This window comes from Neurospora hispaniola (genome assembly GCF_033458365.1).
Source record: "Neurospora hispaniola strain FGSC 10403 chromosome Unknown B0T23scaffold_5, whole genome shotgun sequence".
NCBI classification, from domain to species: Eukaryota; Fungi; Ascomycota; class Sordariomycetes; order Sordariales; family Sordariaceae; genus Neurospora; species Neurospora hispaniola.
In genome coordinates this window covers 452,109-556,243 of record NW_026944410.1, presented here as the reverse complement: position 1 = coordinate 556,243, position 104,135 = coordinate 452,109, and the positions used below count along the sequence as shown (strand labels likewise).

Genomic DNA, 104,135 nt, shown 5'->3' with positions numbered 1-104,135 from the left:
TTTTTCTGTAGCGGCGATGGACCCCACTGTCAATCCGTCTCCCCTTCGACATTAGCCCATTTTAACTGGGGCCTTCCAGGATGTGTCCATAACTGCCAACTGAATGAAGGGTTTCTGCGTTCTGCAGAGGCACAGAGGGTGGACTGGACTGTAATGACTCTGTATTGAGGGTCTGGCAATGGACCATACGGCTGGGTCCCGCCCACAGGCAAAGTACATACATTCCTGGCAGGCAGCACGTCTTTCCTGGGCAGGGCCACGCAGGCGACAAAGGACGGACATCCTTTCCCTCGAATTTGCGTTGAGTAATGAAAACGACGACTTAGCAGAGTGACAGAAAATTCAAGCAGCCCTCCCGGCACCGCTTGCCGGTTTGCCCTAGGTACTTTTCCATTTTGCAAATCAGCTCTAGTATTTAATCAGTGTGTCCTGTTTTTTTTCCATTCGCAACTGCCCTCGCTTCTTGTTCTGGTCGATTCTTCTGCCGTTCTTGTCAACCATAGTGTAACAACAACCAACAAGACATCATTCGCTTATCACAGTCCTGCCAACCGCGTACGGTAACCGAACCACGAAGAAGAAACGAAGGACAGAACAGGAACAGGAACAGGAACAGGACCTCATCCGACGGACCAACGCAATCCGACCGATCGACCGCCCAAAGGAACGCAAGACCAGCGGAGGGGAACTCCAAAATTACGCATAACCCGTGCGCATTTGAGGTCATATTGCGCTTACCCCATTACTTCCTCTTCGTCCCCATCGGTACTAAGGCGGTCGGCGCACGTTTTGTACTGCCGGTCCTAATTTCTGGTAGCGCCCGAAATCCACAAATTTCCCCAGGTTTCAGAGGTACCAAGACACGGTACCTACCTGCGAACGAAAAGCCACACTTTAAGCGACTTCTACTATTCGTACCCTACTGTGCTCTCGGTCGCTCCCGACAGCCTCTCTCCACGCTATTCCTACCTCTACCTAGCTTGCCTTTGAGGTTGCCTCACCTGACAGCAGTTGGGCTGTTGGTCTGGGCACTTTGGCCATCTTTCTTAGGTAGACAGCCAGCGGCAAGAAGCGGCGGCGGCGGCGACGGCTCTGGGATCTCCGACCCGAGCACCTATCGACATCCTCCTGCTGCTGCATGAGGGGATTGGCACCATCTGTGAGCCAGATCACGACTGCTGCGGAGCCAACGCCAACTCTTCAACTGCAGTGTCCAAGGGAACAACGAACCTGTCCCGTCCTCTGCTTCCACTTGCATCCCCGCATCACTTGCATCGCCGGGACCCCCTTCAACCTCGTTCTTCTTACCTAACGGCACCATCCCTTGACTAATAGAAAAACACCAAGCGGCTAGTCAGACTAGTCCACGCCCGCCAAAGAAACAAAAAAGTCCGGTCCTTCGGCACGCCTGTCCACGCCTGTTTTTCGTGAGCTCGTGGTCCCACGCGCTTGGACACCTGTCTCACCTGTCGACTCAGGGTTACCCCAACTTGGCGAGGGGCGATCCCAGAACGGCTCTTTATAACCTCGCCGGGATCCAAGAGCTTCCAGACACCGACATCCCACCACAAGCGAAAATCCAACTGATCCACCAACAAATCGTCCTTCCCTGTTCGTGGCTCTACACTTGTAGCTCCAACCTTTTTGATCTTTGACTCTCCGACTTTTCGTCTCTTGTTGCTCGAGAGCTTCCATCCAACCTTAACGTCCTCCGCTTGTACCCCCGAACATTCATCCCGGCCCGCCAACGTCTGTGACATCGTCCCTTCTCTCCCCACGGAGCAGAAAAATCACCGAACAAAGGACGCCAAACAAGGTCACCGCTTGCTGTCAACGATCGATTGTTCCGCCATCGCACACCTGACCTCATAGCAATTTTGCCATTGGGCTCGGCCAAGCCCCCTCCGACCTTTCGTCCTCCTTCCTCAATCAACATGGTCATTCTGCATCATCTCAACACCTTCGCGGCCATGGAGAATATCCAAGCGCCAAGCCCTCCTATCACTCCTCCTGCCCATCAGGAGTGCCTCTCCCCAGCTCTGCCTTCTCCTAACGAGTGCGACAACAACAACAACAACAAGACCATGGGTGAAGCTCAAAACCGCCAGCCTTCTCCCGACAGAGCGTCGCGCTCTTCCTTCTCCTCCATCCGCGAGAACGAAAACACCCTCACCCAGACCTTCACCCACTCCAAGATCTCCCACCTCGACGTCGACGAAGAGGTTGTGGACGATCGCACCCCCGAGGTCACTCCGGGCCCCTCGACCCTAAACAAGGTCGACACCTTCAGCATGATCCAGACACAGTTCCGCCCCCCAGTGACCCAACCCAACAGCAGGCTTCGTGGCTACGTTGCCCCCGCCGACAGCTTCCAAGGCTGGAAGGGAATCCAGGTCAGAGGCAAGCTTGCTAGCAGGAGCTTTGGAGACCTGACCATTTTGAATAACGTTTGGGGCAGTCCGCCAAAGGATCCCAGAAGTGTCAAAATCAGGCCGGGCGAGGCTCCCATCGAGAGGCTTCCTGCCGAAATTTTGAGTACGTACCCATATCCGGCCCCATAATGCCCCTCCCCCGCTTCGCATCTGGGAACAACCCGTTCGCTAACCACCATGTGATGTGACAGCCGCCATCATCGGCCTCCTCTTCCTCGATGTTCCCCCGAACGGCGTAACCCGGCGCAACATCGATCTGATGTCGCTGTTGCTGACGTCCAAGACACTCCACCTTGCTACCTTGAGTACGCTGTACAGCCAGATCACCATCCCCCACTCGAGAATTTTCCACAAGTTCCTGACCCATATTGCCGAGCACCAAACGCTGGGCACAATCGTCCGACGACTCGACTTCTGCCACTTCAACCCCTCACAGCTCTTCTCCACGGCTGCCGAACGATCTCAGGCTCGCAATTTGACTTCCGAGACCTTGCTCCGATGCCTCGAGTTGACCCCGAATCTTCAGGAGTTCTTGGTGCAGGAGCATATCGACCAGGATTTGAGCGTGGATGTGTTGAGGAAGCTGTTTTTGGGTCTTGAGCGCATGGAGGCTTTGGACTTTTGTGGATGTACTTCGACCTTTTTTAAGGATTCCTTCACGTCGATAGTGACTGCGGATTGGCCCGCGCAGCTGTCGATTCGCCGGCTTTCGCTGCACAAGTGCTTGACATTGCCTTCAACTGTCTTTGAGGCTATTCTTCCCCGACTAACCCGGTTGACGCACCTTGATGTCGCCGGCACTCGCATCACTGATGCGGCCCTCATGTCGATCCCCTACACGGCCAGGATCACTCACCTGAATATCGCCAAGTGCAAATTGCTCTCGGCGCGCGGCGTGATTGATTTCCTGGCTAACCACCCTGCTGCCCAGGGTCTCGTATACCTGAGCTTGGCTACTGATGCTAGAAGCCACCAGCTCTTTGATGTCCAAGACATATCTGAGCTGATTCCCATCCTTCCGACGACCCTCAAGTCCCTCAGTTTGAAGGGAAGCAAGATGGATCCTTCGCACATTGACTTGCTTCGGCCCTTGACCAAGCATCTCGAGGAACTGGCTATTGGTCGATCCCTTCTTCTGGAGGATGTTAACCGTATTTTCGTGCCAGACGAGACGGACGATATTGAGAAGCAGCTCGAATGGGTTCCTCACACGCTCAAATTCCTCGATCTTTCGGATTTGTGGGGTAACGAGCTGGACCTGGTCTATCTGTTCAACAGCCGCTGTGCGATCATGAAGCCCTTCTCAGCCCCTCTCGAAGTGGTTGAGTTGGCGGAAGATGTTTTCCGTCGTGTGGTGAAGTCGTCTGCCACCTTGCAGCGCATGGGCTGGCGCACCTCGGAGGTGGGAAGCCGCGGATGGATGGTGCGACAGAAGTCTCAGGACCCCTCTGTGCCACACGACGACGGCAGCCGTGGCTGGAAGATGGGCGCCGAAGCTTGGGGAATGAGAAAGATCCCCGTCGCAAGAGCTGAGGTCGGCGGAATGTACGGGAGCTTCATGTTTGGGCGCAAGCTCTAAGCAGCTCCTTTCGGATCCGCGATCGATCTGTTCCTCGTCACAACTTTTTCCCGACTCTCTACTCACTTTTTTATTCTTATGTATTCCCTATGTTTGCATGGCATCGCATGGTATGACCGGCATGACAAGCGAGCGAATTCGGCGCTTATATCCTTTTGTTTTTTGCGTCAACCCACGGAGTTTGGAGTCTTTTTTTTGATTCTTCGTTTTATTTTAGTTTTTCGCATGTCGAGAGCGAGGTCGTTGAGAGTTCCAATATCCATTTCCCCAACAAAGGATTCATCGGTATTTGAGGGTTTCCGGCTTTTTCGCGTCATTGTCATTGCATGGAGTTTTTGGGAGGCATCGGCTTTCTGTTTCCTTCATCAAAAGAAGGGTTATCCAAGATTTTGCTTTGCATCAATGGACATCAATTTACCAAAAGCAGGAGTTTCCAAGGATAAGGAATTGACTCTTTGGTCATGAAAAGATGAACAGGAGGCGAGAGACAGACAGATTTTGTGATGACTGCCTTTCGAAGTTGCATGTATGTGTGTATGGATAGCTTCTGGCGGGGGAACCCAGGGGATTCGAGGGGAGGGAGAAGATTTGTGCTACATTTATACACATATCTACTCGGCTACCTTAACTAAGCAAAGTCTATACATATAACAACCTGACAGCATCATCATCATTCAGCATGTGCCAAATGATATCCGAGAAGCAGATAAGATATCGGACTTGTTTTCAAACCGCTCTGAATAAGTGAGTGAGTAATTGATATGTGTGATGGATGGTGGTCACTGGGTGTCACCCACTCCCTTTTGGCCCGACCCCGCGTGGGGGTGTTGGTAATCAGGGTCCCTCTTCTCGTTGGGCTGAGTTGTTGAAGCAGACAGACATATTTGTTGAACAAAAGCATCAAATTAGAGATTCTCTCCAATGGTCCCTTGATGCATTGTACATATGCAAAGGCTGGAACATGGTTACTGCAAGTTATGTCACTGAAACTGTTGATGTAAGATAGGCATTATAGATGCAAAGGACGGTCGGTACCTGCGTGCTTGCCTCTGTATTGGTAGGTGATGGGGTCGATTCGTGTTTAGGTGTTGGGGCTGCTGGCTGACATTCCACTTGCGCTGTGATGAGGGGGTTGGTTCAGTTGTATTGGGGAAGTGAAAGTGAACTGAAGAGAGTTGCCCTGAGGAGTGATCGAGTTGCCTCCGTTGTCCCATAGTAGTGTAGTTCAGGTGAATCACGTGCCTGATTATGATGACATCTAGAGAGAGCAGATAGTATAAATCTTGACTATATCTACACCTCAGGAATCATTATGGCATTTGTTAAAACAAAGCTTTCGTACACCGAAAGAATGAGACTTTAGACAAAGCATTGTGTTCGGACGTCACTGCGATGAGAGGAAGTGAGCAAGAGTTGCGTATCCAGGGTTAGGGTATAGTCAGCGTATTAAGAGGTCGCCAGCTGACATTCTCCCCTCTTGATGGTACCAGCTGCTGGCAATATGCGTCAGCAAAGTGCGACCGGCTGGCGGCGGCAGGGAAGAGGCGACATGAGTGGCCACTGCCTCTGGCGGGCGCGGCGACGCATGGTCCACCTCTGACCTTACCTTGGCGAACCACAGCAGCAACGCCTTGGAGACTCCGACGTCGTAGCAATCGAACCTGGAACGGAATCCAAACCACCACCAAAACCCACGACAACGACCCGGAGTTGCATACAGCATTCCGCTTCAATCGGGTCATCCACGATGGCGCCGAAACAGGACACGCCGTTCCGCTCGGCGGACATGAGCATGGTCCAGCTCTACATCTCCAACGAAATCGGCCGCGAAGTCTGCAATGCCCTGGGCGAGCTGGGCCTTGTCCACTTCAGAGACGTAATGCCACCCGAGTCCCTTCCCTGCCTGTACAGCATCACGAGAACCCACCACCACCACCATCAACGTCAACAAACAATAACATCAACATCAGTCAGTCACTAACAATATGTGCCACTACAGCTCAACTCGGAACTCAGTGCTTTCCAAAGAGCATTTACCCAAGACATTCGACGCCTCGACAATGTCGAACGCCAACTGCGTATGTCCCCTCCTCTCGAAGCCACCACTTGGCATCATGGCTAACTTGCGTGCCAAGGCTACTTCCACTCCCAGATGGAAAAGGCTGGGATTCCTCTCCGCAAATTCGACCCCGACGTAGACACCCTCACCCCGCCCACCACCTCCGAGATCGACGAACTCGCCGAACGTGCCCAGACCCTGGAGCAGCGCGTCTCTTCTCTTAACGAGAGCTACGAAACATTGAAGAAGCGCGAGGTCGAGCTGACGGAATGGAGATGGGTCCTGCGCGAGGCTGGCGGCTTCTTTGACCGCGCCCACGGCAATGTCGAGGAGATTAGGGCGTCCACCGACAACGATGACGCCCCTCTGCTGCAGGATGTCGAGCAGCACAACACCGCCGCCGATGTCGAGCGTTCCTTCTCTGGCATGAACATTGGTTTCGTCGCCGGTGTCATCGGTAGAGACCGCGTCGATGCCTTTGAGCGCATCCTCTGGCGTACCCTCCGCGGTAACCTTTACATGAACCAGGCCGAGATTCCCGAGCCTTTGATCGACCCCACCATCAACGAGCCTGTTCTCAAGAACGTCTTTGTCATTTTTGCCCACGGCAAGGAAATTCTCGCCAAAATCCGCCGCATTTCTGAATCCATGGGCGCCGAGGTGTACAGTGTCGATGAGCACAGCGATCTGCGCCGCGATCAGGTCCACGAGGTCAACGCTAGACTTGAAGATGTCCAGAACGTCCTCCGCAACACCCAGCAGACGCTCGAGGCTGAGCTTGCACAGATCTCCCAGTCACTTTCGGCTTGGATGATTACCATCAGCAAGGAGAAGGCTGTGTACAACACTCTTAACCTCTTCTCGTACGACCGGGCTCGTCGGACTTTGATTGCCGAGGGTTGGTGTCCTACCAACGACCTGCCGCTCATCAGGTCGACTCTGCAAGATGTCAACAACAGGGCTGGTCTTTCGGTCCCGTCCATTATCAACGAGATCCGGACCAACAAGACCCCTCCTACATATCTCAAGACCAACAAGTTTACCGAGGCTTTCCAGACCATCGTCAACGCCTACGGTACTGCTACCTACCAGGAAGTCAACCCTGCCATCCCGGTCATTGTCACTTTCCCCTTCCTCTTCGCTGTCATGTTTGGTGACTTTGGTCACGCCCTCATCATGCTCTGCGCCGCCCTTGCCATGATCTACTGGGAGAAGCCGTTGAAGAAGGTCACGTTTGAGCTCTTCGCCATGGTTTTCTACGGTCGTTACATCGTTTTGGTCATGGCTGTCTTCTCTGTCTACACCGGTCTCATCTACAATGATGTATTCTCCAAGTCCATGACCCTTTTTGACAGTCAGTGGAAGTGGGTTGTGCCGGAAAACTTTAAGGAAGGGATGGCCGTTAAGGCCGTGCTCCGCGAACCCAACGGGTACCGCTATCCCTTTGGTCTCGATTGGCGTTGGCACGGGACCGAGAACGAGTTACTCTTCATCAACAGTTACAAGATGAAGATGGCTATCATTCTGGGTTGGGCGCACATGACGTACTCGCTGTGCTTCTCATACATTAACGCCCGCCACTTCAAGAGGCCGATCGATATCTGGGGTAACTTTGTCCCGGGTATGATCTTCTTCCAGTCTATCTTTGGTTATCTCGTCCTCTGCATTATCTACAAGTGGTCCGTCGACTGGTTCGGCACCGGTAGGCAGCCGCCTGGACTCTTGAACATGTTGATCTACATGTTCTTGCAGCCTGGTACCCTTGACGGTGGGGTCGAACTCTACCCTGGCCAGGCTACAGTTCAGGTTATTCTCCTGTTGCTGGCTGTCATCCAGGTTCCTATCCTACTCTTCCTCAAGCCGTTCTATCTTCGCTGGGAGAACAACCGGGCGCGCGCCAAGGGCTATCGCGGTATTGGCGAGCGGTCTCGTGTTAGTGCTCTGGACGAAGATGATGAGGAGGACCCTAGCAACGGTGACGACTATGAGGGTGCGGCCATGCTTACGCACGATGACCATGGTGATGGTGAACATGAGGAGTTTGAGTTTGGCGAAGTGATGATTCACCAGGTTATTCATACTATTGGTAAGTTTTTCCCGTTTGTCCGGGATCTGTCAAAGATGACGTGCTAACAACAGGACAGAGTTCTGCCTCAACTCGGTCTCGCACACGGCTTCCTACCTCCGTCTTTGGGCTCTTTCGCTGGCGCATCAGCAGCTTTCGGCTGTGCTCTGGTCCATGACCATGGCGAAGGCGCTGGAATCCAAGGGTCTTGGCGGTGCCATCTTCCTTGTGGTTGCGTTTGCCATGTTCTTTGTCCTCAGTGTTATCATTTTGATTATCATGGAGGGTGTCTCTGCTATGGTATGTTTGCTTGTTGCTATCCTGGATGTATGGGAAGTCATTTGCTAACTAAGGTCAAAACAATAGCTTCACTCGTTGCGTCTCGCGTGGGTCGAGTCCTTCTCCAAGTTTGCCGAGTTTGGCGGATGGCCGTTTACGCCGTTCTCGTTCAAGCAACAGCTTGAAGAGTCGGAGGAGCTTAAGGAGTACATAGGTTGATGATTGTTTTGCTTGGTCTTTTTGGTTGTTGGTCCGCTCCTTTTTTTTTTTGGTCATAGTTTCATTAGAGTGGTGAGTAGAGAGAGGATTGGGTGTGTGGTGTCGGTAGCTGTAGATGCATAGAGCAATGATATGGCATTCGTATTCCTATTCTGCGACCGTTGAAGCACTTCCAGAGCTCTCGTAGTCATTCTTAAAGTGCTGTATCTTATCAGTCTGGTATCTCGAGGTCCAGAGCCGTAGAGTAATGGTCTTAAAAGGCTAGTCTCCCAGAGTTACATAGGGTCGGATGACACACCCGCCAAAAGAGGGGGAGCCGTCTTGGCACCTGCATCGCTCTTACCCCCTTCAGGTTACACCAATCAGCTTTACCGTTTATCCGGCCGACATGCTTCAACCACTTCCCTTCCCTTTAGCTGTCTCTTCAATTGTGAACACATCGTGTTCAATTCACATCGTGTTCAAGTTCATACTCACTTACTTACTCACCCGCGTCACTCTTTTTCCCTCTGCCTTCGTTTTTCAGCTTCCCTTCACCCAGGCCTAAGGCGGGGATAACTACCTAGCTACCCATCTTATCCCCCTCCTGTCCTCTATCTTCCCCGCTTTCCTTTCCTTCTTTCCATTCTTCCTTCCTTCTTTCCAAACACCCATCCATTTTTCCCGTCCTGTCGTCTATCTTCCCCGCCTTCTCTCCCGTCCTTCCTGTCTCCTTGAGATACCCGACCCATAACATACCTCTGCTTCAACAATCGACAGCAGCAGAAAGCAAAAACAATGAAACCAACAACCCACCTCCGGGTGTTTAACCCCCCACTCAATCTCATCCTTCGTCATGGGTCATCTGCCTCGAAACAGCCGCTGGGAAGGGTCCTTCCTTTGGATGTGCAGTTGCTGCGGCAGCGGCAGGGACAGCGGCAGGGACAGCCACAACCAGAGGGACAGAGACAGTTACAGCGAAAGGTGGTGGAGGGCTGGGTGCGGGTGCGGGGAGTGGATGTGTTAGAGAAGAAGGAACTTGGACAGGGGCAGGGGCAGGAGAAGGAAATGGAGATGGAAAAGGGACGGGAGAAGGGGCAGAGGTTGGAGATGGAGATGCAGGTGGAAAAGGAAGATGGACAAGAGCACAGGTTAGGACAGGGGTTGCAGCAGCAGAGGTTGAAGAAGGGACAGGAGTTGGGGCAGAAGCTGGAACTGGGGCAGGAGATGGAGATGGAGATGGAGATAGAGATGGAGAAGAGGTTGGAGATGGCGAAGAGGTTAGAGATGGGACAGGAGATGGGGCAGAGGTTGGGGCAGGAGCAAAGGTTGGAACAGAAGCTGGAGCAAGTCAAAGTGAAAGTGGAAGTGGATATGAAAGTGAAAGAAGCAGGGCAGCGACAGCAACAGCAACAACAACAACTACAACAACAACAACAACAACAGCGACAGCGACAGCAACAACAACAGCAAATTACAAGGGATGATATTGTCGGGGTGCATAGTACCAAGCAAAAGGAACGCCAACAGCAAAGGGGGTACCGACAACAGCAGCAGCAGCGGGGGTATCATCAACTGGCGGTGGGGAGGGAGGAGCATCAGCATCAACAATACCAGCAGCAACAGCAACAGCAAGTAAAACAGATTCAGGGACAACAGAACCAACGTCGACAACGCCAGCAAGCGATATTAGCACGGACACATCCGCTACTAATGGATCAAGATCCCTCCGCAGTCTCGGAGATGTCAGCGGCACAGGAGGAAGTAAAGAACGGTGATAGTGGGTTGAATGGCCAGGGACAGGGACAGGAACAGGGACAGGGACAGGGACAGGGACAGATACAAAGACAAGAAGACGGGAAAACAGGACTGGATGAAACCAAGGTGATGGACTTTGGTCTCGAGGTCAGTAATAGTGGTGGTGTTGGTGGTAGTGTTAAAGGTGCTGAGGGTACCGGGGGTGTAAGAATTCGGAGGCTCGAGAGCCGCGGGGGAAGTAAGAACCGCGGGAGCATTCTTGCTCATGTTAGGCGTAATCGTGCTGCTGGTGCTGGTGGAAGTGGAACAGTGAAGAATCAGCAGAGTGGGCAGACTCAGCAAGGCCAGCAGGATCAGCAGGGTGAACAGTCTCAACAGGCTCAGCAGGTTCAGCAGGTTCAGCAGGTTCAGCAGGTTCAGCAGGTTCAGCAGGTTCAGCAGGTTCGGCAGACTCAGCAGGTTCGGCAGACTCAGCAGGCTCGACAGGCTCGACAGGCTCAACAGGGTCAACAGGTTCAACAGGCTTCGGAAAGAAAAGGGCTAGAAGGTGGTGATGGCAAAGTAAAGTCCCAGAAAGCTGAACCAATGGGAAAAGTCGAAAAGAAGGGTCCGTCGTATTTCACATTCAGTCTTAGAAGTGGTCGCAAGTTTGGTCCGGGTGCGTTGGAACACCAAGAGGATTTGGGTGGCTGGAAGGTGGGAAATGATATGATCATCAGTGGCGGAAGCGTGGTGTTGAGGTCTTTAGGGTTGTCGTCGCCGGGTGTAGCAGAGACGACAGCAGAGATCGGAACACGTGAGGCGCGAAAAGCAGAACCGAAGACGAAGACGACATCCGCATCATCACAAGCAAAAACATCAACATCAACCAAACAACCACCACAGCAACCACCACCCCCGCTCACCACCCACCGCCTCACCCTCATCCCCCACGCTAGCTCCGACATCTTCTCACCCACACCCCCTCCTGGCTCCCTCCTCATCCACGCCTGCAACGCCCAAGGCGACTGGGGCACCGGCATAGCCAGGATTTTCCGCACTCACTACCCCGGAGCCTACAAAGCCTACCAGGCGCACTGCTCTTCCATCCCTACCACCTCCACCTCCTCACAAACCAATCTTCTTCAAGACCAAGAAGAAGCCGAGTCCGTCGACCCCATCCAAGCCCGTAAAAACGCTTTGACCAAGCACCAGCGCAGCTTAGTCGGCACGGCCCTACTCATCCCGCCGCGTCCCTCCGTTCCGGGCGACAAGAAGCACTTTATCGGGTGTCTTTTTACCAGTCTCGGGTATGGCCCTTATAGAGATCCGGCGGTGGCGATGATGAAAGCGACGGGGAAGGCGATGGAAGATCTGATGAGGCAGGTTGCGGAGTGGAATGTGAATACTGCTACAGCGAAGAAGAAGAATATGAATATGGTAATAGGTCCGGAAATGAGGATGCCTAGAATTGATGCGGGCAAGTCTGCGGTGGAGTGGGAGATGACCAAGGAGGTTTTGGAGAAGGTGGAGGTTAGGGTGCCTGAGGGGATGTTGCCTGGGAAAGGGGAGATAAGAGTTTTTGATGGGGTTGGTGCCATTGAGGGGGAGAAAGGGAAGGGGAAGGGAAAGGGGAAGGGGAAGGGGAAAGGACAGAGAAATGGGAATGGAAAGTAACGGAAAAATAGGCCCTGGGCACTTTGTAAGAATCGACAAAAATGAGGTCAATGAAGGGCTGGTATAAGAGTAATGTTGATACCACCACTGTAAAAAGAAGCTATTGTGTCTAGAGTAATAGAACTCCCTAAGCTTATAGCCCGTTCAAGGCAATAATCCCCATGTTTGACCAACCTAACCATACCCATATCCCTTAACGCCTCGCTATGCCTATTATCAAAACGAAATAATGCCATGCTGTCGTTCCGTTCTCTTCCCAAATCACAGACCAACTTGGCCAAAACCCGGAACCGCCAAAACGAGATAATCTCAACGGCGTTTCCACCCAAGGAGATCCTACCTCCTCTTCGTCGCCGTGCCAATATCCGCCTCGGCCTCCAAACTATCATCCAACTCATCCAACTCTTCATCCTCCAACACACTCTGCTGTCTCTTCCTCTTTGTCCCGCCAGAACCCGAACCTGAACCTGATCCCGAGACAGTACTTCCCGGTCCCCTTTCTCCTCCTCCCCCTCCTCCCTTTTCTTTTTCTCCTTTTTCTCCTCCTCCTTTTTCTTTCTCCCCTTTTTCCTTCTCCTTGTCTTTGTCAGTACCCTTCTTCTCCTTCTCCTTCTCCTCCTTATCCGCATCCTTCATCAACTGATCCTCAATATTAAAGTTTTTACGCGCCGCCTCGATTTCCTTCTTCTTCTCAAACACCTCCTGGATCTTGCCCATGAACCGCGGGTTCCTCCGCATGGCAAACTCGAAATCTTCAAACTTGACTTTTTGTCGGCCGGCGTGGTGGGCGGCGCGCGTGGCTTCGAAGCCGACGCCTTGAATGAAATCGGTGATGAGCTCGTCGAGCACGCGCACGGTTTCCGGGAGGGGGTTTTTCAGGTCGCCGTGGCCGTAGAGGAGTTGGGCTACTGTTGTGGGGAAGGGGGTTAGTGTGGGGGATTAAAAGAGAGGGGGGGGAATGGGGAGAGGGAAAAAGAAGACGTACGTTCGTTGTGGTTAAAGTTCATTTTGCCGACATTCTTGCCGGCGCGGGCGCGGGGTTCCATGGTGGGCTGCGGGTGGGTGGGCTTGAGGCCCGGCTGTGAGGGTGGTGGTGGTGAGGTTGTGAGAGAAGGTGAGGTGGATGGAGGTGATGGAGGATTGGGGTCGCGGTTCGCGGTAGAGATGCGTTATGACGAGGAAGGTTTGGATGAAAAGCGAGTAAAAGGCTGAGTTGATCGGCGGGCTCAAAGGCTCAGTTGAGCAGACCTAGAAGCTCAACGTCGAAGGCTGGTGCGATTTAAAGCTTCGAGTTGCGCGGGGTCGAGAGCTTGATCAGCCTTGTCGCGTTAAGTGGTGGGGGAGCGAATGGGAGGATGCGACGCGCGGCGGTTAAGAGATAAGATATGGTACACGGGAAGAAGATTGTTTAGTTGGCTGAGAAGAGCATTCAGCCCGGTCGATACCTAGGTCCCGGATTTGGCGTCTTGTCGGAGGACAGAAAAACGATGACGATGGATCGATCAACAGGAATGAGGCTCCGAAATGCCAAACTAAGAAAGGCCCCCAAGGCCCCCCAACGGCGCCAGGAACCCCTGCCTTGTGTAACCGTGGCTCCACAGAACGGGTATGGGGTCCAATGACCAATCAGCTTCCAGTCACATCCATCCAAGACGGGAGCGAAGAGCTGAAGCTGTGCGCGCCCCGGGGCGTAAGACTGCTGAGCGGCACCCCTAACGACGCTGAAAGTTCAGTGTGGCATTTCGCAGCCTCGCGGGCCTCCACAAGCAGTCACCAACTGACTACACCTACGTAACCACCAACACGGCAAGTTCACGACACCTCCACCCGCGATATCCAAGGACGACGAGCGACGAGACCTTTGACGCATCGCTAAAGAACGAGAAGTTGCTGTTCCCCGACAACCTCACGATAGCCTGCCCCGTAATCCAAAGCGCCCACCATGGTATGTCACCCGCAACGTCATGGCGCATCACTTCCCATCGTATCCCATCCCATCATCGCTAACCATCTCTCTCGTCGTAGACCGCGCTCTTCAACTTTCAGTCCCTCCTTCTAGTCATTATCCTCCTCGTCTGTACCTCGACATACATACATCAGATGTTCCCCGCGATTCTCGACCGGAACAAGGATGGGTGAGTTGCCTTTCCCCTTTTTAGCGATGGACCCGGGTCCTCTGCCTCGACACAGCACGAGATTTGGGAAACAGGACGGGCCTCTAGGAGAGACAAACGATACAAAGGGACCGGTGAACGAAACGACATGCTGACTGACATGAATTGAACAGCTTGATGGGCATCTTCTGGAAATGCGCAAGGATAGGCGAGCGGCTGAGTCCGTATGTTAGCATATGTTGTATCTTCATGGCGGTATGTTTCCTCGTTTGTTCCACATAATCCCCTGTCTGTTCTGTTCCGCTTCGAGCAACATGCTGATAAGATGTGTTGATCAGTTCTCTATGCTTGTTGGCAACTAAATCATTTATTTCCGTTGTTACCTCGACACGAATACACGTTTTTATAATGCTTAGCGCTCGACAGCCACGTGGTACTGCGCCTTTTAATCATAAACTTGGAGTTGCAGGAGGGAATATTCAAACTGGGTTTCCACTGAAAGAAAAAGAGGGAGAGAAGGGTTTCGGGGAAAGCGACAGCCCCGACGACATGAGGATGGACATATTTCTGGACCGGGGACCACAAGGCCGACGGACCTAAAGGGGACACTCAAAAGTGAAACAGGCGGATGGCAATCAGGAGATGGAGGACAACAATGGAGATGACGATCTGGCGGGCTTGGGGACACCGACACTTTGCGACTATCGACGCCCAGAACTCAGCACACCTGGCCAATCCCTCTCGGTAAAGCGAGATCGACAGGGTCTTTGTGGGACTTGGAAGCAGTGGACGCCCTACCGACAATGCTGGACTCCATGATTTCACCGAAATGGGACCCGAGCGAGCTGAGCTGTGGATTGCCGGTTTACTACTGTTCTAGACGACTGGGCAAGGCTCGACAGTATGAGAAGGGATATGGGATTATCGTGGCTGAGATATCACTAGTGGATCACATGGTATCAAACTGGTTTCGCCTGGCCAACAATGCAGATGCTTCCACGCTCTTGTAGCGGTCACCGCTTGTGCGTCTGGCTTGCTGGGTTGAGCACGGTCACGAGGTAGTTAACACCTGGCCTTCGGTCAGTTCAAGAAGGTTCTATTATGGTTCTCAACAGGCTATGGCTAGACTATCAAGGTTGCGGATTCTTCATCAGACTTGGGTGGGATGTTCTGGACGATCACCGCGCCATATCCCTTTCTTTGAGAGACCAAAGAGCAGAGAGAATGATACATTCAAGACCCCCAATGTCCAAGGTTGTCAACTGAACAGGGTGTCCGCAAAAAATGGTGCTGTGGTCATAACTGCTGCAACTGTTTGCCCTAGATTTTCTTTCTTCTCCTCTATCTTTGACGACTTGTAGTCATGGCTGCTAATGTCACTTCACCCCGGTGAACAATGGTAGACCGCAATAAGGCTGTTCACATGTTCTCTTTGCTCGCGGATGTCCTTTCCTCCTTAGCTCTGTTCTATTGAAACTGCACGGTTGGTGATCCCAGAGTATGTTGTGCACTTCCTTGGTCACCAATGGAAGGAAGCAGCTGATAGCCGCCTTACTCGACTTTTATCACTTCGCACTCACACAAAGCAAGTCACCCGTCATGTCTCTTTCTCTCTATCCCTCTCTTTTTCTTTTGTCTCCTCACCGTTCGTGGTCTCTCACTCGCCAACTTTTTTTGTTAGTTGTGTGGAGGATGCTTGAGTCATTCCGGCATCTATGGCCGGAGGAGCTCTCTCATATAAGTTTAGGAACAGCCCGAAACAAGCACATACGACCATACCCACTGGAAAACTCGGGATCCCGTCCGCTCTCCCATAGATAAGCCAGTGAGGGCCAGACTAGTAGTTGGGTCGGTGACGACCAGCGAATCCCTGGTGTTGTATGTTCTTGGTTTTTTTTTCTCCTGTTCTTTTTGTTATAGTTGACGATCAAGAGCGTAATTTTCCACCTTGTCTATGTCCCTACCGAAGAAAGAAAGAGTCATCAGTCCGCTAGATTCCATTCAGTCCATATGTTGTCCCAGACACTCAATCGCAGGGATTGGTTGGATCTGGATACAACATCCTTGAAGCAAAGATAAGTATGCTCGCCAGTTGAACGTCGATGTACTCTCGTTGTTACACGAATGGCGAGTTCTTTTCATTCTTTGTCTACTACTACCATGTGTTGAGTGATCTTTCGTTCATTCTCATCTCCATCTTTCTCGATTCCATAGTGTAAATCACATCACACTAATCAACTTTGAATATACTTGAAGCAGCATTCACTCAGGTGTGATATCCACGACAGACAAAACCATGAACCCAATGGATATATCATCACCGTCGCTGAGGATACCTACCTTACCCGTCAGCTTTACACTGCGTGCTGGTGTGTTGACTCGTTGTTCATTCGCATCTCAAACTCTTGAGGACCGGATCCTAAGCAACACACCCTCTACGATTCTACGGCTCTATCAGATGGGAGCGAATATCCAATCGCCTCCTTCATGCAAATGGAAGGCGGATTTGATGGACATGCATAGGTAGATAAAGCTCCTAAGGATACAATAGGTGTTTGTACTTTTTCTGCCGGTCGCACTCACTCTTACTATGGATATGTGTAGACACTGAGATAATATAATAACTAATAATCATAACAGGGAAAGAAAAACCGAGTGTCCACAGATATCGTTATTGTTACACTTACCATCTTGAGATCTCTCTCTCTCTCTCTCTCTCGCTGTAATCCGACCAACACCGTGGAGACGATTGCTGGCTCAAACCCGTACACATAAACGTGATCATGGACGTCGTCGGTGACTACATACACCAGAGAACCGCGAAACCGCAGAAGCAAGTCACTTGGAACTACAGACATACAGCAGGTGGTGGTATAACCCACCGAACCGAACCGACTTTTGGTACACTTTTCTTCACAAGCCACACAAGGCGAGGAGGTATTTCTGAGGCGGCGGCGACGCCGGCTCTGCATCGCGGCATAGAAGTGGGTGAGTGGCGTAGTCCTCGGTCCTGCAACGACGCCGGACGGACTCCAAAAGGATGGAAGATGGGAGGGAATACTTATCTACCTACCTAGCTTCACATCATATAAAGGTACGATGGTAGCCAGATATCAGCTCAAACCGATGCTCTTTGAGAAAGCAACGAAAAACAACACAAGAAGAAGAAGAAGAAGAAGAAGACCTTTTGAACACCATACTTACCCTCCTTTATAAATTGCGTAGTGCTGACAACTCGGAAAAGTCACTTGTAGCTCACTTACTTACTTACTAACGTACTTACCTTACGTACTGGACCAGAGATTCCGTGGCAGTCTTAATTGGCCATTATGTCATACCCAACGAAGCTCATGAAGGAGTGCTAAGAGGTCTGTAGTCTCGGACTAGCCCCACCACCGCTACCAACTGTCACTGACAGTCTGACACAGTTGTTGACGATCACGTACACTACAAGGTAATTTTATGAAACATGCACCAATAGTGTATGCAGTATACTTGTAAAGCTTTTGAAAGAGCTTGTTACACAAGAAATTTTCGTTTGTAAAAAGAGATCCTCAGTATGGTAGTAGCTTGGTAGATGTAGCTAGCGTACGTAAGCGTGGGTGTACTGTACTGTACGTGGTTGATTCCATTTGCACTTGCTACTACTACTGACCTGACAAAGAGTGCATGGTTGTCTTCTAGAATAGAAGAGAGATGCCCTGAGGCTTTATATCGTTGATGGACACTAGACTAGAAGGTGAAAGGAGACTTTCGAGGCGCGATAGCTGATGATAATGTTGAGACGCAACTCGAGGATGTTGCATCTGAAGGGGGATTGTGCAGCAAGATTGATGAGTTGGTCCAACGTCCAATGTTTCAAGGTTCGACCTAGTGATCCTGCGGCGCGGCAGCGGCAAAGGGCGAAAAAAGACGGCAGCGAGCGGCGGCGGCGGCAGCAGCGGCGGGATCGGATTGAATCGGATCCGAGTCGGAGGGTTGTAAGAAGGGTTGGTTGTCGGCTGAGTGTTTGAATCCGAAGCCGCCCCCCTCCCTCTTCTTGAGGCACCCGCATCTTGCAAACGCCGCATCCAGGTGCAGCACGGCAACGTTTTGAGAGAGAGCACCGCACTGATACTGATTGATGGTGCGCGGCGGGCTATTCTGAAACTCTTTTTTCTCTCTTTTCATACGGAACATCATTCACTTTTCATTGAGATAGCCAATCCAGCCATCCGTGGCGATTTGATTGATTGCCTGTTTGTCGCCTGACTCGGCAACATGCCTCACACTTGTAAGAGACAGAGAAGCCAGAGCGAGGGAGGCCGGACCCGGACGGAACCAGCAAACTCGTTCAAAGCGGGGTTGGGAAAAGTATGAGCGTGTGGATGAAAATTGAGAAAAATGAAAAAAAGAGGGTGCGTACGCAAGAAGGCGTAACGGCTCCCAGCATGGCTTGTGTGATATCGTGATGCTGTTGTGTCTAATTTGCTTCCTTCCCAAAGCAGTGCCGGGCAGCAAATGTGTGTATGTCGTCACCCTTGCGGCGTCCGGTCATTCATTCATCTGGATGGACTGCGTGTTATTGCTTGACTGCTTTCCTACTCACTGCCACTTACTTGGCCGGTTCTGTTGTCCTGTTCCTCTTGTCATCATCATCTCTGCCACGGCACAACACAGAGCGAGAGGATCCACGTCCCTCCATTAGTATTGTCTCAGTGAGTGTGGTTTCGGCTTCCATCAAGATGAGCTGAATGGGTTTGTTGTTGTTTTTCTGTAACAAACTACATGACTCGCGGGTCGTGTAGCAGGATTTTTTGTGAAATTCGCTGCTGCGGGCGCTCAGGTGGCCGTGTTTAGGCTCGGCTGTGACAACTCACCTGGCAGTAGTATGTTTGACGAAACAAGCACCGTCCACCGAGCGGCGGCGGCAGCAGCGGCAAGCACTAGGGATGTAAGAGAAAAAGAGATAAGACCGAGTAGGTTTCATTGTGGATTGTTTATGCGTTTCGACGCGACGCTGCTTCCCTGTGGAAAGGCACATTAGAGAGAAGAAAAAAAAAAACAAAGAAAAAAAAAAAAACAAGGCTGGGTGTGTGGTGGCACCGATCACGGCGTCCAAACAGTCTGCTTGTTGTTGCGTAAACTTGCCAATGGAGATTTTCCTTGATGCGCTGATATGCATCTTTTAGTATAAGGCAAATCGATGCGAATGCGATGCCAACGGAGGGGGATGGGGGTCATCTCGAGATACCGGTCCTTCGATCGATGCACCTCCCATTGTCCATCACCAATCGTTGTTGTTGAGGGTTCTGGGTCCCGGTCACTTGGCGGCGCCATCATCATCGTGAATGTTATCGTCGAGGCACTACACGAGAGGCGTGTATCGCATTGCAGCAACCCGCGAATTGTAACCGAGGAGAGCGTGATCGGTGTTCAGCATGAGCTGGCCTTGGCGAGTGACGACCTTCCATGGCTTCAATGACAAGCAGTCCGTCACAAAGTCACATACAGAGGTGGTGAAATGGTCGCCGAAATGGAAATGCCAAAAAAAAAAAAAAGTAAAAAGTGGAGGTGCTTCGCTTCAGTGGTTAGGTTGCTGCTATAACCCGCGCTCGGTAATCGGCCACCAATATTCGACAGCGTTGTTGTACCCCCCCAGCTGACCCAACTTTTAAGAATGGTGGCCAGCGATCCCCATCTTAGGTATCTGTTATGCAACCAAGTCCCGTGACCGGAAAGGTCCTGTATCCGGATGTGCGGTGCTGCTCCAAAAATACGTACCGTTCCTGTTTCTTTCTTAGCGACAACAACAACAACTCATTTCAGCGTCCAGCCACTTGTGCATGTACAGAGTCTTGGCGTTAGAGTTGGTCAAAACGGGTTTCTTTCTCTCGCCGGCTCCTCATGGGGACTTCCCCTCCGTCGACCGCGCGAAAAACCTTCAAGAAGGCCCGAGTCGCTTGGCACATCGATTTGAAGATCGTGCGGACCAACCTTGGAAATCTCAACCCAACAAGACAACAAAAAAAGTTGAAAAAAGGTTCGGAAATTCTTTCACCCAAACGTTCAAGTGACCGGTTTGGGTTTAGTCGAGTATGTCGGCCACATGGACGTTGCTGGGATTAACGACCCGCTTGGATGGACAGCCCTGTCTTTTCTCTCATTTGGTACCGAATTGGATCCAGCGCCATCCACAGGGCCCAGCCAGGTACCCATCCAGGAACATCCATGTTTGGGCGTCGTGAATCCGAAATTGGCTTCCAGAACGGCATACGCAACTTTTTTCTTTCTCTCCAAAGTATCGAAACGCCGTGTTCGGATATTGGTATGGGATATTGAGTGGCAGTGTGGGAGCCGGAGTGGGTGACTAGGTACACTACACTACAGAAAGTGGGAAAGTGGTGGCATCATACTTTCTTTTCTTCTTCTCTTTGCACCCCATGGGCCCCATGGAATGAACGGATCGCCCCAGTGTCGCTTACGGTGCCGTTGATGATGGAGGTGAAGGTTCTCTTTGATGAGGACACGAGGTCAGTTACCATGATGGCTCACAGTCGTTTCCAATCTTTGGCCGGGACATTATAGGTGTACAGTAGATGCAACCCAAAGCATGTCGACGATCAAATAATAGGATGATGATCTCGCACCTGCAATTTGCCATTGTCCGGTTTGTTTGAGAGCTCTCCTCCCATATTGACAATGCAAAATGGGGAGTTCCTGATTTATCCATCACCCACATAAATCTTTTGGTCACGAGAAGCGAGCATTGCAACACCACACATCACGCATACGAAACCTGCCCAGCTGTAGCCCATGTCCGAACCGCCCACATCCCGAATGCCCTTGTCGAAAATCAAGAAAGAAAAAAAAAGGAACAATAGAATAATAACGGGTTGAGGGCCTCCTGGATACGGAACACGGGGCCGCCGCTCGCCGAGGCCCCGGTCTCTAACATGTCTAAAAAAACAAGATGCTGGAACATGGATGACAAGCGAACCAAATCTGCACCATCAATTCTTTACTGTGTGGCCCCTGGGGAATGATGATGAATGAAGCCGCCCGGGCCGGGGACCTCAACGAGAGAGGATTACCGGTGGTCCGGTGGTGGTGTGGTGCCCGGGACGGGCGGCGGATCCTCCGTCAAGCCCCTTCCAAGACCACCAGTCCCTGTTCCTGGCACATCTGTTGGTTCACGATGCCTGACGAGACCAATGGATGTCACAAATAGTGGCGTGCGAGGCGTGCGAGTTTCGATGTTCGGGCTTCATCAAAAAAATTTGTGATGCTGCATGCTGATTAATTTCATCTTGCATGTGTTCTACACTACATATCCCTCAGCTATGGAGAAAGTGTAGTGTATGCGGAAACACTAGTGAGTGTTAGTCGGGTACGTACCCTATCTGTAATCCGCAAAATACGAACACACACACCTCTTTGCTGGGGTCACTGCTCGGAACTGAAGCAATGTGACGGGAACCGGTTATGTGATCTGATAAAGTGCTTTCGAGAGTGTGATCGGGTACTCACTCCATACAGAAACACTTTTACACAGCACACTCAGTGGGTGGTGATCATGTTACTGCTTCGCGCGGTCGTCATGTCATATCATGTCATCCCATGTCAGCTCAGCTCAGCTCAGTAGACGAGCCAAGGGGATGGTATGCCCATTTGCAAAACACGGCCTTGCAATTCGCTGTAGTGTTCATACATCCACAACAATCACATTCGGATACGGCCCGATCGAGTGACTCGAGGAACGGCAAAGGAGTGGAGATCTTCCCCGGGACTTGACGGGGCCATCACACGTGGTGAGTGGTGTAGTGTAAAGGATGAAATAAACCTACAACCAATCTTTCAATCTCCAAACCCCCACCTGTTTTTGTTTTACACCTGTGTTGTGCTGTGTTGTGCTTTATGCTGTGCTGTTCTTCCAACGAACAAGTACCAATAAAACCCTCTGATATCCGTCATGACGGCGTTTCATACTTCGGTGAAAAAGGTCCTTCCTCAAGATACGAGCGAATAAGTAAGATTGCCAAGACCTTTGGCGATCCACTTCCATGCAGCTGAGTGAGTGGGTATCTGTGGGGCTCGCTTCTTTGGTGTGGCCCAGCTTGTTCAGGTGTGCTGACTGAGCTGAAAGGAAGGCGAGCACGGAGGGCCCGGGAGGAGTTACTTCCTCCCGTCAATCATTGATGGCATCGGTCGTACCTGAATGGGAAAATGCAAACCTGGAAGAAGAGAAGATCTCTACACTAGTGTAGGTCCCAACTGAACACTTACCTCTACTTGGTTCTTGACAAGAAAAAAAAAGAAACGAATCGATGTGATCTGAGCAGCAGCTTGGGTCCAAGATCTCTTCTCGTCCACACATTGCCATCCTCCCACTTGGTAACCCTCTGTGCAAATCTTGCGAAGCTGCATCTTTTCTTTCTTTTCCTTCCCCTCGGTGTCCTGACTGGAGCATGCTGCTGATAAATCTGCGCCGCTTCCACTCCCGCGAAATCCTCACAGGAATCACCGTTCTCCAGATATCAACATGGAGTTGCGGATCTTTTATGGACCCCCCTTTTTCTCCACGATGATTGATGGCCGTTAGACATCACGGAACTCGCTCCGTCCATTGAAAGAATACAAAGGTACATGAACTGCACTAGTGCAGTCCCACGCAAACTCCGTGCCTGTGCAGCAATGATCCTCTTCTCTGTATGGTATAGCGTGTAGCATCCAGTCCACTATCGTGAACCGTCGTTGATCAGGAGCCCACCAATGACCATCAACAAGTTCAAGAACCACGCAGGCCTAGCAACGATAAGTTCCACTTGCTGCATCTCTTGATTGCACCACCCATTCACCCACAACCATCAACGCATGCACTTCCCGCCTCCGAATTTTCTCTTTTCGACTTTGATTCCCGGGGTTTGTTTTCTCGGCGCAAAAAGCCATTCGTTCGCTCGTTCCTCTATCCGAGTCATTGGAAGATGGGATCATGTCAATCGCTCACCGCAGACGAACCGCTCAAGGTGAGAGGTCCGGAGAAGCGGAAGTGTAGGAGGCGACGACGACGATGACGATGGCGCAATGCAGATAGATGCTCGCCCGCAAATGCAGGAGTGAAAAAGTCCATCCCAAAACACGCCAAGACCTCGATCAGATGGCACCCAAGCACACCTAACTCACCGTCGGTTTTTTCTTCCTGGTCGTCGACGACCGTTTGATTCTCGTCAATGATCTTGCAGATGGAATCGATTTCCGGTTTAATTGGGGGGGATGTTTTACAGCAACAACAACAACCTTTATACCTTTACCCCTGCGTTCGCTAGCATTGAGACTTAGGCTCGACTATCGACGTCTATCGAGAAATCCACATGCCTTGAATTGGGGAAAAAGGGTCAAAGAAAGGTCGGTATGTAGAAGTCGTTGATCTTCGGACGGCAAAAAAGAAAAAGGGAAGAAATTTGAACAATGAAAGGGTTATATGAAAGAATGAAACAAGCGATACACTACACTCACTAGAGGTACTTGCACACACCACAGGCCTTTTTGCCCAGCGTCCATCTGTCCATTTCAGCTGCCAGGGCCCTTCAACACAAGTTCCAGCGGTGACAGACCCCCCTACCAAACAGCCCGGCACAATTCCGCACCTCATGTTCGCTTCCATTTGCATGCAACACTTGGTGATGTTCGCCTCATATCGTTACCTTGTCATTTCCTTTCATGGTGGTGTCGTCAGGGTCCCTTATTTGACCGGGCAACAATACTACCTACACAAAACACTATGCCTTTCCACGGCTTCTGTGTGGAGAAACTGCACTTTTACGTGTGATCTTCATCCATTCAAGATCGGCTACAATAGTGTACATAGAATAGTGTAGTCCTGAACGCTTTGTGTCGTCGGTCCGTCGGTCAATCCATACACTAGAGTACATACGGCACGGGGCTTCCGCGCCGTGAAGCATAAAATGATTACTTACCATCCGGTTCCGCTGTATAGAATACGTACCTATGTATTTACCACAGCGTTACGGGACGGGAACCCAAGAAAACCGGGTGGGGTCGGGTGGAATCCGGATGAAAGTCGGGCGGCTTTTTGGAAGTTAAACGGGTTTAACAGCCAGCTGGAGAGGAGCATGCATAATCCTCAAACGTACGCTTATTCTTTTCATGTGAAATCTTTTAAAAAGCATAATTGGCACAAGGTAGTACACATTACCAAGGGAGTTAGTTTTCCAACGCTTGGAAAACATCGAACGTCCCTTTGACAGTCGACACCCATGTTCCACCGTAAGATAAACCATAGGTTCTCAGACTTGGGTAGGTCGTCACGGAAATCACCGATACATACCTAGGTAGGTAGCGTATCGCAAAACCACAGAGAGCAACCCGGGCCGTTGTTACACACAGATCTTCAAAAGGATCGACCAAACATGGAGGTAACAACTTGAAACAAATGACCGCTTTCGGCGGCGGATTTACCCTTTTGCCTTCTACTTAAGATTTTGTTTATATGTACTTCCCTCCCTCTCACTACGTAGGTAACTACCGTATTATGCCAGAAAGCAAAGCAAGGCGAACTAGGGCATGCTGGGCATGCTGGGCACGCAAGTAGGACTACCATACGTAGGTAGCCAGCTATCAGCCAAATACAACGCACGACAGCCTCGGATCCAAACAGCCGCATACCTCTAGGTAGTAGTAAACTCGGAACGACACTACCTACAGTACTACTTCACCAAACTTGACGACGCAGTATGTAGGAGGAAAGTGGTGGTTAAGAGCAGAAGTCGGAGTTAAGTTCCCTCCTTCATCTGTGCTCTCGAGATGGCAGGACCTACCTACAAATAATGGGTTGGGATTCAAGTTATCAGCGTGCATCCACCATTCACCCCCAGATAAGATGAGATGGAGATGGAGATGGCCCCCAAATCCTTCAATTCAATTCAGGCAACGAACTCGCCAGCGCCAACAGGGAAGGAAGGGGTACCTCGATGCACTCATGAAGCGATTCTTACAGTAGTAGATCCCCCCGTTTTCTTGGCGGTTCTGCTGCTGCAGCGGTAGTCTACACTACCATTTGTCGTCGTCGTTCGAGGCTGCCGCTCCGGCTGGCACCTTGTGGTGGTGCAGTGGTTACAATAGGCTGTTGTTGTTGTTGTTGTTGCTGTTGCTGTTTCGTTCACCGCTAGACTGCGTAATGCTGGCTACTGCGTTACATGCCTACCTCTACCTACCACAGCACAGAGTGGGTGAGTGAGAGAGCTGCAATGCTTGTACATGCTAACTAGGTACAACTAACTAGGCTAATTAGGTATGTAACTGACGCCTTGTAACCTTCGCAGGGGGGGGGGGGCAAGGGCAAAGACAAAACAAGGGTCTGTTAACCCTGTCATTGGAAGGTTCGTTACATACCTACCTACCTACCGTAACCTGTTGACAGACAACTACCTATGTCGTGAGGAGGGAGGTTCGTTCGTTCGTGAGGCGACAGCCAGCCAGCTTGAGGCTCACATCACATGCTACACTACGTACATACGAGATAGTGTAGGAGAAGGGTAAGGATCCCCATCCGATAGACTACTACATCAATGACGATAGGCGATGAGCGGTTCGACGACACGCGGATGGATGGATGGATGTATGGATGGCGAAATTTGTACAAGCGTTGTGAGCTGAGCGGGCGGGCCGGTAGACTGGGCTGACTGACTGGCCACGGGATGTCCCGAAGAACCGAACGAAAAAAAAAAAAAAAAAAAAAAAAAAAAAAAAAAAAAACTTCTTCTTCTTCTTGTTCTTACGAATCAAGGCACCCACCCACAATCGATTTTCGCCTCACGTTTTTATGGGTTACGTAGTGTACGTCGTGTAGTGTACTTTTTTCTCAGCTTGCCCGCCTGCCCGCCCGCTCATCCCGCATCCTATGTACACTACCAGGCCTGGCCTGGCCCGACCTGACCCAAGAAGGCAACTTCTCCGAGATTTCTTTCTTCGAAAGAAGTGTCATGGAAGCATTCTTTTCGATGCGGAAAGACTCCATCCAGTTTTTTTTGGACCTTAACTCAATTTTTCAAGGAACCCGAAATCGGGGGTCTGACCGTACCGTCTGATGCCCCCCCTTTCCCCCCTTCTCCAAGATCCCAAAGATCCCCACCGGCCCGGGTCGTCTTCCCGGCCGACGAGCGGCGGTAGCAACAGTGACTGTAGTGTCAGGTACGGAGCGTACTCGCGGTATTGCACGTACATACGTACATAGTACACTACCTACAGTGTAGTGTAGTTATGTATAGTGCGTAAATTACCAGAATTGTAAAGTACAATACGCCGGCACTGCCATCAAGGACTAAGGTATGTAAGACATTATGGAGGTACATTCCGGGACTGGTGGCATTACACTACACAGTTAGAATGGGTCAGGCAGTAGGTAAGGTGCCAGATCAAGCAAGTCGTCGACACTTGCTTGCTCGGACGCTGCTTGAGGCGTTACAAAACATTTATCCAGAATTTTGGGACGAAGGTGCGTGCCTGAGCCCCAGAACCCCCAAAGGTTGAGGCGTCAAGGTGTTCGAGTTCCCGGGTTTGGTAAAGCGTGCCGTGTGCCTGTGACAAAAACGGGTACGGGAGGGGAGGAAAAGTTGGGGACTTTCGAAGGGGAAACTAGGTACACTAACGAAGGAGCCTCTTGGAAAGGCCTTCAGGGCAGGATTGGGATTGGAGGGGGGTGTTTGAATTGTGCCTTCATGACTCTCGCTCGGTCGCGCGCTCGAGTCCTGTCTCGCACAATCAATATTACCGGTCTATTCCCTGTAAGGTTTTACAATCAGGGCTAGGCATGGGCGGGTGTCTCCAGGTTCTTGTTCGGAGTTCATTGTTCATCATCATCACATCGCTGTTTCGGTATGCACGGCACCAAAGCGTAACACCTCCCGTCGTTCGTCTTCCCCCCCCCCCATCCGTTCCCCGTTCTTCACTACACTACACTAGGTAGGCTCGCCATCGCCAGCCGGGCGGCCGCCAAACCCAGGCTGGTTATCGTCGATGATGATGATGATGATGATGATGATTGATGATGTGGCTCGCCGCCGACAGAGACAAAAATCTGCGACAAGGACAACGCAGAGCAGCAGAATCTGAAGCAATCGGGTCAAAAAGAAAAGGTCGGGATGCGGCGGCAACGACCTGATCTGACGACCAGCCCGCTTGGCTGCTGCGGTGCCTGGGGATCCAATTCCAATGGGATGCCAATGTCGTTGTGTGGTGGAGATGGCGCTATTCCGACGACGCTTGCACACCGCAAAACAGCAAGCAATGCAGTGGTGTTGGATCGCGTCGATGTGGGTGTGTTGGGTTCGGTTGTTTTTGCTGCATAATGGTGCTGGCAGGTGGCTAGTGTCGTAGGGAGCTGGAGTATGGGGCGGGGGGACCACTTCCACAGGGGGGGGTGGGGGTTCCATTATATGTACATTGGCTCCGTCGTTATCGACGATGCAGTCATGTTAAGAAAAAGGGATTCAAGGAACAACAATTGGCATTGAATGGGGCCGCGGTTGCCCTTGATATCGATTTTGTTTCATCTCATTGTCAGGTTGTTTTTGTTGTTGTCGTCGTTGTCGTTGTGTTGTTGTGGTCCAAGTGTCAAGTCTAGAAGTTGGTGCATCCGCCGCCGCTGCAGGTGATGTGCTCAGTCGTTTTACATGACCCGTCGTCTCTCAGTCTCGTCTTTGAAGGCGACAGACATCAAACAGGAACAAACTTGAGACTGGACCGTGACAGAAAATGTGCTTTGTTTCTTTTGGCTTGGCTGAAGTGAAATCCTGCCACTGCCTGACACTGCCTGACATTTGCCAGCCGCTTCCACTTCGCAGCTTACACCAGGCACTCAGGCACAATGTTCAGGTGCATCCATCACAGGAGACAGCCCCGGATTAAAGTCAAGGCAAAAGCATGGAAGCTAAGGCAAGGTAAGGCGGTGCGCGCTGACGGGTGGGCCAGGCACCGATCCGCCCTTCCTTATAACTCCCGTTAACAAATTCCACACGAGTCCGGTCGCCTCGCCTGAAATGGTGGACTCCTCCAACAAGGGAACCTAACTCGCCTCGGCCGAGATCGAAAGCGGTCCACTCTCGCATTCAGCACCTATGGACTGGACGAGGAGAGCACGCACGCTAGGATAGGTACAAGGAGTTGATGTTTCTAGTGTAGTGTAGGGGCCCGGGAAAGAAGAGAAGGGGGAACGACCTACCTAGTGTAGTGTTGAGGGAGGGAGGGGGGTGTCGTTAACAAAGGTCCAAGCCCACTTCTTTCAGTGACAGCTGTGTAATGTTTCTTTCTTTCACTCACTGCAAGCGCAAGCCCCAGCTTTAACACCTCAGCAGCCACCACACACACACAAACCTCTTACAGGTACTAAGGTAGGTAACATGGCTGTTCAAACATGTCAGTGCTCAGTCCATTCATTCCATTTGCCAAAGGAGGGCGGTAGGTGCATGCAAAGTCGCAATGGCTGCAGTGTCAATCTGCGTCTGCGCCAGTGCACCCGACCGCCGCAGAGGATGAGATGAGACGGCTGTAGGTGGTGTACGCTAGAGTAGGTTAGAGTGGGTGCATTGGTGGGAGTGGATCGATGCCCTTTGCACCTCTGGAGACAAAACCTGATGCGCTGGATGGATGCGATGCGATGCGATGCGAGCGTGCTGGTGGTGCCCGTGTGCCCGTGGCCCGTGGGTCAGTCAATCAATCAATCAATCAATGTGTGTATTGGGAGTGGTTATGGTCATGTCACTGGACCTTCACGACAGATGACTTGTTGAAAAAGGGCGCAAGTAATTGGATATGGGACGGGAGAAAATCCAACACTGCACGGTCATGGTCACGGATGGGAAAGAGGACGGAGGCGGATGCAGTGGCCCTTTGTATCTTTCATTCACAACATTCAGTTTGGCGAACCCCCCCCTTCACGTTCTGACCTCTTCATTCATTTCATTCACCATCAACTGGACCCCTGGCGGCCCCACACCCACCCTCCTCCACTCCGTTGCCGCATCGGTCGCTACGTCGCCGTTTGGGACCCGGCATTGTGTTCCATGTCAGGTCCATCCAGGTGGACGGTACCTTTTCACTCCTCGTTCTGTGCTAGTGCGCACCAGTGTGTGTGCGTGGTGTGTAAGTTACAGTACAGGCTCCTTCCTGTTTCCGCCTCCGGCATCGTGTGAAGGCAAGAAAGGAGACCTGCCCGACACCCAAGCCGGACCACTGGGCTCTCTTCCTCCCTTGGTACCTACACTAGTGTACAGGTAGGGTAAGCTCTCGTAATATTACTCGACATGGTGTACATTGGCATCCATCCATCCTTGTACACACACGCCCCCCCTTCTTTAGATGCTCCCGCCCTTTCTTTCCACTTTTACTCTTTACTGCGCTTTCCATTTCCTCGACTTCCATTCCTACACACACCCGCTTCCAGGTTCCTCACTGTGTTCTGCTCTTTAATTTTCCGTTTGCTTGTTCTCCATTCCGTCTCGACTTTTACACACAAATTCAAAGGCAAACCAAACCCCCAAACTCCTCCTTCTCCTCCATCATCCCTCGTCCCAACCTTTGCGAGAAGTAAGGGGATAGATAGTACGAGACAGGAAACCAACAACCTCCCATCACGCCGTCACCAACACTCAACTCACCCTAATACTACTACTAATTAACCCACCCGGCGCCACAAACACACGGCCCTTCAACGACTACACTACAACCTACCATCGAAATACCAAAGCACTGGTCTGTCTGTAATCTGTGGCAAGACACCGCCTCTTCTCGCCCAACCAAGTCCCAACCTTGAAGGCCCCCAGGTCACCGGCTTTTCATATAAGCTGCCCTCCTCAGCCAACACCACCACCGACAGTACCTCTATTAATCCGTCTTGGTTGCGCTCTCGTGTCCCAACCCATCCCTGCTTGCTACTGCAATCACCCATACACACACCGTATACACGACACACACAACACACACACACGACTTCTCTCTCTTGGATACTCAAGTCGTCTTCGAGGACGCCGATTGCTGCCGAGTACCCAAACCACCAGCACCACAGCAGCAGCAGCAGCAGCAGCAGCAGCCACAAGACTTTCTGCCGGTAAGCGGCTTGTTCTCTTCGCTTTGCTACATGGCCGTCACATTACACAAGCACACATTACCTCCCCCTCCCAGGCCCAGCGTCTTCTCATTCCTTCGTCCTTGGTCCAGTCGCTCCCTGCAGTGTACGCCAAAGACGGGCTTCCCTATCACAAGATACAAGGGCCGCCACGGCTGCAGTCCATGCCCCTTTCCGCCTTTCCGCAGGCACTCAGTCCTTTTCCCCCCCATCCATCCCTTCGTTGCCTTGTTTGCACTCCTCTCGCATGCAGCAGCCTTCTGGTGATACACCTTGCTAACATGCATGCCACGAACAAAGGTCTTGGTCGCATTCATAACTGGTCCATTCGCCCTACCCATTTCCCCGGGTTTCTCTGGACTCCTCCTCCTCACCGATTTTTCCCTATAATTTCACCCGTCGTCGCTCACGTAGCTTGGCTCCAGCAATACCCTCAAGAGATCAAGGATAGTCAAACTTCAAAATGGGTGAACAAGGCGCAGGCGGTGGCTTCGAGAGCCACTTGTCTACTCACAGGCGACAGGACTCCACGGCCGAGGAGCCCCTACCGACAGAGACCGTCCCCGAGACGCGCAACCCACCCCAACAGGCCGAACAGGAAGATCAGATCATGCAAGAGTTCTCCAGAGTATCGAGGGAGCTGGCCACAGATGGAGGAGAGAGCACGGCTTCAACACCGGCGGCAGAGACGGCACCCCGGCTATCCAGGAATTCGTCGACGCGATCCAACAGGCAAAGCACAAGCGAGTACTTCACCGCCCATGCCAGGGATCGCAGGCCCTCACCGCTCTCTCGCAGCTCCAGTGTACCAATCGCCCCCAAGCCCCTAGAACCCCCAGTCACCCGCGCAACCTTGAGTGAACTCGACGTCAGCAAGATAATACACAACCCCAAGCTGCGCCATGATATCAACTTCGACCCTGAGCTACACTTCCGACCCAACCTGGACGGCGAAAAGGGAAAGAGAAAGCAGGAAAAGGCCAATCAGTTCTGGAACATGTTGATGGAGCAGCTAATACAGTTTGTTATGGATCGGGAGGGCTTCTACGCGAGATATGGGACAGACGACAACTGGTGCCTGCCAGCACTCCTCAAGGCCGCTCGGGATATCATTGAGACGCTGGTGCCGCAACGGGATCGCGACTTGCTGAATGATGGGTTGAACGTGGAGCTTTTGATGCAGCAGTTTCACCGCGGTGTTGCGGATCTGGAAAAGTTGGCGGCCTGGCTATCCGGCGTTCTGAAGCTACACTGCGCACCGATGCGCGATGAGTGGGTGGACGAGATGTACAATGAGCTCAGCAACGGGAATCGGAACAATGACATGGGCGAGCTGGTCAAGGGAATGAGGAATCTGCTTAGTGTGCTGGAGGCCATGAAGTTGGATGTTGCCAACCACCAGATCAGATGCCTTCGCCCCGTCTTGATCGAGGACACAGTTCACTTTGAGCAGCGCTTCTTCGTCAAGAAGATTCAGGCGAGGAAGCTTAGCATTGCTGCTGCCAAGCAGTGGTACCGCAACGCTGAGATCGCCGCCTCCATCGCCTACGCCAACACCCCCAGCCCTCATGCTCAAGCCTTTGGTGAGACCGGCACTTTCTTCGAGGCCCTCACACATCTCGTACTGCCTTCCACTTCTACCGGAAACATTCCCAACACCTTCCTCTTCGACGAGGAGCGCATCCTCAAGCTCAGGTCAGATATGTATGACAGCATCTGCCTCGAGATTTGCATGCGCAAGTATGAGGACTACGACAGCCTCTCGAGACAGTTTTCCTCCGGGGTTCCTGCTTACGTATCTGACGACAACGGCCGTACACTAAGCACCCGCTCGTCCGCGGAATTCAACTTTTCCCGTCCTTCTAGTCTAACCTTTAGCGACCGCAACTCCCTATCATCAACTCCTTCCTCTCCTCGCAGCTCCGTCATCTTCCCACCCACTACCGGCTCTTGCATCCCTGCTCAGGACTCTGCCGAATCCCGCCGAAAGGCACAGGAGCTCTACTCGTCTCTTCTCGCCCTCCTCCACACCGCTCCACCTGCCAGCCGTCCTGACTACAGGTGGAAGAACCTTGCCGGCGCCATGGCCCTTCAGATTCTGCGCTTTGTCAACCACCCTCAGGCGTCCCTGGCCGAGCTCGAGTCCAACCTTGTCCGCGTACTAGGCGACCCCACATGCGAAGTGTTCCGGGAGGTTGAAGCCGAGTTCCAGCAAAAGCTGCTAGGCGAAGTGGCGGTCAAGGTCAAGGAGTTTAGGAATCTCTCTGGCGTTGGCCTCTTCTCGCGCGCAACTGGTGGAAGGATCCAGACCCCTGGCACTAGGGCCTGGAATGCCGGTGGAGCTGGCGATCACCTTCGCACCCCTGGAGCCAGCAAGGTGATGGGCATCCAGAGCCTTGGCGGTAGTGAGCCATCAACGACCGCTACGTCTTCAAGCCCATCGAGCAACAGGGACCCCCGCGAGGAGGCCGGTGTCGAGGACATGGCGATGCGGGTCGCCCATTTTGGCGTTCTCCACTGGAGGGTCTGGGCACAGTTGGCGTATATCGGCGATGTCGAAAGTGAGTTGGAGAACGCGGACTTGATGGCTCAGATGCAGGCCCAGGGGTCAGCGTATGCCGAGCAGTTTGCTGCGGCCGCTGCGGCTGCCAATGTTGGAAGGTCATAGGTTGATGTGGCCAAAGTGAAAGAGGACACCGAGAGAGAAGAAAAAGAGAGAAGCATTCATTGCCTTCTTGGAGAGATGCCTTGGCGGCAGTGGCAGTTGCAGGACTGACTGCTGCTAGCTTTCAAAGCTTTTCGTTTTGTTGTTAATGCTCTTTTAATCTTTTGCATCGTTTTGCATTGTTAGGGTTGGGGAAAGGAAGAAGATGATGGTTGCTATACCGTCTGTGACACTCGTCACCCCCCCTTCCACCACTTCCCCTTTCACCACTACACTACTATTAGTCCTCACGGTTTTTCTTTTATCTACTACTACTACGGTTGGGGTTGGGTTTGGTCTGGTCTGGTCTGGTCTGGTCGGCTCGGTTTGGCTTTTGTTGTTCAGTTGCTTGCACTGGTTTGGCTTGCTTGCCTGCTAGCTGGGTGCCTGGGTGTTGTGCGCGTTTGGGTGTTACAGTCGAGAAAGAAAGGGTTTTGCGCAAAGTATTGTGACGTTGGCAGAGAGAGAGAGTCAAACAAGAACGTTTTTAGTAGTACTCGGAAATACCCCCCCGTTTTTTTTATCAGCTTATTTTTATTATATCTCTTATTTTCCATTTACACTACTACTACACTATCAAAACGGGGTCACGTTGTTCGCCTCGTTATCATACGATAGTCATAGCATATCTACTACTCTTACCTAACTTACTCTACCTACCTTAACCTCTTTAACTATTACTACTCTACTGCTACTGCTACTACTACTATTACAAACGTTGACTCGGGTGTCTTGCCATTGCTATAATGTTTTGTCTGTGTCAACTCTTGTCATGAATGCGTGTCTCATGTGTCAGCGTTCGAACACAGAGGTTCTTCACTTTGTAATGACTATATAGGTTCAAGTCAGAGCTCACAACTAGAAAAGACGTCTCGTTACCGACCATGTTTCCTCAGCTTAAATGTATTTAGCGAAGAATAAGACAGTCCTCATTTGCTATAAGGTCTGTGCACGATGGACACACAACAGATAGACCGACAGACAGTCACTTAATCAGACACAAGGCAGAAGACACAAGGTAAAAGATACAACAACAGGCACGCGCCAAGAAGGGAAGAAAGGGGGGAAAAAAAAAAAAAGCAAGCGAGCGAACAAACGTATCAGTTATTGACTAGTGACCTTTAGCATTGTCCAGTAAGTAGGTAAGGTAGTGAGTGATGCTAGCGGTTCAGTGAACCACTGTCATCCTTTTTTTCCTTTTTTTTTTTATTTTTTTTTATAGTTTTGGGGGAGGGGGAGAAGTGGAGCAAGCGAGGGATATCTTTTTTTTTTTTTTTTTTTTTTCTTTCGCTGGTGAGGATCGATGATGGATGGGGTTGGTGCGTGCCTACTGAATGGACGCTCGATTGAGTTCGTTGGGACGGTGACTACCTATGATTCGTTTTGGGGAAGAAAAGAAGTTGGAATTTGGATAGGTAGGATTGGGATTGGGACCGGCTGCAGGTAGAGTTTGGTGGTGGCTCAGGATGGTTGAGGGGTGGTTTGGTTTCAGTTCCAATCTACGGTGTACGTAACGGTAAGTCAATGTTTTTGGGGCGTTTTTTTGGTTTCTGTTTCAAACGTGGATGGATGGGTTCAGTTTGGGAAGACGAGCATACCTTGAGATTATTTGCAGGTTTTGTCATCTTGATTCGTCGCTGCGATTCCGCTGTGTGTGTCGTTGATAAAGATGAGTGTCCGGATGTTTTCCTCATCTTGTTTCTTGTTTTTGGTTCCTTCCGCCCGACAACGTAGGATCTTGTCTCTACTGCTTCGTCACATTCAACCACGTACGTACGACAAGAGAACTGACAACCACCTGCCTTCTATACGTATCTAGGTACTCATGCCAAAACCCCTGCCTGCCTTCGCTTCATAGCATGAACCTCTCTCTACTCATCGTTCCGAACGCTAACTGACAGAACCAGATCTCGAATGCCAAGTTGAACCATCCATCACGTAAAGACCCCTCGTGCATTCTAGACAGAACGAGTGCGTATCGATCGATACCGTTACCACCTGTACGTTTCCGCACATACCCCAACTCATGTGCGGGTTACGCAGCACCTCTTCGCACCGATCGACATAGTATATTCGGTCTCCCATGCTCTCGTTTGGGCACCCGGGGGTCGAGCAGGGAAAGGTTTCTATGGTTTGTTGGCACATCTTCTATTGATAGCGAGCGTGGTTATGATGTTGATGTATGTGGGTGAGTGCGTGGGTTTGGCGGTCGGTGAGTTGGAGTGCCTGATGGAACGAGGCTCGATAGGTGTTGGCGAAGGGATGAAGGATGGACTGGACTGGACTGGACTGGACTGGACTGGGGCTGAGACGGAGGCTGGAGAAGTGAAGGGTTCGGCCGAGGTGGTGGTGGTGTAGTCGCCTGGGATAAAGATAAGCCGCGGCATCAGTGGGTGTATTTTTTCTTGTGTTGGGTATTGGTAACATGCTAACATCCGAGTATGTGTGGTGTTGGACACCTCGAGGCTTTTGCGTGCTGACTTTGTTTTTGCTTCTACCAAGCTGATGTGCTGAAGATGTCATGGTGCTGCTGGTGATAATTACCTATGATAATGGAGAGTACCATAAATTGCATCCTTGAATTTTCTTCATCTTGCCTGAAATGCTCTTGCCTTCATTTTCCGAGTCATCAAGGTAGGTGCTAACCACGCTGCTTCCAGGACTTCCAAAGACTCTCATGGTGTTTCTCTTCGAGTACCGATGTGTTCAAACCTCGTAGCTACCTACACCTTTCTTGGCATAAACAAAAATGGATTCATTGTTAACTCGGCCGTTTCAAGCCGATCATTGGGTTTCTACCTGCAGAATCCCGGCAACGTTCACAGATAGGCAAAGGATGTTAGCACTACTTGTTCACCATTGAAACTACCAGCTAGTAATGAGATATAACAAGCCCAATCTCTCCTCAGCAGAGACAGATGGAGCTGAGGTTGAGTAGGAGAAGATGACGCGCATGGGAGCAGACAAGGAGATAAATCCAGTGAGCAACAAATCGGAAGTGATACAAACTGGCAGGGATCAAATTTGCAAGAGGAAAAACACAGATCACAGAATTATATAAGCTATATGCATAGAGTAATGAACCGGAGGAGAGTGATTGTGAGTGAAGTGTCCTAGGCGGCCACTTATACGCGGAATTACGTACCTGCATGCTGACGGGAGTCACGAGATTAGAGACCTTTTTGTTTGTGCCGATGTTCACCCGCTGCAGTCTGCAGTCTGCACGCCTCGATTAGCGCCGACTGATATGACTGGAGCCCGGGAGACCTTTTCCTTTTACGCGATGGCGGCCCGAAGCTTAGCCAGACGGGCCAGACCCCCATCGGCTTCTTTCAGTTATCGTGAGGATCCAATGTTCGTCGACAGCCCCGCTTTGGGCCGCCTTTATTAACCTCCATTGTTCCTGCCATGCAGAACACAGTCCGTTCATCCATCGTTTTCTGATTCTTTCCATCGGCCGTCGGTGTTGGCAAATTGCCTAGCACACACCACCTTGGCATCTGCCGTGACTTGACTTTCGTTCATCATGGACGCAATCCTGCTCCACGGCCTTATCGCCGTCGAAAGCGCACCGGCTCTCAAACTTCCCTCCGCTCCGGGAAGAGCCGTAGCCCGGACCTACCCTGGTGCTCCACAAGAGGCTGCAAGTATCGAACTTCAACCTCTGTCCCGTACCCCAAAACCCAACAAGTCGGCTTCAACATCTCGGATCAATCTCGCTTCTACTTCAAGCTCCGGCCATCTCCCCAAGTCTCGTACCGAGACGACTATCTTCAGCGTCGGCCCCGAGTTGGAGGAGCAAAGCCGTCCAGGAACTCCCAAAGCGGACTCTGTCAACGATGATAGCGCAAACATCGATGGCGTCGAGGCGATGCAGAGCATCATGGAGCCTTACATGAACCGCTGGCGGTTACTGGCCATGTGTTTGATCAGTCTGAGTAACGGCATGAGCGATTCCGCGCCGGGTGCTTTGATCCCTTCCATCGAAGAGTACGTGTTGTCTCTCCCATTCTCTGCAGTATCATCCCCCAGAAGTACTGACCAGTAACAACGCAGGTACTACAACATAGGCTACGCCATCGTCTCTCTCATCTTCGTCGGCAACGCCCTCGGCTTCATCGCCGGCGCCTTCTTCGTCGACGCCATCCGCGAGCGACTAGGGCGTGCCAAGACGCTCGCCGTCGGCCAGGGCCTCATCTCGTTGGGATACATCCCCATGATCGCCACCGCGCCGTACCCGGCCATCGTCGTGTCCTTCTTCTTTGTCGGGTTCGGCATGTCGATTAATCTGGCCATGGGCAACGTGTTCTGCGGATCGCTGAGCAATTCCACTACGGCGTTGAGTATGATGCACGGCTCGTATGGCATTGGAGGTACCGTCGGCCCGCTGCTGGCAACGGCCATGGTGACGGTCTTCGAAGTGGTGTGGAGTCGGTACTATGCCGTGAGCTTGGGGTTGGCGGTTCTGGGGGCGTGTGTGCGACGTGTGCGTTTTGGGATTACGAGAGGGATACCCAGCAGCACTTGGGTTCCTCTGCTGGTGGAAGTGGTGGCCAGTCGGGCTCAACGGCGGTACCCAAACGTGACTGGCGTGCTGACGTCACGGCCATGGTCTCTGCTCTGTCGAACCGTGTTGTCCTTCTTGGTGCCCTGTTCATCTTTGCCTACCAAGGCGCCGAAGTTAGTATCTCCGGCTGGGTGAACACCTTCCTGATGGACTCTCGCCATGTGCACGATGGCTCAGTCGGTTATGTGACCGCTGGTTTCTGGGGCGGCATCACGCTGGGTCGGTTCCTGCTGGCGCCGCCGGCTCATCGGATTGGGGAGAAGTTGTTTGTGGTTATCGTCGTCGTGGGAGCGTGTGCTTTCCAGCTGGTGGTCTGGCTGGTGCCGAACTTGATTGGAAACGCAGTGGCTGTTGCCATTGTTGGTCTGCTGCTGGGGCCCGTGTACCCGTGTGCAGCAGCGGTGTTTATGCGGAATATAAGCAAGCAGAAGCAGGTTAGTGGGATGGGTGTGATTTCGGCGTTTGGGAGCTCGGGAGGCGCAGCGGCTCCGTTTACGACGGGTTTGCTGGCGCAGGCAGTTGGCACTTTTGTGTTGCATCCGATTGTCATTGGGTTGTTTGTGGTTATGATGATTTGTTGGTATGGTCTGCCGAATAAGCCAAAGAGAAGCGAGTAAACGGTGGGCGAGGTGGGTGTTTCTGTTGATGGGCGTGGCATGTCGGACATTGATACTTGTTATCGGGACGTGGCTTGAATATTTTGAAGTTTTGGCTGCAGGTATATCGATGCCTTCGAGTCAGTCTAGAAGTCGTTGTTTCGCGTGTGATGCTGCAAGACGTTCTCACATACCGCGGATTGCTTTCACAGATCGTTATGACGTCTGGTCCATTACCTTGTGTATTCGTTTCTTCCTTCTTTCCATCTTTCGACGCCCTTCCTCTTCTTTCTTCCTCTCGCTTATGGCTTGACTGCAGATACCAACGGAAACTCCACAGACAATAACTCTACCACCCACTCAGACGACCACCAACTAATCGAAAACTGAAGTATGAATCTCCAATGAGAGCGACTGAGAGGTGAGGCTCTGTATAGAAAGAACACGTCTCCCTGACCTGGCTGAGCCTGGCTCACCAAAATCAGACAACATACAGCTGTCGTGATGCAGCCAACCATCGTCGCAGGGCATCAGCCACTGACGACAGATAATTTGCCTACGCTAAAGAGATCAGGTGACCGTTGGGCGACAACAACTGAAAATGCCCGCGTCAGCTTTGCCGAAAACCAGCGACCTCATCAATCTCAGCAGTCTTCTTAACAACTTCAAAGGAAATACTCCATACCCTCACGCCTTCTGCATGGGTTCTTCCTTTTCGTCGTGGCGCGAGCCGTTGGTTCATCATGCCGGCGATATGACTGGCAGCACTGATAGAGGGCTGCATCAGCTATCGATGACTTCAAGAAAGATCCCTCAAATTCCGAACAAAAAAACGGTCAAGCTATGCATTCGATGCAAGATGATCAATATGAAGGACTTCTTTGACCATGAAGCCCCCAGCATGGCTCGAAAACCCAATCAATTGTTGTACCTTGGAAAACTAAAGCAGGAGACGAAATGCGTACTTTGTCAGTTTTTCTATTCGATGCGATGTCAAAAAACCGAATCACATGACGAAACAGAGGTCTACACCTTGCGATCGTTCTTGTTGGGGAACGTTTATACACCCTCTGTGGCCTACTTTGCCTCGCACTATGCTCCTTCTATGGTGCTGTGTGTTATCCCCGGCAAAGCCAAGGGCTCTGAGGACGGCCTCTTTCGTTGGACCAGGGGCAATTGTTACATTAAGGTTCTATCAGAAATCGGTTGGATAGTTCCACAGTCCTTTACAGCTGCGCCATTCTTCAGCCACAAGAAACCAAGCCTAAGCGCGTTGCCTTTTTCGACAACATCCATCAATTATCCTTTACTACGGGCATGGTGCGGACATTGTGAGACTCACCACGACACATGTGCCTCAGCTAGGAAGGCGAAACACATGTCCGATAAGCAAGGACTCGGGCCTGCGGTCCGGTGTATTGACTGCCACACGCGCGAGATCGTCGAGATACAGACCTCGGACAGATACTTCGCTCTCAGTTATGTTTGGGGTGAACAGCCCTCCCCAGGGAGCGGATGCACTTCAGGCGCCAGAGAAACAGCCTCGGTACGCGGTGCACGACAGCTTCCTAATGTTATACCAAAGGTCATCGAGGATGCAATGATTGTCGTGGCAAATCTTGGCGACCGTTACCTGTGGGTTGATCAGTATTGCATTGATCAAAACGATGAGGACGACAAGCACGCTCAAATCGGAAACATGGCTGCTATATATGAAGGCGCTTATGCAACGATTGTGGCATTTTCCACCCCAGACTCTGCTTCTGGTCTGCCTGGTGTCAGGAACCTAGCAAGAAAGCCGTACCCCTCGGTGGCACATCCAAAGCATCCTCTTTCTGCGCTTCGACCAAGTGTTATCAGTTCTCCAAAGCTGGCCAGCTCTTCAGTCTGGATGACAAGAGGATGGACTTATCAAGAAGCCATACTGTCACGCCGTCTTCTGATCTTCACCGATTACCAGGTTGAGTTCATCTGCTCGGATGCTGTGTGGCATGAATGTACTCTTCCCATACCTCTACCGCCCAAGATCAACTTGTCGTATGGCTCTGAGAACTTCCTCGAAGCAATCACACCAATGGAGAGATCAGCTGACAAAATTCCGCTGCACATGGCCGTCCTCAACAAATGTATTGAAGAGTACAGTGGGCGTCGCTTAACTCATCAATCCGATGTCCTGAACGCTATAACTGGCTTGCTTTCACGCATATCAACACTTACATACTTGGGTATTCCAATCCTCCAACAACTTGAGTTGACCGCCATTCTTCCACTCAGGCAGTCTGCTACCTCTAAGCAGGCACTATGGCGATTTCTCGCTGGCCTCGCCTGGTGTCCCGCCGACAAAGAAGGAATACCTCTACGGAGAAGAGATGCCTTTCCCAGCTGGTCATGGCTCGGCTGGGAAGGACGAATCACATTCCCATCACTAATTGCCTTCGATGGAAAAAGCTTTTCTCCACATGCACCCAGAGCCTGCGCAAGTGTTTGGATCGCGAACCAGGTCACCCAAACCAAGGGCGAAACACTTGTGCCTCTTGTACACCTTCTGGAGGAAGCACCATTGGGCAAGGAGTCCACGAGTATTCTACCTCATCTAACCAACTACCTTTGGGTGGAAGGCGCGGTAATCAAGATGGCATTTACCAAGGGGCGTGGTGATGAAAGCGGGGTTCTCGTACCCAAAAGTTTTCATCCGCCGATGAGGTCACGGTCCGACAAGACCAGGATATCTTTCCGAAACTGTAGTTCTGACCGCCCAAGCCAAGGGACTGTGTATCAACGAATTCTGACAGAGCAATGGGATTGTCTCTTGCTTGTAACCAGAGACAGTTTTCCGTCTCAGGACGCCTATTTCCTTATTCTAGACCAGGTACAGGGGGACGAGACCACAGAAGCTGAGAATTGCCACTACGCGGTTGGGTCGGCCGAGCTGGTCATTTCGCTAAGAGGTGGTGATCCACCATGGGATGACCCCAGTCTGCGACGCAAGATCAAGCTATGCTAGGCTAGCAGGTAGTCAAAGGCTTTATCCCATCAGCCGGCTCAACCTAGGTACCTATCTCGACGCCGACACACATATACACAGCTACAAGGGCTTGTATCTGGTAGTCATCACTTTCGAGCCGAGGGGGTTTCAGTTTCGGTAGGGCTGAGTGACGGACGGGGCCGTTGGCAAATTTGGCTACGATGGTCACTTGTGTGTGGGAGCCGAGGTCGGTGATAGTACCTGCCTTTTTTTCGCTCCAGGTACGTTCAAACCGCAGACCAAGTCAAACATCTTTACAACGTGCTGACCCGTAGTATCGGCAGGCAATGAGTGATCTTTACCTCGTACCTAGTGCAGACGCACCAGACACGCGGACCGTTATACTGATTGCGCTTCTTCGAATACCTACCTTGCAACCGATGCGACTTTGGGGGATTTCTTTTTTCCTTTTTTTTTTTTTTTTCTTATCTGCTATGTCTGGTCTACCTCTACATGTAGGGAAGAAACACGGGATGATTGATCGAGGAGGGTACCAGTACTTCCAGATATCTAGAATACGTCGTCTATTTCAACCTTCGTGGCTGTCTCTCTACTTTATTTCTTGTTCGTTTCCTCGTCCTTCCGCGCTGCTTACTTTTCCATTATCCGTGTTTCTTTTTTTCTTCTTTTTCTTTGAGATCATCCCGTAACCTACCTACCTTGGATACAAGGAATACACCATACCAAGAAAACACTGCTAAATGTCAACCCTCTTGCAAGCAACATACACTTCTCGTGATCAACGCCTCACTTTTTGATAACTTCTCCCGATAGGTACCTTACACTAACAGCCTAGAGTTCTCAGGGCCCCTCTCCCCATCTAATCATCATCTCCACAACGATTCTAGCTTTGCCATATGATCCGTCTTGCTCTCCCGATGTCAATAGTCCCTGCTAGGCGTGAATGGGAACCTGATAGTGGCTACACAGGGCTTCGACCGATGGCTACCTCTAGGAAGTGAAAATGGGCCAGGAGAATTGTAACGACAATAGGAGCAGCGAGTTGTAAGGCGATGACAGGGATTCGCCTATTCCCATGCTACTACAGTTTATATCTTTTTTCTCTTTTTCTTCAATAACGGCTTACAATCGAATGGAATATTGGCGACAAAGGCGTGTGCGAATGTGGGTATGAGCGACGTTTTCAGCGTGCTTCTTAGCCCAGGATCTACCCACCAAACAAACAACCAAGTTCCCCAAACTGACGTTTACTCCGTTTTTCCACCATTGGCATCACCGACCCTCGTGCCCTTATAAAGGGTAGGTATTCGGTCCCGAAGGCAACAGCCTAGTATCGAATCTCGAAGGGGGTCCTCGAGCTTCAGCAGGCGGCTCCAGCGTAGGTAATTCGTGACGTCTAAAAGGCGGGACAAGGAAAGGGATAGACGAGCTATTCTTGCCTGAGCCAATGCCAATGCCAATACGACCATATGGTCGCTGGACATGGCCGTACTCCTGTGGAGTCGGGAGCTCCGGTTCTCCCACCTTGGGTCGGGCAGAAGGAGGTTGAAGCCAATTCCCGTTTGTACACCAGTATTCAATGCCTTGGCATTCCTTGATGAAGTCCTCTCTGTGCCTGTCGGTGAACGCCTTTGCAATATTCTAAATGAAGCAGTCCACCAGTGACTGAAAGAGTGTGTAGTTCCGAGATTTTGCCCGATACCAAGTGTCGGCGTTTTGATTTGTCCGGAGCGGAGGTTTTTTGATGGTTCTTGGGTTGGCTGGTATATCCTAGGAGGTCAGCATACCTAAGACTGTGGGAAAGTAGGTTCCCTACCGGGAGACATCATCCATCGTTCTACAAGCTGGCATCCGGAAAGAAAGAGGGTAATGGAGGAACGCGCGCATACCGAGGGTTCTCTTTAACCTTTCGAGCAAGAACCTGTCTCTGGCCAAGTTGCTGTGACCATTTTCAGAGCTCTCCGCGTACCGAACAAGCAGCCTGAATCTCGCGATCAGCTTCTTGAAGGCCTCGGAACAGTCCCAGTAATTTTTGTCAAGAACTCTCTGAACCCAGCTGTCGACGAAAGGGGTAGCCAAAGGTCCAAAGATGATATTCTCCTCGGCGACCCAGTTGATCGGTGCGTAGAGGGATGTAAGATGAGAAGATTGCGCCATGATGCAGGACCACTTCGAGATAATGCGGAATGGGGGTTTGATTTTGCTAAATAAGTGACTATCACGGAGGTCATATCTGCGTTGTATCGACGTATCACAGAAAAGATGTAAAGGCGAAGCACTGTCAGAGTGCAAAACAACCAAAACGAGGGATGAACACATCTTGAGGGCGCGCAGTTCCTGACTCGAACTTGCCTAAACACATCGAGATGGAGGGATCTCCACCAATTAGACGTATACGTACCTTCCGTCTGACTAGTAGTTTGCAAAAGATCTCGTCGTGATGATGATTAAGGACAGCACTTTCCAAGGAGAGTTCCTCCCTGAGTCTTTTTGCGAGAACAACAGCAGCTAGAAAACGCAGCGAAACAGAAACCGAAGCGAGCAACCCGACGTTAAGATCATACTATCATCAATCGTTGAGGAAACAGCACTGGATGCTATTTTGACAACCCATATCAACTGGACGTATCCGGGAAAACTCGACTTGAACTACCCTCTGCCACGGGCATCTTGTAGATGCCCTCGCTATCCCAGAAGAGGATGACTGGGTGGTCGCTATTGTTCGGTGTTCGGTTAGCGAAGGATCACCGAGAAGCGAGGGTCCGTCCTGCATGTGTGACGAGAAGGGAAGACGAGCCCCAGGAGAGGATAGGGCAGGAGCATGCGCAGGAAGGGGCGGGAAAGATCGAGCAAGCAAAATCACAGAAGAACGGGAAGCATCAAAGCCCGTTTCCACACTGTGAGGGATAACCCGAGCGTTTTGGACTCCGATGAAGATGTTGAGACGAAGATCACCATCCTCTAGCATCAACTGGGGGAAGCAATGCATCGGGAGACGGCCAGAAAGATGGGCAATGATTTCTTTCAAACGAACCATAAGATGTCAAGATGAAATTGAAAATTCCACCGGGCCTATTTCCCTGTTTCGGCTTAAAGGGATTCCCAATGGATCGTGAACATCGACATATTACGGGCCTAAATTGGTGGAGTTTGGAAACATGAAGGGTCTGATCAAGCACAAATCGGTGAGTTAGATCGTAGGTTGCGCACGGGAATATGGAACACTTGAGGAGAACACGACTCTTATTCCTTTTTAATGTTAGCCAGTCACATTCGTTTCGTGGAAAAAGTAGTTCTATTCACGTTGGCGATGTTACATTCCTGTCCCATCTTCTTTCCATCCCCCTCCTTGTGTGGATTACATTTCGCTTCATTTCCTGCCCCCATTGTCCCGGTTCGACGTGTTTACACGGAAACCAAGCAATCAAAACTTTATCTGCATTGTTTCGGGAGTTTCTACTTCAGTGGGTGAAAAGTGATTACTGAGTGTCTCCCTCGTACCTGCTCTCTTTTTCCGGCCGGCCAACAACGCGCGACGCTAGCCGACCCAGAATCTAAGTACAATTCTAGTTCCTGAAATGTCCTTCATAGGTGCGCAATCTGATACATCTAAGCACATACGACCATACCCACTGGAAAACTCGGGATCCCGTCCGCTCTCCCATAGATAAGCCAGTGAGGGCCAGACTAGTAGTTGGGTCGGTGACGACCAGCGAATCCCTGGTGTTGTATGTTTTTTGCTCCACTTTCCTTTTTGCTGATTCATCTTCTGCAGTCTTCTCTGTGTTGTATATGCGGGAGGCGCTTATTTTCCTTGTGATATGGCGCGAGATTACATGTGCGATTTATATCTGATATTCCTGTTTTTCTTTTTGCCCGGTAATTCTGGTGACCAAGTATGCGTTCACCTCGCTGGTACCTCCCCCCTCTTTCTGTGAAGTCCAGGACCGAGAATCACCTGACGATAATGACTCCATCTGCCCTTTGAGCAATGACGGGAACGGCTGCTATCAGGGCCATTGGACTCCTCATACCCCGGCCGCTCCAACCTGAACACTGCCGCCAACAACGATGGTGGCCAAACTCGAGAATATTAGGAGTCAAAAGTGCTGAGATGCTTGGTTGGATTGCCTGACTCTCGAGGGATCATGATGTCTACTCAGGCGCTGGAGAGGAGGATGTACTCTTAGCTGATACGGGGGCGTGAAAGGGAAGAGCAACTTTGGAGGTGAAGAATGGCAAGCACGATGCGAGATGTTAGGGCACGAAACCCAAGGTAGGTTGGGTACCGATCCAATGCGCCAAAGTAGAGGAGGTACGTACAAGCTGAGATTATTTTCTCGATCTGTCGTCACTGGGTGATTGAGTCTTTCTTTCTCCTTTCCGCCCATGACTTTCTGTGAACATCGTGCTTCAAGCGGCCCTTTTCTTCTCCCCGTGAGTTATTCGAGCTTCATCCTGAACACCTCGCCACCACTACTCAGTGGGACCATGTACGAACATCTTCCTCCTCGAAGTCCACATTCGGAGTTCGTCTGCTCAACAGAGGACTGCTGCCGTTGATTCGTTCCCACCAGTGCGCATCAATACACGCTTGCCGGGAAGCAAACACCGCCGGGCGCGCTCTGGCAATCACCAAGCCCTCGTATCTGTCAATGGCATTCCGCAACTCCGCAGTCGTATCTTCCAGGTACGGAAGTACCTCTTGCGCAAACTCGAGTACGTCCAAGATGGCATGGTTGGCGCCCTCACCGCGGTCTAGACGTAGGCGTTGGGTCAGTCGCTTCTACTTCCCAGGGAAAGACGACAAACTTACACATGGCCATGGGATGCAAGGCATCTCCCACAAGCGCCACTCGACCTCTACTTCGCAGCCCCTTTGGTGGTGCCCAGTCCGTCAGGTCGAGACGTTTTACTTCAGTGCCTGCAGGAGCGTTATAGACGAGTGATTTGAAGGGCTCACTCCATGATCTAGCAAACGTCTTGAGAAGCCCCAGTTTCTTATCATTGGTATCGGGAACCGGGACGGGTGACGATCGCCCAAGCACGCCACTGCGGATGGGCCACGAGACGACAACCTGGACAGTATACTTATCCGTTCGCTTATCTGGGTAGTTCCCGGGCGCATGGAGGACTAGAGGTATTCTTCTGTCAACACCTCACCAAAACATCTCACTAGCGGAATCTGGAATGCGTTCTTACCGCTGATGTAAACATACGACCTTGTCGCAGGACAACTGCCTTGCAAGAAAAACGGATCAAGCATCTTTACCGGCTCAATCTCTTCCCTTGAGCAGTCGAGTCTGACACCCATCACTCTGACTGGAATCTGGTACTTCGGATACTGCTTCTCCGGGAACAAAGCCCGGCGAATTACTGAGTTAGCACCATCGCAAGCCACAAGAAGAGTCCCTGTAGTTGATGTCCCATCGTCAAATGTCACAGTGACAGAGTCCTCTCGGTTATCGACTTGGGTGACGCTCTTGTCCCACTACAACCCCATTCAGTCCGGTTAGTATCATGCCACGCCACTGACAATGATCGCACCTGCTTAGCAACGTAGCTCAAGAAACACTCACCTGCACCTCAATACTCACTCCGACCAACTCCCTTAATCTTCTCCTCCCTTACCCTTACCCTGCTATATTCTTCCACCTCTGGCACAGAAGTCTTTAATTCCCCTGTGCTTCAATCATAAAAGGGGAAAGTTCCCGTTCGGCCATCCTCCACGGCTTTCCTATCGACGTATGTCTCCGGCAGTCGCTGCACCAGTTTCCCAGGCAGGAGTGAGCGCAGAGTGTCCAAGGACTAGAGAAGGGCCAAGTCTCAACCCAGGTTTTCCTTCTTGTCCCGAGCCGCTGGACTTGGCTCGCGGTCGAAGATGGTGAAGGGGATCGAATGGAGCTGAAGAGATTGAGCGAGAAGAAGACCAGAAATGCCGGCGCCAAAATGTGTGGTTTGGGCTTCTGCTTGCTGTCGGAGGCGTTGGACACACCGAAGTGGGCGTGACTTGACATCTTAATTGAGGTTAATCAGTGGTGATGCAATGACAAGTTGCAGGCGCAGAGATAGACGGCTTGACCCAGAAATCATGGGAGAGGTAGCGTGGAGTTATATCAACGGTTTGGCTTGGGAGCAGGCACTTTTTCTCCGGACAAGACGGACGCACAACGGATGTAACTCGTCGGTAGTCAAGTCTCGGTTTGTGTTCTGGACCCATGAATGGTTGTCAGTTCAAGCTCGCTTGTTTTAGTATTACGGTACAGCAAAACCAGATGGGCGCCATGCATGACTTTAGTCAATCTGACATGCTGCCACAGGGACTAAATCGTATCCCACCTTTGACCACTCAGGAGCGTGTGCCATGTCAGCTGTGGATAGGCAGATGAGGGGGAATGAGACAATGGTCGACGTAAGCCGTCGTGTTGTCTCTCAAGACACAATACCCGGAAATAAATATCTATATGTTACCTGCATTGCCCTTTCAATCCGTCGCTAGACGTGTCATCACACCAAATGGTAGCCATAGGTCCAAGCAATGCTAAGCAAGCCGTGAAGAACTTCAAAGAACCAACAGTCAGTCCCAGGGAGAGCATAGAACTGGACGCATCACGGACCTACCTCAATAAGCATCGAAATACCGACGCCGCTGCTGATCTGGAAACCGTTGACCCCTCCTCACTTTTGAGGAAGATCGACTGGCACATTGTCCCTGTCATGTTCCTCTGCTACACCCTGCAATTTCTCGAAAAGGTTATCCCCAATGTGGGTTCCATTTACTCACCACATTGCCCACGCCTGTCACCCCCGCTAGAGGGGGGTAGGAGAGGTTGAGGAGAAGGATGCTTGGAGCGGGATGACGGATTGCGAGAACAAGAGGTTTCGGTATGTGTACCGATTTGGAAACAGATGGGAGAGTGCAAACAATGCAGTGGTGCACTTGGCCAATCTGCTTTCAGTGTATACGCAATCTGGGTATCTACTTTGTAGAGGTAGAAGGCTGCTCATGACCAAACCACATCAGTCATCAGTCCGTTGGTCCCTAGATGCGACCCCTTCTTCTACTTCTGTCCCTCTCAACATCGGCACACCTTCCTCTTCTTCGTCACTCTCCGTCCTACTTTCCCTCATACCCCCAACCATCTCCAAATCCGCACCCTCCTGTCCACCCCTCACCCCTTCCTTTTCTGCACCCGTCTCCTTTCCCAAAACAGCCCACAACGCACTTCCAACGATTAGCCCACAGCCAACTACACTCCACCCACTCATGGTCCGTCCAAACACCCATTTATCAAACCCCGCTGCGAACAGCATCTGCGTATAAATCATGGCCGTCGCCCGATTCGACTTCGTTGCTCCCTTTGTCATCGTCACCCGTCGGTCCCTTCTCCTTTCACCCTCACCCTCACCGACCTTCTCCCCCCCATCCCCGTCCTGACCAGGTCCAGCCCCCAACCCAGACGTCAACAAAAACTGCATCACAAACCCAGCGACTCCTAACCCTATCAACAAACCCCATTGATAAACCCCTCTGGGCAGACCCCATCGAATAGCGGGTACCAAGTCTGTAGCTTCCTGCCCGATGTCGAATAAAGGGCAGAGAAGCAAGGCTAGAAGGGAGACGAAGGTGCACCATAGGCTGAAGTAGTTGACGGAGATTAAAGGGTGGGTGGACGGGCCGAGGGCGCGGATGGTGGTGTAGGCTGCGGATGCGCCGAGGACGCTGAGCAGGGCGGAGGCGATGCCTAGGAGGCGGAGGGAGGGGGGGATGTCGTCGGTGATATTATTGGTGGCGGGTGAAGCGGGGGAGGTGAGGTTGGTGGCGTTGGTATTGGGATCAAAAGAGGGTGAGACGGTTGTTGAGGTGGAGGGGGGTGAGGAAAACAAAAAGGAAATAGGGCGAGCGATGAGGACGACGCCCGCCAAGGCGACGAAGCTGGCTATTTGCTCTTTTTTGGTGAAGGGGTCTTTGAGAAGCAGGTGGGAGAGGTAGCCTGAGAGGGAGGGAGCCAAGAAGGTGATGACTGTTGCTTCGGCGATGGGGAGGTAGAGCATGGAGTACCAGAGGGGGAAGATGCCGAACTGTTTCATGTGTCAGTTTCATTCACTTTCGGAGTCATAGTTCACAAGACTTTCTTTCAACCTCTTTTCACCCGACATTCACCTGCTTTCATGCCCCAACAATGCCCATGATACGTACGAAGAGGGCACCAAAGAGAGCTTAAAAAAAAAAAAAAAAAAAAAAAAAAGAAAAAAAAAACCACTCACAAACCCAGTAACACCGCGCAAAACCAACAACCACCGCACCTCCCTCCTCCCCCACGGCGCAAACTCGACCTTTTTCCAGTGCATGTAAAGAAGCGAGAGGAGGCTAGTCAGGAACATTCGAGCAAAGAGGATCTGGAAGGGGTGCATTCCTGCTTTTCCTCCTTCTTCTTCTCCCCCTTCCCCTTCGCCAGAAAGTTCGAGAAGACGAGCAGAGAGGTTCATCAAAGCGCCGAAGAGCTGGGCAATGGCTACTTGGAAGAGAGGCCGATTGCGATGGACGAAGTTGATGATTCGTGATTTTGGGTTGGATGGGTTGGGACCTTCGGGGCCATGTTGGAAGGACCGTGAGGGTGACGGGGAGCGGGAGAGGGTTCGGCGGATGTGTTGGAATGAAGGGGAGAGGAGTTCGTGCTCGGAGAAGGGGGAGGTGGTTAGCGAGCGGAGGGCGGAGGGCTGGAAAGTTGAGAGGTTGGGGATGGTGAGGTTGTTGTGACTTTTGGCGGGCCCCGGGGCCTTGTCGATGAAGTCGGGGGAGGATAGTGAAGATGAAGAGATCATGGCGTAGGAGTCTGTGCCGTCGTAGGGGTTGATGTCCGTTTTAGAGTCGGGGAGGTTATCGTAGCGGGACATGTTGGTTTTTAGACGATCATGATAGTAGATGTATGCTTGATGGAGTTCGGGAGGGGTGGACTGAGAAATAAGCAAGGCAAACTTGGACTGATACCTAACAAACCGATGGCTGTTAAACAGTGATGAAGACGTCTAGAATGTTGCGATGAACGATGGCGATCTACTATGACCCATCAACCATGTACATGAACAAAGAAGAGCACTGAATGGAAAGGATGGTGTAAAGTTGAAAGGTTGAAATGAAGATTCTGCAGTTTGATAGCCAAGGCGAAGAGGGCGAGTCACCGGCGGATATGATAAGTGCACTGGATCCATGACAACCTAACCCTGTGAATGGTGAAGGTATGCAAGGTAGGAGAGGCCGCGTAACGGACGTGCAGAAACCCCACTTCCACATCTTCTTCAGTAACAAAGTCCAGAGGTCAACCTTGAAATTTCAACCTCTCGTCTTTCATCGTCTGTAAGCTAATATGAAGCAAGACGTTAGAAAAGGCCCTTTTGGGTCGACTAAGTTGCGTGGATGCGATGTCCTTTTCGCATCGTGGATATCGCCCGAGGTAGACTTGAGTTTTGAAAATGGAGGTACTTGGTCTGGCGAACCTTGGTGAAAACACGGGCCAATAATAAGAGAAGATATGAGAGGTTTTGCAAGTCCGTTAAGCGGCAGCTAGGTATGCCGCCACTAACGTTAACACACATCATTCACATGAGGGGAAGGGCATCTAGACCCGGTCGTGGGAAGGTGTGATGTGATGGGGCTGTTGGATGTCGGCATCATCTTTCCCGAGTCGACGGATGGGTGTGAGGGGGGTGTGTCGCGTGTGCAGATGGTGGTTGGTTGTTCGGCTGGTCAATATCCGATGACCAGCATGGTGAGTTCACTGTAGAATCAAAATGGTGGTCCGTGTAGACACTCTTGGAACTGTCGGTTGTCAATCGTTTTGGAAATATTGAGGGCGCTAAAACATCTCGAAAATGAAGAAAAGCAATATCGGGCAGAGAATGACCAACAGGAGAGCTAAGGAAGGGAAATGGACCCCGAAGATAACTCAAAAGGTCATGGCGAGCTAAGCTTCGTTAGGATGGACCACGGATAAGACCCACTAACGGTATCTTTCCTCATTAGGCTGCAGCAGTGTTAGTGACTGTTAGTGCTAGCTGCAAGCCCCCACGCCTCGAGCTTGAGCTACGCCCGCCAAGCTTCACGCAATCCGTCGAAATCCTCCTCCTTCTCTTTCAAGTCTTCTCGAAACCCCCATTCATCGCAGCAAACAACGTCGCCAAAAGTTTCACGACCAGCAACAGCGCGGATTCGAAACTGGATTTTCCACATCTGACAATTTCATCGCATATTGCTTTTAATTCGATAAGAAAGCTGGCGTCGACGAACTTCACCTTCATCTCTGTTTTCAACGAAAAGAAATGAAGCTTGACAGAATTGCGAGAACGACCTTGTAGATTAGCTTTGGGAATGATATTCGACGATGAAGGACTGGAGTTGACCGCACTTATTGATGTTGAGGTAGTCGGTGATACCGTTGGGTCCTGACTTCAGACGCAGCCGTGGAACCTGGACCGTTGAGTGGAAGCCTGGACTGGACTGGACTGCCCCTGCTGTAAAGGTAGGTAGTAGCACACTGAGCTCCAGGGTGTAGCAAAACTCGTCGAGGACACTCGTGAAGATGACAACCTTATGCCCTTCAGGATATAATGAAGCTAACGTATATCTACTATCATTTGGCAAAAATATATATGCTTGAACAGTTTTGTTCTGATTTACCTACTTTACCAGTGTGTGAGGTCGGAACGTGCATCGCAAGAACCGGAAGACATCGGGCCCCATTTAACAAACACTACCGCCACTCTCTTCCATTCACCTATATTATTCCATCCTTCATTCCTCTTTCTCCCGTGTTCTATTGCCAAAGGCAGAGGCAGGCATGACCTAGCCTTCTCGTACTCTCACTTCATACATCATGCACATTCCAGTATTCCATCGACAGTTAGCGGTGACATTGTATTGGAGGCCGTCATTCCACTTTGGTCCTGCTTCCCTCCGTACCTCACTAGTCCATTATACAAGATTGATGCCCAACATGGCCCGCCACAACAGAAACACCAATTTATCAACGATCCAAGCTTCACTCTATGAGCCAAGTCAGCACGTCTTGGCAGTGCAGCAAAAGGTCCGAGTCCTCAATCAGGAGGTACAGGAGTGGAAGGAGAACAGAGAACAGGAGATTGGGACTTCCAATCTGGACTCTAGCCCCCTCGCTGCCGCCCATGACGATATGGAGGTAGCCGAGCTCGATGAAATTGGACTGGAGGGAATGGAGCTGGAAAACTTGCAGACAGAACCGGTCGAAGAGTGATGATGGACGCAATTAGCGGGCTGTACGATTGCGTCAGCAGTATCGAACTCCCAGCCGAGTTTTGTTTTCGCAGCGCTCGTAAGACTGTACAACTCACGCGATGACCATCATATGTTGGACAGATGGGAGAACTTTCAACGGCACGGGGTGCTCGACTTCAGATATTGCTTGTACGGGGTTCTTTACTGGGGACACGGTGATCATGATCCGTCTGATCCCGGTGTAGCTGTCGGAGTATGTTATTGTAGACCGGACTTGAACCGACTGAATCATGTTCCGATTAACCGAAGCACGAGGTGCATCCGGATGAAGAGAGATGGGAAAAAGGATGGAAAATTGGGGAAATGTTCTTGGACGGTGTCCTGATTTGACGAAATGGGAGTAGGCGGATGACATGGCTGCGGAAGCGCACTTGGTATCCGCATATCCGGTAAAGAAGGGCTGATACCTCGAGACAGGAAGGAAGAGAGGAGAAAGGATGGATGGATCGATGGAATCAGATTGCAGCAAGGGTGGACGGATTGTCTGGATCAGATGAGAACGAGACAATCTTGAGATTACTAGAACAGCGAATTGATCTGAGCTCGACCTGTCTGGAATTTGGATTGCTCCTTCCTACCACGTTCCCACTCTCCCTCTCTTTGAGTGTGAGGACTAAACTTCCCATTGCAGGAGCGCATGATCCCGCCATGAAGAGAACTCGTGGTTCCAAAACACAGAGGGAAGAAACTTATCTCGAAAACTACAAGTCCGTGAATTCAGTTCTGGATGACTTTTCCTGGACTTGTGCGTCTCGGCTCGGAGCGGCACTTTGTGCGGATTTCACGCCCCCAGAATTATGCAGCCTCCGGTCCACACCAACCAAAGCTGCAAAACACCAGGACACAAGAAACCTGCATTGCCGAGGACAGGCATGCATTTATTATATTTGTTATATTCTCCTGCGTCCGTAACGGTCCGTCCGGAACCCCAACTGGCCAAGTCAAGAAAATACATGCCTGTGCATTAGCATCCCATCCCTAGGTAGACTACATAAACCCTTTCCCCCCCACCACGTTCTCTCTCCTTCCCCTCTTTCTCATCGACCCATCAATCTTTACTCTCTCACATTCTGCAACTTGCAAACCAACAACGCCACCCATTTTGTCCACACACATCTTGATCACGTCAACATGGGACGCTCCGACGCTAAAGACAATAGGCATACTGCGACGTCGCTGCCTCCAAACGGATCCATATCCGACATCAAGAAATCTCCTGGCAGCGACACAAAGAGCCCGGGCCTAGGTCACGGGCACACGGTCCACTCCAAGCCCAATTCTGCAACGGTACCTGATCCTGTACGCCTTCAGGTAACGCAAAACTGGAGACTTTTTGTCCAGTCTACAATTGAGCTCGAGGAGAGGCTAAAAAGGCAAAAAAAGGGAGAGGAGCGGAAGAAGTTGAAGGGGGCAGAGAAGGAAGCAAAAAAAGAGGAAGAGAATTTCGGGGATGACGAGGAGGACGAGGACTGTGAAGAGGCAGCAGACCATTCGTCCTCTCACGGATCTGGTTCCGACTCCGAATCTTCCGACATCATCATAAACAGCCCAGGACACGGGCACGCAATCCAGGAAGAGTCTTGCGAGACACATGAACTTACGCTTCATGCCGTGATGGCATTGGCTTCTGACGCCGCTGAGCCGACGAGTCGCGGCGATTTCATGTCCGTAATGGTAACGACTAGCACGAAGGATGACACGACAGAGGTCATCACCATTACGGAGTTGCCTGCCGACTCGGGGGGCGAGGCGGACCCCTCCAACGAAGAAGCATACGCCGGACAAGAGGAGGATAGCATGATACCACCTCCATGGCAGCAGCAAGCGGAAAAGATTGCATATCACCACAAAATGCCTGGCTGGACTTACCACCACCCCTCACCAGCCTGGTGGGTTGACCATTACGTTCAGGCGGGTTGGAGCTACTACGATCCCTTTCCGATTTGGTCTTACTACAATCCCTATCTGGACCAGATCAGTTACTTCTATCCCTCACCCCATTTGTGTGTTCACAACCCTTCGCAGACGTGGTATTACTACGATCGGGCGATGATGGGCTGGATTTACTGCGATAATGCGCTGGCTTGGAAATATATGCATCCTGAGCCGTATGAGGTTCTTGGAATGGGCCCGGAGCACCCGCCAGATTGGACTTTTTACCGTGTCTTTGAGTGTCCGACTTTTGTTCTTTAGAGATCTTGGTGGAAGCTCGGATGAGGTGAAGTCATGCTCGTTGGGGTTCGAGGGAACATCTGCCTTATTCGCATCGGTCTGGTCTTGGGGGATGCTTTGAGTCCGCGCGAGTATCGTGCTGCCTCGTCTTTTGTTTCCTTGGGTTACTTTATGTACATTTTGGAATCGGTATCGGCCTGCTAACGGCATGCAAAAATAGATGGGCACTCGTGGCGAGTTGCCTAATAGAAAATCTGCATTTTCTGTCTGGCTTGGAAATGGAGGTGCACGTGATGGTTGGACTTGCTTACGTGTAAGTTAACGGAACGGAGGCAGAAAAAGAAGATCAGGCGTCAAAAATCACCAATAAGTGGATATAGAGGTAGTACAACAAGCTCGTGTCGCGATGATGTGCTCGATGTGATTGTTTGGATGGCCGCCCTTTTCATGCTTGTGTCCTTCGTTGACAGCCACCCCATTAACTGCTGTATTGCGTAGCTGGCACCGATAGATGACTCGCCCTTCTGTTTCTATCCGACTCCGAATTTGACATTTGTTTTTTTTATGGGTTGTCCCCCAGGGGCACCTCTTTCTCTTGCCGTCTTCCACCAAAACATCCAACTCTCAATATCTCCCATGGATTGGTTTTAACCACAACTTCCGGCCCTTCTCGTGTTTATACTTACAATTCAACACCAATCCTCTCAGGTGTTTCTGCCACTGCGATCCTATATTCCCAGATGGATGCTTCTCAATTCCGGACCCTAACCTCTTGCCAGCTAGTAACTCCCTCGTGGGCTTCGAAACATACCTCTAGAAAGTCAAGCCCTCCGAGCCATCTGACTCCGACCTTATTCACGGAACCGGCCCTAGTTCCGTCCCCCGGTCCCTGCGACCCCGACCCCACTGAATCCGAACACCGTGACCTATCGATCCAGATCCCGCCGTCCCAGTCCCGGTCGCGTCTACATGTACCGCCGTAATCGGCATGCCCACCACTTTCACCACCAAGCGGTCTGTGATGACGATAGGAGAAAATGGCACCAATATCTCCACGGTTATATTCATGGCTTACCTTTATGTCCACTCAGAACAACCCAGTGATACTGTTGGCGTTGTTCGTGGTGTTTCCTCCGCCGCCATGTCCACCAAATGCAATAGGCTGCAGCTCCCTGCACAGTGAGGCTGAGGAGAGGTGTCCCCTCAATGTCTCCCGCCCCGCGTTTGACGCATTTCCTGTTCTTTCTGTTGAGGCGGATGCTCTGCCAAGATGCTCCTCTCTCACACTACTCCTGGACTTGTTGCTGCGTGTTTCGGTACACTCCTCTTTGTCAGACATCTCACCTTCGCCCGTCAATCGAATTATTCCCATCCCGACCGCCGTCATTGATGCAAACGCCTGTTAGTCGACAAGAATCGTTCCCCGTCAACGGGCCCAGCACGATGGCTGCACCAGCGGGAACGGGCAATGAGCGGGCCTACTCCCGTCCTACAAGCCGGGACGAGTTCGAGATTGCGATAATCTGCGCACTTACCCGCGAAATGGACGCCGTAGAGTTGCTCGTCGATGAATTCTGGACGAATGGGGACGATCAAAGTCAATAGGGCAGGGCTCCGGGAGACCCGAACACATACGAGCTAGCGCGGATTGGAAAGTTCAACGTAGTCCTCGTTGTCCTGCCCAGCATGGGAAAAATTGAGGCAACCGCGGCAGCACACGGTGTCGCTACAAGTTACCAGAATATCTCCCTAGTTCTCGTGGTTGGTGTTTGTGGCGGTATGCCTTCCACCAACGTAGGAGGGGAACATGAGGAGATAGTTCTTGGTGATGTGGTCATCAGCAGCATCCTTAATCAATAACGACTTTGGCAGGCAGCTACCTCATCATTTTCTTAGCAAAACTGAAGTCGAGCATACGTTCGCCAGGTCGAGCCGGGATCTTCGGGGCCTGCTCAGGAGCTTGGAGAAAACGAGAGCCCGCAATATATTCCAGAACCAGGTAGCCGACAATTTGCTGAAGCTTCAGGATCGCAACGGCCGCCTCTCTAGACATATATATCCAGGAAGCGGGAAAGACAGGCTATTCGAAGCTTCATACGAGCACAAACATCATGGCTCTGCGTCAGGCTGTCTTATTTGCCCGCAAGGATCAATATGCGAGTCATCATGGGAAATTTCGTGTGACGATCTTGGTTGTGACGCCAGACATTTGGTTCAAAGAGAGAGATGCGGTCAACCCGATCAACCCATGGTCTTCATAGGCCCGCGTGGGGTCAGCAGATGCTGTTGTTCGCTCTGCCAAACACCGCGATACTTATGCCGAAAAGGGCATCATCGCCTTAGAGATGGAAGGTGCAGGAATATGGGATGTGTTACCTTGCCTCGTCATCAAAGGCGTGTGTGATTATGCCGACAGCCACAAGAATAAAGGATGGCAGGATTATGCTGCGGCCACCGCTGCGTCGGTGGCGAAGGCATTTCTGGACCGCTACCAAGGAGCTGGAAAGATTTCCAGGCATGCAAATGAACACCGAACAATTCCAACTCCCGCACCCTTTCTTAATGCTCCATTTCAGCCTGACGATGACTTCGTTGAACGGGATGAGATCATGTCATGGCTGCAAACCGAGTTAAACAACAAGGGGAGCCGTGCTGCACTTGTTGGTCTCGGGGGCGTAGGGTAAGTGATGTTATGATCCCAAGTTGCATTCTAGCTAACTCCTTTGTGAGAAGAACAGGAGCTAATTCGGTGGTAACCAGAAAGTCACGACTCGTCATCCGATACGCGCGTAATACCCAGAAATCCTGTCCCCAAACATAGGTACATTCTCTGGGTACACGCCGGCACCCAAGCACTGTTCATCAAATCGTTTCGCGGCATCGCACAAGAACTGAGCTTGGATGGCTGGGATAATGTCAAAGCTGATGTCCTAAGGCTAGTTCTCAACTGGCTACGTTCTGACAACCGACAATGGTTGATGATTCTCGACAACGCCGATGACATCAACGTTTTCGACCCAGTACCAGGCGAACGCAGAGACTCGGGTAGTGAGGCCGCTTCTTTGACAGCATTAAAGCCACTCGACTTTCTCCGCCGATGCCAACATGGGAATATTCTGATCACATCACGATGCGAGAAAGTCGTCAGGCGTCTCGGGGTGGGGTTGCATTTTCGGCAAGTTGAACCAATGATCAAAGACCAGGCGAGGCAGCTGTTACGCCATAAACTAGCTACTGTGGAAGATGAATACGGGGAAGAGAACCTGGTTCACGCTCTCGACTGCATTCCCCTCGCTATTACTCAGGCAGCGGCCTATATCAATCATCTTGCACCAACGGGAAGGGCGTCCGTTCGCGTGTACCTGGACCAGTTCCGCGAGAGCGAGAACAACCAGGCCCTTTCTTCTCAACCACCTCCCCGAAGATGAAGCTTCACGCCCTGTGTTCACGACGTGGATAATTACGTACGAACATATTCGAAATGAAAGACCTTCGGCCTCCGACCCGTTATCGTTGCTAAGTTTCTTCTATCACCGGGGAATTCCGGAATGGGTACTTGAAAGGTACTATAAGAGTTTCGAGACCTATCATCAACATACCAAGCTACCTCACGATTGTTTGGATCCGCTTGCAGAAGACGTAGCGACGTTGTGCAGTTGTTCGCTAGTCACGGTGGTGCCCGTGACTGACAACCTGGACAGTGGGCAAGGACGGCGAAGCTCCCGCTCACTTCAGATGCACGCTTTAGTACATACCTGTACTCGCCACTGGGTTAGGTCAAAGGACTCTGATGGGAAATGGCTAGGCATCTTCATTCACCTCCTATATAATGAGCATCTTGAACTTTCTGCAGACAATCTTGAAGATTGGTCATGATACCGCGACCTGTCCAGTCATGTTGATTGCCTGGTAGAATCAGAGGGGCTTAATAACCTTGAGGAAAATTACACAGTCAGATTGGTCGAGCTTCTAGGGAATTCGGGAACGTACAGTAACGAAGTCGGTATGCTGGAGAGAACGGACCGGTTGTTAATGAATGCGTTGAGATGAGCCGAAACCAAGCTTTGCAAAGCACACTGGAGCACCCTAATACACTGCGTATCTGCAAGAACCTCGCGAGGAGTCTTGAATCACTGAAAAAGTACGGAGAAGCAGAAGACATACTGAAGCAGGCCATCAATCTTATGCAGAGAAAATTCAGGCACCGGGTGGACAAGAGGTGCAGCTTCTTGAGACAGCTATTGAGAGTCATGAGAGCACAAAACAAGGATGGCCATGAAGAGTATTTTGATTATCTGGGCCAACTCGCCGAAATTCAGGGCCGGGCTACATCTGACTCAGATGAAGATAATTCATCCATCAAACTGAATGCCGGCAGCAGACATTCCCTCAACGGAAGCCAAGTGCGCAGAGAAGGGGACCATTTACTTGAGCATTGTTCGGAAGAGTTGCAAGTCGAGAGTACATTAACAAAAGTTGATCCCACGGCGATGGTGACAAACATGACCATCCATGATTTGGCTCGCGATTATGAACTTATGAACTTGGCCAGTCAATATGACGAGCGACATGATCAGGGGAATGCTGGGGGATTCAGCAAGCCGCTGCTGAACCACGACGACATACCAACGGAACATGGCAGGCAACCAGAACAAATCGGTTTCGGGATATCATGTCGTGAAGGTCATGCACAAGGTGATGAGGAAGCCCTACTACCATCCGCCACACCGACAATTGAAGAGCAATCCATGGAATTGTCAACGTGGTTCCAAACGGAGCAGGGACAGGGAAATCGAATAATGGATGAGCCAGAGAATATGGAAATCCGAGTCATATCGGAGACGTTGGAACTGGAGGGTACGAAGCGAAAAAGGGCGGACACCAGAGATTCGGTCACCACGAGTGGTAGCACGTCCATGGAGCAACCAAGCCGGAAGATTGCGCGAACAGAATAATCGATCCTCGATACGGTATAGCGCTGTCAGACGGAGCGTTCACACATCGTCTGACGCGCTGAAGCAAAGCTGGGTCTGTGGTCACAATGTGGTATGCCGAGCTAAAGAGTGTGTGGGGTGGCAGTAGCGTGGACGAAAAGACGAGAAGAAGGAGGTGGTTGAGAGATCGGGAGTTGAGATGGTGAACAGCCAGTTGATAGTCTACGGTTCGCGGGTTTGGAGATGGATTGGTGTATCGTTTTGCCTTTGGTCGTATTCCCTTTTCTATCCCCTTTTCTATTCTCTTCATTTCTTGTCTTCTTTTTTCTTGACGTTTGTTTCCTTTTCGGTCTCCATGCTTTAGGCTCCTTCGCGACTATCATGCTGTTTCACCTTCACTTGATATCTCAAGATGATTTCAGGAAAGGTTTCTCCCCCTTATTTTACGCATCCAGGTCACCGTATGCAGTACAAAGTATCATAACTTCCCTTTTAGCCATTCCTATCTGCCCCTGTCTGATTAGAGCCTAAGAGTTGCCTGGATCACTCCAAGAGAGAGCCATTTACTTGACGAACAAGAGATTATTGACAGGAGTACGGCGATCCCGGCGTCAGCCATCATGCTTTAGGCTTATTTCACGACAATCTGATTGGGATAAGGAGGAGTGTCCTTGAGACCTTGACCAGGGGAAGGGCCATCAATAAGTCTCTCACATCGCACTGGTTAGTTTGATAGTACTTGAGGCATTCGTCAGGCAAAGTCAAATACATACGACCATACCCACTGGAAAACTCGGGATCCCGTCCGCTCTCCCATAGATAAGCCAGTGAGGGCCAGACTAGTAGTTGGGTCGGTGACGACCAGCGAATCCCTGGTGTTGTATGTTTTTTCGGAGTTTCTTTTTTTCAAGCTTCTCCCTCCCCCATCCTTGACATAACCTCTTTTGGTTGTTGCTATACTTCCAAAGAGCATATTTAATTCCCAGATTTTCAGGATATCGTTATGCTGCATTGTTTTTTTTTTTTTTTTTCCTTCTTTTTGCGCTTTGCTCCCTACAGCAGATGCTGCATGTGATGCGTTCTTAGCTCCTGTTGTGGGGCAAAACGGCCTCCCGCAGCGGCACCCTTCTTCCTCCATCTGACTTTTCTTCCTCAATTAAACCTACTCATTCTTAATTGCGACACCACTTCTTGATTTCGACCACTTCTTTATTTCGAGAGGGAGTGTTTTTTTTTTCGTCATTTTCCTTCACGCCCAAAACCCGGAAGTCAAACAACAGATTTTCGGCCAACTTCAACCACCCGCGCCGTAGCAGCCAACACACCCCACGGTCTCACCTCGACCCCTCACCAGACCCGTAACAACCGTCAAACAATGCCACCCAAAATGGCCTCCAATTCCGAGCTCGCGGAAATCAAGCTACTCCTCCACTCTCTCGCCTCGGACATCAAAGCCGTCAAAGCCGACGTAGCGGAGCTCAAGAAGAGCCAAGTCCAAAGCCAACAGAGCACCCCAACCTGCGCCAAACGCACAGAGAGCGGTCCAAAGTTACCCAACATCGAGAAAGCGCTGAGCGACGCCGAGAGCAAACTGGCTGATCAGATTCGCGATACCCAGTCAACGATCCTGCAGCTTGTCGAGGAGGAGAAGGTCTTGATCCATGCGGAGGTGGTCCAGCTCAGCCGCACTGTGGGGACTGCGTTGGAGAATGCGAAGGAAAAGATGATGGAAATGGTTGCTGAGGTGGTGGATGAGAACGGTCGCAAGCGAAGCAGGTCCACGGCTGGTCTTGATGAGAGTGACGATGATGGTGATGCTGGAGAGAAGCGCGTGAAGGAAGATGAGGAGAGTGATGTGGATGAAGACAACCCTGATGACTATGACTCGTGGACGAAGCGGAGGCGAATGTCATCCGCTCTTGACAAGGCCGTGATGGATATTATTGACATGGCTGAAGATGCCTTTGATTACGAACGAGTCGGGCCTGAATGGATTCTCACAGCACTGATTCCATTCCATGCCAGCGCCGACGGCGGTAGGATCCAATGCTGGTACTTCTTTCAAAAAGAGGGTAAGATCGGCTTTGAGTATTGCTTGTACGGTCTACTCTACCATGGGCATGAGCATGCAGAGGTTGCTGAAGGAGGATGCTTCTGTAGGAGTAGACATCCGCCCGGTTTGAGGCAGAGGGCTACCAGGTGTATCCGGGTTAAACGGGTTGACAATGACCCTGGAGAACTGCTGTTCACTTGGGGAGGGAACATTGGACCTGCCCCTCTTCTTGATCCTCGCTGGGAATGAAATCAGCTGTAACAGATAATTGACGATGGCACAACTTCCTAGATTCGCCGGGGCGGGGGAATTGCAGGATGGTGAACAAAGCAGGGAAATGAGACAAAAGGCAACCGAGTCTTGCTCTGGGGTGGCTCAGGGTCGTCAAAACGATGAAATGCATGGTGTTCTATTGCGCAGGATTCCTTTGAGTGGTCAAGACACAGCTTCCTGTCAGCTTTAACTTTGGGCATCCCTTGGACCAAGTGGGTGACAAGCCATAAGGGAGTCCGACATGAAGGAGAGCAACAACCAGAAAGCAGTTACGCACCTTGACTCTTCGCGGAAACACAGGAAAACGAATGGACGGCAATCCGAGCACTACATGTCCGATTTTGTGCATTTAAATGCACGGAGTTACAGTGATGGGTAATGTTTTGGAGCATTTCACTAACAAGGCGATTCTGCATGATGCCTACCTACCATATGCACTTGGCTCTACGTTATAAACACCGGCATATCTGCGCCCAAGAAGGGCATTATGGGAAGCCTTCGTTTCCGGATGTCCGAGTTTCATGGTAAGAGTTTTATTTTCTTTCTCATCGGTAATAACTATTTCAGATATCACAAGTCCCACTATCTAAGATCTCTGATTCATCACATTCACCATCGAAATTCTGATACTCCAGACAAACTATCAACACAGCCATAAACTACCAACCATCATCGTTCACCCAATCACAACCTCAAGATGGCAACACTCCAAACGGGCTTTTCAACCCGTCTTTTGACGTTCGGCCTGCTCCTCATTGCTCTGGTGGCCGGCACTTTTGCCGCCCCCTTGCGTGTCGACTATGAACCCGCCCTTCCGCCTACGGGAGCTCCTCCTTCCCGCCCCGGACCTACTATAAACAGACAAAGAAGCACCAATGCCGAATATCTGGGGGTCGACATGACGATTTTGAACCAAGCTTCCTCAGGGGACTTGTTCATCAGAAACGCCCATCTCAGTTCGTAAGTCCTTCTCTTCCTAGGTACCTATTTCCCTAACTGCCATCATCTTCCCATCAAAGAATTGACATCACACATGTGGACCATCACTAACGCTCCTTCTTTACTTACTTTTGCAGGGGCAAGTGGTTCGAATACCCCGACGCAGGCGAACAGCTTTCCCACGACCAAGTGGAAGCCAAATCCGCCAGCCCAAACGGCGGATCGATGGTCGTGGCCTCATCCGGTAGAGCCTGGACGCCTACCGGCACCGAGGGCCACTTCGACATCTACCATGACGACACCAAGGTGTGCCATGTCTACTGGGATTGTCCGTGGTCTCGTAGATCGAATTCCTTTGAGGTATCCGAAGTTGATGATAACTATGTGGTTGAAGCCACTGGGGCGAGTTTGAACAAGGGCCCGCTTGGATCTATTACTATCGAGGTGGTAGATACTGGTGAGGGAGAATGAGCCAGATGCGTTTTGGGGTGCACGTAGGTGGAGGTGATTGAGCAGTGGAGAAGAGGAGGAAGCGAGTTCAGATGGCTCGGCCACATGTAGAGAGGGAGAAGGAGATCTTCGGTGGGTGGTAGTTTTGATTGGACACACGGTTGATGGACTTTTTGTTTGTGGCATTTTTTTTTTTTTCTTTTTTTTTTTTTTTTTTCTGGGAGGTGACAGAGGCCTCGACAGTGTATGATTTGGTAGTGTAGTCAAATTTGATGGAGGAACCGCTATCTTCTTTGTTATTGTCATTTTCACATGTCTCTAGGTTGCAGCCAATTGGTGACACTTGGATAACGCCCCCCTCAATCTTCCGCCATTATGATACACACGGCACTTATCTGAATCTTGCCCTCCCTTAAGTCAAGCAAAGTACAGCATTGTGGCCGACCAGACACCGACGTAATGGGAATTATACAAGTTGGCACTCATTTCCCATCCGGCCGACCTGGTAGCAGCACCGTCAGCTACATCAAGACACATCTGTTTACAGAGACAATGCATTTTACTCCACGTCAAAAAGGTCCAACATCGATCACTCAATGATGAGATGAAGACAACGTAATACACCAAATGGAGTTCATGAAAGATTTGCTTCTAAAATCTCGGATTTGTTCTATCACTCTTTCGAAAGATCTCGTGGAACACACGACTGCCCAGGTGAGGTGACTGACGGCCTTGAATTTGAGCAAATGACGCACTAAGATAGAGCACTATCTGAAACATGAAGAAACAGGGTAGCCAGCTGTTAGTGCAAGAACCCAGATAAACGGATGACATAAGCAGATGGGGAAGTCTATCATTTCAACACGGCCACTGCTTCCTGCTCCCGCTCGCCATGATCGCTTCATTCAGCTAATCAACCCAGCAACCAGAACCGCGGCCCAAGGCGCTCCATCCTCTCTTTTACAGTTTCTTGCGTTCTTGTTCTGGGTGATGCCCTCGGCCGTCGTTTGCCCCCCTCAAACCCCGGAGGCAGGTACGCGAGGATCCCCCACTGCGCCCAGTTCTTTCCACCACTGCTCTCTCCAGATAACCGTAATGTCCTTCCCAACAAATCCGGCAGGCGTCTCCGAAGTAACGGCTTCAACATCAGCAGACTCCTTTCCGTGGACACCAAGAACCCTGTACCATCAAGAATCTCACTGCTTACTCTCTCGCCCGTATGATGCAGATCGAGATGGATCTTGCTGAAATACACCTCCACATAGCGGCCTCCCTGCGCGTCCTCAAATGCCTTCTTCGTCCCCTCCCTTTCCATCCACGCCACGTCAAGATCGCCGAGGGCAAAATTCTGCCTGAGCCCATAGTCAACAAACCAGATACGACCCCGTTGCAGCGAGGTAGACATCAGACCCCTCTTGAGTTCCTCGAACGCAGCATGATCGAAAGCCCAGGATAGATCCCACTCAATAGCCATGTGGTCTTGGTAATGGCCCAGCTTATCCAGCTGTCGGTAGTTGGGCTGGCAATATCCCCGGGGCCTGTTCGGTTCGCCGCAGAGGGACTCTTCCCCACCTGGAAACGGGCTTGAAAATGGTAGCTGGCTCCCACCACCGGGGAGCCAGACACCCTTGGTGAACCTTGTGCAGTGGTCGATAGATGAAGAGGTCTCGTCTCGTCCCTGGAACACGGTGAAAGGATGGCGGCGTGTTGAGTTGTTGCCTCGATACAAGGCTGTGTGGTAAAGGGCTTGTTCAATTTGCGGGAGCCAAAAGCCTTTTTGGATGACCCTGCGTGACTCCTTGCAAGCGGTCCACAGTCCGACGTCAAGAAGATGTGTTGAGCAGACGTCTGGTTTTTTTCTCCTGTTGGATAATGATCGCGCGATGATGAGGCATTCGAATGAGGCGTGATGGCCTTGAGGTTGACATTCCCGGGAACCACGTAAGTAGATAAAGAAGATACCCAACTGCAACTGCAATCCATTGGAGGTGTCCATGCTGGTTGAGGTAGCAAAGATGGAGGAACAAACAGACCGCCGTACAGATCACTGTACCCCGGCCCAATCAGTCGTGAAAGGCGATGATTCACGCGGTCCAGTTGTGTGATTGTCTTCACGACGTCGAAGATGTGAACGCCTGGGCGATCAAGTGGTCGAAGGGCTAAGGTCCAGATCATGACCCTTAACTCCTCCGGGAGGTAGGGAAAGAGGTGAAATTCGGTTAACGTCGTCATCGTGTATTCCTTCGTTGTTTGGCTGATGTCGAGGAAAGCCGTTGTGGAAACACTCCGGAATCTGAGGAACACTCGTATGTGATGGGAAGGCCTGTTGTCCAAGACGTTAGGACTAACAATGTACAACGAAAAAGGTGCGTGAAGAAAGCCACAGCTCTACGGAAATGGGGTGATGGAAAGAAGGTTCGGAGGTTCCGTTCTCTCATACCTGGGTGGTTATGGAATCTGTGTTGCTTGTAGGACAAAGCAATATACTAGAGAGCAAGGAGAGATGAAATGGGGAACATTCAGGGGTTTGCTTCCTGATTGTGCCTGGCGAAACGAGACTTCAGGTATGGGGAAAGTGCGGGTAGAGAAAACTGAGACGAAATGGCTTTGATAACACGGGAAAGACTCGACTGGGGGGTTCGTTGAATTGGGAAGGAAATGCCCAATCTTAGGTAGTTCTATGGAAACTCCAAAGCTCGGATTCCAGCCATTTCTTAAGAGACATACAGATAGGTAGGGGTATGAGACGACAGAATGAGAAAACCTCTCAACCCTCAAATATGGATGCCCAAACAGCATCAAAACTTCCCGTCGGATAATCGGCGACTGAACTTGAAATTCATGAGCAAAGCTCAATGGGAAGTGAGGAGAGGTCGATGGGGGCTATAAAGATACCTATAGGTCCCTTCTCGGATTTCGAGTAGGTAGAGTCCCAGTTCAGCATGACTCCACCAGAAATAGAATACAATCACTCTGTATAGCAAAAGCTCAAAGCCGCCAAAATGACCAACAAGAACGCTCCAAAAGACACTCAAATGCCTGAGTATGTCTCCCTTCAGCTTTTCCGTTGGAGCTCTACCAAGCTGACCCTATGTCTAATCCTCAGAGGCTTCTCATTCTTGGATCCCCGTCTCGTCCCCGTTGCTGTCACCGCTCCCGACCGTGACTCCGTTCACACTCACCGGCGTAACCGCCACCCCGATACCCACCAGTTCCTGGGCTTCCTCAACACCAAGAGGTCGGGGATCTGGTTTTCCCCCCCCCCCCCCCCCCCCCCCCCGGCAGCATCGGGGAACATGTCGCGGCCGAAAGGGTGGAGGAAGCGGAAGGCAGACGGGATCACCTCCGGAGCCTGGAGAAGTGGCTCGAATGTTTGGAGATGCCAAGAGGGACTGTATTTCCGGTTAAGGAGGGCTAAGAAGGGGAAACAAAACAAGGTGAATAAGGGGTGAAGAAGAACATGGCCGAAGGGGAAGACCGGCGAGAAACACAGGCCACATAAAGAACCCATGTAATATATTTATTGACCTGCCATGTTCATAGATCTAGTTGTGAATTTTTGTAACAATAGGAAAAAAAAAAAAAAAAAAAGGGGGGACGAGGAGGAGGAGGAGGAGGACCCGCGGTGAAGAGTGTGTGAAATCTCTTCATAAAATTGCGGACAATTGGCAGGGATTTCACGGTTACCTAGGTAGTTACTTACCTAAGCACCTAGAATAGAATAGAAACTGGAGGTGTCACACCACCCCTAACTAAAAAGGTTGATGGCCCGTACAGAGTGTCAGATCATCAGATATAGAAACTTATTATCCAACTACCTACCCACCCACCCAAAAGAAAATGTTACCACTTACAACATCAGTTACCGGCACCAAAAGTAAACGGTCTACCGTAGTTGTTCAGTGTGTGTCTCGTCCATACCTAGGTAACAAACAATCAAACAAATTCATCAAGATTCTTTGGCTTTGCGGGCGATCAACCAGACTGAGTAAGTAGACTATATAACCAGTCCAATACTGCTCGTTGTAGTTCAGAATGGCTGTTGTGAAATTGTGATAGGGATTACAACAGTTAGAAGACACATCGGCTACCTAGAGCCCCTTTAGGATTTTTTTTTTAAAAAGCAGAAATTGTCTAGAGATCGAGTTCAAAAGGCGTGATAAGGACTGGACGCTTGGATGCGTGGTAAGAGTATACATACCCAGCGTGTAATGTCACAGGTCTCAACAATTTTGTCAAGGACGAGTGTCTCCCATCGGTCACTTACATACCTCTACATACCTCTAACAATTGATGCAGTCAACTACCTTTCGCACCACCTGAACTTGAACCATGTCAAATTTGTTTAAAATGAATGAAAGTAGAAGTAGGTAGCCAAGAAAGAGTAAATAGACTGGTAACAGATACAATCCATCAAAGACTTCGGACTCAAGGGCAACAAAACGGTTACCTATTATTTCGTTGTTCGTTGATGCCCTCTTGCAAGTTCTTCCCTCTCATCCACCCGCCCAAAAAGAAATCCTTTCATTCTATCATACCTTTCCTCCTCCAAGATGTCCACCTTTCATTCTGCCCAGTGAGAAACCACACCCTGCCTTCTTTGTCCGTTTTTTTTCCCTCTCATTTTAGTTCCCATCTCACACCCCCCATCCCCCTCCCTTCCTTCTCTCCCATCACCCCTCTCACTCTCCCACCACCCCCCTTAAAGACCCAAACCCAAACTTCTCAAACCAATCTCACCCCCAAAGCGGCGCCACAACCTCCACCGCCCGCTCCACTACCGCTCTCACCCGCTCTCTAAAGATCTTGTTCGCACACTCCACCTCCAAATCCTCCAACCAGACTTTGGCCTCCATCTTATCCACCTTGATGCGCACCCCGGGTTTAGGAATACCCATTCTTTCTAGTCTTTCCACCTCCGCGCGTTCCCGTGCCTTGAGTTGTTGTTCTTCTTCGTCTTCTTCGGAGACGTCCATGGAGGCGTCGGCGTCTGCGTCAGACTTGGCGTCGGAGGATTTGGCGGTCTCCTCCGAGGGGGAGGTAATAGCCTTCGTGGTGGGTGACAAGGGAGGAAGCTTGGGCTCGACGATGGGGGAGACGTTGTCTTGGCCGAATTGGGCTTCGAGGAACATGCATAGGCGGAAGAAACGGTCTTCGGGGGTGAGGTGTGAGTGAGGGTTTTGCTCCGCGGGGAGAGGGGAGTGGGAGTGGGGGTTTTTGGTGGCCGAGCCTGGATTGGAGTTAGTACGGGGCATCAAAATGGAGGAAGAAAGGGGGAAGGGGATGAGTAAGAAGAAAGGGGGAAAAGGACGTACGCTTCACTGCGGCGGGACTACTCTCAATACCAAGCAACACGGCCATTACGGCATCAGCAATGCCGTCGTTGAGCATGTTGCCTTCCCACTCCAGTTCTACCTCGCCGCTGGCGCGGTAGCGGACGGTGACGCAGCCCATGACCAGGTAAGCGGCTACCACGTCGTCACCGTGGGGCAACTCCTCATCAGCTTCTTCCATCTTGGTATCGCCGTTCTCGCTCTTAACGATTTCCAGCTTTGGCTTCACTTCGGGGAGTTCTTCGACAGCACCAAAGGTTCCTTCGAGACCCCACTTGATGAGGTCAATACCAGCGGCACTCAGCTTCAAACGCTGCTTGCACGCAATAGTGGTGGTCGTCAAACCGGCATACTCTCTGAGATCCTCGGGAGCCATCAGAGACATCTTGAAGTCGTTTTGCACCAAAACACCAGTGATAAGTTGAGGTTCGGTGGAGGAGGGAAGAGGTCCGTCATGCGCGGTCTTGGCTTCCTTTAAAGAAGGGGGGATGGACGCCAGCTTGCCCACCACCTTGGCGACTTTGTCCGTCTTGAAAGGGATGCGAAGCTCCTCGCAGTTTCTGGGGCTGAACACCTTGACTTTATGTTCCTTGGTCGCGTTGAGCGAAAGAAGCTTGGACTTGAGGCGCATCATGTTGTGCACCTCGCCGTGGACGAGGATGACGACGGGGGCGGCGACTTCCTCAATGAACTCCCTGTTCTCGACGCCGTCGACGTGCGCGGCAAAGGAGAACTCCTGGACGGTACAGCGGCGGGGGATCATGACCTTCTCGGCGTCACCACCGGGGCCGCGGCGGGCACCGGCAATGTTGCGAGACATGACGGCTTGAATCTGCTCCGGCTCTTGAAGGAGCTGCTTGGCCATGGTGCCCTCGACGGAGTAACCGGTGATGATAACGCCGTTCTTCTCGCTCGGCGCCCATCGCTCCAGCAGCTCGCGACTGACGCCGTTTTGGAGCATACCAGGGGAGGCAAGCATGACGCAGCCACCGACGTCCTCGAAGCGGTCGAGGCTCTTGAGGGAACGGATGAACCTAAAGTCCCACGGTCCTCCCTTGCCGGCACCGTCGCCAGAGGACTCGGACTCGGCCAGACGCTCGCGAAACAGCCGCTTGATGTTGTCGTTCATGGAGCCGACATAGGTCTGGTAGACAAGCATACACTTGCGCGCGAGGTTGGAGGCGTAGTAGATGGGGTATTTCTGGTATTCGGCGTGCTTGCCCCAGTACTCGTCGAGGATGAGGAGGAGCTCCTGGGCTCGACCAAGAGCGAAGACGGGCATGAGGACGCGGCCGCCTCTGTTAAGGATGCCGGTGATGGACTTCATGAGCGCCTGTTCACGTTCTGGTCGGGGGATGTGCGAGGCGATACCGTAGGTGGACTCGGTAATGAGGACGTCGATCTTGACGCCCTTGGGGACTTTGGCAGAGATAAGATGTCTGTCCTCTTCACGGGAATAGTCGCCAGTGAAGAAGATCTTGAGGCCGGCGATCTCAATCAGGAACATGGCGGCGCCGAGGACGTGGCCGGCTGGGTACGGTGTGATGCGGATGGAGGAGATGGTGTGGGTAGTGTTGTAGTCGATGGCCTCGATCATGGGAAAGGTCTTGAGATGGTCCTCCTCAGTGTAGACGAGCGACGATTGCGGGTTCGACGATGTGTTGCCAACACGGACACTGTCCTGGATAAGCCATTTGTAGATAGCCTTGGTGGCATGTGTCATGAAGACACGGCCTCGGAAGTTGGTCTTGGCCAAGACATATGGTAACGAGGCGGCATGGTCGATATGAAAACTAGAGAGTGGGCAGTCAGTCTCGGCTAAGGTCTGGGCCAGGTAGGCGACTATGGGCGAGGACAGTGCTTCACAGAGAACATGCAGCGCGAGTGGCAGACAAGATGGGAGGGGAAAAAGGGAGGCGAGGGGCGGGCAATGGCGACAAAGTATCTTGTATTTTCATTTCCTGAATACATGTATATGATGGACAGTACAAGGTTGCAAAGTGGACAAGAACCACAGAGATCATAGAGCAACGTGTCAGTCACTGGCGATGTCGAATATCCAGAGCCCAGCTCGATCATCAACCCATCTTGTCCCAAGCCAAACACTGCGGCACTGTCTCTGGCGGATAGACGGGCATACATATAATTGTAGGCCATGGCGAAAAAGGGGGGAAGGGGGGTGGGCTTACTGGCTGATCAAGAGGACATCTACTGTGCTGAGATCGAAGTCATCAAAGAAAGGAAGGGCTGCTAGGCCATCATATGCTGGGTGTTGACCAGCATCAAGCTACAACAACCCACGAAGAGGTCAGCCCATGTTCATTGGGAGGAGTGGTTGATTTTGGTTGATTTTGCGCACCATAACGGTTTTGCCCTTGTACTGGATGATGTGACATGATCGGCCGACTTCGTTGCCTCCGCCGAGGTTGAGGAACATGAGCTCATCCGCTGGGTCGACCGGCTCCTCCGGCTCCGTCGCCATTGCCGAGGCCTTCCGCTTGGAAGCCATGACTTGGGTATTCTTTTGGTTCGTTCGCTCCACGGGTAGAAGCTTGCTTTCCCACCGTCGGCCTGTATACTTGGAACCTTTCAAGCTGCTGACTGTGATTGTTTGATTGGCAAAGTGTGGCGGTTTCGATGCGAGTTGAGACGCGAAATACGCACGGCAGTTGAGAGGTGGCGTGGATCAGTCAACGTGAGAAGAAAGACGAGATGTTACGGATTAGTACGCGCCGTGAATATGGATGGCGCCCTGGATGTGGTTTCGTTGATGGATGTTGGATGAAGATGGCAAGTGCTTGTTGAATGAAGCGAGGTTGAAGTTGCCTGGCGGCTGATTTGCCTGCCGGAAGCCCCATCTTTAATCCCAAGCCAAGCCAGCCGCACAACGTCAACGGCCAGATGCCCCATCACCATTATTTAGCGCCAAGCTTACACGTGACTGGCTAAGTAGTTCACTCACCAGACGCGACCCCTTCAGTGGAGCTCATGCCGCCGCTAGCAACAAGCAACCTGCAGCGGCGGGCAGCAACTGGTCTGGACGCGGGTGTGTGCGAGTCCCGCCCTCTTTCGATTTGATTGTTCGTCATTCTTTCTCCGACCACCTCGACCACTCCTCCAGTGCTTCACCCAACAATCCGATTCATAACCTCCCACCGTTGTCGCCATTACTCCCGCGAATCAAAACGACAGTTAATAATTGTCGACCACGACGATACTCCATCGAGCGAGAAATACATCGACCGACGATCCGGACACCGATCGATACGAGCGACCGGCGTATGGAAGGAGAGACACGGCGTAGCTAGAGTGGCAGCGCAGGTTCGCCTGCTTCCACTTGGGTTTACGGTGACGGGAACTTGAGGAATCGATCAGTTGGGAGCTCAGCCTCGCCGTCAGCTGGAGGGCAAGGACTAGCTGCTTTTCACCCACGACGACCTTGACCCACGCCATCGACCCTTCGTACATCTCGACTTCCATTGTTTGCGCCTGTGCCATCTGTCCACCTCAAGGGCGCCATCCACCATGGCGCAACCACCGCAACAGCCTCAGATGCCTCAGTTGCAACAACAACAACAACAACAACAACAACCTCAGTTGCAACAGCAGCAACCACCACAAATGTCGCCGCAGTTGCAACAGTTCCAGCTCCAGCAACAACAGCAACAACGTGCCCAGATGCTCGCTCAACAACACGCCCAAGCCCTTGCTCAGCAACAGCAGCAGCAACGCGCCCAACAACCTCAGCAGCATGTTCAGCCTCGCCAACTTCCCCAACAGTTGCAACAACATACCCAACAGCAGACCCAACCGCCGCCGCCGCAACAGCAACAGCAACAGCAGCCGCAGCCACGTGTACAGCAACAGGTCCATCAGCAAGGGCACCAGCAAGCCCAAACTCACCAGCAACACGCTCAACAACAACCACAACACCCCCAACATCCTCAGCAGCAGCATGTCCCGCAGCAGCAACATCATCCACAACTCCAGCATCCCCAGGCCCAGTTGCAGCAACCTCAGATCCAACATCCTAGCCCGCCAGTCCACCAGCAACCGCAGTTTGCTCGTCCCCAGCACACACCCTCCCCGGCGCCCACCACGCAAGCGCAGTTCTCGATACCGCCGAACCAGCAGCGTCCACAGACCGGCCCAAGTCCTGCCTCTCAGCCGGGCTCGCCTTACCTTCCCCAGAACTACGCCACTACTCCTCAGTCGGCCGCGGCCCCGACGCCGCCAGCAGCTAGTCCCAAGTTTGCGACGATACAATCGCCAGGTCTGCAGCAATATAACCAGTCTTTCACCAACGGAACCGTTTCTCAGCCATCCACGCCCTTGGCTGTGCCTTCCCCGGGTCCGACCCAGGCCACAACTCCCGGACCAGGTCCCACTCTTTCACACGGCGCGGGCTTGCAGATGCCCGAGAGTAGGCTATCCATGCCTCCAGTCCAACCCGCGTCAACAACACCTGGCCCAGTGACACCTGGGTTGGCAACGCCATCACTAGCTCCGCCTAACTTGTCGGCCCATGGGCCCTCAACTCCTCAGCCAGTCCATGCCATGGGAGCCCAGGCCGCTCAGAATGCACAGAACCAGCAATATACGACCGCTACCATGGCACCTATCGGCCCACCACCACCAGCTCCGACAACCCCCGCCGCCGGTGGCGCTATGGGTCCCCCTCAGAAGCCTGTTGAGCGACCGGTGAAGGAAACTGAATATGACGTCACGGACTCTTTGGCTGGTACGGGTGTCGATTTACGTGCTGAAGAGCAGGCGTTGGCCGACTACTATGCCGGATCGTTTTCTCAGGATGCGAGGACTGGTCTGCCCGCGAACCCACCGGGAAATAAGGCTTCTTTTTACGGTGCCGGGTGGGCCAATCAGGCCTCGCAACCTCTGGACGGCAAAAGCCAGGAGGAGTTTGAGAAGGAGTTGGCAAAGAAAGCTTGGGATGAAGCAGCCCATCGGTTGGCACTGACGCGAGCAAACGAGATGAGAACGCCTTTCTTGGAGGTAGCCCCGCTGCATTGGAAGGCTCAAAAGATTGCCAAGGAGTACGGACTGGAGCTCAACAGCGAGCTCAAGGGCGGTAGTGCAGTCAACAAGAGCAAACCAGCCAACGACCCTGCGCAAACGCAACCCAAAGTCACGGTGAGCACAAAGACGGGCGAAGGCGGTGCTCTTGTTACCGTCACCAGCTCGTGGATCCCGGTTGATTCATATCTGAGTGACCAAATCGCTCTGCTGTCGATTGCAACAAAGTACCGCATCCGGCAGATCATCGAGTCTGCGCACACCATTGCCATTAACCGCCAGACGACTTCTCGTGGAGAAATTCCTGCGGAGTGGGCTGATGTGGCCGTGCCTTTGAAAACGGGGCTTAACGATGCCCTTCAAGAAGGCATGGAAGCCGCCGCTGCTGGCGTCGGTCCTCAGCCCAACCCCCTGAAACGTATGTGTACTCCCTTGTCTCTCCCCATAATTTCAAACACATCCCTAACCCGTGTTCCAGGCTCCTACGACGCCGCCAAACTCAATGACCCCAACCTTACCAAACACAACCTCACCACCGCCCTGCGCGACACCGCTCGCGCCGACCGCAACCTCGAAGAAGCCCGTCTCCGCAAGCGCCAAAAGCGTCAAAACCCCGACACCGCCACAGGCGGCACCGGCTCTCGAGCTGGCTCCGTCGCCCCCGGCACTCCCACCACCGCCGACGCCGACGGCAAGCTCCCCTCGAAGAAGGAACTCAAGCGGGGCGCCGCAGCCGCCAAACTCGCCGAGACCTCGTCCACCGCCTCAGCCAACCAGACGCTCAACGCCATCATGGGCGGCTTCGGTCGCAAAAAAGGTAAATCCTACTCATGGATGAACGCCGGCGCAGGAGGTGGCGGCGGCGCTGGTGGCGGCGGTGGTTCAGGCGCTAGCACCCCTCGCACTTCTCTAGGCGGCGATGGCCTTTCCACTCCCGCAGGTAAAGGCGGAGCAGCAGGGATGGCGGCGGATAACAAACCGCAGCAGTTGACGTCGGAGAACCAGAAGAACCGACTGGGCATGTGGAGAGAGAGTAGTGAGCAAGGAAAGAATATCCAGTTGAGAGATTGGTTGGTGGCGCTGGAAATGGACGGGATCGAAGTGAGAGCTATCCAGGAGGCGTATACCAGGCTCGATGAGCCGCCGAGGACAAAGGTGGATGAGGTCAAGTAGAGCTTACTTCAGCAACGTACCCAGAGTCTGCATGTGGCGGCGGCGGAGGGAAACCCTACTCCTACTACCACTAAGAGGGGAAGGAGGAGGGCGAGTGTTGTGGCGGGGTCTAGTTCTAGACGAGAGATGGCGAAGGGAAAAAGGTAGAGAAGAGGTTGAATGTACATATCTTAACAAAAAAGGAATGGGAATGGGTAAGGGGGTGAGGTTTATGGTGAAGTTAAATTGGAGCGGCTATCGGTGCAATCACTTTATACATCGTTCGCGTTACAGGTATCTCTATCAATTATATTGCTATCAGCAAGGCGGAAAGGACTGACTGAGGCCCGAAGCAGTTGAAGCAGTTGAAGCCGAAGGAAGACATTACAAAGCAAATTTTATCCAGTATCATATCGATATCCATCTGGTTATCCCCTTTCCACTTGTCACCAGCCAGCCAGCCAGCCATCAAGAGTTCAAATGCGATACACGCACTATTCCCAATATCCGCATACACCCTATTTTGAGTTCACGCACTCTATTTTCCCCACAAGCCAACCGATAACAGCTGATACCTATGTAAAACCCCGTGTTTTGTATGGTAAAACCCACTGTCAAATGTCATACAACATCCGACTATATGTATGTTGATATACGATACTCTCCCGTACAGTCCAGAGGCCACATTTCTGCGCATCGCTACTTACACAACCACAGATCCCCAACCCGACTACACTTGCACTCCCCACATACCTCCTCTAGACTACACTCAATTAAATAGAAGCCGAAAGTTCAAGCACACTCGTACCTTACAAATAACTACATTCACTTTATAATATCTCTGTAGTATCACAGAATCATTTCAATCCTCTTTTCTTTTTTTAACTTGACTTGGCGCACTATGATGTTCAGAAACAAAGAAAATACAGGAATTTCTACACGTGAAAACGGCTTGTAGTTATGACAGCAGCTCATATAGTTAGTTAGTATAGGGTGCGGAAAGTCAAAAAATGGCATAAGGACATTAATAGGGACGATGCGGTAAGTTAACTAAGTTCTATATTATACACTTCAAGAAGAAGAAGAAAAAGAAAACGCGTTTGGCTTGTGGTCGAAATTAGAACTGACATAAGGTACTTGAAGGATGAATGATGTCCAGACGTACCGAATCTACCCCCTTTTTTTTTATTTTTTATTTATTATCGGCTTTTTGCGTGTGCGGGTATGTGTTCGTCTACGTTCTTCACCCTTTATTGTCTTGAGGCTTTTGCCTGTGCGTGGGTGGTTGCATGTGTGAAGTCGTATCGGGAATAATATAGCTCAGTCATTCTACTAGTACTAGGTAAACTTTGAATACACTATGATTAGAACCTTCGATGTAATCATCGTTATGGAACCAGGGAAGCACCAGGTTGGAACGAGTGCAGTGGTTTCCAAATAGCTGACCTCAGAACTTGGGACCTGTCCGTCTTCTCGATACAGTAGGTCACGGGCCAGCCCTTTCCGTGACCGCGCTCAACGCTCCCTCGAGAAACAAGCGATCAATCTCCCTTGCCACCGTCTCATGATCTGCCATCGACGCCAGCACAAACTGATTCTTCGTGTCTTCTTCCCAAATCCACCTATTTGATCCATCTTGGTCATCCACCCAGTTCCTTCCATGTCCGTACCGCTCATCATACTTGAACAGCTCCCCCAATCCATCAATGGCATACAACACCGCCACCGGATCCCAACTCGGTCTCGCCTCGCCATAAGCATAATACCCATAAGCGCGACCGACCGGATCCCCCTTCGGCCCCTTCTTCACCAACTCTGCGCCGGTTAAGACGTTCCCACCAACTTCATCACTGACGTACACCACCCTTCCTTTCCACCCATCCTTTTGAAGTGTCGGCCAATTATTAACTACATTCGCCGTCCCCTTAGGTCCCAATCCCAGTCCGCGTCCACCATTATGATGAGGCGAGTCGGGATCAGAACCAAAGAAATTCCAACTTCTTCCCTCTGGGTATCGACCCCCCATGACCACCAGCTCTGCCACCTTCTGCGATATTAACTGGCGCCCAGTCAATGGAGAAAGCGAATCAGGTTTTGAGTCGAGGAGAAGTGACAGGTTATCAAGAAATCCTATCGAAGCAATAGTTACGCTCTCGTCGTCCGCTTCGCTGAGCAGCTTTCGATAAAGTTGAACTGCGTCCCAGGCGTCTGCGGCGTGTCCCCATGGTATGCTTGGTCCCTTGGGTTTTTTGACATAGTCGGGCGAAGAAGGGGAGCCGAACTGGTAGGCGATTTTGGAAGCGAATTCCCCTAGGTGCCAGTGCACCACGTCGAGAAAGGTGGTGTCAGGAAGGGGTGTTACAGTGCCATCGCTGGTTGGGTGGCGGAACACGCCGATGGGGATGGCCTTGTTTTGAGAACGGGTGTAGTATGAGACGATTGCGGAGGCGGCGAGGACAGAGTAGGTGGAGGGTTTATTGACCAGGACGCCGAGGAGATTGATGTGGAGGGAGGTGGATGCCAGGAGGAGGGCGCCGGCGTCGCTTCGTTTGTTAGTCCCAAGTAGGAGTGGGGGGAGGGGAAATGGGTGTGGAGGAAGGGAAAAACTTACTCGACGTCACTGAAGAGGTCGGTATCGATTATCAGGTTCTTTTTCGGGTTTGAGTCTTGGGAGGACATGCTTTCATCCGAGCCGAAGGCGGCAGCGAGGGTTGAAAGTGAAGGCTCAATTCAATGATTGATGAATGGGTCGGGCGTCTTCATTTGGAGGTGCTGATCAAGCTTTCGGGTTCGCGCCCGTCACGGGTGTATCTTATAAGCCGCTGCCTTTCTGTGTTGTCGAGGCTACAACAACCAACGAGGTTCCTGTTGGTACCAAACAGTCTTGACTGGCCTCACGCCGTTGGATGGTTGAGCTCAGAATTTTCTCCGTTTTCTTCCATCTCATCGTCGTGTTTGCTGGAAGTGAGGGGTCGCAAGGTTAGTAACACACCGTAGGTGAACAGACGTTGGGGTGCAGCCTGTCATACAGCGCATGTTCCACTAACAGACTTTGCCTACAGACAGCGCCAGACTTGCTAGGCACATAACAACCTAACCATCACTGCGCACGCGCCCGAAGAGCAATTGAATGGCGCCTTCCACACACAAGACACTCGCAGGACACTCAACGAAAAAAAGTCGTGACATCGAAAAATCGGTCAAGTTGAAAGTCCCCAGAAACTGTCCTTCCAATGGTTCACTGTATTTCTCAGTTCAAAGGCGATTTATGACCAAAAATCTACCAAGTCCGTCTATCTATCCAACAGCTTCACAACTCGCTTGGATATCCTCACCACTCATACCTCTAGCCATCCAAACCTTTCACTTCCCCGTTCCTTTTCGTTTTCTCATCTTCATGTTTATCACCAACCCTCACCACCATACCCATGCCCCCTTCCATATTCATACCCTCCCTGCGGCACTAGATCCCTCTCCCTCTCCCCCCTCGCCACCCCTCCCCTTCCCTGCACCCCAAACGCTCCGGCCCTAACCCACTCCCCAACCTCATACGCCAACTGCTTCTCCGCCTCACTGCCCAACTCTACCACTCCCTTCATTTGTCCACCCCATCCAGACGGAACAACAACCCGAACAACAATCAACCTGTCTCCTTTCACTTCTACTCCAACCGGCGCCCATCCCTCCACCACTGTCTCCTCTTCTGTTACAGGCTTCACATATACCGTCAGATCCGGCCCGACGATGCCACGCCAGAGGGTCGCCATCCATTGCCAGTGATCTACGGGCGCGTACGCGTCGGCGATGGGAATGGTGCATGCAAAGCGGTCCGAGTAGGTGAGGGAGTAGCCGAGGGGGAGGAGGGCGATGGGCAGTTTGGGGAGGTTTTGGCTGGTAGAGGAGGGTGAGTGGGAGGGGTTTCGAGAGGGGGGTGGTAACGGGGATAAAGAAGGGGAAGAGGAGGGAGAGAAATAAGGGGTGGTGACGAATTTGCTCAGTTCCGAGGCTTTGAGGTGCCAGGAGAGCATGAGGTCGAGGTAGCGGGGGAAGGGGTTTGTGTTTGTGGACGGTACGGGGGTGACAATTCCGCTCGGCGGGGAGTGGGAAAACGAGCGGTCTTGCCCGTTGTTGTTGGATTTGGGTGATGAACCGCGTACGATGACGGTATCACTCATTTCGACGCCACCACCACCTTTGTTTTCTTTCTCTTTCTCACTCGTCGTCCCTTTCTCACCCGCCTCGTCACCATCACCGCCCCAAACATCACCCTCGCCAACCCAGGCTCGGACCTCACAATCCCCCAGCTCTACCAACGCCCTCTCTACTGCCTTGCCAACCACTCGCAACAACTCCTTGTTTGGTCCCTCAACAGCAATGATCGGCCCTCTCGTTGTTACCATCTGCTGCTGCTCCTGAGTATCATCCCCGGTCTCAGACATATTGTCAATGTTGTCAGCTACGGCACCGTAAGCGGGTAGTTCCCGCCCGATCCGCCGAAGGACCGACGCCTTGCGGACGTAGTCGATGCTCATAACCATTGCTTCTACTGATTGCTGGCGCTGTTGGGCTTCTAGGAGAGCGAGTTGCCTTTTGCTGTTGGTGCTGCTATTGGTAGTGTTGGGGTCTGAACTGTGAGAATAGTCTTGTGTGGTAGCCGTGGTAGGTTCCCTGATGTTGTCCCTTACTGCTGCAACGGGGGATGGCTCACCCCGCGCAACCTGTTGCTGTTCCTTTTGTCCTTGGTGATGGAGTGTTGCCCATGAGGGATGAACCGAGGTGGGTGGCTGTTGGAGTGTAGGATGAGGCTGAGCGCCCTGATGATAACTCGCGGGGAAAGAACCAGCAGTGGGCGTGTTCCCTGCTGTACCATGTCCCGTCAATCGCGGGTACGGGGACGACGAAGTAGCAGATCTAGGATCGCGAGGATCGCTGGGGTAAGTTATCCCAAGTCCTATACCGCCGCCACCGCCAGCAGCGGAAATGATGCCTGGACCGGCACCAGTTCCTGAGGAGCCAGATCCAGATTCAGGAGAAGTAGGCGGCAAGTGAGCCAAGTGCGTCTGTAACGGCGGTAAACGCAAGGATGGGTCAAACACGGATTCATCACCTCTCGTGCGTAGTGGGCTGAGGCCAGAGCGAGAACGACCGGACGCTGAGTGTTGTTGACCATGATGGTAGCTGCCACTTGAACCAGGAACAGAGAGTTTAGGAGGCCGAGGAGGCGGCGCCATAGTATTCGACAGTGGACTCCGTCCGCGTCCTGAGGGTGCAATCGATGCAGGACCGGAAAGTGCAGCGGTGGAAGTTGGTGGTCCAGCTGGTGCGGGAGCGAAGCCCGGTGTGGGTGGGAGACTTCCAGTTCCGCCGCCACCACCACCACCACTACCAATGGTTCCAGAGGGTGTAGGAGGTGGAGGGGCGGGGTAAATATGTAACGGGACTTGTCCATGGCCATAACTGTGTCCAAGTCCTAGCGGTGTCGGAGACATTGGGTTTTGTTGATGATAATGAGACGGTGGGCGGACAGCGTATTGACCGCCTACACTGGGATGTCGACTGCTACTGCCATACGGTGTAGTCGGCGAAGGAAGCGCATATTCCCTTTCAGGACGATAAGGCATCGCCGTCGAATCATACCGTCTGCGCTTGGAGCTAGAGCTAGTGCCAGTAGGTGTAGCAACATCATACTCCTGCGGCATATCATACAGCGGATGGGCAGGATATGGCTGATGATGCGAAGGTGTCGGGTAATGGTACGTCTGACTGTGGTGGTAATCTCTGCTCGGGTAAGCTTGGTATCCGCCTCCTTGCGAGGATACAGACGCTCGATGGTGGTCTCTGTAGTATCCTCCTCCATGTTGCTGACCATAGTGCTGTTGCCCGCGAGCCGACGACGACGAAGTATGATGCTCGATACTTCCCCTGGGCGTATCCATCCCCGACTGTCCACCACCTCCACTAGTCCGTCCCTCACCCCCGTGCATCACGCTTTTCGCACTTCCCGCCGTAAACGGCGTCGAAGGCGTCCTAGGCGTAGCGATATACCTCCCTCCACAATTGGGGCATCTACCCGGATGTTCTTGCCCTCCTCCTCCTCCTATCCCCCCACTTCCCCCAATCCCACCAATACCCCCAGGACCACCAGGAGTCGTAGGACTACCCCTATTACTCCCTGTCCCCCCACCAGCACCAACACCAACAACAATAGAGGAAGTAGAGGTATGCTTATTCCCTCTTCTAGGCTGGTACTTGTACTCGGGGTATTTTCGCTGGTGATGCAGCTTTTCTTCCTCAGCGAGCTGCTTCCATTCTTCTTTGTGCAGGTCGGATTCGGCGCGCCATTTCTCGCCGATGATTTTGGAGATTTCCGGGTTGGCGAGGCCCGGGTGGTCGGCGACGACGCGGGCTTGGTGGTGTTGGCGGTAGAGGATGAATGCTGTTTTTTTGGGGGGAGGGGGGGATGTTAGTTGGGGTTGATATACAAGGGGGTGAAGGGGAGAAAGGGGGGAAGGGTGTTTATGGAGTAGAGGGAATGAAGTTTGGTATGTTTTTGAGATGGTGCGTAATGGAAAGAGACGAAATTAAAATTGATAATTAATGGGGGGGGGGGGGGGGGGGGGGGGAAACAAGAGAAAAGGAAAATAAAGAAGAGATGAGAACACGAAGGAAGTAAAAAAAAGACAAGAATAAGGGACAAAAGAACTCACCATTCCTAGGCCTAGGAACCTTTGGCGCAGGCGTACACAAACAAATCAAATCCCTCTGCACTCCTCCTCCTCCTCCTCCGTATCCGCCCTGCCCAGCTTGCCCACCACCACCACCTCCTCCCACCGAGCCTCCCACCGATAAACCCGCCGAATGGTTATCCAGCTCTGTAGTCGCTGATTCTGTCCCTCCCGCTCCTGCTCTTGTTCCTGTTCCTTGCGGGGGGCTGGCGCTACCACTACCACCGGGTTCTTTCGCATCACCACCACTACCACCGGCAGCGGCAGCGGCACTTCTTGGTGCTGGTGCTGGTGCTGATGCTAATGCTGGTGCCGGGTGTTGTTCTACTTTTGTACCTCCGGAGCGAGCGGCGCCCGGGTCTATAGTCAATCGCTGTTTTTGTGGTGAGGGTGTGGGTAACGCTAGGTCTGTTGTGATGAGAGTTGCTGCTGCTCGTTTGCGAGTTAAGGGACCTCTTATCCTGTCTTCTTGTGTTTGGGGTTGTTGGCGGGAGGTATCTATGTCTGTGGAAGGAAGAGAGGAAGTGGAAAGGTTGTGTTGGACAGCTAGGGCGGGGTCTGTTGTGTATGAGGTAGGATGAGGCTGAGAGCGGGTGTTGTATTGTTGCTGGTGCTGCTGCTGGTGGGAGTAATGTGAATGTCCATGTAAATGGGAATGTGAATGGGAATGTGTAGACATGGAGGTATGCTGAGCAACAGCTTGAGGTGAAGTGGGCGAGGTGGTGTTTGACGAGTGTCGACTACTTGAAGAGTTTGAGGAGGACGAGGACGCAGCAGCATTGGCAGTGTTGGTCAGACCACCGGTGGTAGTCATCGTCGACGACATCTTGCCGCTGCTGGTGTTGCTCGTTTTCTTCTGTTTTTGTGAACCGGCCTTTTCTTTGTCTTTGTCCTTATCTCCAGCTGCTTTTCTGGCTTCGGATGCCTCACCTGCTTTGGAGGAAACAGCGGCGGCGGCGACGGCTGCAGCTGCTGCTGCAGAGCGAGTGATTCGTCCTTTTGTGGTTGTCGTCGTGGTGGCAGGTGTCGTTGTTGTTGACTTGGAAGTGGAAGTAGACAATGATGCTGATGTAGAACGACGAGTGCTGGTGTCTCTAAGCGAGTGATTATGCTGTGTCTGGTTCTTTTGTTGCCACTTGTTCTGGGTCTGGGTCTGACTCTGCATATGAGACGAATGAGTGTGAGTAGTATCAGCAGTAGTAGTAGTGGTAGGAGAAGAAGAAGTGACGAGTCCAAGACCACCGCCGACGTCTGTCATTATTTCTTCACACCCAGCCTCAGTGCCCGGGGATCCAGTCGTTCGTTCGTTACTCGTGTCCCTCTCTCTCTTTTTTCTGTCTTTCTTTTTTTCTCCGTTGGTTGGCGCCCTCCTGTTGCGGGTGGATAAGAAATGTCTCTCTCTTGTTCCGTGTGTCCAGTCAATCTAATTCTTCTTCCCCCTCCTTTTGTTTTATTATCTGTTCCCTGTCTTGTCTTGTCGTCCCTTGTTTCTCTGGTTGTCACTTTTCAACTTCTCTCTGTTCCTCCTCCTTCCCGACTCAAGATGTGAGAGAAAACACAAAAGGGGGAAGGGGAGGGGGGCGAGTACCCGTCCCAAATGTGGAGTCCCACCCCAACGAACAGTTCCCAACGGACAGACGGCTCCAACGGCGTCAGAACCAATCGTTTTGAGACAGAGACGACGACCTGGCTGTCGGCAGGCGAGAGAACGAGGGGGGCGAACAAGAGAAGGAAAACGAGCCCGTCTGCAAGTCTGTGCTGTACAAGTTAACCCGTCCGCTGCTCACAAACGACGACGAGGGGAGAAACAAAAAGTTAGTGTACGCAAGCAGTGCTGACGACAGTTGACAGGTGAGAAGGTATGGTAACCCGGTCCGGTCCAGTCTCTCTTTCTTCCCGTTCCGCTCTAGATGTTGGTCGTCAAAATGTATGTACCGACAGACACAGGAGAAGGAGGTAGGAAGGGAAGGGGGAAATGATGGTGAGTGGGAGGTAGGACAAACCGAAGGAAGGAAGCTTCACAGAACAAGTAGACGGAAGAATAATGGCAAAGTGTAAAATTGCAAGGAAGACATGGAGGGGTGGGATAACAATGGGGGAGAGGGGGAGGGGAGAAACACAAGACAAGGTCCAAAACAAGAACCCGAGAACGTGGTATGTGGTTGTGAGTGGTTGTCTGTGGGTGTGGTATCTTGCTTGGGTTGTTGGTTGATAATGGCCACCACTTCGCAAATCCGGAACAAGACAAAACGCAAGGCAAGGCAAAAACGAGGGGCACAGAAGAAAGAGAAAGCCGGGGAAAAAATGCATAGGGTAGGGACCCAGGAAGACTCCACAACGACCAACAGAGGAAGGAAAAGGGAAGGGAAGGGAAGGAAAGGGGAAGACGATCATGGTTAGGTCTTGTTTGGATTGTTCCGCCAACTTTCCTTTGTTGCGACATAGACCCCTCCATACATCCGGACAGACAAGACAAGACAAGACACACCATCACCATATCGCCGGGTTACCGGGTTAGAAAACAATGATCCCTTGCTATGCGTATTGGGTCATATTCCCGATTCCTTCGATTAGACAGTATATGAACTGAAAAGTCAAAGTGTATTGATCCAACTTGGTCAACATTTGGGACTGAGAAATTGGAAATGGAAGGGGCCAGCAGTACCGCAGAACCAGTACCATACCGGAGGCGAATTCGGAGCAGAGTGCGGAGGTAATCAGATACCGAATCGAATAATTGAAACAGAACGGGTTGATGGCCAAGAGAAATGATAACCAAGGACACCGTGAGTTGTGAAAATGTTGGGGACTTGGAAATGTCTCGGGAATGTACCGAGCGGACCCAAAGGACATGTTGAAAAAATTCTTTGTCCAGCGTTTGCAACCACACTCCACAAAATAATCCGTTCGCAGTCAGTTTTGGACCTGGTGGTTCTGAACAAATGACAAGGACAAGAGGTAGAAAGAGAGAGAGACAGATAGGTATGCATAGGCAGGAGGGAAGATACCACATACACAAAACCCAAATTCCCAGTTCGGCAACAGACAACAATCAAGCGATAGACAGGAACAAATGACATGGTTCGTACAGCTATCCAGTGAACTAGACGCCAGCCTCCTCCCAGACAGACAGATATCGCAATCAGTTCCAAGTGCCGAATATTGTTAGTCAACTGTGGCCCTTGCGGACCATCAAAGGAATGCGGGCCAACCGCGCGCTCGCTCGTTCGCTCTGGAATGCTGAAAGCAAAGCTGGGAGGCTCCCGAACAAAGGGGCACACAACAAAGGACCATGTTCCGTGCCGCCGCCGCCGCCGAATTTGGTCTAGCATTTCCCCCTCCATTCCCCCATTCCCTCCCTTTGCTTGCTTGCTTGGTTGCTTGCCTTCAATCAATTCGCATTGTTGTTCGTTGGGATGGTGCTGTGCTGTGCCTCTTGATTGTTCTTCTCCTCCCTTGTGAATTGTGCCTCCATCCAGTTTTCAAATGCCGAACTGTGTGAGATAATGGAGAATGAGCGAGGGTAAGCAGGCGGTGAAGACGGAACAGGGGGGGGGGGATAAGGAACAGAAAAGGTTGATGAATGGTTTGGTTATTTTTCCTATTTTCCCTCCACTCTGCGTCCCAGTATTTCCAGAACTTGGGTACGTCCGAGGGGGAAAAAAAAAAGTGAAACAAAACCGCAAACGACAACCGACCACAACAACAAACCCGAGCTGTGTGTTCCTGATGACATTAGGACTTATGGTGAAACATGCAACATAGAAAAAAAAAACAGATACAAGAAAAACCACAGTAATATGCGCCGACTCCATTGATAACCCATGAAACGCAGAAAAAAAAAAAAAAAGTATCTCTCTTTTTAAACCCCGCCAAACCGACCTGTTTAAACAACACACCCCTGCCGTGCTCATCTATCAAATTGCTTCTTGTGAGATATGACGAGTGAGAGAGAAACAACAGCTGATGATCAACAAATAAACTCCTGACCCTGCTCGCTGCTTAGTAGGGCGGCGCTGCGACGAGCATCAAGGAAGAGGTCCTCGCACTCGGCGACATCCTGGACGTCGATCTCGTTGCGACCATTGACCTTGGCCAGAATGCTGTTTTGCGTAAATGTGTATGTGTCAGTTATACATATTACATGTGACATTGGACTTGTTTCATCACCGCAAACACTCTTCAATGGAAGACAACAACGTACCTCGCAGGAGTCAACAGCTGGAGACAGTATCTAAGCGAAATGCGCACACCGTGCTCCGCAATCTTGTCAATAGCAGCCTCTGTGATCTTGACGCCCTCGGTTGTCGAGCGGATCTTGACGATCCTCTTGATCTCCTCCGGGTCGTAGGCGGTGGTGGGGATGATGAGCAGACGACTGAGGAAGTCGGGCGGGATGCCGTGGGCGGCAACGAGATCCTCGGCACCGCGGATGCCGGTCATGCCGCGGTTCGAAGCCAGCACGACAATGGGGGAGATGGGCGACTCGAGCGCTTTGTTCAGGTAGGTGAAGCACTCTACGTCCAGCATGTGGGCCTGTCAAGTAGTTTTCTTTGTTAGCCCAGGGAACAACAAAAAAATGGCGATTGTTTCAGCCCGCAAGCAAACAAACAAACATACCTCGTCAATAAACAGCACGCCAGGAACCAGCTCGGCCACACCCTGGTCAATGTACTTGCTGACCACCTTGTTGATCTCGGACCGCAGCTTGTCCGTGATCTCCGTCATCTTGGGCTTCATCAGCTGGCCCATCATGGACATGATATCCTGACCGCCCTGGGGACGGGCATTGGCGACATCGAGATCATGCAGCGACACATCCTGCACAATCTCCTTCTTCTTGTGCACCTCACCCTTGGGGATAGGCACGTACTCCTCCGCCTCGAGATCGAACTCGGTGGCGTAGGCGTCGGAGCGGCCGACGCGCTTGCAGGCGCCCGTGTTGGCCTCAATGTAAATGACGTCGCCGACCGTGACCCGCTCCTTCTGGATAGCCTCGTAGATGCTCGGGTCCAGACGCAGCTTCTTCTGGCCCTTTGCGCTCTTGAGCCCAATCAGCAGCGTGGTGATGGTCTTGCCGTAGCCGCCGAGCGGGTTCTCGGCCTCCTCGGGCGTCAGCTCCGTCACCTCGCCCTCGTACACCTCCTTGGTCTCGCGCACTTTGAGGCCGATGGCGCGCCGGAAATTCTCCATGAGCACCTCGGTCTTCTTGACTTCGGTCGAGTAGATTTCGCTGCCCGTGATGGGGCAAAAGGGGATCTTGGTGCCGAGTTCCTGGCTGATGGCGAGCGCAAGCGCCGTCTTGCCGGTGCCGGGCCCGCCTGCTAGCAGGACGCCCCGGCCGGCCATCTTGTGTGCCTTGATGAGGTCGACGACGACACCGCATGCCTCGCGCGCCGTGGTCTGGCCGACGAAGCCCGAGGCCTGCTTCTCTGCGATTCCCTGGGAGTTGAGGCCGAGGCCCTTGATGTGGGTGTGGGCGGCCGTGCGATTGTCGCGGCTGTTGCCCTTGACCTCGCTGATTTGCACCATGTCTGCGCTCGTTCGGTTTCTTTTGGTGGGTGTTTGGTCTTGTAAGTCGGTTCGGAAGGAGGGAATCGAAGATGTCGTGTCGTAATCGGGGACGGTATTCGGTGTTGTCGAGCAAAGAACTGGGACTGGGCTGGTCTGGTCGTCAAAGTTGGGAAGTTTTGGTTTGGAGAAAGTGACGGCACGAATGTTATCGAAACGAGCCGCTGAAAGTGTTAGTGTTTAGGTATAGCTCTGGTGCAAAACAATAACAGCAGGTGGGAGGCTTTCGAGAAGCTCCAGAAGCTTCAAAATTCCACACAGCGGGCAGGTTCGCCAAAGAGACGCGCCGCCAATGGTCAATCGCGCTAGCACTGCCGAAAAGCATGGTGGCCCGTGCACCGAAGCTCGCCTCTCCGTGTACACTTCAGCCAAGTCTCCGGTGAGACTCCTCCCCTTGCCCCTTTCCTGTGTTTCGTGGGTCAACAACGGCATCACAGGCAACAGAAAAGTTTGATACAGAGCTCCGGTAAACGTATAAAGATGGTTGAAGAGACACTTTTGTTTGGTTGACATCTATGCCCACACCCCCGCGCCAGCTTTTCCTCTCTCTTTCTAATACTGATAATTTGTAATCATCATGACAACGTTAACTTCGTTCATAAACAATGTAGTACTAAGCATATTCATCATCGTCACAGCTCGCTTGCTTTCTCACTTCCCATCATCAAACAACAACCGCCAGCCTCCCCTGCAAACTCTCCCACTCCCTACTCCCCACAATTTGCACCCTCCTCCCACCACCACCACCACCACCATGTCCAACCTTGCTCTCCATCCCCGGCAACCTAATCTGCAACTTGGCCGCCGCCGTCCTCCTCACCATCCTCTTGGCCTCCTCCTCTCTCTGCGCCTTCTTACTTCCCGGTACACCGCCCAACTCCCTAACCCGTCCCTTCACACTCCCCTCCCACTCCTTCAACGCCTCCCAATCCTCCATCTGCTTCGCCACCCACCACCCGGGCGTCGTCTTCGCCGGCCTCCACTTGAGTCTATCCTCCGCCTTCTCCGGCAGACTACCCAAATCAAACACCTTGGCGCCGCTAACAAGCTTAACCAACTCCCCAAGCACGGCCTTTCCTTCCTTCTTGACGAGCTGCTTCCGCTGCTCCTGCACCGATGGCTTCTTCTTGACCAGCGGCTCGGCAAGCCATTCGTAGTCGCCCTGCTCCTTGAGTCTTGCCCTACGCGAGTCTTCACGGAGGTACCGGACAGCGGCCTGCAGTGCTTCGATTTCTTTCTTGAGAGCGTCCATCTCGCGGGCGGTGGCCACAGCACGCTCAGCACTGGCCTTGTTGTCGACGCCAACGCCGGAACCATCGGCCACGACGACGCGCGACTCGGAAGCAATCTTCTTCCACTTGTCTCTGTCGCTCTCCAAGGCTTTGAGCTCGCGATCTTGCTTCTCCATGTCCTCCTGCAGTTGGGCGGCCTCCTTCTTGGCGGCTTGCAAGTCGGCTTCGAGATCGACGATGCGCGCGGCCTTGGCGTTGGCGTCGCGCATACGAGACTCGAGCGTCTCAATCTTGACTTGTGCTGTGGAAAGCATCTCCTCGCGCACCGCGATGGAGCGGCGCGCCTCCGCGATGTCGTCCCGCAAGCGACGCAGTTCGTCGTCGATATCGGGAGCAACCGTCTTGGCAGCCTTGAGCTCGGCAGAGCGCAGGATCCAGGGCGCCGGTGTGCGGTCGAATTCCTGCGTCTGGGCGAGGTCGGAGGCCAAGGAGGCAAGGTCAGAAATGGTGGAGGTGGCATTGCGCAGGTAGGAGAGGTAGGTGTTGAAGAGGTCGGACTCGGGCGAGGAAGCCGTGGGGGAAGAGGCTTGTGCCGAGCGCTGGATGCAAGATTGCACTTCCATGTAGTTGTAGGGCTCGGTACGGCCTTCTTCGTGGAGGAAGGCGTGCAGGTCGAGGCCGATCTGGCGAGCCATATTGGCAAGGTCGCGCGTGGCAGTTTCGGACTGCTCAAAGGCTTCGAGGGTATCCGGGGTAAGGGAAAGGGAACGCGTCTTGAGGTCTTCGAGCGCGCGGACGGTCTTGCCGGCAATCACCTTTGCGCTGCGTGTCTGGGAGACAACAGCTTCGGCACGCTTGGAGAAGTACTGAGCGAGCTCGTCATCTTCACCGCTGGGAGGGATGACACGCTGCACCATGGCCTTAAGCGAGTTGACCGAGATAGCGGCAGACTCGAGATGGCTCTGCATGAGCAAAGCCTTCATGTGAACATCATCGGCGAAGCTCTCAAGGTCATTAGAGATGTGCACCTCGCCGAGATGCGTCATGAGAGCGATCGTGCGCTTCAGCTCGTCCGCGCATTGCTTCTCCTTGAGGTCATCACGCCTCAAGCCGTCAATCCAGCCGTTGAGGGCACGCTCGACGGGCTCCAGCTCGTACAAGGCACCTTCATACCTGGAAAATTGCTCTAGGGAGCAGTGGCTAATGGCATTGACGAACCGGTCGCACATGGCCGACACCCAGGTAAGCTTGTCAATGGCGTCACACCCGTCAAAGATGTCCTCTTCATGGCCGGGGTGCGGTTGGCCATTGACGCGCTCCTTGATGAAGCCGTTCAACAGGTTGGCCTTGAAAGCCAGACGCTTGAACCTGAGCAGAGCCAGGACAGAGTCACGATCAGACTGGTAGGTATCGGGCAAGAACAGCTTTACAATCTCCAGATGTTGCTCAGCCTCCTGGGCCTCCATGCGCCGCAACTCGAGATCAATAGTCTTGACTTGAGCTTTGGAAGCCGAGATCTGAAGCTTCATGTTGAGATCCAACATGGCACGCGAGCGGCTGTTGAGCTGCTCCGACTCGTTTTCGGTGACAGCATGCGAAGCACGCATATCCTCCAAATCGCTCTGCAGGCTCGTAACCAACTCTCTGAATCTGGAAAGCGTGTACTCCATATCCTCCAAGCTCTCCCTCTGCAGATTGGCCTGGCGGAACTGCTCGGCGATGATGGAGTCCTTCAGGTCGATTTCCTCCTGCATCTCCTTTTCGTTCTGAACATGGTTGATCTCAAGCTCATCATTGATCTCCTTGAGACTTTCAAGGTCATCAATGACGGCCCTGAGTTCCTTGATCTCCTCGGATTGGTTCATGGTCTGCTCAGTAAGCGACTCGATGATCTCCTCGGCCCCAAGAGCGTTATTAAGCTGCTCTCTGAGGTCCTCAACGATCGCTTCAGTCTGCGCCAACTTCTCCTTGGCCGTCGTGTGTTGCTCCTTGATGGTCTCGAACTCCCGTAGATCCTCCTCCATGCTTTTGATCTGATCTTTGAGCTCCTCCTCCTGTTGCTGCGTGATGTCACGAAGACGAATCAGGGCCTCGCGTAAACGCTCATTATTCCTCTCCATCTGTAACCAGCCAGTGCTCGCCCGTTCCTCGGGTGACATGCCATTAGTGAACTCCGAATTCTCCTCGCGGAGGACTTCTACTTCGAGCTCGAGCTCCTCGTTCTTTTGCTTGAGGGCATCCAGTTCCACCTTGAGCACCTCTGCTGTCTCTTCGGCCATTTCACGGTCGAGCGTGGCAAGCTCCATGGCTGTGTCATGCTCGGCCTGCAACTCTTCGACATTGTAGAGTCTGTTCTCCGCTTCCTTCAGTTGCCGTTTCAGGTCCTGGATTTCCTGCTGTTGCGGCTGGTACTTGATCTGCAATGTTTGGATGATTCTTTCAAACTTGTCGCGCTCCGCCTTGACCTTTTCCAGACTATTGAGCTTCTCGCGATCCTCCATGCGCTTCTTCTCCAACACCTTGAGCTTGGCCTTGAGATCTTCAATCTCCTTGTTCATAGTCGCAGTATTCGTAATGGAAGATCTTGGCGTAATTGTGGTCGCTTTAAGGTTCGGCGAAGTTGCGCCGGGGGAAGCTCCGCCACCACCATTTCCAGCACCTGGGGCGGTGAGCTTTTCCAGAGCGGCCGTCTTCTGATGCACAGGACTAGTGGGCACAGGAGAGGCCGACAGGTCTTCATCACTACTGCGAGGCGAGGCACTACCTCTCTTGAAACCGGACTTTCCTACTGAAGACACCGAGCCAGTCGATTCTCTGGGGTCGGAGAGGCGGTTTGTAGACGACCTCGCGGACATGGATGCCCTACCGCCCACCGCCCTTGTGGCGCCTATCGAAGGTCTGGTACCGACAGACGATACGGAAGGTTTCCTAGTTGTTCGCGTAGTTGGAGTCGGCGGTGGCCCCATCGAGTGTCGACTCGTACTAAGAGAGGGACGTGTTCGAGTGGTGGGTCCGGCCGGCTTGGTGGTTGTGGATGGTGTTCCGCTGCGTGAAGGATTCCCGCTGGACGAAGCTGTGGCGAGCTGTTTCGTAGGTGACCTCGTAGGAGACTGGAGAGGAATTCCGTGTCAGCTGTGACCTAGTGATCACCAAGCAACAAACAAACGGGGAAAAAGCTGTGTGTTGTCTAGTACTGTACTGACCCTCGTGACGCTCGTGCTCGAGGTACGACTTGGGCGCGGACCCGGACTAGGGCTCGGCGCATTCAAGCTCATCCTCTTTGCAAGACCAGAGTCCACAGGGGCGGGCCTCCGGGTGGTGGAAGCGTTGAGACTCGTGGGCCTGGTGGTGACGGATCTTCTGAAGGTCGACGGCGGCGGCGGCGGCTGGGCAATGACATTGAAGGTGGTCGGCCTCACAAACATGCCGTAGCCCATCTCGCAGTTGAAGTAGCGCTCGCCCTGGACGCTGCCGTCATTCTTGCCCGAGGGCTCGTCGAGCTCGATGCCGACCCAGGTGCCGGGCGCGAAAGCGGTCTCGCCGACATAGCGGACAAAGGCGGTCCTCCCGGAGCCATCGGCCAGTTCGATCTTTTGTCCTACTGCTACTCCTAGCTCGGACATGTTGTTGGGTTGCGAGCACCGCTGGGGCGCATTGCTGGGGAGGTGTTGTTTTGTTGTTGTTGTGTTGTGGTGTTGTGGTGTTTGTACGAAAGGACGTGGATCGATGCCCAGTCGGCGGCGGCGTCTGGGTGTGGTTGTCGTCGTGACGGGATGCGCCCCTGCCCCTGTCGTTGTGATGGACCCTGTGCTTGATAGTGCGCGCTGGAATTTGTTGTCTTTTGGCGGTTAGTGCCCTACGAACCATGTCAGTAGCCCACTGTAGAGCGTCGTGACAGCGCAAACAAAGATAGCAAGGAACCTATTGCAGCGGGGTCAGATAGGAGCTTCTGCAATCATGGTTGTAGCTGCATCCAATCACAGTGTCAGGATAATGTAGAATGCTCTAGAGGTACGTACCATCAGTCCCTGCCTCCTTTTTACGTCAACAAACTCGTCTATTTCCACCATCTTTCTCGACCGAATCACTCACAGCAAAGAACACTGCTGAATCTCTGCACAAAAGATCTCTATTTTACGTCAATGTACCCTCCAGAAGAATGAACAATTCCACTGTCCTTTCCAATCCTGATATCCTGGATACTAAGTATTTCTGAACCAGCAGACAGCAACTTCCTCACTTCACTTTGGTTCCCTTTCACGCCCCGTTTAATGTTCCTTTTTTTACCCATGTATTCCTCGTGATTTTCTTCAGCCACTATAGCAAGTCTTACAGTTCCATACTCCCAGGGTATCTGCATCTTCGTACTATCTCCATTGCTTCATGACGGATTGCCAACCTCGGGATGGCAACAGAGACACTTGGACATACACCTGAACCGAACGGAACGACATGATTGATAGTTGAATTAGCAAATTGGCAAGGTGTTCAGGTATTCCTCGCCGAATAAAAGGTATGAGCCTGGTTTAGAAATGCCTGAGGAAGGAGAGAAAGAGGTCTCGTGCTTACGGCTGAAGCTTTCAATAGCTTCATATAGGTAGGCTTCGCTCATGAGAGGTCGTTCGGATGTTGTTACTCGACATGTTTTTCGACGGGCGGCTCTTGGCTTTATTAGAGCTTCATTGTCTTGAACGGTTGATACCGAAGAACTTGTCGTCATTCAGGACGGAGGATGGTGATAATCCTGATATGTTGACGAAGGAGAAGATAGATACATACTCGATATGGTATGGTAGAGTGATACGTCCGACGGTCCTCCTCAGATCAGAGTTATCTGGCGCCGTTCTGAACCATCCCACAGTGAAGGTTTCAGGTTAGCCACATATCCTACTCTGCTATATACCGGGTTTCCATCGTGATTGTGTTCCCTAAGAACAAGACCCATGACGGTTGAACTCCACTCAAGGTAGAAAATACCTAGGCATACCAATTGTGCCTCAACTAGACCAGAGACGGTATCTGGTTCACAATATCCAACTTTCACGCCATTCTTATAGAGATGTATACTGGCCCATGTATCAACTTGCCCCGCGTCTGCTTCAAAAAGAAGAGCACCCTTTAGCTCCAAAGCTACACCTTCCTCAAGAGCACCATACTCATCGCCGTGCTTGGGCTGTCCTTTGAAGCCCACCACCTCTAGTTCGTCCAACCACTTGTCCGGTTTATTTCTGCCCATCTTTCGAGTCAGTATTTGAAGGTTAATCCTTTCAAACGATATGTTGGTGGCCGGATGAGTCCAGGACCAACTCGGGGCGATATATTCTGTGGTGTATCTGTCTTTGGGAAAACCAGTTCGTTCCCAAAGCAATGCTAGCGGCAGGTGTGAGCTCCAAAGTCCGGCCATGTACTTGTCGTTAGGAAAGTATTTCTGGTAAGATCGCGCAATGCCAGAAAGAGCAACGAGCTTGTCGGTCTCCTTAGTCAGGGATCGGCTAGAATAGTCCTCGCATATGTTCAGCCACCTAGCAGTCATCCTATAGGATAGAGGTTTAGATAGGATGGAGCCTTGGGGGCGTCTTCTGGTGCGTTTGCGCACCGCATGATACCAGGGCAGTTGAGCAGTTGCTTCGAGCTCGCCGCACTCCCATAACAATTGGCGAAAGCCAAAGTGAACGACTCTGGTGGAGAGTTCTTTCTCCTGAAGCGCCCACGCACGGTATCGGAGGGGATTGTTCGGCCTATACTTTGTGCCTGTTGGTTCCGACACCCACCAGCCGTCATATTCGGAGTCCCAAATGTTCGGATTGGATACAAGACGTCCATTAAACGGCTCGTTATGGCCATCATTCGCGCTGATATCGATTAACATGTCTGGGTTCGTTTGAGTCTTCTTGCGCAGCCCCGCTGTACTATCCCCAGAGCTAAGAGCGGCGAGCGTGCAGTAAGACTGCGTATATACATCCGCCATCGTTGAAGCTTCCTGGGCCCAATCATTCTCATCGTCTTGGATGATGCACAGAGAATCAATCCAAAGATACCGTTGTTCTAACTTTCTTGTTAGAACAACTGCATCTTGAAATGTCCTAGGAAGTGCAGCAAAAGAGATTCTCTCCATTCTGACAGGGAGGTTTGCCTGTGTCGTGGTAATAGGACGTCTCTCTGGCGGTCCCCAGCAGTGACTCAACGTAATATATTGGGGCGCGGGTCCTTCTTTTGGAATTTGGCCCGAAGCAGAGCGAACTAGCTTTATGTCGTCTTCCAGTTTAGGCGATCTTCCGTTGCTGAACGCCTCAACATCCAGCAGCCTGGTTGGTAGGAAATCCTTGGTGACGTTGCTGCAATTTGTGTGATGGAGTTGGCAATTGGCAATCCAGTCCTGAATGAGTATGAGATCCGATTTCTCATCTGCTGCGGCAGGGGAGCAGGGACCTACGCGACAAACAACGGAGGTTAACATGGTACTCATTGGCCTGAATATGCAGTAGCTTGATTGTGCGACTTACGCCATGGAGATGGAATTGGAATAAATCCACCTAGCGAGGCTTCAGTTTCGTTGAACCGGCCACAAATCCGGTAGTCGACAATCGTCATACGTTTACGGTTCTTCACCAGTTTGCCTGTTCCTAACTCTAAGAGGGTATTTGTTAAAACGTAGCCCCATTCATTATAGTATTCCTCGGAGCACAGAAGTTGGCATAGACCGCAGCCATTTTGTGCTTCAGTTTGCATCTCCTTGAATGGCTGTAGCTCGACAGAAATCTCCTCGTCGTTCTCAAGTTCACGGGTCCAGAACCAGGCCGGGATTTTAGAGCAGATACCGCAGAGCTTCGTGACCGCTTTGTCATTTGAAGAAACGAAAATGGTCTGAGTGTTGGAGTCCCCCGAGGATTCATCCTCTGGGGGCGTTGGTTCGGTTGACATTATCGCAATGGAATCTCCGAGGAGATCAACCTCAAGAGAGGTTTTACTGAATCAAGCTTTGCTACCAGAACGGCTTCCGAAGAGTTATGAGGGGGACGTCTGAACATTGTTGTTGTCGGGTGTCAGCAGAAGTCGCCTTCGAGTTGAGAGTTTTGAAGGGATCGAGCGGGGGGTTGGGCAAGATGTGGCTACGACTCGGAAACAGACCATCAAAGATCCATCCAATGAAGATGGCAATCAGAACAGTCGAGGCAACCACCCGCGCCACAACAAGATAGTGTGGTTGCATTTCGTCGTGTTTGACCAATGGTGATTCTCGCCCGCAGCTGGCGGGCAGCTCTTGCCAGTTACGACTCCGAGCTTTTGACACAGCTCCTTCTCTTCCAGATTGCTTCAACAGCCAATCATTGGTCAACCATCATTCAGTCCGTCCCTGTCCATCACCAGCCAGCCTGACTCCCGAAACCTCCAAAGCCACATTACCCCCATTACTTTGATCAGTTATCTCAACGCAATTCCAATATCCAAACGGTATACAGGACAGCAAAATCTCCGCCTTGCTCTTCGTCTCATCATTTTGCAACTACTCACATCTATACGACAAACCCTCGCTCGCCCTGCGACCCCCCGAGCCTTTCCAACAGCACCAGAACCTCACTACCCCCATCCCCCTCTCCATCTTTATCTTCTTGTCCACCCACCTCCCATTTCCAATTCCCCTTACCAACTCCCTTTATCCCCCCCTCTCATCCATAACCTCCATCCCTGGCATGAATCCCCCCAGCCTTCTTCAGATCCCTCCTATCCCCCGTCCTCTCAAACTGCTTTACACGCGCCAGTCCCATATTCGCCAATGCCACCACCACCTCTCTTTGAACCTGTGTCTGTACCTCTACCTTTACCTCTGCCCGGGCCTTGGAATGAGGAGCCAAACGACACACAACCCTATCATCTCCAGACGTCGCGGACACAGCGATAAGCGAAGAAGCTAACACCAGAGCTACCTGCCCTAGCACGAGCGCTTGATCCAAGACGTTGGTATCTCCTCCGTTTTCGCTTTTTGATTGGGACTGGGAGTATATCTGAAGTAGGGAGGTGGTTTGTTCGTTGAGGGAGGTGAGGAGGGTGAGATGGTCTTGGTCTTGCTCCTGGTATTGGTCTTGGTTTTGGTCTTGGTTCTGGTTTTGGATAGGTTCGAGTTGGTCTTTCTCTACAACATGGTGGTCGATGCTGAGTTCAATGCTTCCACGTTTGGTTACCTGTAAGACGACCTTATGCTGCTGCTCGTAAGAGAGGGTCTCAGCTTCTGAGGGGAAAAGAGTCCGGGGAATCGCCGCCGCGTTGTCTTTGAGGTGAATCTCGGTCTCGGATACTACAGATGATTCCTTCAGATAATCAGCTCTTGAAGGCGGAGTGGCGTGGTAGAGGCTGTATTCGTTGATGGGTTCAGGATTCTGATGGGCTGAGGCGCATGAGGGAAGGACTAACCCAGTTGATTAGCGATGGGGAAGTACCTAGACTCCACGTGGGATAAAGAGGAAAGGTTTTGGTTGTTGGCGGAACTTACCATTAGCCATCTTGAATATCAAGGAGCAAGAAGTGTTCGGTTGTAGTAGTTTAGGCTCCTCGACTATTGCCCTAAAGTTCGACGAAAAAAAAGTAATAGGTAACTGTGAAGTTATTGCAAACACAGAAGCCGAAAGAGCGTTTCGAGTAAACAAAAACGAAAACTTAAAAAATCTGGGGTAACAAGAGCATCATGACCCTTCTTATCATATACCTCTACCTCTCTTAAAAAAAAAAAAAAAAAAAAAAAAAAAAAAAAAAAAAAAAAAAAAAAAAAACACTCTTGACGAGCGGTAGCGAACTGATTTACCTAACCTGTTAGCTGGTCTCATTTATGTTGTTTCGGACGAGCTGGCCACGGGGCTTCGTAAAAAGTACATGGTATTATCGTTTTGGTAAACTGCTTTCTGCGGTCTACGCTGTTGTGTTCATTATGTTATACGGCAAAGCGGGAAAAAGGCTTGCTGGCAGGTTGAATCTTTCTCAGTCATGACCGTCCCTCTCTTTCTCCCGGCATCACACATCAATGCACCCCCTCACAACCCCCTATCACCCTATTTCTTTCCTTTCCCTTTCTTCTTCCCCGCCGCCTCACTTCCACTCGCCCCCGGACTCGTCGCACCACTACCTCCCATCCCACCCATCCCCCCCAACATATTCGCCAACCCACCCAATCCTCCCATCCCTCCCATCCCCTGCAACAAGCTCGCCATATCCGGCATCCCACCTGCTCCCGCTCCTGCTCCCGCTCCTCCTGGCATCCCCGGCATGCCCGGCATACCACCAGGTCCCATCTCCTTCATCATATCCTTCAAGAAATTCTCACTGACCCCACCGCCCGTCATCGCCGGACTATAGTACGGCAACAGCTCACTCATCTTCCACCCCCTCGGCACCGCCGGCCTCGGCCACTTCTTGCCTTCCTCCAACATTTCTCTAGGCGGGGGTCCCGCGCCCCTCACCACGACCCTCAACGCCGGACTCTCGTCCGTCGTCGGGTGTTTCTTCAAGTGCTCCGCCACGAGGATATACAAGTGGTGTTTATTCTTCAGCTTCCCATTCTCGCCATGCAGACGGATGAATTCCTTGAGGTTCACTTTGACGCGACCAGGGTTGGCCCAGTCCTTGGGGTGCAGCTTGCCTGCCTCGAGAACGACGGAGAGGCGGAGCTGCGCGCAGGCGTTGACGATTTCGGTCGCTAGCGGGTTGGGAACAGCAAGCTCCTTGGACACGCGCCGGCCTTCGGCGCGCGAGCGCGTGGCGTCAAAGTAGCATGGGTACAGGCACTGGAAGGATTTGTAGGCCGAGTCGTCGGTGGTGGTTTGCATCTGGGGGTAGCCGGGGGGCTGGGTGTAGGCTGGCTGTCGTTGTTGTTGTTGGGAATATTGTGGGGGAGGGACTTGTCGTTGTTGAGCGGCGGCGGCAGCCTGGGCGGCCTGGGCAGCTTGGAATTGTTGGTGTTGCTTTTCGGCCTGCGCGCGGTGGGCGGCGGAGAGAGGAGTGAAGGAGGGCCCGGGCATGACTTTGGAGGCGTAGGCGGGAGGAGCGTCGCGCTGGACGAGAATGTCGGATTCGGCAAAGTCGTCAATGTCGCCCTCGGAGGGGTCGGACATTTCAAGGTCGCTGTCCTCGACTTCTTCTACCCGCGGGTGGGAAGGCATCCTGGCGGTTGTCTGTGACTGAGACTGTAGCTCTTGATCTTTGTTGTTCGGTAGTTATTTTGGTTAAGTCAGCCTCTGAATGCGCAAATACAGCTGAGGCGACTAGGTCTGTGATAATTATGGCAGGGGGGCAAGGGGAAGGTCGCGGTGGTTGAACAGATGAACCAACAGCTCCCCGTGAGTTGTTGGAGAAATGTGGGGTGGCCCGTCCAAGCTGTCGATGTGGTTTCAATTGAGTTGAGTGGGGTAGCCGGCCGGGGAAATAAAGTGGAGTCCGTGCACACGGCTCCGGGCCGGCAACGAGCCAGCGGCACCAACCGCCAACCTCGAGTCAACTTCACCAACCGTTTTGTGTCCAGGTGATACTTTACGTTCTTATGAATGTGCCTTTTCCAAAATAAATCTTGTTGATGGCTGTCATCTGTACCTACCTCTAGTCATTCATTTAGCCGTTATAAGGTTTGGCACATTTCGGAAGTCATCTCGTCCAAGTGTACTTGGAATAGGTACTAAGCTAACAAACAAACTAGATTGTATTTTGTACGTAATGTTCCTCCGCTGTTTAGCATCCGCAACAACAAACAACTCAAACTATCTCCTAAACCCTGACTCCTGATTTGAATAGACTAGAGAAATGATCAGTTTACAAAAGACGACAGCCACAGCAAGCCCTTGAGCGTGGAATCCGTTTCTTGGTGCGTTTCATCTCAGATGCCTCCTTCTTAGACAGCTCGCCATCGCATTCCCTTCTCTGAGAAAGCCTCATCGTAGATAAATTTTCTTTTCCCAAACTCTTTTGAGGAAGCCACACCGCGTCAGAGCTCCCCTTAAAGCTACATCGTTCCCTATCTAAGAGAAGTAGTCATAGGTCTTTGTGCTTCTGTACTTCGTGCCGGGAGGGTGATCGGCATCCTCAAATTTGCAATAAGGATGAGTGCAGACACCGTCCTTGACGTTGGGGCACTGTGATTTCGGTCAGCACATATCCAAAACTCGAGGCATGGTAAGTGAAACTTACATGATGTCCATAAATACAATCTTCGACATCGCAATCTTGGCCGCTGGTGCAAGGGTTCAAGCGGGCCAAGAAGGCAATAGCGTCAATCTCTTCTTTACTAGGCTTATACTTGTGTTCGAAGCAGCAGGCGTCGCCCTTTGAGCAAGGACCCCTCAGATAATGATTGTTGCAAAGTTTGTTGTTGTCCTTTCTTTTCTTGATACTTTCCAGAGCAGCTGGTGAGACCTTGATGGGCGGGTCCAAGCCACGAGGACCGGGGTTCCAGGCCGGCTGCTTCGGGGTGGCCGAGGCACGAGCATTTGCGTTCACAGGTCTAGGCTGGATAGGAAGCGTGATCTTGGGCGGAGGGCTCGCGTTTCCAATGGCTCCAGCATAACTAGCAGTTGCGTTCGCGGGCGTAGACGTGGTGGAGCTGGTGGGAGTCGGAAGATTGCCGTTGCTGACAGTAGGAGTGGTGGTAGATGAAGATGACGTGGTAATCAAGGGAGAAGTGTTGGTGCGCAGTGATGTCCTGTCTACCAGCTTCTCCGATCGGAAGATCTCGTCGTTGAAGTTCAAAATGTTGACGCCGGTGGAAACGAGTTCGCGAACAGTCGGAATACCTTCGACGACGGTAACGCGGCGCTTCTTGGTCTCATCTTGGAAGAGCTCATCCAGGAATGGAGCATAGCCGGCATCGTGCGAAATGCCGAGAAGAAGCTGCTTACAGTTGTAGTTGCGCAAATTCCATTTCGCCGTTTCTGCTTCGGTTAGTATCTATCAAGTGTGCTACTGGGACAGATTAACCTACCTTTAATCTTGTTATCCGCGCGCTCCTTTCCGTGGCCAACATCAACAAAGTCAAAGGTTGCCTTTCCTTGAGTAAAGCCAATGGTGAACTCCTTGAGAGTTTCCTCAGCCTCCAGGCATCCGTTGCGTCTCATGGCTTTGGCCAAGCCACCGAGGTTGGCATAGACTTTTGCAATGACTTCCATATTGCCCGCAAAATCGCCGCATTGCTCAAGAATAGCGCTTCGCAAAGCATAAGCCGCCTTTTTACCGCCTTCGACTCCTTGTCTGATTAAGGCTTCTTTAAACTGCAACACAGAGTTAGACAGTTGCCGTGAGGAAGCAGGAGACCAGGGGTGGACATACCAAACAGCAGTCACCGTCTATGAGGACGACCACAAAAGGATTGTTGTTCTGCATATTCTGTTTCAATAACTGTCTCGACCAGACTGGCCAGTGACCCTCACCTTCAAGTGATGATTATCTTGAGCAAGGTCCCTATTACGAGACTCGGTATTCGCCACCTGCTGCTGGAGGTCTCTTCTAGAACGAGTGGCATCCTCAAGATCGAGCTGGGCATCTGTAAGCTGTCTCCTAAGGGCTCTGTTTTCTTCGCGGAGAGCATCCTCAACGTTTTTGGAGTAAAGGAGGAGGTCCTGAACAGATACGTGTCAGCCTAATGAATAGAGACGGACATGAGTTGAGACAGGTCCATCTTTCAGCCTCTCAGTCACTCTGTTGAACGGAAGCCCACCTCTATCAGCCTCGCGCTGTTGTCGTTAAAAAGACTAAGGGTTTGAAACCTTTGGTAGAAGGCGATAAGGTCGCTTTCGGGGGCAGCCATGATGATGGTTAACCCGGTGGGTTTTAATATTTTGATGTTTAAACTTGAGGCTTTGCAGGCAGCGGAGGGAGCGGGTCTGTGGTAGCCGATATGGCACTTGACAAGTCAAAACAATGGTAGCTGAAGAAAACAACCTTGCTTAATGATGGAGAAGAAAGAGCTATCCTCAAGCTGTCTGCTTAGGGCGTTCTGCCAATAGGTTAGCAAGTGGTTAGGCAGGCAGAGTAGTCACGCCGGTCGTAGAGCAGCTGTCACTTGGCCGCTCCTCCCGATGTCCGGTCCGCAAGAATTCTTTTGTTGCGAGCGACTCGAGACCCGCACGGGATAAGCGCCGTAACAGGGGCTGTGCTTGTCAATGTGGAACTGGAGACGGCCGGTGTGCGGGCTTCCCTACTGGGGATATGCGTTTGAACCTCGGATGCTAACGTCGACAGTGGGATAAGGCACGTCTGTGTGGAAACGGGAGTGTGGTCTATTCCGTAGCTATGTTCTCGAGACTCAGAGGATGACAAGCTTGAACTCAAAACTTGTAGGTGTACGACAGTGTTCAATGTGGCTGGGAGGAAGGCCGAAATAGCTTCGAGAGACGGGACGAGATGGCAGACATTCTGACGGGTTTGTTTGTTGGACAAACTGAGGACACGAGGAGGCGATGGATAGGTATATGATTCGAGACAGAAGGCAAAATTGGATGAACTGGTGGCATTGTTAGACCCGTTTGTCTTGCTGGGCAGGTAGGGACAACAGATGGGAAATGGATTATTCGAAGCACCATACCTTACTGTATAGATTCGCTATTGCGCGAGCACGCGATTCACGACGGCGGGCGAAGTCGACGCAGAAATGGTTGATGTTTTAGGGAAAAGAGGCTGTGTGGAGGCTGGTAAAAATTGCAGGTTTGCGATCGGTCGTCAGCCAGGTCACGAAGAGTCGTACTCTGGACCAGATTGCTTGGTTCGTTCGATATTAGGTAACTCTGAGCTTCGGGTTGAAAGTGCGATCGTATGTGGTATCAATGTTTTTGCGCTACCCCTCCTTCTGGGCCTCGGAGGTGGCACTGCAAAACCCGACCTCTTCTTGTCTTGACGGAGGAAGACGGTTGGTCGTCTACGTTCGATGAAGCTGCCTGGGGCAGAAGCTGGACGGCCGTCATTTAATAAAAGGACCAAACTTTCATTCACTTCACTTGTGATCCAATGCTACTAACGTACCTAGTTTGGCCGGTTGGTGTGGTGATGATGGTGCATTGGAGATTCCCTTGACAGGTGCTCGCTGCCCTGCCCTGTCAGCCTGTGGGCCTGGGGCATTCATTCACCACCTATGATGGCGAGGCCGGGCCCGTACCATTCGCAAGCCCACCCCCGCCGTCGTCAGGGCATTTTTTAGTTGGATCTCATCTGTGTGCGGATGGCTACCCGTCTGCCCCACGCGCCTCCGACGACACAAACTTCGGGGTATGTCCATCGACATTTTAGGCAGTTGCGACAGGCAGAGGAGAAGTTGTATGGCAGGTGTAAGGCAGGTGCATCAATGCTCGAAACAGGTGTGGAGCTGTCTTGCAGCTGCAAGCTCCACTCTTGCTTGACACATTCACGAATCACCGTTGCGGTAGAAATGCAGTGAGTGGGCAGGCATCATCTCTCCATTCAGCCAAGCATCTTTCATCGCAGCTTCACTCCAAACCTCCAATCGAAACCTGAAGCAAACCTTGCCGCCAATAAACATGAGTGTAAAACGGGCGCGATGACAGCTGAGGATTCGCCAAACTGAGGACGACAGCAGAGAGAGTTTCGCTTAGCGCCCTACAGTTCATTTTGGGCGGGTGGTAGGTGCTTTGTCGTCCATTCACTCAAATAGGACCCTGATGTGATGTTCGTTTTGCCATTGGACCAGTTGTCCCCGAGGCTGTCAGGCAGGGTATGGCTGGCAAAGGCACGTTATGGATCAGTTCCTTCATTTTGATGGAGAGAGACTCGCAAGATTTACCAACTGCGAGATCTGGTGTCCCGACTGTCTTCCGTCCTCCATTTTCGATGTTTGGTCCCGAACCGTGTCGGAGCGGAGCATACAAGAGCAAGAGCACGACGGAGCCATTACAGGCAAAGCTTCGTGGCTTTGCAAAGGGCACTGTGTGCCTAGTCAAGCGATCGTCAGCGACCTGGCCCACGGGTTTTACTTATCCATCTCACCATGGTACACTAGAGAACACCGATGTGGTCTGGACAACTTGGCGAATCGAAAATAAAACACACTCGATGGAGACGAAGAATCACTTATTTGGTGCTGACAAAGGCCCGAATGCGGGGGACAGACAGACGGCGGGACGAAATATATCGTCAGTAATCTTGAACTGTGCACAGTGTGTACCATTAATTGAGCTTTGGTTCCAGATAATCTGTTATGAAATTGGTCGATCATATAATATACATAGTAGATGATGTCGGTAGGTGGTTCATCATTTGGGTACACTACACGACACTACGTAGGTGAGACTGTGGGAGACGGCAGAATATATTATTCTTCAGGTGAAGCCTACACTACACGTAGGTTGAGGTAGGCAATTGGGAAGTTTCAATCACTTCATGTTTCGTGATATGATATGTCTTACCCAATATGTCATGTCTATGTACTGTAGTGTCCACAGCTTATCAGATGAGCAAAAGCCAAGCTCCAAAGAACAGCCTCGATCGAAGCTGCCAAGCACTTGGAATAGTTACTAGTCCATTAAGCAATCCAATCCACTACCCCATATCCAGCTATTGCTATCACCTTGAGCAATTGTACAACTCTCTCGTGTCTTCGGTGCACTTAGACATGGAGAAGCATAGTGTTAGCGAGCAGTCCGGGAGCACTATACTACTATACTGATGGCATATCATATTATCCATAGCAGCAGCCTTCACACGCCACCACACACTAGACTCTCTACTCTAGACATCTAGACAAACCACCAAAACGAACGAACCGTACCATCAAACGCATCCTCAACCTCGTGACCTACCTACCTACCACACAGCCCGCAACTCGGCCAGGGGATGTGGATGAGGAACTCCCGTCTCAAGTCG

General features: G+C 51.8%; 30 protein-coding genes across 30 annotated transcripts; 16 read left to right on the top strand and 14 right to left on the bottom strand.

The window, feature by feature from the left end:
• Window positions 1–1,815: 1,815 nt before the first annotated feature.
• On the top strand, window positions 1,816–4,095 carry B0T23DRAFT_158122 (uncharacterized protein). The gene is made up of 2 exons (XM_062832665.1): window positions 1,816–2,535; window positions 2,624–4,095. Exons 1-2 carry the CDS (start codon window positions 1,935–1,937, stop codon window positions 4,009–4,011), a joined length of 1,989 nt encoding a protein of 662 aa, XP_062691468.1. The 5' UTR covers window positions 1,816–1,934; the 3' UTR covers window positions 4,012–4,095.
• A 1,522-nt stretch (window positions 4,096–5,617) lies between these two features.
• B0T23DRAFT_454114 (vacuolar ATP synthase 98 KDA subunit) lies at window positions 5,618–8,783 on the top strand. Its single transcript, XM_062841201.1, has 5 exons — window positions 5,618–5,887; window positions 6,011–6,089; window positions 6,147–8,156; window positions 8,215–8,435; window positions 8,502–8,783. Exons 1-5 carry the CDS (start codon window positions 5,759–5,761, stop codon window positions 8,631–8,633), a joined length of 2,571 nt encoding a protein of 856 aa, XP_062691467.1. The 5' UTR covers window positions 5,618–5,758; the 3' UTR covers window positions 8,634–8,783.
• Window positions 8,784–9,031: 248 nt separating this feature from the next.
• Window positions 9,032–12,026, top strand: B0T23DRAFT_359550 (uncharacterized protein; the record flags this gene model as incomplete). The annotated part of the gene is made up of 4 exons (XM_062836231.1): window positions 9,032–9,734; window positions 9,837–9,992; window positions 10,059–10,775; window positions 10,884–12,026. Exons 1-4 carry the CDS (start codon window positions 9,411–9,413, stop codon window positions 12,024–12,026), a joined length of 2,340 nt encoding a protein of 779 aa, XP_062691466.1. The 5' UTR covers window positions 9,032–9,410.
• Window positions 12,027–12,638: 612 nt separating this feature from the next.
• On the bottom strand, window positions 12,639–13,518 carry B0T23DRAFT_339460 (transcription initiation factor IID, 18kD subunit-domain-containing protein; the record flags this gene model as incomplete). Its single annotated transcript, XM_062835859.1, has 2 exons — window positions 13,012–13,518; window positions 12,639–12,934 (listed from the first exon to the last, which is right to left on the bottom strand). Coding segments are annotated over exons 1-2 (357 nt in total), but the record flags the coding sequence as incomplete, so codon positions are not given.
• Window positions 13,519–13,968: 450 nt separating this feature from the next.
• B0T23DRAFT_396470 (uncharacterized protein) lies at window positions 13,969–14,959 on the top strand (the record flags this gene model as incomplete). Its single annotated transcript, XM_062838250.1, has 4 exons — window positions 13,969–13,971; window positions 14,052–14,161; window positions 14,314–14,395; window positions 14,765–14,959. The coding sequence occupies 4 exons, from the start codon at window positions 13,969–13,971 to the stop codon at window positions 14,957–14,959; spliced, it is 390 nt and encodes a 129-aa protein (XP_062691464.1).
• A 9,590-nt stretch (window positions 14,960–24,549) lies between these two features.
• Window positions 24,550–25,821, top strand: B0T23DRAFT_396469 (uncharacterized protein; the record flags this gene model as incomplete). The annotated part of the gene is made up of 6 exons (XM_062838249.1): window positions 24,550–24,555; window positions 24,845–24,871; window positions 25,262–25,368; window positions 25,422–25,430; window positions 25,462–25,586; window positions 25,718–25,821. The coding sequence occupies 6 exons, from the start codon at window positions 24,550–24,552 to the stop codon at window positions 25,819–25,821; spliced, it is 378 nt and encodes a 125-aa protein (XP_062691463.1).
• Window positions 25,822–30,457: 4,636 nt separating this feature from the next.
• B0T23DRAFT_158021 (T-complex protein 11-domain-containing protein) lies at window positions 30,458–33,117 on the top strand. Its single transcript, XM_062832664.1, has one exon. The coding sequence runs from the start codon at window positions 30,724–30,726 to the stop codon at window positions 32,926–32,928; it is 2,205 nt and encodes a 734-aa protein (XP_062691462.1). The 5' UTR covers window positions 30,458–30,723; the 3' UTR covers window positions 32,929–33,117.
• Window positions 33,118–36,490: 3,373 nt separating this feature from the next.
• On the top strand, window positions 36,491–38,463 carry B0T23DRAFT_443215 (major facilitator superfamily domain-containing protein; the record flags this gene model as incomplete). The annotated part of the gene is made up of 3 exons (XM_062840851.1): window positions 36,491–36,954; window positions 37,021–37,441; window positions 37,471–38,463. The coding sequence occupies 3 exons, from the start codon at window positions 36,491–36,493 to the stop codon at window positions 38,146–38,148; spliced, it is 1,563 nt and encodes a 520-aa protein (XP_062691461.1). The 3' UTR covers window positions 38,149–38,463.
• B0T23DRAFT_157999 (uncharacterized protein) lies at window positions 38,229–38,856 on the bottom strand. Its single transcript, XM_062832663.1, has 3 exons — window positions 38,813–38,856; window positions 38,365–38,722; window positions 38,229–38,243 (listed from the first exon to the last, which is right to left on the bottom strand). The coding sequence occupies exon 2, from the start codon at window positions 38,643–38,645 to the stop codon at window positions 38,430–38,432; it is 216 nt and encodes a 71-aa protein (XP_062691460.1). The 5' UTR covers window positions 38,646–38,722; window positions 38,813–38,856; the 3' UTR covers window positions 38,229–38,243; window positions 38,365–38,429.
• Window positions 38,828–41,131, top strand: B0T23DRAFT_318429 (heterokaryon incompatibility protein-domain-containing protein; the record flags this gene model as incomplete). The annotated part of the gene is made up of 1 exon (XM_062835076.1): window positions 38,828–41,131. The coding sequence occupies one exon, from the start codon at window positions 38,828–38,830 to the stop codon at window positions 41,129–41,131; it is 2,304 nt and encodes a 767-aa protein (XP_062691459.1).
• Window positions 41,132–41,222: 91 nt separating this feature from the next.
• Window positions 41,223–41,863, top strand: B0T23DRAFT_157976 (uncharacterized protein). Its single transcript, XM_062832662.1, has 2 exons — window positions 41,223–41,373; window positions 41,437–41,863. The coding sequence occupies exons 1-2, from the start codon at window positions 41,314–41,316 to the stop codon at window positions 41,800–41,802; spliced, it is 426 nt and encodes a 141-aa protein (XP_062691458.1). The 5' UTR covers window positions 41,223–41,313; the 3' UTR covers window positions 41,803–41,863.
• A 540-nt stretch (window positions 41,864–42,403) lies between these two features.
• On the bottom strand, window positions 42,404–43,270 carry B0T23DRAFT_317909 (uncharacterized protein; the record flags this gene model as incomplete). The annotated part of the gene is made up of 3 exons (XM_062835034.1): window positions 42,404–42,728; window positions 42,773–42,883; window positions 42,993–43,270. The coding sequence occupies 3 exons, from the start codon at window positions 43,268–43,270 to the stop codon at window positions 42,404–42,406; spliced, it is 714 nt and encodes a 237-aa protein (XP_062691457.1).
• Window positions 43,271–45,593: 2,323 nt separating this feature from the next.
• On the bottom strand, window positions 45,594–50,011 carry B0T23DRAFT_320116 (uncharacterized protein; the record flags this gene model as incomplete). Its single annotated transcript, XM_062835156.1, has 6 exons — window positions 45,594–45,871; window positions 45,930–46,071; window positions 46,437–46,604; window positions 46,751–46,770; window positions 48,205–49,195; window positions 49,382–50,011. 6 exons carry the CDS (start codon window positions 50,009–50,011, stop codon window positions 45,594–45,596), a joined length of 2,229 nt encoding a protein of 742 aa, XP_062691456.1.
• A 3,544-nt stretch (window positions 50,012–53,555) lies between these two features.
• B0T23DRAFT_319242 (uncharacterized protein) lies at window positions 53,556–54,617 on the top strand (the record flags this gene model as incomplete). The annotated part of the gene is made up of 2 exons (XM_062835112.1): window positions 53,556–53,684; window positions 53,904–54,617. The coding sequence occupies 2 exons, from the start codon at window positions 53,556–53,558 to the stop codon at window positions 54,615–54,617; spliced, it is 843 nt and encodes a 280-aa protein (XP_062691455.1).
• A 1,422-nt stretch (window positions 54,618–56,039) lies between these two features.
• Window positions 56,040–58,024, top strand: B0T23DRAFT_429391 (uncharacterized protein; the record flags this gene model as incomplete). The annotated part of the gene is made up of 3 exons (XM_062840191.1): window positions 56,040–56,147; window positions 56,858–57,276; window positions 57,418–58,024. 3 exons carry the CDS (start codon window positions 56,040–56,042, stop codon window positions 58,022–58,024), a joined length of 1,134 nt encoding a protein of 377 aa, XP_062691454.1.
• Window positions 58,025–58,642: 618 nt separating this feature from the next.
• B0T23DRAFT_396460 (uncharacterized protein) lies at window positions 58,643–59,551 on the top strand (the record flags this gene model as incomplete). Its single annotated transcript, XM_062838248.1, has 1 exon — window positions 58,643–59,551. The coding sequence occupies one exon, from the start codon at window positions 58,643–58,645 to the stop codon at window positions 59,549–59,551; it is 909 nt and encodes a 302-aa protein (XP_062691453.1).
• Window positions 59,552–60,680: 1,129 nt separating this feature from the next.
• B0T23DRAFT_157923 (uncharacterized protein) lies at window positions 60,681–61,912 on the top strand. Its single transcript, XM_062832660.1, has one exon. It carries the CDS (start codon window positions 60,906–60,908, stop codon window positions 61,830–61,832), a length of 927 nt encoding a protein of 308 aa, XP_062691452.1. The 5' UTR covers window positions 60,681–60,905; the 3' UTR covers window positions 61,833–61,912.
• A 412-nt stretch (window positions 61,913–62,324) lies between these two features.
• B0T23DRAFT_157930 (Aegerolysin-domain-containing protein) lies at window positions 62,325–63,300 on the top strand. Its single transcript, XM_062832661.1, has 3 exons — window positions 62,325–62,380; window positions 62,492–62,816; window positions 62,933–63,300. The coding sequence occupies exons 2-3, from the start codon at window positions 62,554–62,556 to the stop codon at window positions 63,264–63,266; spliced, it is 597 nt and encodes a 198-aa protein (XP_062691451.1). The 5' UTR covers window positions 62,325–62,380; window positions 62,492–62,553; the 3' UTR covers window positions 63,267–63,300.
• An 858-nt stretch (window positions 63,301–64,158) lies between these two features.
• Window positions 64,159–65,477, bottom strand: B0T23DRAFT_405158 (uncharacterized protein; the record flags this gene model as incomplete). The annotated part of the gene is made up of 2 exons (XM_062838966.1): window positions 64,159–65,032; window positions 65,092–65,477. The coding sequence occupies 2 exons, from the start codon at window positions 65,475–65,477 to the stop codon at window positions 64,159–64,161; spliced, it is 1,260 nt and encodes a 419-aa protein (XP_062691450.1).
• Window positions 65,478–66,247: 770 nt separating this feature from the next.
• B0T23DRAFT_443205 (uncharacterized protein) lies at window positions 66,248–66,803 on the top strand (the record flags this gene model as incomplete). Its single annotated transcript, XM_062840850.1, has 3 exons — window positions 66,248–66,288; window positions 66,352–66,483; window positions 66,558–66,803. The coding sequence occupies 3 exons, from the start codon at window positions 66,248–66,250 to the stop codon at window positions 66,661–66,663; spliced, it is 279 nt and encodes a 92-aa protein (XP_062691449.1). The 3' UTR covers window positions 66,664–66,803.
• A 1,151-nt stretch (window positions 66,804–67,954) lies between these two features.
• On the bottom strand, window positions 67,955–71,422 carry B0T23DRAFT_381417 (Endoribonuclease ysh-1). Its single transcript, XM_062837260.1, has 4 exons — window positions 70,938–71,422; window positions 70,768–70,865; window positions 68,561–70,371; window positions 67,955–68,475 (listed from the first exon to the last, which is right to left on the bottom strand). The coding sequence occupies exons 1-4, from the start codon at window positions 71,085–71,087 to the stop codon at window positions 67,982–67,984; spliced, it is 2,553 nt and encodes an 850-aa protein (XP_062691448.1). The 5' UTR covers window positions 71,088–71,422; the 3' UTR covers window positions 67,955–67,981.
• A 573-nt stretch (window positions 71,423–71,995) lies between these two features.
• Window positions 71,996–75,015, top strand: B0T23DRAFT_157895 (uncharacterized protein). Its single transcript, XM_062832659.1, has 2 exons — window positions 71,996–74,030; window positions 74,091–75,015. Exons 1-2 carry the CDS (start codon window positions 72,104–72,106, stop codon window positions 74,783–74,785), a joined length of 2,622 nt encoding a protein of 873 aa, XP_062691447.1. The 5' UTR covers window positions 71,996–72,103; the 3' UTR covers window positions 74,786–75,015.
• A 1,054-nt stretch (window positions 75,016–76,069) lies between these two features.
• On the bottom strand, window positions 76,070–77,734 carry B0T23DRAFT_413081 (Inosine/uridine-preferring nucleoside hydrolase domain-containing protein). The gene is made up of 2 exons (XM_062839507.1): window positions 77,376–77,734; window positions 76,070–77,307 (listed from the first exon to the last, which is right to left on the bottom strand). The coding sequence occupies exons 1-2, from the start codon at window positions 77,441–77,443 to the stop codon at window positions 76,251–76,253; spliced, it is 1,125 nt and encodes a 374-aa protein (XP_062691446.1). The 5' UTR covers window positions 77,444–77,734; the 3' UTR covers window positions 76,070–76,250.
• Window positions 77,735–78,177: 443 nt separating this feature from the next.
• On the bottom strand, window positions 78,178–82,747 carry B0T23DRAFT_339434 (uncharacterized protein; the record flags this gene model as incomplete). Its single annotated transcript, XM_062835858.1, has 3 exons — window positions 78,178–81,200; window positions 81,472–81,942; window positions 82,234–82,747. Coding segments are annotated over 3 exons (4,008 nt in total), but the record flags the coding sequence as incomplete, so codon positions are not given.
• A 2,577-nt stretch (window positions 82,748–85,324) lies between these two features.
• B0T23DRAFT_359522 (putative RUVB-like protein) lies at window positions 85,325–87,222 on the bottom strand. The gene is made up of 3 exons (XM_062836230.1): window positions 86,110–87,222; window positions 85,694–86,025; window positions 85,325–85,592 (listed from the first exon to the last, which is right to left on the bottom strand). The coding sequence occupies exons 1-3, from the start codon at window positions 87,019–87,021 to the stop codon at window positions 85,460–85,462; spliced, it is 1,377 nt and encodes a 458-aa protein (XP_062691444.1). The 5' UTR covers window positions 87,022–87,222; the 3' UTR covers window positions 85,325–85,459.
• A 320-nt stretch (window positions 87,223–87,542) lies between these two features.
• B0T23DRAFT_359517 (dynein associated protein-domain-containing protein) lies at window positions 87,543–92,018 on the bottom strand. Its single transcript, XM_062836229.1, has 2 exons — window positions 91,496–92,018; window positions 87,543–91,402 (listed from the first exon to the last, which is right to left on the bottom strand). Exons 1-2 carry the CDS (start codon window positions 91,913–91,915, stop codon window positions 87,725–87,727), a joined length of 4,098 nt encoding a protein of 1,365 aa, XP_062691443.1. The 5' UTR covers window positions 91,916–92,018; the 3' UTR covers window positions 87,543–87,724.
• An 869-nt stretch (window positions 92,019–92,887) lies between these two features.
• On the bottom strand, window positions 92,888–95,392 carry B0T23DRAFT_157849 (heterokaryon incompatibility protein-domain-containing protein). Its single transcript, XM_062832658.1, has 4 exons — window positions 94,886–95,392; window positions 94,796–94,825; window positions 93,280–94,721; window positions 92,888–93,137 (listed from the first exon to the last, which is right to left on the bottom strand). The coding sequence occupies exons 1-4, from the start codon at window positions 95,211–95,213 to the stop codon at window positions 93,123–93,125; spliced, it is 1,815 nt and encodes a 604-aa protein (XP_062691442.1). The 5' UTR covers window positions 95,214–95,392; the 3' UTR covers window positions 92,888–93,122.
• A 455-nt stretch (window positions 95,393–95,847) lies between these two features.
• B0T23DRAFT_443197 (uncharacterized protein) lies at window positions 95,848–96,790 on the bottom strand (the record flags this gene model as incomplete). The annotated part of the gene is made up of 2 exons (XM_062840849.1): window positions 95,848–96,696; window positions 96,781–96,790. The coding sequence occupies 2 exons, from the start codon at window positions 96,788–96,790 to the stop codon at window positions 95,960–95,962; spliced, it is 747 nt and encodes a 248-aa protein (XP_062691441.1). The 3' UTR covers window positions 95,848–95,959.
• A 543-nt stretch (window positions 96,791–97,333) lies between these two features.
• B0T23DRAFT_454098 (uncharacterized protein) lies at window positions 97,334–98,618 on the bottom strand (the record flags this gene model as incomplete). The annotated part of the gene is made up of 1 exon (XM_062841200.1): window positions 97,334–98,618. The coding sequence occupies exon 1, from the start codon at window positions 98,438–98,440 to the stop codon at window positions 97,334–97,336; it is 1,107 nt and encodes a 368-aa protein (XP_062691440.1). The 5' UTR covers window positions 98,441–98,618.
• A 554-nt stretch (window positions 98,619–99,172) lies between these two features.
• On the bottom strand, window positions 99,173–101,236 carry B0T23DRAFT_157756 (uncharacterized protein). Its single transcript, XM_062832657.1, has 6 exons — window positions 100,981–101,236; window positions 100,694–100,882; window positions 100,593–100,640; window positions 100,249–100,534; window positions 99,459–100,198; window positions 99,173–99,403 (listed from the first exon to the last, which is right to left on the bottom strand). The coding sequence occupies exons 1-6, from the start codon at window positions 101,068–101,070 to the stop codon at window positions 99,290–99,292; spliced, it is 1,467 nt and encodes a 488-aa protein (XP_062691439.1). The 5' UTR covers window positions 101,071–101,236; the 3' UTR covers window positions 99,173–99,289.
• Between the last annotated feature and the right edge of the window lie 2,899 nt (window positions 101,237–104,135).

Excerpts from the sequence above, each read along its gene's own strand:
- B0T23DRAFT_158021 (XM_062832664.1), top strand. The coding sequence starts at position 30,724 with ATGGGTGAACAAGGCGCAGGCGGTGGCTTCGAGAGCCACTTGTCTACT.
- B0T23DRAFT_359517 (XM_062836229.1), bottom strand. The coding sequence starts at position 91,915 with ATGTCCGAGCTAGGAGTAGCAGTAGGACAAAAGATCGAACTGGCCGAT. Across the intron at positions 91,403-91,495 it reads CGAGCACGAGCGTCACGAGG|TCTCCTACGAGGTCACCTAC; the intron begins GTCAGTACAGTA and ends ATTCCTCTCCAG.
- B0T23DRAFT_157930 (XM_062832661.1), top strand. The coding sequence starts at position 62,554 with ATGGCAACACTCCAAACGGGCTTTTCAACCCGTCTTTTGACGTTCGGC. Across the intron at positions 62,817-62,932 it reads AGAAACGCCCATCTCAGTTC|GGGCAAGTGGTTCGAATACC; the intron begins GTAAGTCCTTCT and ends TTACTTTTGCAG.
- B0T23DRAFT_413081 (XM_062839507.1), bottom strand. The coding sequence starts at position 77,443 with ATGTCCTCCCAAGACTCAAACCCGAAAAAGAACCTGATAATCGATACC. Across the intron at positions 77,308-77,375 it reads GACCTCTTCAGTGACGTCGA|CGACGCCGGCGCCCTCCTCC; the intron begins GTAAGTTTTTCC and ends TAACAAACGAAG.
- B0T23DRAFT_157756 (XM_062832657.1), bottom strand. The coding sequence starts at position 101,070 with ATGGCTGCCCCCGAAAGCGACCTTATCGCCTTCTACCAAAGGTTTCAA. Across the intron at positions 100,641-100,693 it reads AAGATAATCATCACTTGAAG|AACAACAATCCTTTTGTGGT; the intron begins GTGAGGGTCACT and ends CAGAATATGCAG. Across the intron at positions 100,535-100,592 it reads TAGACGGTGACTGCTGTTTG|TTTAAAGAAGCCTTAATCAG; the intron begins GTATGTCCACCC and ends TCTGTGTTGCAG.
- B0T23DRAFT_157923 (XM_062832660.1), top strand. The coding sequence starts at position 60,906 with ATGCCACCCAAAATGGCCTCCAATTCCGAGCTCGCGGAAATCAAGCTA.
- B0T23DRAFT_157976 (XM_062832662.1), top strand. The coding sequence starts at position 41,314 with ATGGTCACTTGTGTGTGGGAGCCGAGGTCGGTGATAGTACCTGCCTTT. Across the intron at positions 41,374-41,436 it reads CTGCCTTTTTTTCGCTCCAG|GCAATGAGTGATCTTTACCT; the intron begins GTACGTTCAAAC and ends TAGTATCGGCAG.
- B0T23DRAFT_454114 (XM_062841201.1), top strand. The coding sequence starts at position 5,759 with ATGGCGCCGAAACAGGACACGCCGTTCCGCTCGGCGGACATGAGCATG. Across the intron at positions 6,090-6,146 it reads CAATGTCGAACGCCAACTGC|GCTACTTCCACTCCCAGATG; the intron begins GTATGTCCCCTC and ends TTGCGTGCCAAG. Across the intron at positions 8,436-8,501 it reads TGGAGGGTGTCTCTGCTATG|CTTCACTCGTTGCGTCTCGC; the intron begins GTATGTTTGCTT and ends TCAAAACAATAG.
- B0T23DRAFT_157999 (XM_062832663.1), bottom strand. The coding sequence starts at position 38,645 with ATGGTTGGCTGCATCACGACAGCTGTATGTTGTCTGATTTTGGTGAGC.
- B0T23DRAFT_157849 (XM_062832658.1), bottom strand. The coding sequence starts at position 95,213 with ATGTCAACCGAACCAACGCCCCCAGAGGATGAATCCTCGGGGGACTCC. Across the intron at positions 94,826-94,885 it reads ACTGGTGAAGAACCGTAAAC|GTGGATTTATTCCAATTCCA; the intron begins GTATGACGATTG and ends AAGCCTCGCTAG. Across the intron at positions 94,722-94,795 it reads TCCAATTCCATCTCCATGGC|GTCCCTGCTCCCCTGCCGCA; the intron begins GTAAGTCGCACA and ends TTTGTCGCGTAG.
- B0T23DRAFT_157895 (XM_062832659.1), top strand. The coding sequence starts at position 72,104 with ATGGCGCAACCACCGCAACAGCCTCAGATGCCTCAGTTGCAACAACAA. Across the intron at positions 74,031-74,090 it reads TCAGCCCAACCCCCTGAAAC|GCTCCTACGACGCCGCCAAA; the intron begins GTATGTGTACTC and ends CCCGTGTTCCAG.
- B0T23DRAFT_158122 (XM_062832665.1), top strand. The coding sequence starts at position 1,935 with ATGGTCATTCTGCATCATCTCAACACCTTCGCGGCCATGGAGAATATC. Across the intron at positions 2,536-2,623 it reads GCTTCCTGCCGAAATTTTGA|CCGCCATCATCGGCCTCCTC; the intron begins GTACGTACCCAT and ends GTGATGTGACAG.
- B0T23DRAFT_381417 (XM_062837260.1), bottom strand. The coding sequence starts at position 71,087 with ATGGCTTCCAAGCGGAAGGCCTCGGCAATGGCGACGGAGCCGGAGGAG. Across the intron at positions 70,866-70,937 it reads ACAAGGGCAAAACCGTTATG|CTTGATGCTGGTCAACACCC; the intron begins GTGCGCAAAATC and ends GGGTTGTTGTAG. Across the intron at positions 70,372-70,767 it reads GATGTCCTCTTGATCAGCCA|TTTTCATATCGACCATGCCG; the intron begins GTAAGCCCACCC and ends CCCACTCTCTAG.
- B0T23DRAFT_359522 (XM_062836230.1), bottom strand. The coding sequence starts at position 87,021 with ATGGTGCAAATCAGCGAGGTCAAGGGCAACAGCCGCGACAATCGCACG. Across the intron at positions 86,026-86,109 it reads GCGTGCTGTTTATTGACGAG|GCCCACATGCTGGACGTAGA; the intron begins GTATGTTTGTTT and ends ACTACTTGACAG. Across the intron at positions 85,593-85,693 it reads CAGCTGTTGACTCCTGCGAG|CATTCTGGCCAAGGTCAATG; the intron begins GTACGTTGTTGT and ends TACGCAAAACAG.